At 45.7% G+C, this 115,094-nt stretch overlaps 3 protein-coding genes and 2 non-coding genes across 7 annotated transcripts; 2 read left to right on the plus strand and 3 right to left on the minus strand.

The window, feature by feature from the left end:
* Positions 1 to 776: 776 nt before the first annotated feature.
* Positions 777 to 859, minus strand: trnal-cag (transfer RNA leucine (anticodon CAG)). The gene has a single exon. It is a non-coding gene; the product is annotated as a tRNA-Leu (tRNA).
* A 2,758-nt stretch (positions 860 to 3,617) lies between these two features.
* Positions 3,618 to 55,504, plus strand: LOC148831358 (coronin-2B). Its single transcript, XM_088920280.1, has 12 exons — positions 3,618 to 3,869; positions 31,143 to 31,343; positions 43,473 to 43,589; positions 44,728 to 44,877; positions 45,183 to 45,347; positions 46,954 to 47,070; positions 47,518 to 47,622; positions 47,934 to 48,030; positions 48,466 to 48,578; positions 49,532 to 49,622; positions 49,805 to 49,944; positions 52,029 to 55,504. The coding sequence occupies exons 1-12, from the start codon at positions 3,855 to 3,857 to the stop codon at positions 52,158 to 52,160; spliced, it is 1,443 nt and encodes a 480-aa protein (XP_088776406.1). The 5' UTR covers positions 3,618 to 3,854; the 3' UTR covers positions 52,161 to 55,504.
* A 5,715-nt stretch (positions 55,505 to 61,219) lies between these two features.
* anp32a (acidic nuclear phosphoprotein 32 family member A) lies at positions 61,220 to 71,650 on the minus strand. Of its 3 annotated transcripts, none has more exons than XM_088920155.1 (7): positions 71,484 to 71,650; positions 67,146 to 67,295; positions 66,923 to 67,045; positions 66,404 to 66,602; positions 64,992 to 65,116; positions 62,790 to 62,847; positions 61,220 to 62,458 (listed from the first exon to the last, which is right to left on the minus strand). In XM_088920155.1, exons 1-7 carry the CDS (start codon positions 71,535 to 71,537, stop codon positions 62,397 to 62,399), a joined length of 771 nt encoding a protein of 256 aa, XP_088776281.1. In that variant the 5' UTR covers positions 71,538 to 71,650; the 3' UTR covers positions 61,220 to 62,396. The 3 variants fall into 3 exon arrangements, with proteins under 3 accessions (XP_088776281.1, XP_088776284.1, XP_088776283.1); XM_088920158.1 differs by lacking the exon at positions 71,484 to 71,650 and adding an exon at positions 70,194 to 70,470; XM_088920157.1 differs by lacking the exon at positions 71,484 to 71,650 and adding an exon at positions 67,836 to 67,943.
* Positions 67,558 to 67,691, minus strand: LOC148831360 (small nucleolar RNA SNORA28). The gene has a single exon (XR_016091375.1). It is a non-coding gene; the product is annotated as a small nucleolar RNA SNORA28 (small nucleolar RNA).
* A 5,351-nt stretch (positions 71,651 to 77,001) lies between the features above and the next one.
* Positions 77,002 to 92,358, plus strand: nox5 (NADPH oxidase, EF-hand calcium binding domain 5). Its single transcript, XM_088921918.1, has 18 exons — positions 77,002 to 77,173; positions 77,709 to 77,799; positions 79,175 to 79,298; positions 80,500 to 80,650; positions 81,176 to 81,386; positions 81,581 to 81,818; positions 83,008 to 83,161; positions 83,825 to 84,000; positions 85,414 to 85,596; positions 86,510 to 86,642; positions 86,719 to 86,861; positions 86,952 to 87,116; positions 87,492 to 87,536; positions 88,208 to 88,332; positions 89,395 to 89,479; positions 90,131 to 90,230; positions 91,454 to 91,620; positions 92,227 to 92,358. The coding sequence occupies exons 3-18, from the start codon at positions 79,179 to 79,181 to the stop codon at positions 92,356 to 92,358; spliced, it is 2,328 nt and encodes a 775-aa protein (XP_088778044.1). The 5' UTR covers positions 77,002 to 77,173; positions 77,709 to 77,799; positions 79,175 to 79,178.
* The last annotated feature ends 22,736 nt before the right edge of the window (positions 92,359 to 115,094 follow it).

Consider the following 115,094-nt stretch of genomic DNA (forward strand, 5'->3'; position numbering starts at 1 on the left):
ACCAGTTAGCTGCAAACTACCAAACGGGCTGAATAGCCTCCTCTCGTTTGTAACGGTTCTTAATTTCGCTGCTTTGAATTTAAAACAAGTGAACGTAATGCATGACTGTAGGTGCTTGTGTGCGACTCATTTATTAAGTATTGTTACCGAGCCCGCTTGTGCGCAAGAGAGAAAATAAGGAAGCTACAATGAGCAGAAGGCACAAACCCTTCTACGTTGGGAAGCACTAGAAGTAGGGACCTCCAATGTGCTTAAGGACCAGACTGAGAGAATGGAGCTACAGAGACCCCGCAGTCCGACACTCCAGCTTTCTCTCAAACTCAGCACCAAGATTTTCGTATCTGGTGCAGAACACATTCTTCGTAAACATGAGCTGTTTCGCACGATTCAGCTAAGCAACGGCAATTTTGTTCAGTGAAAGACAGAAAACGTGGGCGGGCGAAAAAGGGGATAATTGTTACGGCCGCAAACTGACATTACCTCTACCGTTCCGCTGTAATTACCGCTCCTTAAAATAACGCACGAAGCCTAGGCAAATGAGGCAAACATCCACACATCGCAAGGGCAGTACAGACCAATGTGCCACATTGGTATTACAAGCGCGCCAAAAATCTTGTAAATTTAGCTGTCTCTGTGTGGCAGCTAATTGTAGTTTAACGAAACAGGGCCGTTCAGCCCTTCCGGTAGCCAGGAGTTTTACCCAGCCTTCCCTGAAAGAAGTCAGACCCCCGATGAGACATAGTAGCTTGCTCCACACTCCCACATCAAAACACGCTTGTCAGGAGTGGGATTCGAACCCACGCCTCCAGGGGAGACTGCGACCTGAACGCAGCGCCTTAGACCGCTCGGCCATCCTGACGTTAAGAAAACAGTCTGGTCCCCAAGTCTAGGCTGAAAACACACCCTTCAAAACAATTTTTTGATTAACTAAACGAAATCCTAGAAACGCTAATAAAACGACGAGACCTCAAGAGCTCAATTATCTCTCCGCTTTCGCTTGCAGCCACTCAGCTGCGTGTGGTGGTTGGTGGGAAACCTCAGCAGTACACACTACTCACCACTAGATGGAGGTGTTGCCTACGATGTCACTGTCCGGACATTTTCCGAATCACCGATTGTGAGATAAAAGAGATAATTAAGAGTTTTGTCAATACTTTGACAAAACATTGCATCTTTATCTTAATAGGTTTATACCTAAACAGCGCGAATATGGCAGCAAGACCCCTGTTAAATCGCAACACTATGATTCGCTATTACCCTGGTTTTACACTGGGATAGCTATTAACAGCATTTTATGTGTAATAGAGAAAATGGAACATTTTTCTCATTTACTACCATGAAAGTTTATAACTAGTCAAATTTTAAAATTGGAATGATTCGATAGTAAAGGGCAGAATCGAGTAGTGATTAGGGCTTTAGCCTCATAACCGGAAGTCCTTCCAGCTGTATAACAGGGTATCAGCATGGCTGGGGGTAACCTCCTATCCAACAGGGGGGTAACACTTTCCATATCAGCTCCAGACACTGGATGAGCTCTGGCCGAGCTGAGCCACTAGGGTTCAGTAAACACGTTCTCTGTTTATAGTTTTTAACTTTATGGTTTTTCACATCTTATAATCGGAATGACCAGCCATGAAGGAACGAGTCCCAGAACAGATCTCTGAACTGAGCAGCAGGAATTAAAGAGACACCCGAGACTCAGGCTTTCTGAAGGCCCTGATATCCGAATTCAGCTCCAGTCTGCTGCAAAACCGGAGTCAGGAATAAACACTTCCCTATCCCTTGCAGGCACACACTAGAAGCATGGGCACTGAGCTACTAATCCAAAGTCAAGTTCAGGCTGATGGCTCCAAGTGTCTCGTATGCACTTCATAATCTTGCAATTCACAATTCAGGCTAAATGCTACTAAGCTTCGGCACGGAGCTACTTTTCACATCCCCTGATTACAGAATCTGCTTGTGTGCGACACCAGCATTGCAAGCTGGTGGTGAAGAGGGGTGGGAATGTGTTGTATGAGCTCGTGTGGGGGAGCTGCACATGCAGAGCTCTCCCTGCCCAGAGCCAGTGGCAGTGTGAGGCATGGGAGTACGCGGTCCTCACAAGTCCAGGGAGACAAGGGCTGCCGTTTCCATCCATGGAGAGAGGGACCAGGATCACAGGGGGCAGGCGAGACACAGGAAGCACAATCCAGCCTTCCGATTCATCCGCCAGGGCTCGGCTCAGGCAGCCGCAGCCTGGGTAAAACAATGACGCGAAGTGATCGTGCCTAACCAGGAGACGGCATAGCATGCCTGTTCTCACACCGACTACGTTCTTGTGGGGTTGGGGGTACTCAGTTGAGAGCCCCTGTTCAACAAGCAGCGTGGGACTAGGCAAAGAGACATGGCCGTTCTTCAGCCTCTGTCTTGTGAAAAGTGCCGGGTTTCCATGTGTTTCCTTGTCTTTGCTCATTGCAGAAGCACGGCAGTTCAGCTACTGTTTCCACGCCAGCCCCGAAGTGGATTTCCTGGCCAGGACCAAAACAGACCAGCGGAGTGAGAAGAATATAGGTACTGTAACAGATAGGGTGCCTTCTGAAGGGCAGCACACCCTCAGTGTGGGGGCTGGTGGAGTTACTTTCAGGACCCCGGAGGAAACTCCAAGCGCAGTAACCAGAAAACCCAGTACTCTGCCAACCCCACTACCACCTCCATTCTCACTCCTTCTGCCTGCAAACAATTGGAGTGTGTTCTGCAGCTATCTCCTTGACTGGGTGATTAGAGTCAGACATCGAGCAGTCTGCCACTTTCATCACTGGCAGAATTCACCTTCCTTTGGGGGCAGGAGCTGTACTTGCCTTACAAATGTGTTTGACCTTGTTTCAGCCTGAATCAGGGTCACTTCAACGCCAACGGGTAAACGCAGTTAGCGACATCCCTCTGCAGAACAAGACGGAATACTTTTTTCCTAACAAAAGTTTTTACCTCCAAAATTTGTTTTTTTTTTTCCATCGCACAGACGTGAGGAGCAAAGGCACATGAGACAGGCGGAACTCCAGCTGTGCTTTTTTAAGCCAGCCTCACTACACCAACCCCACGGGGGCTTTTCAGGAAGACCCTTTGTGTTTTAGGACCAAAGCGGACTCTGAGAAATCGCCAAACATTTATCCCGGGCAGCTGAACAAAAAACACTCTGAGACACCTGTGCAGAAGCGCGGAGCAAAGCTTCAGCTGAAAACCACCCCCGACTGACTGAGGCTTGCGCCACCCACACTACCACACACTGACAATGAACCTGCCCTCTCTTTCTCCCGAGTAAGCATTTCCCTCAAGGCAGTTATTCAGCAACTCCTCTCTCTCGGGCTGCTCCTCTCTCCTGCCACTGCCCGGTGCCCATCTCCTGTCCTCTGACTCTCCGGCCGACAGCTTGTCTGCCCGTGCCTCTCGTCCCCTCCATCCTGTCCTGCCCTGGGCTGCATTGTCCCAGCTCTCCGCGTGCACGCTGACATCACCGAGCAGCGCATCAGTAAGCTACATTAAGTCCGCCTTTAATCAGATTGCGAGGAGAGGGGAGGAGGATGAGAGAGGAGCGTGTGTGGAGACTGGAGAGAAGGTGGGGGGTGGAGGAAGGGGGGGGGGGGGCTTCTTCCTGTTGTAGTAAAGCGCGGTCGCTGATTACTTCACTGCCGCAGCAGCAGCAGTGGCAGCGGACGCAAGCGTTTTCCACTTAGTGAGTGAGAGCAGACTGCCCCCCTCCTTCCTCTCTCTCTCTCTCCCCCTGTCGCTATCTCTCGCTCACGGACCTTGCGATCATCCCAGTCATCCCCACGGCGCAGCGTTCGGAGACATCAGCTCTCTCCTCTCCGGGATTCTGCATGACTGTCACAAAGGTAAGCAGCTGGGAATGGAGGAGGCAGGGAGAGAGGGAGGGAGGGGTTTCCTATGAGATATTTACTTATGTGGTTATTGCCCATTCTGCAGATTGTACTGGAGGAGAGGAGTTTGGGGGGATCTGGCAGGTGTGCTCATGGGTCTGAAGAAAATGAACTCGTTTGGTGCCTGTCGCCCTGAGTCAGCTGGCACAGCCGGCTGCTCTCTCTTTGAACTCTGACGGCACCAAGTGCTGCCCCTTTGCACAGCAAACTTTTGCGTGGCTGCAAAGCTGTTATTGATGCGTGTACTGTACAATAACCAGAAATGCTGGCTAATTCTCCTTGCTGGGGGTATACGCAAGGATCTGTTGGCTGGCTCTAGCAGCAAGGTGAAAAGAGGACTTAGCCAGTCACAAAGGACTTCATGCTCTGAGAAAGAGAATCAGTGGCGTCTGATCACGGGCAGAGAGGGGCTGTGGTGAGCAGATAAAGTCACCTGAGTGAATTGGAGCACGGTGACCAGCCTGGGTCAGGCTCCAGCTCACTGGAGAAGCCGCTGCCAGGCTGGAGTCAGCAAGCAGGCCAAATCCTCTCAATTCATTAAAGGAGCAGGGAGATTTGCAGCAAAAACACTGCACAATTAGTATTCTTCTCCCGTGCCGCGTATTAACAAGGGTCTAAGTAAAATAAAACCACTTAGATGGGCACAGGAGAGTAACAAAGATCTGAGCAAGCCATTGTGCAAACAAGCGGGGACTGTATTTATTCTGTTCAAAACCCTGAAGGAACCTTTCAGACAGCACAGGGAAAACAAACTGTCGCTTATGCACCAAGAAAAAAGTCTAGTCACTGGATTAAAGCACTGTATGGTTACTCCATCCCCTTCTTACACCTTATCCCTCAGAACCTGCTGTCTTTCCCATGCATTTTTAAGTCTTGTGTTTGGATTACTGTACAAAGCTGAGGGCTTGTCAATCACAGCAAAGCCTGGCTGTCTGCAGCCCAGCAGGCATGTGGGTGTGAATGTGTGCGTGGGGAGGGGGCTGAGTGAGTGGGTGTGCCTGTTGCAGAGCTGAGCAGGTTGAGACTCTGATACAATATGGAAAGGCAGGTGGAATGAATTGGGACAGCAGGCTGGGGCAATGTGTTCCTAGGCCTGCACACCCAGAGTATAATTAAAGGGGAATATGTTTTTGTGCACAGGCCAGCAAGCCTGGAGAGAAAGAGACACAGGGCCCATTCAGCCCTGCGTAATCTTCTCTATCAATAAGATGTGTTAGTAAAAGCAGAGCCAGCCCTAAATGAAACTGATTCCTTCCTGTGAAAGGGAGTAATAACTCCAAAGAGTTTGTTGGGGGGGTTAAAAGAAGATTAAATGATCTGTGAGCAAATAGTGTGTAGTTGGGCTCTCGCTGTGAGGAATTCTCTTAGAGAAGGCAGAAGAAATCTGATTAAAAATAAAGATACACGATAATATCTCTAGCGAAAACACGCATGCATGATGCCAGGTACTCCACCTGAAAATCGTAAAGAACAGTGAATGAAAAATTCAGTGTGCTGCTATTTTTGACCTCAATATGAAAAGCCTGTGATTATACAGATTTACAGGTTTGTATTACTGTCATGTGAAGCAGGCGAAGAAGGAGAGAGAACCCCATGACAGGAACTGATCAGACACAGAAACCTCATGGGAGAGGTCAAGGTGCAGTGAGGTGGGGGGGGAGATATTTTGAATAAATGTCTGAATCTAAATTACACCCAGGTGTCTAGCTGGAAGAAGAAGTGAGATTTCCCACTGTACCCTCTAACAAACTGTCAGATCAGCACCCCTGAAGTAGACAGGATACATCTGTAGAGTACTCACCTCCATCAGCTACACAGAGAGAAAAAGGAGGCAGTGAGACAGAAGGATTCATTAAAGATTGCAGGAAGGAAAATGAGCGAGTCATGTCAAACAGTAATGTTATTCTTACAGCAGCACTCAGTGGCAGAAAGTGTTCCCACTGACTTGTAATTTACAGCAATTGCCGATACCAGCTGCTCAGTCAGTGATGAGGAAAGCGCCGATCACTCTGTAAAATATACCAATCCCTGCTGCGCCCCACTCTCACAGGAGAAAATCACTACCGTTAAGAAAGAAATCGCTCCAAATGTATCAGCAAAGAATACTGACTGTGATCTGAATGTTTAAACCTTTGTGTTTAAGGCACAGCTCATTCGCCAGGTAGAGAGTGCTACATTTAAGATAAGTGGTAAGACTCTTTGTTTGTCCAGGCATGGAGGAATCAGCCTTACACCTCTGCATAAGTGCACACAGGGCAGCAAGAAAAGATCTAAATGAAGCAGGATGCACAGCGATTTGCAACAATTTGTTAGATACATTACAGCACATAGAAGTGAGCAATAGTGTACTTATACTCACATGATATTTTTTAAACCTTAAATATAAGCAATGGACATGTGCTGCTATCTCTATTTACTAAACCCATCTGTAACATAAATGTCTCGCTTTTAAGAAAACATGCTAGCTGGCAAGAGAAGCAGTAAGCCTGGGTGTTATTGTGACTTCTGTGGTTATGATGTAGGTCAGCCCACCATATTAAAATAATTCACCCCACCCTCAAACGTGAAATTGTCCCATTTTCCTACTGGACTTTTTTTGCTGGTATGAAATAAAATGCATGTGGTATGCGTGTCTCTCTCTTCAGTATTGAGCACCTGCGTCTGGCCCTGTTGATGTGCCATGCTTTTGTACTTGCTGTTTGTCAGCTTCCTAAGAAGTCTGCTTTGTTACAGGATGGACAGGTTTACAGAGTAAATGTCACTCACTTGTATGTGAGTTTCAAAGGAAATATTTGCCCTGTTCGCCCAGTGCTGTCAGATCAATATTTATATATTTACACTGTAGGCTGGCTGGTGAGCTTTTGCAGTAACACGTAACGAGCACATCGTGCTGTTGCAGGAGAGTGCATGCAGAAAGAGCGCTGTCTGCACTCACAAGGTGATTCTAAAGGAAATACAATAGTCCAGGATCTACGCATTTACTGTAGACACCAAACGGGGACGCAGTGCCTGCTGGAAGAGTACAATTAGCACATCTCCATACTCAGCCATGGCAGTTGTGCTCCAGCACACGATAAAATAAAAGTCAAAACATGCCTGAGCCACACAGACAGTGCGGCTTTAAAATCTGTTTACCATGAATTCCTGGCCTGGGAACAGAGACGTATTGTGAGAGGAGGCTGCGCTGCTGTGTGTGACGCTGATTTTAAATTCTCAGTCTGAGAGCGGAGCGGGCCTGGGGCTAGGGCTGGGAGGAACCAGACACCAAGTTTCGCGTGTTCCCGAGCGAGACCCTGGGGCCCACAGGATCTCCATTGTTCTGCGTAACCATGAACCCGCAACCGCTGTCCGGAGCGACAAACCCAGTGGGTGCAAGTGCCCCACTGGTTCTTCCCCTGGGTTAACAGCGCTGTGTTGTGGTTTACCAAGGCAAGAAAACAGCTCAGCTTAGCCCTGGCAGCATGTCACCATTAATCACAGTAAAGGGTACTGTGGTATTACAGTACTTTAGTACTATGGTAATGTAAACCAAACCATCACAACACTTGCAAGCACTACAGTGCCATGTTTTCTTATGGACTACTGTACATCATGGAACACTGTTGACTAGTTCAGTGATTTCCAGACTGAGCTATGATCATTGTTCCCGCTAATTCTAATTGCTGTGATTTGTCACGGCTTACATTAAATCCATGCCTAGGAGCTTTTCCAATCCGACCCAGAGTGTTTAGAAAGACATTTACTAGGACTCAGGTGTCTCGGTCAACAACATCTGGGTGAGTTTAAAGTTACTGACCCTTCTCGCCCAACCACATCTCCATTTTAGTTTCATGACAGTGAAACACCTTGGAAGTGGCAAAAAAGGACTCCTGGGTGTACTTCCTGCTGCAGATCAACTTCTGAAGCTCAAGCAACTTTTGTCCCTCCAAAAAGCTGCAGTGAGAAGCAGCCGTGGCAGCGGAGAAACAAAGTGCCGGTGTGTCCGCACACAGAGAGGCGGCTGGGTGAGGGTGACAGCGCGGCGGATGGAGCTTAGCTGGTGGGCTGGAGGCCAGAGACACAGCTGCAGTGAACCGTGGGGCCGAGGGCTGTGGTCTCTGTGCCTTCCTGCTCGGCTCTCTGGGAGACAGACATCTCTGAGGATCCAGGCCTCAGCTGCTCCTGACACGCAGGCAGAGCCCTCTTGCCCTGGGTTAACAAGGGACTCGCATCACTTAACATCTGAGCCCTGCTGTCCCTGAAGACGGGGCCACCCCTCCCCTCCCCTCCCTCTCCTCCCTCCTTCCTGTATCCTGCGAGCGCACGCACACAGAAACACACACACTCGCGCACATGGACACAGACACAGGGACACACACACACTCACACAAACACACTTACCCACAAACACACACACACACACACACACGCACACTAGAAATGGACACCTTAATGATGTTAGTGTCTACAGATTAAATCTGCCAGATGGGGGCAGTTCAGAACATAAGAATGGTTCAGTCCACCTAGCTCAGTAAGTAAAACACTGCTTGCTTTTGCTCAGTTAGTTAATTTAATCTTAAACATGCAAACCTTTGTGCTTTATTAGTACAACTTATGCAATAGTGAGCACCTTTAAAGACCTGAAGTGACCAATCAGCTATGAAGCGCGGGTACTTTTGGTCACAGAGCACAATTACAGCCACCCTGTCAGAGGGCATTGCAAATTGACAGCGAACGGCAATATAGCAAGCGTTTGTTCCAGTTTGATCAGAGTTAAATCTTGGTGTATTTTATGTGGGACACAGCATTCTGTTGCTATCTGTGTGCCCAGAAAGAAGGCTTTCCCTTCAATCCTGAAAGCAGGGTATTCCTAATATGTGGTTAGAGCTGCAGAACAGCTGCAAGTTTGCCTGTGGAGCTGAGGAGTGTCTGTAATGGGGAGATTGGTGGAGAGTGCCTGAATCAGCAGCAGGTCAGGGCTGCAGCTGTGTCACCGCTGGCAACAGGTACTTTTGTTTCCACGGAGACTATGTTCATTTTGTTATGGACAGGTTTCTGACCATCTGGAGAAAATCATCGAGGGTAGTATTATTTGCAGCTTTGGCTCAGATACTAAGGAATAAAGAAAGCTGGCTGGTGAGAAGAATCCCCAATAGCTTTTAAGTCTAAAGAGACATGAGGTGGTGGCAATACTTACATTGTATTTTACACAGGGATTCGAAAGTGTGAAATGATTACTCTTGCTAAAAATGTCAGACTTGAGGCCTTTCAGCCGTACATATTCATTGTGCCTCCTCAATTACAGATATTTTACTAAAATGCAAAACATATTCAGTGCAGATATAATGGCTCAGTATAAAAGTACAGAATCTGATTCGGTCCTGTTTCCCCTTGCTTGAAGCTGCTCACGATGTAAATCCTGATTGAGTCTGATTGCAGCCACTGGTCAGTAAGCATTAACCTACCTTACGCCACGCAGTCTGAATGATCTGCGTTACAGTCGTCAGGGCTCTTCAATGCCGGGAGCTGAACCTTAGGCACCAATCATCCTAAATACAGAGCAGAGTCCATGCTGAACAAATGAGAGATTGAGTCTTTTTTCCTTTTTTTTGGGGGGGGGGGGGGGAAGGGGGCCGTTAAAAAAAGTTGCACATCATCCGAAAGTGTTCATCCTCCTGTGAAGACATTCAGTTCTGATGAGCTCACTTGTGTGTCTGAAAACTGGCCCATTGTGCAACCCCTCCCAAGGACAGTACAGCCCTGTGGGGTACAGGCAGTGATTATTACTGGAGAAGCTTAAATTGTTCACTATCTTACTGTGTGCAGAACTCTTCATGTTAATTATTTAAGGGGCGATATCTCTACCAAATAGACTATGCCACTATTTTCAGCTTGCTCATCCAAGAGCATAATCAATTTTCCCATTATTTAGATATCAATACAATTCTTTGCAGATAATTCTTTACCTGACTCCTGTCAGGAGATTATTTTACCCCACATAATCATACATTTACATCTTACATTAAAACCCAGGCGCACAATTAGAAAATACAATAGATACTGCAGTGTTCTCATTGTGTTTTGTTGTCCTAGTAACTGTCTTGACAATGGAACTAGTAAAGGTTTATTCCATGCTGAAAAGAGAAGAAAAGAAACACAACGTTTCGACTGTGGAGCCTTCTTCGGGAGTCCAACTTCACACCTGAAGAAGGCTCCACAGCTGAAACGTTGTGTTTCTTTTCTTCTCTTCTCAGCATGGAAGAAATCTTCACTTGTTCCTTTGCACCCTACACGTGCTGATGCAGCTACCTACTTGAACTACTAACGTTTTGACAATGCTGACAAACATGTACTATACACCTGCTTTGAGAAGCAATTCTAGTGCTGTGTTGGCACAAGAAAATTGTTTCAGTTTTTGTTGCGCTTCAAGAGTTAATCACTACTCAAGCTTTGAGCACTAGGAAGCAATTGAATTCTTGCCCAAGCTCTTACGGGGAATTCAGTCAAAGCACAAAGCACAAGTTCAAGTTTCACACATTGCAATTTCTGTGATCCCAGCATTGATCTACTGGGATCACGTTTCCTTGTAAACATTCTGTCTCTCCCTCTCTCTCACACACACATTTGTTCCATGTCAAGGTCTGCAGTGCCTTACCTTTTTAAAATAGCTTAAACACTGAGGAATATACGCACATCCATGCCCCTGTAATAAGAATGAGCACTCTGGGCCACTCACTGCCTGCTGCACAAACAGTGTGGATGTGCCCTCTAACTATCAGGAAGCGTGTCTTCAGCCTATCAAGTTAGAGTTCACTGTGATACTCTAACCCCATCAGCCTCACTGTCCTAAAAATGAAGACCTCTGAAGCAATTCTTACTTTTAGAAGTACTGTGAAGTTAAGTAGTTTGGTAAACCACATGGGATGAGTGAGGACAAAATGGAAAAGAAAACCATGTCGGTTATAAATATCCTTGCAGCTACAGAGGAGGGAATGACACTTTAATTGCTATCCACTACAAAGGGGCACTTTTCTCCCACAGCAGTTCTTATCTTCATTTTGGGGGGCAGAGAGAATATGCCTCTGTTCCTGTGCTCTTGCCTTTCCGAACTCGGCTCTGTCCTGTCACTTCGAGAGCTCTTCCTGTTTACGAGACGCACGCTGTGAATGAGCGCATTGAGTGGAGCTGCCTGTGCATGTGCTCCGCGGCGCTGACCGCGAGCCCCTGGACGTCTCCCGAGGGGCTCCTCCGACATCCCGGGGGAGCCATCCTGCGCCAGACGCTGGGATTAAAAACAAAGGGATGGACGCCAAACCGAATTTGCAGGGATCACAAGTAAAAGCAACCAGTCAGTGTCGGCTGGTGGCGAGCAGAGGGGTGACACTAATTTCTGGCAATTCAATTGACCAGTCAGACTTCGAAAGCCTTCCCGCTGACTTCTGCAGTGAGATATAGAGCAAATAAAGAGGGGTAAAATATGATGTATGTATCCCAGGAAACTATTGCAAAGCTAATGAAATTTTGGCATGAACATCATAAAGATGATAAAACATTTACTGTTTAACTATAAACTCTTCCCATGGCAAACTCACACACTTTAATAATAATAATAATAATACTTGCAGTTATATTGTCCCTTTCTGAACACTCCCTTCAACACCACCAATGTGTAGCCCCCAGCTGGATGATGCAACGGCAGCCAAGGTGCACCAACCAAAATGTACCAATGCATCAGCACCACACACCAGCTCTCAGTGGGGAGAAGAGCAGTGCGATGAAGCCAGTTCATAGATGGGGATTACTGGGAGGCCATGATTGATAAAGGCCAGGGAGAAATTGGACCAGGACACTGGAGTAACTGAGAAACACCCTGAGATTTCCAATGACCACAGAGAGCCAGGACCTCGGTTTTAAGTCTCATCCAAAGAGACCTAGCACTTAATTCAAGAGCCCAGCCTCTTGGTGAGTCAGAGGCTCCTGCAGTGCAACACAAACCTATTTCACACACTTGTGTTAACAATAAAGAAGTGCAGCTTTCCAGTCCTGCACTGTTAAAGTAATTTTCTCCACTACTTAAAGGCTCTTTTCTTTAGCAGGGGTGAAGGCTTGAATCTGGGAACATGTGTCATATCTCATACTGGGGATTTATAGATTCGCAATGTCAGGAGTTCACAGGTTGTTGTAGTACAGGAAATATTCCATTAAAGCAACATCAACAATACCCTTCTGGTCACAGAGCGAAAGCAGAATAATGTAACAACCAACTTGCGAAATGGGAAGAGCTAAACCATATGGACGTTATGAAGGTAAAGAAATCCACCAGGGTCCTTTAAGACTTTTTCATTTAAAACATTTGTGGAGTCTGAGACAAAGACCTCAGTCTCGCAGATAGATCAGAGCTGGGGGAGGGTGTTTGGCGGGTGGTTATTGGTGAAAGCAATGCGCCGAAACATTGTGTTCTGTTTGGCGTCACGTCAAGGAGAAGAGAAACATTTGCTGTTTCTCAGTGGCGCGCACACACAAGTGATTACAATCCCTCATGCCACATGTTTAATTCTTCCCAGCTTGGTCTGGGGTTTCATATTCATTAATGACCAGCCAGCAGGGACAAGGAAGAGTGAAGGTTACTGTCCTTCTGCCCCACTGTCGGTACAGCAGGAATGAGCTCTGGGATCATGCTCCACAGACACAGCCCTGGGGCAGAGCGCTGCTGTAACTATAGTTTGGACCTCACAGTGTCCATCATTTTGTGTGCCATCAGATGTTTAACGTATCTTCCCTCAGCACTGAAGCACTGAGAAGGTGGGGGGTGATAAGTTTCACCCTGTTATTTTCTATCAGTGTCCTGAACTGATGGCATACTTAAGAGACGCAACCTTAATGTGGAAGTGCTAGAGTTCCCTCAGGGTTTTGACCCAGGCTACCAGTGTGTGAGGGCCACAGGACCACCAGAAAATGAGCTTTCAGCAGAAATCAGGGCTAGAATCAAAGACGAGCACAGGAAAGCAGGGAAACCACAGGAAACAGCAGGGCACTGCATAGCCAGTGAGCCCAGCAAGGCCCAGTGGATGGGAAATGGCTTTCCTGGCAGATCTGAGTCAGGCTGTGGGTCAATGTCACCATGTGACATGAATGCAGTTCATTCTGCCACCCACACCTCTTTTTATTGAAAGTGCTGAAAATGGGATCACGGCGTGCATGATAGCTTTTTTCATTTTACAGCATAACTATTCCATTTACATGCATCATTTGTTCTGCTTCAGAATCTACAGACTCTGCATGAGAGCTGTTGAGGTTCCCACATTGTGTTCACCCAGATGTGACACACTGTTTATGACTTCTTTACTGTTAAGTTACCTCATCTGCACCTAATCTCAATGCAGGTGCTGTACCCCACATAAGACACATAAGACCCCTCTTATGATTTGCTTGTCCTGTGAATGTTTATCCATATGCATGTTAAACAAAACACTTTGCCTTCACCAAAAACCAGCGCCTCACATTCTACACAAATCAGACAGAAACTCAGCAGCGTGTGGAGTATTGGTTTTCTATAGCACACAGATGTTTTTACGGGACAGTATTTGTAGAAGGGGCATGTTGTCAGAAAGCTGAATATTTCCAGCATTTACGTCAGATGTGACGTGGCAGTCTAAACAAATCTATCTCAAATTCTACAATCTCCCATCTCAAATTAGGACATTTCATCTGTAGGGTATAAATATGTAAACTCCTCAAAGAATATCCAACAGTATAGCAAGGAGCTGCTTTGGACATCCTGTGACTTTTTTACATCTTTGTTTCTTTGTCATGAGAGATCCTATTAACTAATCTGACCAAACATCGGGATTTGGTCGCGATTATTGTAACTGCTGGGACATGGTCAAAGGGAGACATCCTAATTCAGTAAATCTGCTGTCTTAACTCAGATTAGGGTATCCCAGTTCAAATTGTTTTACAACAATATCTTTTAACAAACAAGACTGGGCTGCTTTAATTGGATTATGATTGTCACAAATCCAGCATGAACGCTAATACTACTCATCGTCTGTGAGGCTGAATGGGTCTCAGGGCTGGGACACTGGGTTCAGTTCCAGCCCTGGGGTACTATCTGAGTGGAGTTTATATATTCTCCCCATGTTCACGTGGGTGTCCTCCTAGAGTCCAAACACATGCTAGTAGGTTCTGTGAGTTTAGTGAGTGTCTCTATCCCTGCCCTGAGATTGACTTGCGTCCTGTCCAGGGTGTATCCTGCTTCCTGCCTGTTGCTTGCTCGGATAGGCTCCGGCTCCCCCAGGACCCTGAATTGGAAGAAGCGGTTAGAAAAAAGAATGGATATAAAAATGCAAGTAAGGATTTTTCAAATTCAAGATGTCCCCATTTTCACCGATGAACACCCATTTTATGAATTAGATGTGTCTTCCCGTCTGCTCTGCGTAAGAGCCGGACAGAAATCAACTCATTAGCTTGCAATAATGATTTTTCCAGCAGGTGGGCAATTTGAGATACTGGTGGCTGTGTTGGGCCATGATCCAGTTGGTTGAGGGAGCAACAGCCCGGCTATGAAGACAAGCCGATCACAATCCCACTCTCCAGTGTGAGAAGGGATCCAAGCAGCTGTTGCAAGGACTGGGACAGAGGAGGAGAACGGAAAACCAAGCAAAAGAACCTGGGAAAATTCCCTATATGTATTGTTAGGAAGGGTGTGTGTTTGAAAGGCTTGTCCTTTAAAACTCCATGAAAAACAGGGCTATTGCTTACATTGCATCTGGAAATAAAAGCCCTATAATACTCCTCTCTCCTGGATCACTCCAGGAATATTAAACAGGAATAGTTATTTGCCAGGCAAGTTGCAACATACCGGTATATGAAACTGGCTGTGCTTATCCTGGACTTAAGGGAATTGATTCTGGTCTCCATAAAATTCAAACAATGTTTGCATTGGAATCCCAGTATCTCAGGGCTTTGCAATCCAGGATCTGCTCACAGCGTTCCTGAATAAAACGCCACAGCCCGTCCAGACACCGCCCTGACTTAGTCATTACACTTTTAATTGGGCTCGTAATTAATTCTGCTCGCTCTCTAAGCCACATTGTTCAAACAAACAACAACAGAAAGGAAAACTCACGCCACTTAATTCACCAAGCAGCCTGCATTACCTTCTGAAATCCTCCGTCGAGTCTTGATTAGAAACACATTTTCAAACTGGAATTGCTTCCAAGGGGACAGAAAAACAAACTGCCTGGTAATCCAGTAGGCTGTTTGATGTGAAGAATTCTGATACTTCAGATAAACAATGATATTAAGCAGTTGAGCCGTTCAGCTATTTCGCACTCACTATGTAGCAGTTGTCTTAAATTATTATTATTTTGCTGTGGAAATGAAAACAGCACGGAGATGAGCCAGCTGAGGAGCGTAAGGTTTCACATTCCTGCCTAACATTCCCTGGCCTTTAAACTCCCTCTCTGAAGCTGTCTGCAGTCGTTCTGGGAGCCAGTGCAGGAAGCCTTATGGGTGAACCAGCACAACAACAGGGTGACAGATGACTCCAGAGATCAGCTTTATACTTTGCCTGAAAATAACAGAAAATAAACACATTTGCTTGTGATCTGGCTTTTGCTATTCACTGGGAATGAAAACCAAATGAACTCCGAAGAGCCATGAAGCCCATGAAGAGTGCCGGAGTATGGCGGGGCTGTGAGGCCTTCTGTCCTTCCCCTGTTTGTCTGTTCCCTGCCCCTCTGATCTGTAAGGAGAGAAGAGCTGACCACACCATGCTCTGCGCCCCTATGCGGGCCCAGTCGCTCTTTGTCCCTCTAGTGCAGCTGCAGCTGAAAGGTTCAGCCGAAAACACCACTGGGGAGCAAAAGCAAACAACAAAAAGACAAATTCTGAAACATTTTCTAGACAGGAAGCCACTGCAGGCCAGCTGCCTTTTCAACGTTCCTGCGTGTTTTTTTCAGCACGTTCAGAATTCTTTTAGAATCCTCCAGAGGGGCGGGCTGTCGGGCGCATCCTGTCCCATTTTCCGGGAATTCTCTCCCAGTCAGAATGTGTTCAGAAGGGGAAGGATTCTGCCCCGGAAGTACGGACTCTGGTCCCAGTGGGGAAAGCAGGGATGAGCTGAGAAAGAGGAAGGAAAGCAGCGGATAGGTGAGGACAGAGGCGCCTCCACTACACTGCTGGGATCTGCAAGGATTCAGGAATGGGAGGTTTTGGAACAGGGTGGTCACTGTCAATCCTCAGAACACTGGCTGCACGAGGGCATTAACAGAGGGACTGTCAAAGCTGTGTGCCTCAAACCACACACTGCATTGAATGTTACTAATCTATAAATAAACAAAGAAGGGAGGGAAAAGAAACTGCTCTTCATTGAACCGCGGTTTGGGAAAATTAGATGCATGGAGGTCATTTGGGGTCTTCAGAGAGGCGCTGACCTGGTACAAGGCAAAGAGCTTGGAAAGCTAGTCATGTTAAGGGGGAGTGACTGTCTGATGTAATGGTGTGTGTGTGCCTGTGGGGGGCTTGAAGAGTGGAGCCAGACAGCACAGAATACGTTTGGAAACCCGAAGTCTGTAAACAGCAGCCTATTACAGTCCATTAGAGAGAAGGGCTTCTGCTGGTTCACTGTAGTTTGAAGTTGTTTGGAAAGTGCTGACGACAGTGAGAGAGTGGAGGTGATTTAGAGCACTTCATCAAACAGAAGCCACATCAGCAGCTTCCCGTTAAAACCCTAAAATGACCTGAATTTCCCAGCCTGAGCATCTCTGACACACTTAAACACAAAATAAACTTACACTAACACCAATAATACACTTTTACTGTATATAACGCCACTAAAATCCATTTTCTCAATGTGCTTATTATTCTTCCAGGTACAGAAACATGAAGGTGTAAGCCTTAGTAACACAGGACAGGGGAGGGTCTATAATTATGAGTAAAAACATCTTACTGACTTCACACAGCTCAAGAGGTCCTACCCTGTGCAAGATAAAATGCAGACAGATGACATGGATCAGGACCTAGATAGCTGTTGAACACACACGTGATAAATGTGGACTTTGTGTAAGAAACACTTTCCTGAAGGGAGACATTAGGTGGAAACCCTAATTCTAAACCTCAGCAATGAATGACATCAGAACCATGTGGAAATGCTCTTGCTGTATGTAGAGCAGAAACAGGAATTGCACAAATCTCCCAGCTCAAGCATTGACAGTTCGCTGGTGTAATCAATACCATTGCTTGTAACCCATCACATTAAAGAGCTGTCTAGTAATGGGAGTCATGCATTTCTGAAGGACATCGTTACAACACTGAACATACCCTGCTGTGTTATGAGCTTCCTTAAAAATACTGCACAAGCAGGCACCTGCATTTTGTATGCCACCATACTGTGAATCTCTTCTGAAACAGCACAGAACCCTAAAGTGAACAACAACCTGTGACAATGCTAATGCCTGTTCTGTCAGTTTTCCAGAAAGAATAGAAGGATTCTCCCAGTTTTTTCTTTGGAAAGACTTCACTCTGCTGTAGTGCTGTAAACATCCGTAAGTGTGCTGGTGTAGTGTTCCACCTAGACTGTGGATCACATAGTACTTCCTGGGCTTTGAGCACATGTTTTTGCCCTAAATGTTGGGAACATTCGCGTTGCATCCCAGTAACCATTCTGTCAATGTTTCTGAGCAGCTGGAGGTTGAAAGTCTTTGAGACAAGGAACCCGGATGTTACTGAGAAGCTGGCTTAATGGGACTTGTGCTGTATGTTGAGTCTGTGACTCCCCTGGGCTAGTCAGTGCTTGATGTGCTTTTGACACCTGTTTTCACAGTGTCCCAGATGTGCAGAGGCATATCTGTCATGGCAGTTCAAACCCTTGGCCCTAATAAACTAGAAACTAGAACTGTAGACCAGAAAACCCCCTGAATAACCCATCCAGTAAAAGCCTTGGCTCAGAGTGAAGGTTGTGCCCTACAGCCAGGGGTTTTGCTGGTTCATGTCCTGGCTGTGCCACTAGCTGGCTGTGGGTAACTACTCAGCTCCCAAGGAACCGAGCACAACCAGCCTGGAGCTGCCAGTGTTGGGTGAACTGATGGAGAAAGAAGCATGTGGACTGACAGTTATTGAAGCTGCAGCAGAGCTGGGTGAAATTCAGTTCTCTAAACATGGTGTAAAAAGGGAGAAATAACTGATGAGAATAATTTAGGAAAATAAAGGGTCTTTCTGTTAATCCAGGAGTAAACTGTTGTTCTGTTGCTGGGTCTATTGCTTTTCTGTCAGTGTCTTTTACACTGGGCTAGTGTAGCTTTTCTGAAAGGTTAATATGGACAATCTTAGAGAAGCGATAAAGGGATTAAAAAATCTCAGACTAATTTGAAATTTCAAACATGCTGTTCCTGTGCAAGGACGTAAATCTGATTAGCGGGGAGAGTAATCGATTTAGGAGATGATGGATCCCTCCCAAGATGCATTGTTCATCATTACATAATGGCTTCTGTCCTGTTGTAGGGGTTGGTGCTTGGACACACAGACAGCTGAGTCTGAGTTTTTGTAAAACAGGATTTGCATGTGTTTCTTTATCATTTTATAAAGTCAATGGTCACACCATCTCCACAGCTATGCTCTGCACACAAAACTGTGCAGAGCCCATGCACATACAGTACCATACACTCACAAAAACTCAAGGGCATATCACGAAAGACCAGGTACTACTGCAGCTGGGAATCCTCAGTGAGAGGGCGTAGCAACAGAACCACTAGGACAGCAGACAAAAGTTACCCAGAGGCCTATAACCTAGCCTGTCATTTGTAGTCTGTTTCACCTTAACCTCTTGTCACAGGGCTCAGTGGATGACCCACACTTTGCCTTGCTGTATTTCCCTGCCATGAGTCCTTTATCTCTCAAGACTGGAAGCTGTTCTGTTCTCTTTTGCCTTCTTGTAATGGGTCCCAGGTGTAAGTGATTTTGTCAAGTCCGGAAAGAATTTTTCTTTCAAGTTCAGCGTAGTTTGTCACGTTCTGTGGCCACGTGTGTCAACGTGATGAGCATGATACCTTAAATGTGTTTAAATGCACCCAGTGTTTTTCACCTTTCTCACCATAAAGTCCCTTTCACTGGTGGATGCCTTTTCAAGACCCCTTCAGGATGAACAGTGAGGCACACCCTCCCTTTACAAAGTCTACAGCTCAGTAAAGTGTCAGAAACACAGTGAAGTCGTGGTATTGCATGCGGATGTGTGGTAAGGTAATAATGCTTCCACCATGATAAATGTAGCACACTTTCTGGAAAAAATTGAACTTCCCTTTTTTCAACAATTTAGCATGAATATTAATGATGTTAGTCTGGACTTTTTTATATGAAAGCACAGCCACAGCACACTGCCTGTGGAGTCTGTGAATCACAATGTTCTTTCAGTTTCAAATGAGAAGATTGTGATCTGATTATCAGCTGGACATTCTGTGCTGCTCAGCTGTGCCACTGCACTGCTCAAGCTCTTCACTGCTTTCTAAAGTGCTCTGACATGGTGCTCCCAGTGGAAAGCAATCAATAAAATACTGATTGACTAATTGATTGCAAAAGCTGGTCACAGCTGGTCCACCCCCGTCCCTGAAAAGCTTTCCCACCTCCCGAACCTCTCACTCCCTGTCATCTTCAACTTGCCCATCTGCTGTCACCCCTCACTGCATCAACCGCTGACGTCTTAACCCAGACTACTCTGTCTGAACCACAGCCAGAGGAAATGTACTGTCAGGACACCACAGATTCTGTCGTTTCACCAGGCTACCTTGACATGTAGGGCAAACAAGAGACAATTTTATGTACAAGTCTGGCTGTGAGAAGGATATCTCAGCTGATTATTTCTTCCTGCAATTTCAAACAGGAAGTGTAACACCCTTTCTTTTAAAGCCTCCTTAGTGCTGCAATTAAGGCTCAGAACCAACTCCAGCAGGGTTGTTTTGGAAGCACAAAAAATGACAAAGCATGCAGTTTTTGTGTCTCCACAAATGTCCAAGATATGCCAATCGGGAGCAAAGATCTGGTGAATCTGGCAAACGTCAGATGTGTGTGGGTGAAAGACGGGGAAGCAGTAGTGACTACCAATCAAGACCACTGCAGCTGGGATGGGGCTCAGCACCCCATGATCTCTGAACTTGAGGTCAGTGTACTTGACAACACCACCTCCACCTCAGTGTGGCTTAGCCCCAGAGCCATGTGCCTGTGCAATCCGACGGGAGACCGTTAGACTGTTCTGTCTATATACAGGGTCAGGAAGCGAGTTGGGGGACAGAGTCTCAGTCTAGAGAATGAGCCCTATTGCCCCTGGTATCCCATACTGGGCACAGGCCAACACTGGTCTCAGTAAACGTTTAATTTCATTTAATTTCTGAACTAAGGATTACCTAGAAAGGCCTCTTTGCCAAGCAAAACTGTGGACTTCTGTTCAGATGATCCTCTTAAGGTTTTACAGAAAACAAACTGAATTTAAAAACAGTTTTTCCTCCATGTTTCGCTGTATCATATCAGTTTTTTGTGTTTAAATTACAAGACTCTGAACAATATTGTACCAAACCCCTATTCTCCTTCCCGTATAATTTATTTTACATTCACACTCGAGTTTTCGATAATACTGTGTCCAGGAACTGAAATCTCACAAAGCTTCAACCCTATACACACAGGCTTCAACCCTATAATCAAAACTCGCCAACCTGATTCCTCTACACCCCAGGAGACAGGGGCTAAGGTTGTGGACAGTGCTATAGACACAAGAATACCATTTGTGAGATGCGTAGTGCTATATTCTGAAAAAAAACAGAAAAGAATCTGCAGCTGCTCCTGTTCTGATCAGAGAAACGATCTCTTTGGCCATGTGGTTCCTGCAGGTGAGGGTGATGTTGTGGTTCAGAGACGTTCCTCCCGCAGTGCAGTGAGTGCGCCTTTTTCCAGACCTGTCAGACAGATTAGAAGCTGGCAGCCAGCTGGGCTGTAATCTTTTATTAAAGGCTTGCTGTCTGCCGGGTGGAAGCTGTCTCGTGGAGAGCAGTGGGGTGGCCAGTTAGACCGAATCGATTCTTTCGGGCCCTGGCAGACACTCTCCTGACCTCACGGAAAGCACCGAACTTCGGTAGCCATCTCGATCCCAGCAAAAGGGCTGTGGTCAGTGGGTTCCTGGATAAACGGGGCCACAAAAATGATCAATAGAAAGCAATGAGCCTCTTCTTATGCATCAAACACAGAAGAGATAATAACGTTCGATTTCCACTTGCGTCGCCGCTTCGCTTTTATTGAGCTTTGACATGTGGTGTCAGTTTCCTCTATAATCAACACCATATATGTGTCACATGGTATGGTGGCAAGATGAAAGCTGATAAGGAGAATAATTGCATATTATTAGGCGGATGTGCGTCTCGTTCACAGCAGACAGGTTTAAATGAACGTGTGGAATGCCTGCGCAGCACAATGTAGTCTGTAATGATGTGCTGTTGGCTGGGCTCCATTTCCTGGACAGATGAAGGCATCACACAGCTCTGTGTGTGTGTGGGAGTGTGTGTGGATTACACAGAGACTCACTCAAGGGTAGGAATGGCCGCCGAGCTTTCAGAAAATCTTCACATTTATCCCTAGCTTCACATTTAGAAACGTTCAAAGATCATGTTCAATTCCGGGAAAAACACTCATGACCTTTCCTCTTCCTTCTTCGCTGGTCCCGCTGTCGAGCGGTTGAGTCAGCTTCCATCCCTGACAGGCTGCTGTGAGGTAAATTAGGATTTGATCAAGTTCTGTGAGGGTGCCTTTCTCCCATTTTACTCTTTTAAACACATTGTTTAAAAAAAAAACACAACAGTGTTTTGGATTTAAAAATTATGGCAGATTACGTCTCCTCTCGTCCAAGGGTGTGGTTTAGCTGGAGAAGAAAACCGAGCACAAAAACCAACAAAGCGAATTGATTTAATACACAGACTTTCACTTAACATGGACACACTGCAGCGCAAAACACCAAGATGTCTTGATAATGTATAGACAGGCATGATCCCTTCGCAAGTGCAAATGTTTTTATAAAATGCATTAGTCTAATCAGTAGCCAATTACACACTTACAATATTACTCATGTTGATAAAATATGACGAAGCTGCTTCACACAGCACATGCAGAAATCTGGAATTGCTTACTGTGATTTGCAGCAGACATGAACTGAGCCAGGCCCCTTGTGCTGTGGCCTTCATTAAAGGAGTTCTCATGGACCCTCGTACATCAGCATGCCAGTCTCATGAGACCAGGCAATTACTACGCTGTCTACTCTCATTACAGCACGATCACACCCTTGTAGAAATGACCTACTCTGCGTAGCATGAGCGCAGCCTGCAGCACTTAGCGCACCCTGCCAACGTCTCGTACTTGACTAACCTCGATTTGGGAAAACATCATAAAACTGCTATTTTTTTTCAGCACAGTTCATTTTAATAAGAGCGGTCAGGGAACTGCCTTGGGAAAAAGACACATCCCACTATGAAGAACACACTCTCCCTCCTGGTAGAATCACAAATCCAGGATGATTGTGCAAGAAGTTGCTGAGCTTCGAACTGTGTTTCAGAGAGGCTCAGAAGATTGTTTTACTGCAGAGTACTCAAGGGGCTGAGCGGTTTGCTGCTGGGAAGAAAATCTCACTTTTTCTGCTTAAGTCTTTGTGCTTCAGTTGCTGATTCAAGCCATTTGTAAGTCTTTTTCTGCCTCACGTCAGGCATCCCAGTTCCTGTAGTGGCCCGGTATAATGAACTCACATTTCTCAGCTCTGAAACACTGATTGTCCCTGCTCATTCAAAATTTCTTTCAGGAAGATTTGGGGAGTCAAAGTAGGGAACGGGTCTTTAAGCGTCAGACCAGCATGATTTGCTGAGTGCCGTAAGCTTCACGGTAACGCTGCCCTTCTGCGTCAGTGGTGGCCCTGCAGCCTGAGTGTGAGGTTCACAAAGGTGCCAAATTGTTGAAAGTGAGAGCACAGGTTGTGTAATTAAGACAATACATCTCAGCCCTAGAGGGAGCAGACTGTGTGGCAACAGGCTCCTCTGACTAAAGTGCAGAGAACAGTGTAAACAAGGTTTCTCAGACAACCCTGATACCAGGCCTGGTTCCTGAGCGGTAACAGCTTTAATAAAGACGCAATCTGCAAAAAGCTGCCGAATACTGCAGTTCATCTGAAATTCCCCAAACCCCTTGGTCACATCTGCCAGAGCACATTCTTTCGGGGGTGTTTCATTTCACTCTTTTAAAAGTTTGAGTGGGATGAATCCTTCGGGGTTTTGTTTTAGGATAACAGAGTTTCCAGCTCTTCTAGAGGAAAAAGAAAAACAAATGGTACATTAAGACAGGATATTGAGTTTTATTCATGTCTAAATATAACAAAACTGGGGGGACCTGGAGTTCCTCACATATCTGCTGATGTTGAAATTCAATAATGGTGGATGTACTGGGAAGCTAAACCATGTGAACATTTACTCAGCCATCAGACTCGGTGCTCTCTAACCACAGCATCTGAAAGCAAGGGGCGACTGCGACATCCAGTAGGGCTTGAGTGCTACTAGCCTTACCCAGTTTGACTTGTGTTAAAAGCAGCTCGGAGACAGGGCTCTGATTTCCCAGTTTTTATCCCGCTCTACACTGTGAAATTCGCTTCATGACTATAGAAGGGGGAAGAGCAGCCTGCAGGGGGCCGGAGGGCTGTATTATCTGCTTTGAGCAGCGAGTCAATGGCAGCGGAACTGACTCCGCACCCAGGCAGCCCGGGATGGAGGGGTGGCTGACGGACAAAAGACGTCTCCAGCAGGCGCTGACAACCGGGACGGTAGCCCGCAGGTTTCCCATTCAGGGCTCTTGTCTTTCCAGCCCCGCTGCTTCCAAATCCGTCTCCGGGCTGGGATGGAGGGCGGGAGCCGTGCAGGGCCCTTGTGAGAACCGGCCCGTTGGGTGCAGGGGGGGGGCAGGAGCAGACGGCAGAGAGGACCGGGAAACGCTGCAGTTTGGCGAGAGCAGCTTCCTGGCTTCTGATGGGCGTACCCCCTCAGAGCTGGAGCTGAGCAATGGGGAATAAAGGAAACAGACCCCAGCGCTGCGCAGAAATCGCTGAAGAGTCCGACAGTCTCCAGTGAAAGCAACACATTTAACCACAGTTCTCAGCTGCATGTCCAGGGGGAGCGTGTGTAATGCACTCCGGCTCAGAAAAAGCTGAGGAAGTTTTTCTCATTATCGAAGGTTACACAAGGCTTTTCACTGGACAGAGCTGATAATAGTTTTTCTGTTTAGTTTTGAATAACCATTAAAAGCCCCAATGCAGTACTACAGCATAGCTGTAAAATTAAACACAGCACAGGGCAGAGAAAATTGCTGTGCAGCTGTGACCCGAAGAGAATAACTCTGAAACACAGCACTGAATCGAGCCTCTCTCCTTTTATAACATGACTCCCAGCAATACAAGGAAAACTCAATACTGCTCTGTGAACCACGCACACTCTCTTGAGCACTGTTGCCCTGCCTCTGAGCCATAGCTTACATGCATGCACACAAAAGAGAAGCAATCACACTGCACTATGCAGCCCCAGAGCTGTGGGAGTCTCATGCTCGGGCATGAGGAAGAAAAAGAAAATCTGGGTAGAAGCCTGCGGTCTCGTGATCAACCTGGGGCAGAATGGGCTACTTATTTCCATCCCCAAGACACATTTCAAACAAAGCAAACAATGCTGGAAGAATCTTGCCTAGGAGCAGCGAAGCTCTCTTGCAGATTGGGCATCACTGCCTGTGAAGGTGAGCATGCCCCCAGAGATCCCAGCTTCCTTCTTTCCCTGTCTGTCAAGATCATGCCGTGCTCATGCTGGCGGCCAGCCCAGAAAAGAGTGAAGGACACCGACCGTCCACCCATTTACTTACTGCTTCTTCCGATTCAGACTCACGGTGGAGCAGGAGTCTATTCCGGCAAACAGCAGGCGACAGATACCAGTCCATCGCGGGGCACACACAGGCACAAGTACCATTGCCAGTTTTCCCAGAAGTCAATGAAACTACCAGTACGTTTTGGACTGTGGGAGGAAACCCACAAGAATGTGGGGAGAACATACAAAATCCATGCTGAAAGTGCCCAAGGTCCAGATTTGAACCCAGGGGCCCAGCACTGCACGGCAGCAATGCTAACCACTGTGCCTATTATGTCGCCTGCAATTTTATATACTGAAGTGATATTCGGACAGTGTGAGGAATCATGATGATCAGGCATAGGCCACATTTTCATAACCATCAGTTCTGGGACATCTGCAGTATGCTGCTCAAATGTAAAAGAATCTATAGAAACTCACACAATCCAATTTCTCTTGGCATCCTGTGTGCTGGTATAAATGATGAATTACCCTTAACTGTCTTACTGCTTTTCTACATGGGACCCTAAGAACATCTTTTGATCCAGAAAACCATTGCAGCAGGTGTAGCAGGAGGATCAGCAGATGAATGTCTAGGGGCACAGCCTAGTGAGCGAGTGGCTGTTGTTGTTTCAGTAACACATGGTGACCCGGATAGGACAGGCGTCTGAAAAAACTAACTTCTGTTTGTCAGGAGAACTTAACGGTGGCCATCTGCAGTCTGTATCAGTCTTCCCACAAGCATTACAGCCTCTGTTGTGTCCATGCATTTAATTACACCCAGCAGATCTTGGCGTTAGCCTATTAACAAGGACAGAATGAGTAATTAACGCATGAGTGACAGGACAAAGACCCGCGGAGAGCATGAAAGATCTGGTACCAAAACATCCCCACACTAAGCCTGAATAAAAAACAGGAAATCTGCAAGCCAACTGACTGACTGATAAACCCGGACTGCTGTGTTTGTTAAATGAAAACTGACAAAACCCATAAAGGGTGCAGTCTTAATCCAAGATCTCCTTATGGGCTGGATCTCAAGAATAATGGCAACAGGCTCCCCTCTCCCAGCTCTGTTTATAAAAGACAGTGACAGAGAGAGAACCAGTGCAGGTCTTGTTGGAAAGCCCAACTCCTGCAACACGCTTTAATGAGTGTTTCCCTCTAGGTTTGATAAGGAGCATTTTCTTGCGGCGGGAAGGGAGAAGCAGACCTTCAGGGGAGTGAAGTGGGACTGTCAGTCTTCTGGGTGTTTACAGGCAGGAGGAGGAGTGCCTGAATGGCTTGGCAAGAGGTGTGGACAAGGGACAGAGAGGGAGAAGGGGCAGGGAAGGAGACAAGAGTAGAAGTAAGTAATGGTACCCAGGGTTAATATCTGTTAACTACACACTATAGGGTTGGAACAACTTTCAAAGCTCCTTCATGGTGAACATTACCAGCCCTGGTGCACACTGCGCAAGGCTGAACACTCACTGGCCCTGAACCCACACCCCTGTCGGAAATCAGGGTGAAATGAGAGAAGGGGGTTCCCAGGGGGAAGGTCTTTCGAGAAGGAGCCACAGTAGATGGAGAGCATGTAGCAGTAGCATCCTGCTACACTGTAAGGCAGCAGAGCCAAAACGTTCGGTCTGGTTTTTTCTTCTCTGTAATGCATCCTTATCAACGGTTGCTCAGCTAGCTGAGCCTGTGATGAATCTGAAGCGGAAAGAGAAAGGGAGAGAGGGAAGGAGAGAGAAAGAGGTACAGAGAAAGGGGGTCTGGGACCAAGCCAGCAGCGTCTTGTGATTCCCAGGAGGTGTTTCAGACACCAGGGGCTGCTGTGAAGCCCAGTGCTTTGGGGCTTATTCAGGCGAGAGGAGGGGAAAAAAAGCTCACAAACCAGAGAGGAATACAGAGCATGTGGGGGAAACCGAGCTGCCATCTCATCTCACACAGCAACAGTTTATCGGCTTGTTGGCTCCTTCATTGAATCGCAGCAGGAATTCAGTTCCTTGGTTACATAACAAAGCGGAGGCAGGAAAGAGTATGACAAGCGGAGAAGAACACCAAGCTTTTCTGGTGAGCTGAAAAGGCTGCACACTCTGCTGAAATCCATGAGAAAAGTAACACCAACAAATTAACAAGGATACCATGATTTTTATACCACCAAAACATAGCCTTGCCATAAACACCTACTTGAACTTGAACTTTATTGCCATATGTAACCGGTACATGTACTGGTACAATGGAATTCTTACTTACAGACAGTCTCTCGATTGTAAAACAAGTGTAAAAACACAAAGTGCAAACAGTGCATCAAGACAATATACAAACAAACAGTAGACAATGTACAAGTTAACATGTATACTGTATATAAGGCCATGACTTTAACAGCCTGTCGACTGACAACAGGCTGTCAATACTGAAAACATGACTTACACCCAGTTTTCCTGTTTGTGACTTGGGGTTGCTCTCTGCCAAAAGACACTGGTGGCAGCTGTGGGATCTCGGAAGAGCGCTCTCAGTAAATTGGCCAGCACATTCTGGGGTGACGATGCATGTACTCTGCACCAGACTGCAGTTGCTATCAGCCTCTCTGCTGCAGAGTACAGTCCTCCAGGTCTGTGGTCACACATTTGGGCGAAGGAATAAAAACACAGCGGACGAGCCCAAAAGGCGGAAGTAAAGGCCCTTTGGAAACAGGAAGTCAGAAAGTGAGAGGAGGACCCTAAGTCGATGTCTTCCAGTTGGTGGAATTCTGGATGTAGGTGAATCTAATCTACCTGTGGACATTTTCTCTTTTACGTAGAGATTACTGTACAGGACATCTCTGGCTTTAAGACCGCCCTTTTAGTTTTCTGTTGAAGGACCCTCACCTTTGTGACCCAAGGTCATTCTCTTCTCCTCTCTTTCTTGTGGTTTATTTCTCTTTTTTGCCAGAGGGTTGTAGCTTCCAATTGCAGGTGTATCATCATTACTGCTTCATCTTGCGCCCTAGGTTTGCCAGGAGTCCCCACAGAAACCCCAACTGTACAAAACAAGAGTAAAATGGAGAGATGTAAACAGAAAAACAGGCAACGTGAGCCTTGTAAATCGCTCTGGATCAGAGCCAAGATTAGAGACAATTGAATGTTAATAGTCATGGCAGCTGGGTTGTAGTTAATACTGGTCCTTGACATACAGCAGGTGGTAATGCACAGCCTGACAGGTAATTGCTTGCTATAGCAGGTTTATTGCTTCAGCTGTGGATGACTAGGTGCAACCTGGGTTACATTCTGTTACAAACTCTCCTCTCACCCCTGTCCTAGGCAGAAGGAGAGCAGTGAGCAGCTCTATCAAGAGTTGGTGAGCAGCGGTGCTTTACTGGCTAAGAGTGTGTGTTCCAGTCAGAAACAGAATATTATACACAAGAGGGGACTCATCCCCAGTTTTAACATTATCCTTTAGGGTATTCAAAACATTTTCTAATAAAACATGCTACATGAAATGTCCAAAAAGGACAAAAAACTATTTTCTAAGTCCCAATATCTTAGAAAGGACGTATAATGCTTTTGTATGGGAAAATAAAAGTGCACTACAGTCTAAGATCGCACATGGGACACAAAGAACACCTAACCCGTTCATGAACTCTTAATGAAAGCTAAAGAGGGTGAAAAACACATTTTCCCCCAAACTGAATGCAGAGTAGAAGTACTTGCTATTTTAATATGGATTTTAACTCTGCATAATGATTACAAGAACAGTTCAGTGCCAAGTTAAAAAAAAAGTGTTGCATCTCAGCAATGAAGCCAGGAGCCAGAAACTAGATTCTTCGGGCGGACACTGATCGGCTTCCTTTGTTTTTGTTCTTGCCTTTGTTTTGCTCTTTTTCTCACAAACTGCGTGTGAGACCAAAAAAAACCAAAACTGAGCTAAGCGGGGATACTATATTTTGCATCCTTTGCATTCCGAGGAGGGTCACCTGACAGCAGCAGCCTGCCCATGGTCTCCAGCCAATGGCCGGTCTGGCAAGAGACTGCTGTGCATCGGCAGGATGTGTGAGCAGGAGCCGCGACTCAGAGACAGGGGGAGAGAGAGAGCAGCAAACAGGCACAGGAGCAGAGCTGAGAGACAGCTACTGCTGCAGACACGGGGCTGCGTCCGTGCTGAAGGAGGAGGGGAGGAGACGGAGGAGGAGGAGGGTGGAGGGGGTGAAAAAGAAAGAGGGAGGCTAATGATACTGGCACACTCAGCTTCCTGGGAGCACATCTGTAATGTGAGAGCAGCCCTATCCTGTGCGGAGCCCAACACTTGCTGCTGAAAGGTAAGAAGCTGGTTTCATTAAGGCTGCCTGCAAGGAATGCTAATCAGAAAGTCTCTGGCTTTGCAAGTAAGTTTCCTTTAATTTCAGAAAAAGCCCAGTGCTGTGCTTTGCAAAAAAAGGTTGTGCTTTAGACACTAGTAGCGGAGACGCAGCGAGGCCATGGGACGTCAGCAGAGGTAGCACAAGCTGCTGATGGAGAAGGAGCGGAGGGCAGTAATTCAGAGAAGTTAAGAGACTTGGCGTGTGCACTGAAAGTTAAAGAGGGTTACTTATAAAAAATAAAGACCATTCAGTGGCAAGTGATGTACCGGGTATGAATAACAAATGAAAAGGTTGTCCTTGAGAGGAGAACGGAAGGCCAGCGCTGTCTGTAGCCCAAGGAAACACTAGCTATTTTACATAAATTCCTAAACAAGCATGCATTTATGCATCACTGTTCTGTGTTAAAACCAACACAGGAAATTGGTTTCTGACAGTTAATCTGATGCGATTAAATTAGAATGCACGGGTTTAAGATAAGCAGAATCCTTCCTATCCTAAGAGTTGCACCTTAAAGGGGACATTGGTCAGCTGTGAGCTTGCTCTGCAATAATCCAGGGCACTAACTCTGGCTCCAGGCTTTTTTCTGCATCTTGTTGTGAAGGCAGATGAAGTGCCTGGAACATCCGGCACGAGCACATGTAGGATGTTTTAACAGAGAGAGGATCAATTCTGCACTACATTAGCGGTGGTTAAAATGAACCCATGATTGCTGACCCCCCCCACTCCCCTCCCCGGGCCACACTCTTTTCCTCACTTCTGGCTGAGGCCAGTCTTGTTTCACGGAAAGGCAGATCAATTACAGCGGCCGTTTACCCGGCACAGCTTGCATGCTCTACGCTGTAAATGTTGCCCTCAGTATGTAGCTGGAATGACGTCATCTTACAAGAGTGTCCAATAAAATCGGCCTGGATCTGGATGTGAACAGACCTGGCCTTCTCTCTCTCCCCCGTCTGATGTCCTTGGTGGTATTGCTCGCGGTGAAGTGGCTTTTGAGCTGTAAAAATAGGAATGGGTCAGTTCTAGTGGAACAATACAGTTATTCTCAAACGGAAATGTGCCTCTGGGAGAGGAGATTCACAATTTTGTGTAACACAAGCTAACCCTTTATAAGCTGTTATTCATGTCTCCCCTTCGAGTGCCCCTGTCTTTCAGACCACGGCCTTCCTCCTGTTCGATTACTGCTCATGCAAGCAATACGCACGTCAACAGCAATTTTCTCAGACGTCTGCTGGAACACGTCAACCACAAACCTGTTGGCCAGTGCAGTAAACTTAACAACAACCCCTTTTCTGGGTTTTGTCCCATTAGCCTGCTGCTTGTCCCTGCATGACAAACAGCACAGTTATGTTGTAGCTGCACCAGGCAGGGACAGAGGAGCTTCCTATGATGTCTCCTACAAGGGCCTGTATCATCTAAGAAGAGAGGCGCTGCAAGGGCTCCTGGGAATGTGGGGGAGGAGACATGGGGATTGAGGTTGCCATAATAACTGTGACCTGATGAGAAAAGCCTCGAATTCAACACACCATTTGTTTTGTGGTTGTTTTCTCGTGGCTGGGGGGTACAACCAAAGCTGTCCCCACTTTGCCCAGACCTCTCATGGTTTCTATATTCCTCACAGCTGACAGGGGTAGGGAGCTAAGAGATATGTGAGATCTTTCTGATGCGTGCCGGAGCTCAAGGTGCCCGTCTCTGGTGCCGAAACACAGCAGCACTCTGCAGGGCTGCCCTGACTTGGAAGGTGCCAGTTGCACTTGGTCAGTCTGTTCTCTAGAGCATCGCTTTCACCGACTATGAGTCATGAAAATGTGAAACTACTCACAATGGGGTGGGGTGGTGGAGGGGCGAGGAGGCAGGAGTAAGGTAACATTTTTCGTCGACTTCAGAAAAGTCAGATATCAAGAGGAATTCTTTTCTGGATGCTGGAATTCATCACCAGGTGAAAACATCAAAGGAGATAAACTGGTGATTGCAAGGTTGGGGATGAAAAAAGCTTCCTTCTATTTTGTGGCTGACTCCTGGTTCTTCTCCTTTGCTCAGATGTCATGGCGTCCGCAGTACCGAAGCTCCAAGTTTCGAAATGTTTACGGCAAAGTGGCAAACAGGGAGCACTGCTTCGATGGGATCCCCATCACCAAAAATGTCCATGACAACCACTTCTGCGCCGTCAACACCAAGTACCTCGCCATCGTGACAGAGAGTGCCGGAGGAGGGTCTTTCCTGGTCATCCCCTTGGAGCAGGTAAGATCCCTGCCTCTCCTGACCCCTCGAGCTCTGCGCCGGGACTCCGCTGGCGTCATACACACATGGAGGGGAATATGAAAGAGCTTGGAGGAAAACACCAATACTCCAACCCATCCACACATGCGAAATTGCTTGGAGTGTCCATCTCTGTTTGAATTTTCCTTCCTCTCTCTCAGCAGATGTGTGCTCAGCTCCCATATTTACAAACCACTGCTGATGCGTGCTTAGATCCTCAAATCCAGCTAAGCAACCCTACTTACAAACCACGCGTGCACTATTCACAAGAGCCATGATGTCTGTGTTGCTTTCTGGGAATAAAATGTCAAATGAACACAAACAATACAGTGTACAAAGCTATGTTTGGTATGTGCTCTACTTATTTAAAAATCTTTGCAAGCAGACCCTTGTAAAGAAGTGAGTGCTTTGGACTACTTAAATATGCAGGAGGGTTTCGAGCAGCCTGATCACTGGTGCTTTTCACTGACCAGTACTGGCTGCTCTCAGTCTCAGATGTTCTTAGAAAGGTTTGGGGGACACGAAGGCAGTGTGAACCTTGAGCAGACTGTGGCTTTAAGGGAGCCACATCCCTAGTCTTTCAATTGCTCCTGGCAGCTACAACTCTTTTATCCTGCACACCGGCCAAACTCAACTATCACCAAAGTGGAGTGCACATTAATCTAAAGCCTTAATACAGCAAATTAGAGATTTTGCTGGTATCAGCTGAAACCTACTGGCTATTGGAAAGGAATCACACATATATATAAATAGGAAGGGAGCTCATAATGTTAGTTACTCAGATAAGTGGATTTTGAAACCCCTGAGTCATGGACCAGTGAAGTTCTGAACACTTACGAACAGGACCATTGGAAACATTTCCATGGACAATGGACAACAGCACTTTGACTGACAGTGTGACACAATATGAGGTTCCTCCTAGGATTCCAGATACGTAGGGTACCAAGTTAAAATGATCATTATTAATGGACTACTTTAATTAAAAATGCACTTCTAAATGAGATCAAGCAGAGCCCCCACAATGTTCATTCTTACATAACATACAATACATGTATGCAACACTTAATGAAATAAAAAATATTTCTTTCACTGGTGCTGTATTTAATATATATTTTATTTTAAAAAAACACTGAAGTATTTTATGGAGAAAAAACCGTGAGCCCTAGTTAATCAGGGCAACCCTGTCTCAAACGTAAATGGAAATGGAAACACAGCAACATTTTCGAGGAATGGATGAATTTGTGAATGCACTGCTTCCCTCAGTGCCTGTTCCCGACCTTAGAATTTCCACTGAAGGCAGATCCACATGCTTGGCCTAAGATGTGTATGATGGCTTGAGGTGTAAGTACAGGCTTGACAAAATGTTCAGCGAGGTGCAGCCCTCAGAACGACCTGCGCACCCTCTTCCCCTCGGGGTACAAACCCGCCCTCAGCGGCCGGAGCAGCAGCACAGGGAGGGGGCTCCTGCTGGCACTGGGCTGTGCTCCATCAGTGCTCCAGCAGGCTGTCGGGAAAAAGCTCAAGCCTCCGCTGCCACTCCAGGCTCAGTCACGCTCAGCTGCCCAAGGCTGCCCTCCAATCTCTAGCTGGTCAGGGAGTGACGTCAGTCTCAGGCAGGGCTGCTGGGAGACCTGGGCCCGTGTTCAACAGTGCTTCTGTCCATGGTGCCTGCAGACACTCTGGGTAAAGTCAAGGGCCTTTATCTGCTTTTTCTGGTGGTAACATTCCATGATTTTAAACATGTCCATGGCTTTCTTTTCTCCCCTTTTTCTCTGGCCCCATCTCTTGTCGAGTCAGAGCCCCTGGCACCCCTGGTCAGTCCACAGCGGATATCACTGTCTTTGAGAAGGAGGGCAAGGTTTTGTGTTGAGTTAAACAAGCTAACTGCGCCTTGATTCCCACATCCTAACCAGGAGGAAATGAATTATTAATTACACCTAATGGAACCTCGCAACCCCAGCCCCTATTCATTTTGCTGACTTTTTTTTTCATTTATACTGAATGCCTAAGAAGAACTGGAGGTGAAATTCACAAGAAAAGGATCTACAGTTCTTCCTTTTTGAGTGGGTTTTCAGTGCGCACAAAAGCATTAAAGCAAAAATGCCTTTTCTCCAGTCACAAGTGTTCCCAGTACACTATACTTGAACGCCATAACCACAGATAAATACCAGGCAGCTATAGATCTACAGCAACAGAAAGTGTCCTCATAAACTGGATTATAAATGCATATTTATTTCCCAATCTGGGACCTGTCTACACAGGAGTGCTGAAAATTAATTTTCAGCTCACTGCTGGCTTTGCCTTAGGACAGCAATATGTCTTTTCTCCAATACGCTACAAACGCATGAGTCATCATTCTCACTGATTGAATCTGTTTTGTTGGAGAAAACAGTGTAAAAAGAAACTGTCCCACTTTGAAAGAAGGAAGGGGTGGAGTAATGAAATTACCCCGCACTGTGGTGTTGGACCTGTAACTGGCAGGTTGTGGGTTCAAATCCCAGGTGGTACCACTGCTATTATATCATTGAGTGAGGCACTGAGCACTGAGACTGCTTCAATAAAATAACCCAGCTGTAGAAATGGATCCAACAGCAAATCACTCTGGATGAACAGTGTTTGCCAAATCAAACAGAGAGAGATCTGTACCCACCATCCAGCAGATATTATGAAGACAGGGGCACTTCCAGTGTGATGAGTGGCCTGGGCTCCCAGAGCTGGTCTCAGCGTGCCGGCCATATGGCGCACTGACGGAGACAGGGCAGTGGGGAAGGCCTTGCTTACTGCTGCCAAACGGCATTACAGAGGAGTGAGATAACCTGGAATCATTTCAGAACGGACCCATACGCAATCGCAAGACAGACTGTAACGTCTGCAAAAGCAGTTTTCCGCTGCCCGGGCGATGAAGTCCAGCCCAGCTGGCTCTGCCCGGCTGCTGCATCCCAACTGGGTCCGAACGGCGTTGGCGAGCTGCCGGCCCCTGAGAAGGTGGAGCTCAGCTCCAGCTGGGATCCTTCTTAGCATAGAGCCGAGGTGTTAAAATCAGGGTTCGCCAGGGATAAGCCCGTGTGTCCTTCCACGGTTCTGCGGCTGGAGCGCGCCGACGCGTGCGTGTGGCAGGACAGGTCACCATGCTCCCGGCACGGGGAGCAAGTCCAGCGCCGCACGACAGGCCACAACGGCAGGCGTGCCGACACGCGCTTGTGTCAGCTTTGATATGCGATCGCCGTATCCATTATCTTCCAGAGGCCCTGCATCGAGCAATATACATCACCTCAAATCGCCCATTGTGCTTGGTTTTGCATAATGCATTTTATGAATAACCCGTCATCAGGCTCTTGCAAGAGTGAGCACAGGTTAATCACCATAGCAACTCCCGTCAGTGGGAGTGGGTGGCTGAGCAGGACGAGGGCGACTCTACTGGCTTGTCAAAGTCAGTGCACGCTGCTGACAGTGACCCCGACACCCCTGAGCACTCAGTTCACACTCGAGAGCTGTCCTGGTATGAATGGTAAACGTGAGCTATCTGGTTTTTCCATAGTTTTTTCCACAGTCAGCATCCTGCATTCCCGTATGTTAATATGGTTTCCCACACTTTTCCCTTCTTCCGTCGTGCTGAATTCAGTATATCTTGCTGCTGCCATGTTATTGAGCTGTAAGCTTTTGGAAGTGGACATACTGTACAGTACAGCCATTGCAACATTTATTTTACTAGCAACAGCAGCCTGGAAAGACTTTTAACGAGCAAAGCTGCCACGCACTAACATAACTACAGGTATTGCAAAGTAAAATACTCTTTGTACTCCTCAGCAACATTTGTCTGACTGCAGTGTCGGGTTCCTTGGGCTGTGTTGGCCTGCGGCACACCCACGCCACACCTTACACAAAGCTTCTGATCCACAAGGCTTTACGCACAGGGCCGTAGCCAGGAATTGATTTTTGGGTGGGCCTGTGCAAAAGTGGGTGGCCCGGGCTCTAACTGGCCGTGTTGCCAGCATAGGGGCACCCCTCCAGTTTACAATGCAATCCTCGAGCGGTATAATCAAACAGCAGAATTACCGGAACCTTATATATACTATCTCTCTTTCTCTCTCACACACACACACGCACACACACGCTAAGCAACAAACGCTACTGTGCCACGGCGGATACACACAAAAAAACAGTCAGTGCCTACCTCTGTTGTGAGGTTTTGGCCTTCTAGACCAGACGTAGGCGTCAGGGCTGGGAATTGAATATGGCGATAATCTCGTCACTGTCTAGAGTCGGCAAATTCCCGTTCAAATGACAGCTAGTTTGCAAAGGTCTTTCATATGAGGACTTTGTCTTTAGCTAAAGAAAAGCTGCAAGAGCTCATTTTCACTTGTTGCTTGTAACAGTTCTATGTATTCCGTATGCCTGCTTTTAGATTTCGGTAGGTTTACAAGTTACTCTGAAGTTAATATTTTATTGCAAATCACAATGAGCAAACGCAAAACACAAGATTCAAAATCCGTCCGAAATATTGTATTTAAAATACCATGCAGGGTTTACCTGGAGCTCCGTGAAGTTGGCCCCCCTACGGACAGCACAAACGATGAAACCCACCTCATTCGTTAGTGCTACGTTTGTGTCGTTGAAAGTAGCGTTTGCTTTCGTTTCCGAGATATAGCACCTTGTTTTTTCGGGTAATCACCAACAAACTCGGTACTTGAACTCCTGATTATGATGAAAACATTGCTGGAAATTTTATTTTCCGAGTCTTTCTGGTCGGGTGGGGTGGATGTAGGTGTTTTCTTTTAATTTTTAAGCATGTTCTCGAAAATGTATTGCTTGTGTACCCCTTTAATTGGTGAAGAGACACCAGTTTCAAAATTACCGCTGGTACGACACGAGAGCCAATATTCACATTTTTAGGTATTAAGTTTCAAGATCGATATAATTTAACAATAAAAAACTAAATTGAAAGCACGAGCATAATAATATAATGATCATAGACTTTACATTTCTATTCATTTTGGAAGTACAAAGCAGAAGGTGTTTCCCCTACCTTAAATATACGATTAAAATTGTTCAAATACCATGTATTCATTACAGAAAGCAGCGGAGACAGTTATATTACAAATAAAAAGTGAATTTATTTCGAAGAGTACGGGACACTGTGAATCAATAAAGACGTTAAGAAAATAAGCCGATGTAGTTATTTTGCAAATAAGTAAAGCATTTTTAAAAATAGATTCTAATCTACAGTAAACAAGCCGATCCACCTGGCGCTGCTAGCTTGAACAGCTCTCAGACCCGTGATTGGTTAAACCCCCGAACAGTTCGGGCCGCGATTGGGTGAAAAGTGAGAATCGACACTCTGATTGGTTGAAGCGCCACAGCGGAAGTTCCGAGAACATGTAGATACACAGGTGATGGATGTTCTTCTTGGTCCAAATACTGTAGCCCCGGTTAACCGTGTGTGCTGGATATACAGTAACACATCCATTGGTTTCCAATTACTATCAATCTAAGAGAAGTCGCACTTTGGTCAAAACTGAATAGCAGACAAAGAATGTCATGGCACCCACAGCTCGTTCACGACTCTGATACTAACATTTCACGATAGGAGTGCGCGCATCACGGTCACATCGCGATAACCATTGAAACTGGCGCATCACTGTCATGGCACCACATTCAATCCATATATCGCGATATGACATACCCGGACAAAACGCCCATCCCCATGTCGCGACACGGAGTCCACATATCGCTATATGACAAACGCCCCCGCGCCCATGTCGCGACATGAAGCCCACATATCGCGATATTACATACCCCGGCAAAAGCCGCCCACCCCCAATGTCGCGACATGGAGTCCCTATATCGCGATATGACATACCCCAACAAGATACCCCGCCCCCGTGTCGCGATATGGAGTTCATAAGTTGCCATAGGTCATACCTTGACAGGATATGCTAACCCCATGTCGCAGCACAAAGTCCATATATCGCTACACTTCCTATCTGGGTATATCATATCCTGATATGAGACCTTTGTTGCGACAGCGGTGCCAGGGTGGCATGGAAGCCAGTCGTGATATACACTGCCGCGATATACATGGGGTCCCTATAATGACATGCTGCGGAGGCATTGTTGCGATGGTATCCCAGTTATGCGTTTGGCAACAGCATGTCACGATAGAGAAAGAAAAGGAAAACGTGCCTTGGAAAATAAAAACCATAGATCTTACAATCACGGTGATTTTACGTTCATTACAACCACAGGTTTATGTCATAGATGGTTAACGTGTTGGCATGCGTCATGTCTTAGTATTATTCACATCTAAGGAGGCTGATATGTTTATGGATATTGATTGTCTTTAAAATGTTAAGGGTATGAGCTGAACTGTAACAAAGCGCTTGAACTCGACAGACAAGTCACTGGAGGTCATAGTCACCGTGCATGGTCACGTGATCACCAGAAGAACAAGGCGCTATATCTCGGGAACGAAAGCAGCAAACGTAGCACTAACGAATGAGACCGGTTTGGTTTCGCTACGACATTGTAGGGGGGCTGAGTGACGTCCCCGAAAAAAACAAGGGGTTATATCTCGGAAACGAAAGCAGCACAAACGCTACTTTCAATGGCACAAACCGACACAAACGTAGCATTGGCGAATGAGGTGGGTTTCATCGTTTGTGCTGTCTGTGGGGGGGCAACTTCACGGAGCTTTTACCTTGCCTTTAAATATTCAATGGACTTGAGCATACCAGAAGAACGTGCACGGAGGTATGCGTTTCAGAGGTTGGAGTAAATGCATCGTCCCAAGGGTAATATCGAGTGATGCGCCATTAGAATAAAAACAGCGAAGGTATTAAAATATTAAGTTCTGAAGATCTTGTTTGATCCTTCATGATGCTTTCAAACTTGTATAAAACCCACGAAATCAGTATTCTATTTTCGATGCCAAAAGACACCTAATTTGGAAATTCGTGACTTCCCACAAGACTTTACACTGAATTGTTATAGTCGCATTACAGTGCTAACCAATTCATCGTACCCTTAATTGCAAGAATGGTCTGCTAATAAAAGCGTCAAATACATAGTTTGGATGTATTAACTCTGTAAACGTCGTGCACTTAAAAATACTGCAGGGCATTTAGAGGCGATCTGAATAGTTAACTGTAAAATGCACACTCGCATTTATCCGTCAATATTATCTTAATATTATTCATGCATTCCAAAACTTGTCATTTGTTTACAGGAGAAAGTTTAGAACCTCTTCGTGCTTAATGCTGAGAGAAAAAAACAATGTATGTCAGACTTACAGAATCTCTCATCCTCTGATGTGCTGTGCATGTAAATCTCTCTGGTGGTTAAAAAACACTTCTGCTTAAAACAGGCAAAATGTCCATTAGACATTCCATTTTTCTAAAATGTATTCACAGCATTTTCATCATCGCCAAGGGTACTGTAGGTGCTGTGTATTCATGCCTGTCATTACTATTGATGCCTTTATTACCTGCACAGTTCACATTTGTACCTAAGTGGTTAAATGCATCTGTGTAAACTGTACAAAGGAATATACACCGACCTCAAAATACATGCAAAGTGTAGGAAGAGTGTAATGCCGAGATCTCCGAAATGCACAGCTTTAGAACAGAGGGTAAGCCATTCGAAACAGGAGGGGTGCGGTGGGAATCTTCTCTGATTAAAGAAATTCTTCTGCATGGTCACTCTCAGGCTCGGGGGGAGGAGGAGACGACTCCTTCTTCCGCCAGCGTGATGAAGCACAGCAAGGGAAGAAATTGCAGCTCGGTGTCTTTGTCACTGGCTGTCTGTTTCATGTTTCCTGGACACATACAGTAGCTGAAAATGACAACGGTGCGCTCCTGCTCGTCCAGGCAGCTCCTGCAGACTGCGAGGGCGTCTTCACTCTTGGCAATTACTGCCAGTCAGAAACATTCCTCCCGCGACATAGCAAGCAAGATTCCTGACAGTGCTGCAGAGCGTGCTGAAGAAACTATTAATATTTAGTGGAAAGTGGAATCTGCTGTGCAGAAGTGATGGCGAGAGTCTTCTCAGCTTGATGGCTAAAGAGTGGCTCCTGTAGGAGTTGCAGTGACATGAGTGAGACACGTCCCCCTCCTTCGATACCCACCTTCCTGTCTGACAAGTGAACCCCACCCAGGTGGGTGTGGCAGAGGAGTGGGACTTCCTGTCTCACTCTGGACTTGGTGCTTTGTCAACCGAAACTTTAAGCATTTGGCGAATCCAAATTGCGTGTGTGAATAATAAAAAGTGTTGAATTAGCACAGCATTGTAAGGAATACCGCCAACCAAAAAATGCAGACTCGAAACATTTCTGCCAATCAAGTGGTACCGGTTTCTTACAATCAGGAATCGGTAACAGTAATGATCAATATTGGGATCCATAATTGATGGTGACTTATTTAATGGGTGGGTACCAGACAGAGAGTCGCCATCAAGTGACACTTCAGCAATTATCAGTAGAGGTAGGCTTGCAGAAGCACCTCATCAGATCTCAGAAGCTAAGCAGTGCTGAGACTGGTCAGTACTGGGATGGAAACCTTCAAGAAAAATCAAGGGAGCTGAGTCAAGTGACGTTCGTGGACCAGTAGGTGGCACTCTTCCCTCTGGAACTTATTTTCCAAACCAATGCTCAGTATTGTGAACTGGGACACTGTGTTAGAGGATGTCCTTAGCATGAGGTGTTAAACGTGGTTTTGTAAGAGTAGGGGCGTTAAGCATTAAAGGATAAATTTCACTTGAAGTTTGCATTAAAAGTCCAAATCAAACCAATGCTATTCAGTAGCATGAACAGGAGACTGGTGGAGAGTCTCACAGTGTCAGAAAGGCTTCCCAAAGAACATGCTCTACCATGGAATCTGACCGACATGCCCTTGTACTCTGTGGTCCTAATGGAAACATTCATTAGGAGAACAAACATTCTTCTATGCCTGATTCTCTTAAACACCATGTGATGAGCTATACAGTACGTGCTCTTGTGTTACATTCTTACTGCCCATGGCAACTCCTTATCTATTACAACCATCCAGTACCACAGCAATCCGTCATACAGTTCTCTTATAGCACAGGGCTGACCCTCTCCACAATTTATCCCACTGTTGTATTGTTACTGAGTCACTGTACACAAAGCTCGTTCCACAAGCACTTCGCGGCCCAGCACAGAGCTTTTCTTCTTTTTCCTCACTACTGATTATGATGACCATTGGTAAAGAAATTTATAAATTAATAAATAATTCAGGGTGGCACGGTGGTGCAGTGATTGGCATTGCAGTGCTGGGGCCCTGGGTTCAATTCTGGACCTGGGGTGCTCTCTGTGTGGAGTTTGTATGTTCTCCCTGTGTTCATATAGGTTTCCTCCCACAGTCCAAAGACATGCTGGTAAGTTAATGGGGTTTTGGAAAAACTGGCCCTGGTGTGAGTGTTTGCCCTGCGATGGACTGGCGTCCTGTCCTTTGCGCCTGTTGCTTGCTGGGACAGGTTCCAGCTCTCCTGCCACCCTTTATCACGTAAAGCAGTTAGAAAATGGAGGAATGGATGTCCAATGTTTGAACCTGTTCTCCCACACATGTTCTCTGCGTTTATCTGAGGCACTTTGATTCCTTACAAAGACGGAGCATTTTGCTTTTGCATCCGAAGCAGCAGCCTGCTGAGTCCAATGATTTGTTTAATGGCATTTACACAACTCAGTGACTATTTCCTGCAGGACAGGCCTGACCTGTGAAATCAGAGGACACACGCTGTTTCTAATCTGCATCACTGCACCATGAGGCCTTTGTGGAGCATTGAAGGCTGCCAATGTTTGACGGAAACACACTATAACCGAGGAACTGTATTCCTGGGTTAAGTGGTTAGCAAGGTTAATACCCATGACAGCTCACCCCTACTCCATACTTCACAAATGCAGGGAGAAAGCCAGAGCTTGTTTTTGGGTTGACTGAAAGGGTAACAGTTTAGAGGGAAGCTGAGTGTTTTCACAAAGCTGTTCCTCTCCACTTCTAAACAGTTGTCAATGTGTAACACCTGTCCAGGAGCTCTGAGACAGCTGTGGTGAGATGGGCTTGTTGTCTCCGTCACATGCACCAGAATACAACGTTACATTTTGAGGATTTACTGGCAGAACATACAGGTAGACTTATTCCAGCTGGTAGCATTTCAAAATGGCTGGAGTGAACCTATATAAAGAGCCCTTTAAAATATAATCCTGAGTAAGTGCCTCCCATAATTGTAGTTGTTCCTAAAAGCCTTGAACAAAACCAGTGTTATGACCTCTGTCTCGTGTATGCTGCAGGGTGGGCAACTGGCTTCCATTTTTAATAGTATCTCAACAGACATGCTTATTATCCATGGAGTTTTCAACCTAGTTGACCAGAATTTCTATGCATCTTCTGAAAATGTATACCAGTGCAATATGAAAAAAATGATGCAATGACCTTAAACCAGAAAGGGATCAAGATGTACTTCACTGCAGACCGTGACCCAGTCAGTACAAATAAAATGCATCCCTGTCACACTGCTTGCAGGGGGCCCATGTCGAACACTTTGGTCAAATTACTCTGTCATTACAGACAGCAGGTCCAGTACAGTGTTAGGCGCTCACTCTCTGAACCCAGAACGAAACTATGCGCAGAAAGACGTCAGTACATTGAAGCGCTATGAAATATTCATGACCTCATGGCTGAGACACTAAAAGCACCAAGCACCGTGAACCATGCAACACAGTGGCGCAGCGCCACCCAGTGGTGAAACTGCAATGCAAATCAAAGCACACGGCTGCACTTAAAAGCACTTAAGCCCCAAAACATCATCTAAAACCTTGCTACAGAATTGGTCAAACTCACTTCGTAAATTCTCTTAAATTAAAAGACATAACATACTTCAGTGCAACTAAATATGAGGCAAACACGTGATTTTCATTGCAGCTGAGCACTTCAATGATTCCTTAACTGAGCCAATGACCTGCAATTGTTTCTATTTAAAAGTTGGTCATTTTCAAACAGAAACATAGCAGTTAAAAGGCAACTGTCCAAATGAAACCTGTGATTGGGTCTGTCCAGTTATTTAACTGGGTGCTCAGGTGGAAGAAACACCCGCAGGAATAACTGGGTCTCGAACACCTGTGTGTGTTTCTTGCTCAGACAGGCGCCCTGTCCAGGGCTTATTTCCGATCTGCGCCCTGTGACAGGCTCTGAGCTGCCAAGACCCTTGCCAGGAATAAGCTATTTTCTGATAATGGATGGATAAAACCGTTTTAGACAGAGCTTTTGAAACAGATGAGCTCGGAGTATGTGACCTCTACTGGAAATCACAGGCTCTGCGGTGCTCTCTGCGGTGTCTGAGATCACAGTATAACCCAGCTCTCCTTGGATTGAGAGCAGGGAAACGCCAGCTGGTGTTTACAAAGACAGCTTAGCCAGTCTCACACATTAATGGTCAAAGGATGTGGTTAAAATTCAGCACTTGATGTTTTTTAGATCTTTAAATCCCATGTGTAATGCCTTTAACATCGGCAACTTGTAACCTGTGATGCCATTTTTATTGACAAGTGGGGTCTGGCCTTGGTGGAAGGGAGGCTCATGCTTTCTTCAGGACACGTCTGGCTGTACGCCTGTCTTTCTCTTGTGCGCAGTTGGGCCTGGTACTGTACAGCCTGGCAATAAAGCACCCCCATTCACAAGCCATGTGTTTGTGGACAGTTGGTGGGGCGCTTTTTATTGTTAGTCTCCCTTCTTTCCCTGTGTGCAAGTGCGCGTACGTGTATGTATGTGTGTGTGTGTGTGTGTGTGCGTGCGTGTTCAGGGGTAAATGCATAACAGTCTATATATGGTGGCAATAGTCAGAGAAAATACAAGTGGAAACTCCCGTTGCACAATATTTTCCTATAAAACAAAATTACATCTTCTTTTGAAATCTGAATGCGCCACATATGTGTTTTTGGTCTCTCTTAGCACCATGTTATGCTTACCATTGGCAGAATATTGTTTGAAATAATAAAATACAATGGGAGTTAATGGGAAGTGTCCAAAAATCTAGGAACTCAAATGTATGTTGTATGGATCTATCTAGAGCCCCTGAGTGTTTGACTGTACGGTGCTTTCTCAGACAGGCCGCATCGACCCCCATTACCCAAAGGTGTGCGGTCACCAGGGCAACGTGCTGGACGTCAAGTGGAACCCCTTCATCGATAACATCATCGCATCCTGCTCTGAGGACTCCTCCGTGAGTGACAGCCAGCACGTTGACACTCGCCGCACATACACTGCACACTCACAGCACACCGCGTGTGCACACGCACTACACACTGCGCGCACAAGTTGCAACCACATGTGCACACACACTGCACACCACTTCTGCACTGACACTACAACCACGCGTGAACACTGACACTGAACACCGCGTGTGCACTGATACTACACATTGTATGCACATACTGCACACCGCACATGCACACACTGCTCACTGTATGCACACACAACACACTGTGCAGACACCCCACATACACACTCTGCACACCATTCATGCGCACTCACTGCAACTGCATGTGCACTTACACTGCACTTATGCACACACACTGCACACCCAAATGCACACATCGCACCCATACATACACTGCACACCCACACACACCCATACACACACTGCACAACACATGCACACATCGCACCCATACACACACTGCACACCGTGTCAGCACACAATAGCAACACAGCTGCATGGTTCTCTCTGAATGCTGGGCAGCGAGGGGTAAGACAGGTTAACAAAGCAAGTGTCTCACAGCACAATGGACAACAAACATGAGTCTACAGTCCCGCAGGAGTAAAGTGCACTTAGACCAGCCCACGCCAGGCCAGTATAATACAGTCTTGTTTTCAGTACGGCCACACATCAGCCCACCACTGCGCTGGGAGTTAAAGAAGATAAGTCCTTCACTCAGTACCCTGCCCGGGTATAATCCTCACTGAGAGCATCAACATCTGGATGCTGAAACGGTCCAATAATTGAAAACGATTTCCACATTGTACAGCCTGAACTTTCTAATCGTTTCGGATTTTTGATGCCACGTATTTATGAAGTCTCACATTTTTTTTTTAACATAGTCCGGCTAAACTGCGAACTCTCTGCGGTCTCTTGCCATAAGGCTCGAACACAGTAAATGCAACATGAGGCTATGTCAGATCGGCTCCAACCTGCGCTTTACACCGATACGACCAGATGTCAAGTTGTGTCCCGCAGTAATTACAGTAAAAGCCTTCGTTACCTGATGATTATTCTGGAGAGACGGGCACTGCAGCCCTGCAGCGCGGTGAGCAGCCCCTGGGTGGCAGCAGCGAGCTGCAACGGTGCGTGTGTCCGTCAGGTGCGGATATGGGAGATCCCGGAGGGGGGGCTGAAGCGCAACATGACGGAGGCGGTACTGGAGCTGTACGGGCACAGCCGGCGCGTCGGCCTCATCGAGTGGCACCCCACCACCAACGGCATCCTGTTCAGCGCCGGGTACGACTACAAGGTATCGGCTGTGCGGGTACAGGCTGGGGCGAGGGGGGCAAGCCTGGGGGATGGAGGGGTGTTGCTGTGCCATCACTATGACAGCCCTCTCTAGGGAACGTCCTGCCCTCTTCAATGATAACCTTCTCGAAGCACCTGTGCAAAGACAGAAAGCAGTCTGAGAACTGCATGGCGGACATGTATTTGATAGAATACCCCAGTTTAAAAAAAGGCTTTACCCAGCTCCGTGTTTAACCCCCCTTCATCACCTTGCACTGATCTTCCACCTCCTCCATCACCTCCCCTCCCCCATCCTCTCTCCCTCAGATCCTCATCTGGAACCTGGACATCGGCGAGCCGGTGAAGATGATCGACTGCCACACAGACGTCATCCTCTGCATGTCCTTCAACACGGACGGCAGCCTGCTGGCCACCACCTGCAAGGACAAGAGGCTGCGCGTCATCGAGCCGCGCTCTGGGGACGTGCTGCAGGTGCGGCCTGCCCGTTGTGCGAAACACACACGCTCACTAGCTTTCCCGCAGGAGGACAAAGAGACGAGCAAAAGGAACATTTTAGTTCAGAGTCTATGGGAGAATCGTCTCTTTATGTTTAATAATAAGACACCGGCAGCGTAGGATAATCAAGAAAGTAAAACTCCCATGCCAACATTATGGCCAATTTTGCAAAAGAAATTGCAGCGAATTACAAATTGCAAATGTAACAGGACAATCTTTTTTTTAATTCAGTACAGTTTGGGAGAATTAGATGGCAGAAAAAAAGAGGTAAATATTTAATACCAGCTTCCAATGCCATACTGAAAGTTCTCTACTATAGTTCTCTACAAATTTTGAGTATGAAACTCCTGATGCAGGCCCACTAACCCATTAGTGCTCTGGACAATCATCCTTGACCATGAGAGACCTGTGAATGAATGCATCTGACAGTGAGAACAGGCCTTCATGAGAACCGCAGACAGATGTTCAGGCTACTGATCACACTGGTACATAGGAATTTAAAATATAAGGGCTCTCACGGAACAAGTAAATGTTTAGTCCATGCTGAAAAGAAAAGAAGCAAAACATTTCAGCTGTGGAGCCTTCTTCTTCTGAGTCCAGCTCGATGCCTCATTCCTTCACACACAAAGAAGGCTCCACATCCAAAACTTTGCATTTTTCTTACCTTTTTCAGCATGGAATAAACCTTTACTTGTTCCGTTACAACCTACAAATGCTGAAGCAGCTATGGGCTTGAGCTACTAAGGGCTCTTACTATTCATTTCTTCTTAGAGATCTTCCCTGAAAAGGTTTACAAGCTTTGAGTCTGACATTTTATTGCTCAACGGTTTGCACTGCCAAGACATTTTATTTTTACATGACCAGTGCAGAATTCAGCCACACACAGCTTAATGTGATCATGTTCATCATATAGCTCGGCTTCAGATGGACTCTTGCTCCCAGGCACAGCATGACAGGAGCTGCTTTCTGAAGCCTGTCCTGAATTACTGATTTTCAGATCCCATTCCAAGCAGTCTTCTCCGATTTTCTGACATGAAACAGCTGACATCCTATTTACAGGATAAATGAAAAGAGACAAGTTTTTCCTGCTTTGCACTTTATGCAGACCATGCATAGTCTTCATGTTTGTCATCAAAGGCTTTATGAAATCTGCATTTTTGTACTGTGGAAAACTGGGCATGTTCAAGTCTACCCAGGACGAACTATAACAACACAGATCTTTCACAGTGAGTGAACCCACTCGTCGTCGCAGTAGAATAAATTCAGCTCGATGCCTCATTCCCGTTTTGAAATCACATGCAAATCATAAGACGAGCACCATACAACTTCAACTTTTATTGAAGTAACAATTCAGGCAAATTGAGATCCTGTACTGATTTGCCTAAAGCTTTGATGATCAACAGTTAAAGCTTCAGGACAGAAGCTCTTATCTCCAGCTGCTCCACCCACTCAGTCAGAGAGCTGTCACACAGAAAAGGCGAGGGAATGCGTTGGTAGAGCTCGCGGTGTTTATTACGCCCTCACGAGGACTGTAGCAACAGCAGCGCTGGTGGGTGAAACCTCTCCTTCCTCTTCTGCGCAGGAGGCGAACTGCAAGAACCACAAGGTCAACCGCGTGGTGTTCCTGGGCAACGTGAAGCGACTGCTGACCACAGGCGTGTCCCGCTGGAACACCCGGCAGATTGCACTCTGGGATCAGGTGAGGAGACCGGAGGCAGCCATGGGGCATGAAATACTGTACACACCTGCAGCGTGTGATCCTGGCTCAGCGAGTACAACCGGACCATAGTTCCGTCCCAAATATTTCCCTTCTACCATATGGGGCAGGGGGCAGCTTGAACTGCTTTTCTGGCGTGCTTTGCTGTGGATGAGGAGGAGATGGTTCATCCTTGACGATTTAGAGATAGTCCCTTGTAAAATGTGCTTGTGGTTTCATCATGCCTGTAGCATTTACTTTGCTTTGATTGAATTTCCATGTTTTTTTTGGCACAACACCTCTCAGTGCTTCACCATGTTTTAACCATCAGTGCACAGCTCTTCACTAAACTGTACTCTGCTTCTGGCATGATGTGACACACCAGTCTAAGTGTAGATGATGAGAGATGAAGCGTATTACGGGTAAGCTGAAGCAGTTCTCTTCATGCAGGAGGACCTATCCATGCCAATCATAGAGGAGGAGATAGATGGACTATCAGGGCTTCTCTTCCCTTTCTACGACGCAGACACGCACATGCTCTACCTGGCTGGAAAGGTAACCACAGGCTCTGTCCTGCAGCTACTTCATCTGTGCAGTGTAGTCAACGTTGGTCAATTGCCTTTTGTTCAACATAAGGCAACGAGCCTGAAATGTACCAGTTTATACAAGCTCCTGTAGCACAGAAAATATGGAATGCATAAAACTGCATGGATATTTTATTTGTTTCCCTGAACTGGGATCAGAGTTCTTCCCCATGGTTTCTCTAAAAGAAAAATCAGTGAGCCTCTGCCAAGTGCTACAGGGCTTTAGAGATTAAATCAGGACTCTGCCACACCGGAGGAGCTGAGGAGCTGCTTTGTTTACAGGGAGATGGAAATATTCGATACTACGAGATCAGCACAGAGAAACCCTACCTCCAGTACCTCATGGAATTTAGATCCCCAGCCCCACAGAAAGGACTTGGTAAGTTTGCCTTCACCTGCACACGTGCTCAACTTTGTTCCTCCCTCTCTGTCTCAAGGTTTGAGCTGAGTTACTGCATACTGGCTGTGACTCGCACGAAACTGATACAGTTATTGGGATTTATCAATATGCAAAAGCTCCTGTCTGTGAAATGCCGAAGCAGCAAAAACATCAGTGATTCTTGAAGCATCTTTCCCAAAATCCTAACTCACTCAGACAGCAAAAGGCCGGAGCAGATGTGACGTTAAGACTACAAGTGATTTAAAAAGTAAAATAAAGAAGAAAAAAGTACCCCGGTTCACAGTATTTTACCAAGACTGGGAAGCAACTGATGCATAATGACAATTTTAGGTTTCTGAGAAGTGGCAGCAGTAAGGCTTTGAACGTAATGGGATTTGGTATTGAAAGCCTTACCACCGCTGTTTCCCCGGGCAGGTGTGATGCCAAAGCACGGCCTGGACGTGGCCGCCTGCGAAGTCTTCCGATTCTACAAGCTGGTGACGCTGAAGGGGCTGATCGAGCCCATTTCCATGATTGTGCCAAGGAGGGTGAGTGCCACCTCCGCTCCAAAAACCATTTAGATCAGTGGTGGAGTCCTTAAAGTGGGTCTGGACTTCTGAAGGGACTCCAGTCTGAAAGCACGGCCTTCTACATGAGCTCCTAGTCCCAACCTTAGCACAATTTATAGTAGTCTCCATTTGTAAAGTACTTTTCTTCCCTGAGAACTTTGCATGTACTGTAGGAAGGAGGGCCCAGCAGCTCCACTACACAGAGGATGAGACAGAAAAGCATAGATAGAGTGGTGCAAAAGCCTAAGTCTACTCAGAGCCACAGCTTGGACTGTGCAGCAGTTTTTCACAGGGAGCTACTTTTATAATGACTTTGAAAACACAGGGTCCCTGAAACGGTTCAGATCTTCAACAGATTCTCAGACCTCCCGGCTGCTATGATGAAGCCTGTGATTTGGTCTCAGCTTGATTAGCAAAACACACACAAGAGACTTGACAATTCTAGGAGGACGCTTTCTCCTCTTTGATCATCCTGATTTCGGAAATGCGGGTATTGGAATGGTTTTCTCTGGAGACTGGTGCTCCTTTTAATATTCAGCTTAGTTATTTTGAAGATAGCCATTACAAAAGACTCACATGGTTGGGTGCTGAAACTTCAGGGCACCAGATGTTGCAGCCTTTTCAAGATTTTTTCAGGGTAGGGTACTTCAGCACCCCATTATTTATTTGGCACCCCATTTTGTATTACCACATCAACTGAAGACTCCAATTTGGCATCAAATGTGAGGTCAATCTTTATTCCTGAATTCCACTAGCCAGGAATTGAAAAATTCTGATATTAGCCCACACTAATATTCAGTCAAGTACGCAGGGAGCTCAGCTGGAGGGAAAACCAGCAGAAGTGGGGGATATTCCAGCCCCTGGAAGAAAAAACAGAATTAGTCCATGCAAGACGTGCAAACTCACCTATGTCCCATCTTTCTGCATGGCAGTCAGAGACATACCAGGAGGACATCTACCCAATGACTCCAGGAACAGAGCCAGCCCTTTCCGCCGATGAGTGGCTGAGCGGGATCAACCGAGGTAAAGCCCAGCCCGTGCTCTTCGTGTAGCAAAACAAGTGAGCGACCGGTCCTGGTTCCCAGGCAAAGTGGGATGACGTCCCTCGAGGAACAACTGTTCTCCCGGCTGATGGCCCGAGCGCATCGTTCCTCTGAGCCTGGGCTCAGCCTGCCTGTGTCCTGTGTCCTGTGTGTGTGCGCTAGACCCAGTACTGATGTCCCTGAGGGAGGGGTACCGGCGGCCCTCGCAGCTGGTCTTCAAGGCCCCGGCGAAGGAGAAGAAGAGCGTCGTGGTGAACGGCATCGACCTGCTGGAGAACGTGCCTCCCCGAACCGAGAACGAGGTGAGGTGGTTCATTGGGATTCTGGGGTGGGGCAGTGAGCCCCCTTTCTCACACACTTGGTCAGCCTGAAACCCTCACTGTCAATACTCCGGTACTGCCACACTGACTGTTATTACAGACCTACTGCACTGCTTCTTCTGCTGATAACACTCCAGTACGTAGTAATTATCAGTGTAGAGGTGTTCCAGTGAAATGAAAGTTGTTGATGCTGTGAACAAGTGTTTGTACACTGACTCCGCAAGAGTATGGCTGTAATATTACAGGCACATCACATTATTTTCAACAACAGCTTTATCCAGTTCATGATTGCAGGGGAGCAGGAGCTCAAGGCGGTGTACACCAAGGACACCACGTTGTGTCGCAGGGCAGAGTGTAGACAGTGAGGGGGTGCAGCAGTACTGCAGTGAGGGTGCAGACAGTGAGGGGGTGCAGTAATATTGCACTGAGGATGTAGACAGTGAGGGGGTGCAGTAGTATTGCAGTGAGGGTGTAGACAGTGAGGGGTTGAAGCAGTATTGCAGTGAGGAGGTGCAGTAGTATTGCAGTGAGGAGGTGCAGTAGTATTGCAGTGAGGGTGTAGACAGTGAGGGGGTGCAGTAGTATTGTGGTAAGGGTGTAGACAGTGAGAGGGTGCAGTAGTATTGTGGTGAGGGTGTAGACAGTGAGGGGGTGCAATAGTATTGTGGTAAGGGTGTAGACAGTGAGGGGGTGCAGTAGTATTGTGGTGATGGTATAGACAGTGAGGAGGTGCAGTAGTATTGCAGTGAGGAGGTGCAGTAGTATTGTGGCGAGGAGGTGCAGTAGTATTGTGGTGAGGGTGTAGACAGTGAGGGGGTGCAGTAGTATTGTGGTGAGGGTGTAGACAGTGAGAGGGTGCAGTAGTATTGTGGTGAGGGTGTAGACAGTGAGGGGGTGCAGTAGTATTGTGGTGAGGGTGTAGACAGTGAGGGGGTGCAGTAGTATTGTGGTGAGGGTGTAGACAGTGAGAGGGTGCAGTAGTATTGTGGTGAGGGTGTAGACAGTGAGGGGGTGCAGTAGTATTGTGGTGATGGTATAGACAGTGAGGAGGTGCAGTAGTATTGTGGCGAGGAGGTGCAGTAGTATTGCAGTGAGGGTGTAGACAGTGAGGGGGTGCAGTAGTATTGTGGTGAGGGTGTAGACAGTGAGGGGGTGCAGTAGTATTGTGGTGAGGGTGTAGACAGTGAGAGGGTGCAGTAGTATTGTGGTGAGGGTGTAGACAGTGAGGGGGTGCAGTAGTATTGTGGTGAGGGTGTAGACAGTGAGGGGGTGCAGTAGTATTGTGGTGAGGGTGTAGACAGTGAGGGGGTGCAGTAGTATTGTGGTGAGGGTGTAGACAGTGAGGGGGTGCAGTAGTATTGTGGTGATGGTATAGACAGTGAGGAGGTGCAGTAGTATTGTGGCGAGGAGGTGCAGTAGTATTGCAGTGAGGGTGTAGACAGTGAGGGGGTGCAGTAGTATTGTGGTGAGGGTGTAGACAGTGAGGGGGTGCAGTAGTATTGTGGTGAGGGTGTAGACAGTGAGAGGGTGCAGTAGTATTGTGGTGAGGGTGTAGACAGTGAGAGGGTGCAGTAGTATTGTGGTGAGGGTGTAGACAGTGAGGGGGTGCAGTAGTATTGTGGTGAGGGTGTAGACAGTGAGGGGGTGCAGTAGTATTGTGGTGAGGGTGTAGACAGTGAGGGGGTGCAGTAGTATTGTGGTGAGGGTGTAGACAGTGAGAGGGTGCAGTAGTATTGTGGTGAGGGTGTAGACAGTGAGGGGGTGCAGTAGTATTGTGGTGAGGGTGTAGACAGTGAGGGGGTGCAGTAGTATTGTGGTGAGGGTGTAGACAGTGAGGGGGTGCAGTAGTATTGTGGTGAGGGTGTAGACAGTGAGGGGGTGCAGTAGTATTGTGGTGAGGGTGTAGACAGTGAGAGGATGCAGTAGTATTGTGGTGAGGGTATAGACAGTGAGGGGGTGCAGTAGTATTGCGGCGAGGAGGTGCAGTAGCTCCTCGCCCCAATACCACTGCACCTCCTCGCCGCAGTATTAAATGCTGCATTGTCATGCAATGTCCTGTCCGGCAGCTCCTGCGGATGTTCTTCCGGCAGCAAGACGAGCTGCGGCGGCTGAAGGAGGAGCTGGCGCAGAAGGATGTGCGAATCCGCCAGCTGGAGCTGGAGCTCAACAACCTGAGGAACAGCCCCAAGAACATGTGACCCCCATCTCGCCCCCCCCACCGCCCCCCACTCGCCTCTTGCCACACAGGCCCTGAAGGAGACGCTCCACCTCCCCCTGCACCACGCTGCAGCTGCTCACAAACCCAAACACAGGCCTCGGAGGAGCCCTCGCAAGCCCTGGGACAGCCCCCAGCCACATCCCCGCTGGCCCTCCGCAACAGCTGCCCCTCATCACGCTTTGGGCAAGGCAAGACGTGACAGACGCCGATCTCATGACTGACCGGCCAGGTCAGGCCAGGAGACCCCCGGGTCTCGAAGAATGACCTCTTCTCTCTCGGCCAGCAGACACATGCTTTCCAGCGAACATTGGTGCAACACAGAATGTTTTGCTTCCTTTAAGCTCCATGAGGGTGTTGACTGCTGAAAGCTGCAGTGATCATTGCTCTGTTCCTATCTAATCTGAAGGATGTGGCTGTGCAGAGCACATAATGTTTAAGACGCCCAACTCCATCCTATGGGCTATTTTCTTTAACATGTTTTTTATTTTAAAATTGTTGGTATTGTTATTATTTATTCAGTTGTATTTTTTAACATAAGGGTTAATTGAAACCCCTTGACTTAAAAAAAAACCTAATAGGATATATGCTAATCTTCCTGCTCCTGCTCATTATTATTTCTCCTTTTATTTAGAAGCATTAACACCTAATCAACGAACAAGGCATTAAAAAGATCTAGAGGAGCTCAAATGCATGAGTATCTCACAGATTGGAACAATGGACTAACGAAGAGACAAGAAGAACTTCACTGGAAAAAAAACGGATTCTGATGAGCTCAGGTTTCCTTGGTTAAACACAACATGAAGACAGCAGTGGGTGGCCACCACTGTGGAAAGGTGGAGTTTCTGTGCAGTGGACTCGGGTCATGTTAATCTGTAGGAACCACAGAATTGAAAATGTTTGTTTTCTCTTAATTTCCTACAGATCTGATTACTTTGGTTTAAGAGTAAGTCATAGCTGCTCTAAATCCAAGATGAGAAATTAACAGAATGAAAAGCACTCCACATGACACTACAGGGCCACTGACTAGCCGGAGATGACCTGAACCCCAGGCAAAAGAAGAATCCTAGAGTAAATCCTAGAGTATCCAGGGTAAGGGTAGCACACAGGTCTAGAACAGAAGGAAAATTACAAATGAGAGGAGGCCATTCGGCACATATAGCTGGTTTGATTGCTAAAAGCTAAGTGACCCAAGGATCTCATCCAGCTGTTTCCTGAAGGGAGCCAGGGTATTAGATTTAACGCAATTGATGAGTAGCCTGTTCCAGACTCCCACAACCCTTTGTGTAAAGAAGTGGCTCCTGTTCTCAGTCTTAAATGTACTTCTATTTACTCTCCACTCAACCGCTGACCACATGACGTTCCTCTAACACAGTTTCACTAAAGAGTCAGAAAGCGAAGCAGCACCCAGCTCTTCCGGAAGAAAGAAGAAAACGCCTCTCGCTTGCAGAGCGGGAACAGAAAGTGGGCGTGGCAGAAGGATGCAGCAGGTTGTGATGGAAGTGGAAAGTTAGCTGCGCTGAGCAAGATGGCAGCTGCCACAACAGCACCACTGTGTTGGCAAGCTGGTGGTGATCAGAGACAGCAAAGGAGCAACACTGCACTCCTCTTCCCCCTTCCCAGCACAAGCAGGGCAGCGATACCACTTAAAATCTGATATTGTCAGCTCAGAACTGGGATGGGAAAATCTTAGAAGACACAGGGGGTGCACAGCTCTAGTACCGGAGGGTCACAATCCAGCAGGTCTCAGAGGTCACTTTGTATCTCCAGTACCTAAGGACTCATGGAAAGGTGTTGAATTGGTCCAGTTAAGACAATAATAAGATCAATTCAGTCAATAAAAGCTTGTGTAGAAGGAAAGTCTGCAGGCACTACAAGACTCCCTACAAGACTGGAGGTGCTCACCTCTGTTTGAAGAGGTGAACAGGAAATGATGTTGAACAATTTCCCAGAGAAAGCAGGGCCCGGTATGGCGACAGGAGGTGCCATCTTTCAGAAGTGACACGGTGAATTAAGATCCTGACTGTACGGTGGATTTTCTCAATCTCATAGCACTCTTTCCAAGAGCAGGATCATCCACTCCCAGCTCACAGAAGAATCCAAGAACGGGCTATCCGATCTGGCCTGCGTACTGTCCCCTCGGCTTAATTAGAGCAGGCAAAGCTGTTCCTGTGGGCAGAATTCCAGCCCGGAGGTGGCAGCCCTTCTGTGTGCCCCTGCAGGTGTATGTGTGGCCTTGCTGGGAGTTCCTGGGCGATGCAATGCTAGTTGCGATGAAACGCGCTACACAGGTGCGGTCGCTGCCTGGGGTCCAGAGCCAGTGTCAAGCTCTGGTGGGAGTAACTGTGTGTGGAAAGGCTGTCTGTACAGTATGACTTGAGTCAAAGGGTGGGAAAAGAGCTATCAAGATAATTCCGCAGCACAAGAATCAGTACCATTACATGAACTGTTTCCCTAATATTCCTATACAAGTAACAGTATGTCACTCGCTAGTTTTTAATTACAGTAGCTTAAGTAATTTAGTAAAGTATCATATATCTCATTTTAGCTAACAATGCTGCTGTGACTCCTATTGGTATTTCAATTGTAACTGATCCCTGCTCTCCATACTTGTAATGAGCAACTTGGAGTCCTTGCAACAAGAGAAGGACAAGAGGGCCAGCCAATTACCTGCTCTGTTGTGCTGGCTAGGAGCTCTGCCAGCCACGCTCCCACAGAGTCTTGGAATGTGTCCGTTGTGTATCCTGAACGCCAATGGAATGGGATGGGTGCAGTGCAGTCACATGTCTGGCTTCCTTCAGGAGGACACTGGTCACTCTTGGTCATATGTGGTTTGGAGAATGAGACAGGCATTTTGCTAGCCACCCAAAGCTTCACCTCCTCTGATTCCACACTCCCGAGAGCACAAATTATCCTTAAACATCATGCAACCATCACCAGGTTAAAACAAACTAGGAATTATGCACTTACAGATATATGTAGTTAATGCATTATCCCACTTTGAGCTCAGTAGGTTTGAGAGTAGTGATGCCTTGTATATATATTGGGCACTAGGAGCTGAAGGGGATTGTGCCTTGTCGTTTGTGTGCAGAGATGAGTGACGGAGCTTGTGTGGTGTTCTGACACTAGAGGGAGCTGCACCTTAACAAAACTGGAATCATTACTGAGCTCCTAACTACAAAGACTGGAACCCCTATGAAACAAAATGCAGTGTACAGAGCTAGTACTGTGACATCCAGCAATCCCACCTTTTGTCTTATTTAACAGTTAACACTATTAAAATGTATTTCTTAATAAACTGTGTAATATATCATTTTAAAATCCCAACCTCTTTTCACTGTTGCATTGTCTTAACTTTGGTAACAGTCCTTTGCCATCTGTCAGTGTGTCTTATTAACTGTATGGAGGTGCGACACTCCACTTTGTCAGGTATACCAGTTGTGGCATCACACAGGGGAGGATATGAAGACCCTGTGAAACCAGAGTTTACTTCTCGGTCATAAGGAACAAAGGAAGGGATTTCTTACTGAAAGAGCAAGAATCACATCAGACAATTTAGCCGATACAAAAATGCAATACAGTATTACAAGTGCAATACGGAGATCGTGGTATTTCATCCTCAATCCATCTTCTAACTACTGCATACAATCCAGGGGCGTGGCGGAGCTGGAGCCCAGCCCCTCAAGTAATGGGTGCAATGAAGGATACGCCCCGGAGAGGTCACTAGTCCACCACACGGTAGACACACAGACACACACACTCACTCCAGGGCCGATCAACCTCCCAGCATGTCTTCGGACTGTGGGAGAAAAATGAAGCATCTCTGTATTTACACCCCATTAAAATAAACAAAAACAGCCGTGGTCTCTGGAGTTTTTATTTTCAGGGCATTGTACAGATGAAATATTGAACCATGCAGAGCAGGTGTGATGGGATGTCATCTCTCCGGGGAGCAAATGAAAAGGAACACCACAGCCTGCTTCTACTCTTTCATGTGAACAGTACTGTCAGGGTCAAGGCCTCTTCTAAGTGGACAATGGCACCGGTCTAAACCTCCTCTCCTTCGAAGCTATGTAGTTATGTTCTCGTGATCCTGCATCATACCAGACCACACACCACTTAGGGGGACTGAGCGGCCCCATTTCCAAACGCGTTTGTGCACAACGGCTAACAGGCGGACCAACGGGAAGTCCTCTGGAACATGCCAAAGTCATGTTAAGTTCAGGCTGCATGAATTATGAACCAGGGCTGAAGACCTCCTTTACTCAGTGTGTGGTTATAACAGAGCCACAGGCCCTTCCACGACAAAAGATGGATATTCACTCTCCTCCTCCAGGGCAGGGGATTCAGGTTAACCGCGGAGAACACACTGCTGAGGTTGCCCAAGTGAAGCGGGGGTGCCAGTTGCTGAGGTAATGTTACAAGATACCAGCTCATATCTTTTGCAGTTAATCTAGCAGCAGTGGTGATACAAAGACAGTGTGCATGCATCACAAAACCAAGCACAAGATGGGGGAGACCCAGCAACACAGGTTGCTGGCACATAATCTCTGCCACATGCTACCCAGATGATGGTTACTTCCATATCAATGATAAATGAGGTGGCCCTTCTATATGTGAAGCGCTTTGATCTCCTATACAAATGCTAACAATATCCTTTTTATGAAGGCTGAACTTTACCAATACCAAAGTGCTGGGGGTATGACTGGAGAATCTCAGCTTTATCTGAGGGCTGCGAGTTCAGAAATGCGGGTCTGTGTGTACACAGTGCCATGGGATGAATATATCAATCTGGTTTGCAAATGAAACCAGCAGGACACAGCAGTGCACATCTCAAGCGTGAGCACGCAAAAATAAAGGGGATTCCCCGTGACTGATGCTACCTTACTGCACCCTGGGAAATCTCTGCAAAATCGCCGTCGCTACAACGGGCTATGAACCTTGTCTGTCTCTCGTGCGCTCCTCCACACAGTGTTGTTTTTTTTCCGTTAAAGATCGGGTGTCTGTTGGCGGGAACACAAGACTGGCCTTGCAGAGGAATTCAATCTGAGATTACCTCATGCCCCAGCGTTCACCCGCAGTGGGAACTGCAGTGGCAGAACAGAACCAGCCCAGAAGCTCCCGAGTGCCGATGCACAGGGCAGGATCAGGCTCGACCGGCTGTTTTGTGAATAACTGTGAGACTCCTCCTGTGGCCCTTCTAATATTCTCCTCTGCAGAGCACCTTCGCTGCTAGATTGATCCAGTTGACGAACAGCTAAATAATTAGACCCAGTTGGAGGTGAATTCTACAATGCATTGGACTATCCACAGGCTAGCCTCGCAGACAAGCTGCACAGCAAATCCATGGTCATGCTCAGAAAATCCCAATCAGCGATCAAGCAGATTTATCACTAACACTTTAACAAGGGAAGAATCTTTTTCCATTTCACACACCCCTTCAAAACATGAGCAAAGTGACACCGAAGAGGCTTGATGTATTCATCTCCTATGGTGTCAAAGGCTGTGTTTATGGCTCATTATGTACACCACTGGTACAGCTGTGAACAAAAACATACCACTTCATCAACAATCTGAGCCCCACTCTCTCCACATGTATGGGTAAAAATAGTTTTGCGGAGACTTTTTTGTGAGCATTTTCAAAGCACTATGGAATGTGGAGTTTAATTTTAAAAAGTCATGTATTACACAGGAATTAGCAAACCTTCACTGTTTTGCAAGTTGTATGCTCTTTTTTTTGGATTAGTGTTCAAATACATATAAAGTGAAATAACTGTGTAGCAGATTCTTTAAATGTGGGTAATTAAGAATAAATCTTACTCGCTTTTTACTTTAAATTGGAAAAGAATAATGCTTTGATCTTTTAATTTTTGTTTCATTTTATAAAGCCTTTTCAGCACATTTAGCACCGACTTTTGACGGCAAGCCTGTCGACATTAAAGCAGATTATGATGTTATGTGCCTTATTTTCATGACGTCATTTTATGTTGGTTCACGGCTCATTGGACACCCTTGCGCCCCAGAAATACTGAAACGCTCGTAACGCGAGTGGCCAGCAGGTGGCGGGCTTTCCTTCCTTACCCAAAAAGCGTCTGCAACTCCTTCCCTCCAGCAAGCCTCCATTTTCTCGCCTATTAGAATTATTACTCGCGTAATTGCAGTAACGTCTTTTTCAAACATACCAATCGTCCTTTTAACAGCGATATCTCAGGCTCGTCCTTGGGCTATGGGTCTTATTTTAAGCATGTTGAAGTACTCATATTGTAGTACGTCACGGCTTTGAGTTTTCTAGCATTTCATAATTGAAAGGAAAACAACTCATGAAAATACTTAATAGTTTTTCATATATATATATATTTTGTGAGAAGCAGGCTAGACTATTTGTTCATCGGAGTGTGTCAATACACAAAATGCGAGTGTCAATTCCCGAGCCTCTGGTGGTTTAGCAGCGTCGAGTTGTGCTCAGTTTTCAATGTGAAAACAAAACGACTTTTTCCTTCTTTGCCCTTCGTCTTTCGTTTAATGAACGTTAATTTAGAAGTTTCACCGCCCCTCATCTTATAACTCGAATGGAAAAGAAACTCAAACGGAGCACACGAAGGGTTATGATATTATTAAAGCAGTGGTTTGGAGGCTTTGATCTTAAATTTCGTCAATGCATATCTTCGCTCCCTCCAGTCCTTCAGTACAAAGAGAACTACGAAGCTTGAACCGGACAGTACACCGGAGACCTGTCGCACTCAATCCCACATCATTTTACAACCGCAATTTGCCGCCTTGAATTTAAGTATGGGTTTAACATGTGTGGGGCTTTGTGATCTCAATCTTTTTTTAATGAAACATTAGGGGTAATGTGTCGATTTCCCATTTAGAAGCAAAACATCACTACACCTGCTCAGAAACCAGAAGAGAGGCTCCAAACATTCTTAATAAACACTCGATAAAGTGTAATATTGTAGTACGTTTACGCAAAAACGCCGAGTTGATCTGCTTCCTTTTGTCACAGATTGTAGTAACTCCTGTAGCGTCTGACAGTGTTGGCCTGCTTAATTTGAGAACTAACACAGGTGACCCGGGAGTTAATTAAAGGGGTGCGTCAGACAGTTGGGGTCACGATACAGCAGCAGTGAGAGAACTCCGCAAATTTACAATTAGGGGATTCAGCACAGAAGACGTGCTTGTCAGACATTTCCCTGCTCAGGACTGGTCAAATCTAATCGCCACAGCGGGCACTATTAACGGGGGAAGCTGATCGTCTCCTATGATGTGAGTGTGCTCGTTTCGTTTCTATCCCACACAAAGAAAAGTAACGTTTATATTCGGCGTATATAGAGAGATAACGCAACACACTCAGTGCTCTCTAAAACTTTCTGGTTCCATTGTTTTGGCATTATGTACAAATTAAAATTGCACTAAGAAAAAGTACTGGTTTTATACTGGTGGGTGGCCTCTGAACTCTACCTCTCAAAACCTTCCGAAAACGTATATCCCTCGGAGGAAACTGCCAAACTGCAAAACTTATTTTTTTGTTCTTCAGCAAGATTTTGTTTTCGACAAGAGATGGTGTTGGAGTGGCCTAATTGTGTCAAACACTTAAAGATGGAACAAAACGCTAAACCAGTGTTTCAGGTGCCACTGTTATGCTAAGCATGAGCAGAAACCCTTTGCTCTTTGTTTTCAGGATGATGAGGCATACTAATTTTTTTAGGATATTGATTAGACATTTTGGGCCGATTTCGCTGGACTGATCGTTCTTGCCTGTGAATCACTGGAGTGCTGGTGAGAGAGGGGGCTGGGCTATGGTAATAAGATGAGGCAAGCCAGGTGAAGTGGAGAGGGATTTACCTGCTGCCAGTATGCTGGATCACCTTCAGGTGGACTCGGCAGCACTGGATCCAAATCCTCTTGGGGGGGGCGAATCAAGGTTTGTGCTTTGTCTACTGTGATGGAGGTCAGCGAGAGTGGTGCAGACATGAGGAATTACATGCCAACTGTTGTGCACAATAAACCAGTCCCCGGGGACTGTCCGGGCATGCTGGTCTGGAGTGCATCATCAGTGGAGCTATGGAACGTATTGATTGACAGCAGCCTGACTGCAGAGCCTCACTTACTGCGTTTCCTGCATGACGGGGTGGTGGGACAGCACCCATCTTCCAGCTTCCTGTGTAACAGAGGGTTTCTTGGCAGGTGCCACTTATGCCCTGCTTGTCAGACAAAAGTTGCTGTGGGACGTGTGGCATCGAGGGCTCACAAGACCAGTGAACACTGAACAAGCACATGGCTTGTCTGGGCTGTACAAGAGGTATGTGACCAAATCCCAAAACACAGCATTTGGAACCTGGTGCAAAGTATGTCAGGTGTACTGCTTGGATTTATTTACAACAGTGGCCACCTACTGTTCATCTGTGACTTCAGCGGTAATTCTTTGCTGGTGACTAAGGTGATATATGAGTTTATTATGCTGATCAACGTGCATTCAATAAAACATCAGTGCACCTGCTACAAAGAGACCGTCTGACTTAGAAGCAAAGCAACTTGATTTTAGAACCAGTTTTTTATACTAGGTACACAAGTAAAGTCAAAGGACATGTGCCCAAAAATCATCATTCCCCCCAACTTGCAGTTCATCCCAGGTTAAAAGGCAAAAAAAAGTACATTTTCTAGTGTATTCACATTGAATAATTCCCATTTTGGGATCATTTGCCTGCCCTGCTGCTCACAGACACCACTGATTGATAAGAAGGCCACTAAAGAGGGACTTGAGTTTGAGAGAATCAAGATGAAAAGCTGCACATCTTCACTCTCATGCTTAAAAGCAAAGTGCTAGAAAGAGGAAGCATTGAAATGCTCTGAATAGCAATGATTTCACTTGTGCTGCTTACTCAGTGCAAGATGTGCTTGTGCAAATCTGGCTCCAAAGAATCAAACAGCTCAGGTTTAATCCCAGTTCTGCAACTGAGACCTGCCGAGATCTCACTTGGGACATCCTGCTATCGGCTCCACATCTCAGTGGTCCATTCCAGTCAAATAACCCACAAAAAGTTATAAAAAAAGATTTATTGAAATTGTTGAATGACAAAAAAGGACAAAACAAAAGTCTGGCTCTTAAGAGTTTTTTTCAAATGTTTGCCTTTGTACAGATGACATACAGAAAAGGAAAAACAAAATCACTCAAACTGTTGATAAGGGAAATGAAAGTAATCTATTACATTCATGAGGCATTTTCAGTCAATCACTGACTGCTACGTAAGAAAATACAATTTTGCATTAGTAATATGCCACTGAATGTAAGAAAACAAGCCCAAATATCAGGTCATGCTCAGTAAGTCTGCCTCTGCACTCTGCATTTAAAAAGAAAGTTAAAAACTATCATAAGAAAATTCACAGATTCCATCTACTCCAAACCATAGTTACTGTTGTTTACAGGCCAAAGTAGTACACGGGTATTTTATAACTTCATATTTTATTACAGTTCAATGTTACAATTGAAATTATTTCATGAAGATGTCTGCCATTATCAAAAATGAAGCCTAATGCAAAAAAAATTTGGTCACTATTTACAAAAACAAAATACTGAAGCTATCCAAGCAGGAAAAAAATGCATTTTTTAATTTTCTGATAGTGGCAGACATAATGTATTCTAGTATAGGACATACAGAAAAACCACTAATAAAATGTGATTTTTGTGCATGTTCTAGTCGACAGAATGATGCATTCTTTTCCATGCCTAAACAGTACATACAACATACTGATGACATCACAGAAGCACATTTTACACTGTAAAAGAAAAAAAATAGGTATAGGTGATTTCTGAAAACCAGTAGTCAAACATTAAAATATACTCAGACATGCACTCTAATAAAAGGTTTTTGGTATGTTTTTTCTTTTTTTTTAAATACACAAGTCATCAGCAACCTGTATACACATTTAGGCATTAATAAACAGGAAATACTTCTTTACAAGGGCTGCACTGTCCACTCCATTTAGAAAATATTACTACTGCTGTCTCTCTCACAGATTCAAGGAAACATCAGAGCAAAGGAGAAATTGAGACAGGGGCGTGACAATAAAAATAAAATAAAATTCAACTTGCACCCCCCCACCTCCCCCCTCCCCGGGATCAAATCTCCTATTCCCACGGCCACATGACGACTGAGAAAATTGTACAGGGAAATACAGGGCAAAAACAGTCAGATCACAACAGGGGTGGAAAGTATTTTTAATCCTCTTCTTCTCCTTCGTCTTCTGGCTCTCTTTTCCTCTTCTGTCCCCGCTCCTCTTCTGTAAAGGAAGACAAACGCAGACCTCAGCCTCGAGTTTCCCCAAACTGTCTTGCATCCGAGCCAACCCGCCCACCACCCCACGCTTCACTGCAGTGCCCGCCACCCCCTTCTGGCATTACTGTTTACAGCTTCATCTCCACAGTGCCTGTGCAGCAGGCACTTGACATCGCAGGTGGGGTTTTACATTGCAATGAAAAGGAGGCTGTCCCCCTGAGATCCGACTGCAGGAACTCCACTGCGCAGAGGTTAAGCACAATGACATCCACAACTTCCCCCAAACTAAACCTAGTCAAATCAGTCAGGAAGAAGAGGTTTAAGACACAGCTTACCAAAGTCATCCTCATCTTCGTCATCTACACCATCGTTGAACTCCTCCTCTTCCTCCTCCTAAAACACAAATACAGCAGTTCACATTGGAGCACTGTCCCCTCCATCCACTCCAGATCTCCCCACCTCACTACAGCATGAAAGGAAAGTCACGATAGTGCCGTTCAAAAGCAACTTGCATGACTACTAGGCCACTGAACTTTCTATGAACAATTACAACTAGAAGAGAAGCTACTTGCGTAAGAGAGCAACAGCCAGCCAGCAGATCCTACAATATTGTGCTGGCATGGAGCGCCGAAGTACTTTGCCGTCTGGAGCACTGCCAGATCAGCAACATTAAGCCTTTACCATCACTATACATACAGCAGAAGCGCCTGTTCCACTGTATCAAACAATCACTGCCCTTCAGAAACTAAATATACCGATGTGTGGTTACTTAGAGTTCACCTTCAAATATGAATGTCCAACTCAATGGGTAATCTTGATCGACACCTCATGATTAATGGCACCAGTGAACGTGAAGTCCAATGCTCCTGTTATTCACTTGTTTATGAGCCAATTATAAAATAGTCATTAACTTTCAACTAGCATGGTGAGAAGGTTTGTGTAAGCCCCACTATTTTATGAAAACATCATGTTGCACATCAAAACACCTCCCTGTAGTACTGAGATCAGGCTTGATTTAACTCTTTATCTCTCAGCCCACGTGAGCTGTAGGAGCCCTATCCAGGTGTGATTACAGCTGGTGAAGTGCCAAAAAATTCCCCTCCAGCACAACTTACAGAGTTTACTGCCAGACAATTACAGACACGTTCCACCTTGCACTGCAGGAGAGCAGATAGCACTCCTGGAACAAGAGAGCCAACTTCTTTCAAAATTCAGAAACTCAAACTGTGCTGGAGATCAACTCAAGACCTAAACATCTGATGAAAAGGGAGTAATGGATGTATGATCTCCTGCACAATATATTTAAGATGCTCTCCAGACTGGAATTAAGAAACTACACCCAAGTGATGTAATACTTCAAATACAACATTGTCCTGAAGTTTGCTCCCATTTTTTTAAATAAACATGCATCTCACTCGGCAGCTGGCTAAGGTTTATCCTTAGGCAATATGAAAACTTTCAATATAGCTTAAGATTTGAAAGTTAAAGAATTTACCATTGCCCTGTTGCCTACAGTGACATCCCTTTCCCTCTGCTTCTCTATAGGTCACTGGCCTTGTGTTATACTAGACAACCTGCTATATAACAGGGGAGTTCTGTAATAGTCTGTTAACCTATACAAAAGCATTAAGAGTTACTCTTCAGCAAAAACAAACCCTAAATGCTTGTATTGAATTCGGCAAGGCTGTAAATGAATGACTTGATGCTGAATCCTGCAAAATAAAAATGACTGTGAGCTGCATATTAGCACACTGCCTCTAATCTGCCAATGTGCTACCTGGTCTAGTGACCTGCACAATGCAATAACTTGTCTTTACTGCTGGATCTCTTTAGTTTCCCAGTGTGCTCTCCAGGCATGGCGCAAAGCCCAATTCTCAGCTGTGTCTAGAGAAGTGTTCAAAACGGTTCGTCCAGCTTGGACATCACTACACAGTTCTGTCTGGATCGACTCTTGCTGAAAAGCCCAAACAAGCATCTGCTGAACTGGTAGTGCAAATTAAAGGACCACAACATCAAGATCAACCCAGTCTATGAGCAAGCAGAGTGATTTTAAACAAGACACTGCCTACTAAATAAACTAAAGCATTCTCCTAACATAGTTCTGGCAGTTAAAATGTTGCCTTATTACAAACAAAATAAGAATCCTGCCATACATAACCAGTCCCACATACTTTTAAGTTTGTATTTCCTCTCAGACAAAGTCTGGCCAGGCTACTGAGCTGAACTGTGTTAAATTATAAGTGGAATAAAAAAAAGAACAGGGGGAAAATCAGTGCAAAAGCTGAGCAAACAAACTTTGGAAAAACAGGGACAGTGACAATCCATGACGAAAGCCACCGATGTTGATTCACACCCTCAGAACCTGCAGAGAACTATAAGCAGCTGGCAGCACACCCATCTTTACCACAAATGTCTCCCCTGAGGTTCGGCGTACATCACATTTCTTCACATAAAATGAAATCTGACCTGCTTTCTTGGGCCACTAGGGGGCAGTTAACCATGTGATGTGCCCCCTTCAGCCTAAACCCAGCTCTCACCTCCTCTCCACTGATGTCCTCTTCTTCCTCCTCTCCTTCCTCCTCATCCTCCTCTTCTTCTTCACCCTCCTCCTCATCCTCCTCTCCTGGGGCCACCTCCTCGTCGTACTCCTCTTCTTCTACCTCTGCAAAGAGAAAGACCACATTACCATAAACCCAGCACAGCACCCCTTATACTTCAGCGGTTTTTAACAAGTGCTTCATCCTAGATCTAGACCTGACCCTTTCTACAGAGACAACACACTTGTTAAAGTGCACAGCAGGCTACCTCCCAACGATACATCACCCATCACCTAAAGTTAATGTGGTTTAGGTATTTAATCTCAGCTGACAATGGTTTAAAAGACTCCGGGCATGCAAGCACACATGCCAATAAAAACAGATCTCGACGCCGATAGAGCAAGCAGTTGTCTCAGTTGTGTAGTGGAGCTGGAGGAGGGTAGCAGGTGCTGCTCTCTTCAGCAGAACGTGCCCGAGACTGGATCCTTGAACACAGAACTCCACCTCAAGCCCCTGTGCTCGGACCTCTCCAGGACACAAGGCCTGGATGATTCACACAGCTGCAGCAGATGCAAACCTGAAGACCTCAGCTCATTTCGGCAGAACAAACCGTATAAATTCTCATCACGGCCGGGCTCCCAAACAAGGACTTAGTGTGTCGCGCTTTTTCATGAGGACTACAGAATACTGTACTAATAAGATCTCCTGTGTTCTCTAGTTCTACAGCCCTTCCCCCTGCCGTTCTCCAGCGGGGGAGAAGCAGAGTGACGCCAGCCCATCCTCGGCCACGCAGGACTCCCAGTGACCTCCAACTCAACAGCTCTGTCAGGCTCCACAACCAAACTCGCGGACATACGAGGGAGCAAAACTCAGATGTGTGGGGGAGGGGAAAAAAAACTTTCATCCTGGAGTCCTCAAAGTAAAGATGACCCACAGGCAGGGGGGACCGAGCAGATCCCAAGCTGCTGATGGACCGCTCTCACACTTGACCTTTCCCCTCTAACCCTGCATCCCTCAAATCCAAGCAACTGAAAGGAATCTGGCCTGCTTGCTTTAAACGAGGTTTGAGGAGAGGGGCCAGAATTTGCGGCCTCACTCGCTACCGTGAATAGATACGCCTTTCTGTCGCAACCATATAATGTAGATGGACTGTGTTTCTTTCCACGTTACAACAAGCGGACGTGACACTGAAACCGAGTGCCTGCCGCACGAGACGCCAGGTGAGCATCACGAGGCGGTGCACGATACAGAGCCTGATGCCAACGCTACCCAAGGCCATTAGTTCTACTCCACAAACAGATGAGAACAGGAAGCTGGGGTAACTTCCCCATTCTGTTACAGCATTCTGGGGCAGTGCTCCGTTACAGCCGCTTCTACAACAATGTACCATCACAGCAGGCGGAGTGCCCTACCTTCCTCATCCTCCTCCTCGTCATCCAGCCCCTCCACGTAGGCCTCGGTGTCCGAGTCGGGAGCCTCCTTGTCCTCCTTGTCGTAGCCATCCAGGTACGTCAGCTGGGGCAGCAGCTTGAACACGTTTTCTCTGTAGTCGTTCAGGTTCGTCACCTCACAGTTGAACAGGTCTAAACTCTTCAGGTTTTCCAATTTTTTCTAGGGGTGAAAGGAAGACGGGGGGCACCTGTTCATCATCCAGCGGGTCCGAGCAGCGTCCAACCGGCTGCGCTATGCTTGCACCCCTCCTTTTCTTTTTTTACAACTGGATTAGCAGCCATCTAACTCGGACCTTCCTCCCTTACGGAAGGATGTGAGGAAAGGAGCTCGCCAGCATCCCTCACTCCACACAGGAGACGCTCGTCACCACATGTTAACACCTGCCTTCCCTCCTTCAGAATCCCCCTCCCAGAGACGACCCCCCCCCCCCCCTCCACACACACACACACGCTCCAGATGGCTCCCCAGGAGTCACTCACCAGAGGTTCTATAGTGCTGAGGTCTTTGATTTTGTTGCCGCTGAGGTTGAGATGTGTGAGATTCGGGCATCGCTCTGCCAACACCTCCAGCCCCCCTGAGATTCTGTTATCACTGAGCTCAAGCTGCAACACAAGACGGCAAAAAAACCCCGTGTCCTTAACGAGAACCCGCTCACCGAAGAGCAGACCGCCACGCGCTTCGACACAGAAGAGGAGGCCTTACCTTTTTAAGTTTGTTTAATTTAGGCAGGTTTGCCACTGATGTTAAGCCTACATTGATTGTGCTTAGAAATTCCAGTTCTTCGAATTCATCTGTGAGACCCTCGATTTTACCTTCATTGGAGCGACAGTTATCTAGAACAAGCTCTTTAACCTGCAAGAGAGAAAAAATGCGAGAATTAGAAAACACACGCATGAAAAGCGTGTGATCCTATGATTCTGTCTTTTAGATTAAAATATATACAAAGCGGGGTTGAAGGCTCTTAATTTGCTATAAACTGAGATTCTGTAGATGCACAGTAGCAAAGAGGTGAGGTTAGGCACATCTCTGGCTACTCTGTCAGCTCTGCAGGACCTCCTGACTTATGCAACTCAATTTGTTGAGTTACTGAATACACTGCTGCTACAATCTTGAGTTTGTGACAGTCCACATAACAGCAAATCCCAGTGATAAGAGAATGCTGGAATAGGTCAGACTGTAGTTTTCTGTAGCAAGCTTAAATTGAGCCAGATCATTGTTGTTTTCAACTTCTGACACAGAGTGTAGCTTGCACAGGGTGACACACACATCAGCAAGACCTTACAAACATTAAACACTGGCATGAAAGCGTAGTACTCTCCAGTACAGATGGTAGGTTCCAAATGGCACCGAGCCAGAACGAGGAATTAATACTAGGGTACGGATCGTATTCACCTCTGACACTGCCATTTCAGACATGGAACAGCCATGCTGGGTATATCAGATGCCGAGCTTGACACAAAAAGTAGATCTCGTACAGAAACAAACCCCCAGAATGTGGGCAGAATTCACGTGGGAAAAGGGGGCAATCAGGATATTTAAAAAGAACAAAATACAAATGAATCGCGTCAATTAACCACACCAAACAAGAAATTAAAATTCCAACTTCGAAGCCCGTAACCCGGTCAGATTCCCCCGCGCCTGTTGAACAGAGTCAACGCAGATCGGACTCCGCAAAACATGAGCTTCATCAATCGTCCTCTGCAATCTGGCACAAAGCCCGACTACAACACATCGAAAGCAATAATTACGCCCGAATGAAACAGCATGCAAAGTGTCTAAAATTACAATTCTGACACCCCCCCCCCCCGATAAAACAGCTCACAAGGTCAGCTCCTCACAGTGGTTACAGCGTTGACTCGAAACACACAACAACTTCGCGAACGCAATGTGAAAACCGGTCTCTTTTTATTAACGATATAAAATCTTCCCAAGATAAATGACTCGCTTCCACGGGCTGATTTATTAAAGTTTTAATGGGCTCACGAATGAATGCCGGTCACTGGGAACTGCAATACTCCCTCAACGAGTCTTCCCGCCCCGGAGCGTTTGAGCCGTGGGGGGTGGGCGGGGGGAACTCCTCCTGAAACCCGTCCAGGCCAGGCGTGACGAGGAGGGGCAAGGTGTGCCACTCGGCCGGCTAGAGGTGCGAGGCCTGGACGCTCCTGCCCACACACGGCAGTGAAGCAGCCCCGGTCCCCGAAAACCATCCTCCACAGTACTACTCCAGGCATCTGTTATCCAGGACTGTAGCCTGGAAGACTTAGGAAGAGCTCAAACCTTGCTCGCCTCAACCTAACAGCTATGATGCACAACCTGACAGCTTGAGAAACCAGCGCTGCGTGTGAAGGAGCTTGTTCCCCCCCCCTCCTCTCTCCCTCCCCCATTACACGTTTTTACAATTACTTGAACACCAAGTGAAATGACATTCACGTCGACGTTGGCCCGACAGTATGTGAACTCAAGACCTACCCAAACTGGAATATTTCACCCCCCCCACCCTGGGAGCATGACAGCTCTGAAGGCTGGCGTAACGTTATCAAGATTATAACACGAATCCATTTAAAAGACCCTGCATCCCCCCCTCCTCACAAAAGCCTCCACGAGTGAATACCACGCGCGGCACCGTCACATTATCTGCAGTCCAAGTGCAGAGAGTCGAACAAGCCCACTCGTGGGGAGGGGGCGGGGGCTTCTTTTCTCGCTGCGCTGCTAACCCACTCTTTTCTGGAGCTTTCACATTCAGAGCCCCGTCCCGTGACACGGACGCCCGTGGACAAACCCCTCTTCCCAGCACTGTCCGGGTTATAACTGCACCCCCACCGGTGCCGCGCGGTCCCGCTCCTCCTCAGCGCGTTCCGCGACCGGCCGTCTCGACCCGGCACGTGGAGTCACAGCGGTCTCACGTGTAGACCGCTACTCCCGTTCTCGAGCGCAGTCCACGTTTCCACAGTCGCGCCAGGCAGCGCAGTGGCCCTCGCTCCGGTTGAAAGGCACATGTTCTGGGATGAGCCAGCCCCCCGGACGGACAATACCGGGAACGGCGAACGCGCGCCTGCTCGCGACACGCCACCGTCCGACTCCGTGTCGGTTAAAAGAAAAAAAAACAAGGCGAAGAAAGTCACAATCTGGTGAGAACGGGCAACCCACGCCGGCAGATACACCCTAAGAGAACAGCCCGGCCAGCAGCGACTACAGAGCCCAGCTCCACCGATCCATATCCGTCCAGCGACGCAAGTTACAGTTCCCAGCCACCAGTACAGTCCCTCATCGCTGAGGGAACATCACCGCAATTTCGGCTCCTTAATCTTGATAACATCTTGTCAATACACCGACCTGGAAATTAAGCGTAGGCTTTTAGCTAACCAATTATGTCGGGGGGAAATGTACATAAACAGTTCACTCGCCAACTTGACAACGCCACACAGACAAAATGGCTGACTAAACAGCGGATTTCGCGCTGGATACCCTCCTTTCAATGCCCAGTACAGTATCGCCCAGATTATGGGACATTCCTTACGATTTACAATCCAGTTTAAAGCCTCAACACACGGCGACCTAGGATTCGTGCACTGAGCAATTCTGCGTTTAAAGGAGGGCGGGGGGTGGCGGCGTAATCATAATATATCGGTAATTGTCCGCGACATTAAAAACAGATTGCGTTTGAAAAAAAGCTCAAAGTTACACGAAAACAGATGCAACGCGTGACGCACATTACCACTGTCGTGAAACCGGCAGTTTTAAGTGGTGCACCTTCATTTCCATTTAGATTTTTGCCATTGTTGCTTGATAAAATGGCGGCTTGTCCTAGATTACGATTCAGACGTCTCCAAAAGGCACGTTTCGACGTTTAAAAGGCAAAAACGGTGAAACCGAGCAGCCCCGGTCATCCGCAGGTTCGAAGCGACCCGCGGCGGCGGTCCGAGCCTCGCACGAGCTCGCGGCGCTGGGAACGAACATTCGCAGCCTCGAGGAGCTCGAGACTGGCCGCGAGCAGCCGACGCTGTGTTTGCACCGGCGAGTCCGGAGCAGCGCTTCAACACTGCGAACACGCAGTCGGTTCACTCCGGAGACACTTTCGGCGAGAATTAACCAGCTGAACTCCGTTACAACGGGCGCTACTTGCAATCCTCCCTCTCCACTATAAACCAACAAGAAAAGATCTTGTATTTAATATACCTGTCGTCCGAAGGGCTGGGGAATCGCCTTGTGCCTTTGAACCGCTCTGATTACGTATCTAAGGACATTTTAAACATAAAATACTCAAAAATCGACAAAACCTAATATTTACGTTTTACGTATCGCTCTTGGCGAGTCTCACAGCAAGCACTACTCGATAAATTGGCAAAACAGAAAATCAGTTACTTCTGTAATAACTGTAAAAAAAAGTGACCTAATCGATTTAATTCAACGATTATCGTGAATAAAAAATCGAGCTGCTACTTAATAAGAAAGCCCTTCGTCTCAACATTGCCTCTTTAAAAATTATGCAGCAGATTCCACGGCACCAGCGATGGACTATTTTTGTCCCATCCGAAGTTATTTATTTTATAATCGGCGGAGCCCCTGCGATTCTGTAATTAATCGGACGCACGAAAGTGCCCAGGTCAAACTTGCACGCCGATCACACTGGAGAGCAATAGCTAAAGGGACCGAAATATCTGTCAGTGTACATTGTTTGTTGATTAGAGGGAAAAGGGCGCGTTCGCGAGGACTACAAAGTTACAAATATGGCTCCTCACACAGCCTGCTAGCGGAGGAGCGCCGTGCCATGGGTAACTACGCTGCATAACCATAGCGTGCCAGCCAGCCTACGACCAAAGTTACTAAAACCCACTGGAGCGCACCAGCCTGGGCACATCTGCCGAAATTTAGGAACTTTCACCTCCACGACACAATACCCATTCAATCCACTGCCTTCCAACTGGGCTCACACTCGCACGCGCTTATATGGGCACCCCAAATTCGGCAGCCAGAAAATCAAGGGCAGTACTTTATAAAGCCTATGGAAAAAAATCCCAAGAATGTATGAAAAGAACTTACGTCTGACGGCGTTCGATTCCGCAGCTCTAGATGAATCCTTTTCTTCATGTCCATTTTGTGTGAGCTAGCTTGTTTTTTTTTTTAATTTAGTAACCCAGTCAGAGCAGAGTGTTAGACTTACGGGGCAGCTACCACCTCTCAGCCACTGTGCCGCCGCTCACTCTAACTTGATCGCTCAAAAGGGGGCGGAAGCCGGTCGCCAGATTGTCGTCACCACAGACCAACCCGGGGCGCCCGATTATGTACCAAAGACGCCTCTCCCCCGCCTTCTCCCTGCCTACAGCCAATCAGCACGCAGGGCGGGGCTTGTCAGATTATGTTCGGTTGAGACAGTGCGAATGTGCATTTAAGTGTCATCTCTGCGTTTAAGCGCCATTACTTTGGCCTGGTTAAGGTGTGACAAATATACACACGGGAGGAAAGATGAATCCAAAGTAAAATATATTTAACCTTATAATAAATACGCGTCGCTTACTGTTGATTTTTAATTAGTGCTGTCGACAGTGATCTAATTTGTCTTAATTCGTATTGTAAACACGCCAGGACACCCTATGTATGCACTGGACGGCAGATTCTGCTTGCGGTTACTTTTACTCATTTGTCTTTGGAAATAGCGTCGTGTTGTTTATTGAAACAAAAGTCAAAACATTACTCGTGCGCTGCAAGAGTCAACCTGGCTGAACTGTTACCGAGCGCTCCTCAATGAACTCTTGATACGCTAGATTTTAAGCGAATTGTGAAATCAAAGGGCATCCGCTTATAACACGAGGTAATCGGGGGGTGGCGTAAGGTGTTTTCCACCCATGACTAACTACATATTATAGGAATCTTGAATTCTTTATAAAGCTCATGCTGAGACGTAACAATATCATTTTAAAACAGAACAGCCATCGCGTTTAGACGTCATTTACCGAGTCGCATATTATAAACTCGCATAAACATGAACAGTACCTTTGTATTTTTGTAGAACTTTTTTTTACACGTACTGTCCTACTTTGAGATTTACTGTCACACCACGTGGCCAATCGCCAGTGAATCTGTAAGGAATCTAGACGATGCGTTTAAGTTTTCCTCATCGGGTAATCGATACAACCTAAGACACTTTATTAAATTCAATTGCATTAACGCGCTTTACCACTCTGTTTCTACATATAAAGGAACACCTGATAAATTCGTATTTCGTAAACCATTAAATAAGCACAATTACACCAAACCCCGCCTTTCAACGGCTTGTACACAGACGGAAACTAGACCAGCCCTTTCCATTTTAAATCTCCCTTTCACGAATGTAAGAACTCTTTCCCACTTACTAATGCTGGTATTTGAGTCAGACTGTCCGTTTCGATTGTATAAACGGTCTCCCATCAAAGTTGTTTTTTTACGCCAAACATTTACATTTTCAGCATGCCCTGTCGATTAATTTAAACCCCACGAAATCGACGCAAAGACCAGCAGCAGTTTAACAGCGCAGCACAGATGAAGCCACAATAGATCGTGTTTTTAAAAAGCGCACGTCATTAACCAAATCTGATCTTCTGACCAGTCGAACAAAATGCTTAAAAGGGGAAAAAAAAGTTATTCCAAAGCTTTCCAGCGGCTTATGGTGCAAATGTTTTACAGAACGCATTCAGGTAACGTCATGTTATCGCCAGTTCTTCATTTACGCACCAGTACCTGTACTGTAAACCCCCCTCCCTTGCTGAAACTGAACTCCAGTGCCGAAAACATAATTTCAACGTTTTTTCTTCCATAAAGTGGAGGCTGTACAGTTCAAATCCCCGATTCCTCACTGGGGTTATTATAAGGTACAAGGGGGGCGATTAATGAATACGGTCTGAAAGAAAAGATCACAAAAACTCCACGACAGAATATCTGAAAGCTCGTCCGCGTTGGCGTTTTAAAGATTACTCTGCTTCTGTGCGTCTTGCAAATCTGCAATCCACTGAACGCGTAATGCGTAATGCAATGTTACAATGCAAATATAAGTGATTCAGAGAAATTCCCAGGGAACAAACCTCCAACCCGCATTAGATCACTTAGTTTCTCTCAATGTCACAGAACTGGAACAAGCTAGCTTTCCCTTGAGCTGGATCCACCATTAACGTGTCGCCGAGCTGTTGACGAGATGGCCTAAGAAGTAGACTTTTTTAATGTCATAATGGGGGGAAAAAAATAGATGATGAGCCATAACCGCAGCCTCACCATACCCTCGTTTTAATTTTTATGGACGGGTATAACTGTATCTCTCGGGTTTATGTTACCAGCGGGTAAGGTGAGCAAGTACTTCTAAAAGCTACACCGTTGCTATTGACCGGGGGACCTACACGATGTGGGATGTACGCCAGTTTTAGTCAAGTGGGCAGGTAAAAATAACTCTACATATTGAGCTACAGTGTAACAACTTCCAAAGGTTCGACGATTGGGTTTAATCGGTTAAAAAATAACACGCTGGAGCCCATCGAGCCTAAGTGACCATAACGCCCTAGAAGACACCGATAAGCAGGCGGTGTCCTCCAGCCCAGACACCCCCCACAAAAAGAGGTCAGACGCCTTTCTTTAGGGTATAAATACACCTCTGTGTCCCCGACACTGCAAGTGTACGTAGCACTGGTGCAGTGAAAACAGGAACCAGGGGACGTAAGTGGAAATTACGTGAAAGTGCATTTATTTAAGACGTCGAATCCTATCGATATTCTTTTGCGGTTCGGGTCACAACACTCTCTCCGAAGAGATCATTTCACATCACTGCATCGTTCATATTTACGACTATGGATTAAATGCACCTTGACATTTCTTTTGTTAGGAAAATCTGTAACTCGCACGAGTTATAACCATGCACTCGTCTTTAAAAATTACGTCTGTAATAATGAGAGAAACAAAGAAGAGAAAATGGACATTTTGGACGGTATGACAAGACGTTTACCTTCCCCCAGATTAAACACTGTTGCTATATTGCCACTGGAGTTCAGTTTCCACACACGTCACCTTTTTGTGGGGGAAGGGGAGTAATACAGCCCCCTCGCCGTCTCCTCGGAAACCCCTCCACATAGCATTGATTGACAGAACAATACACCAATCAAAATCCCATAAAACACATTCGCGGGATAAAAAGATTCAAACCAACCAATAACAGAACTAGAAAACAATCTTCACTTCCGCTCCTTCCTGTAGCCGCATTCCAACCGTTGGGTTAAAAAAAAACCCGATGCAAAGACAAGGAGAAAAACAAGGTCACCTGACCGTATCTGCGCCATCTTGTCCGCAATAAAGCACATATTTAAAACAATTTTAAAAAATCATAATTTTAATTTAATGTACGAAAGAAATGAATTGACATTACCTATTATTCAGGTCATTTCAGTGTTGAGCTCCGCTGCCGCTTTTAAAGGCACGGAAGAGAGAAGAGGAGGAACTGCGTGGCAGTTCATTGTTTTCACAAAAGGCACCGGCTTGGTTTGCTGGCTTGAAAAAAAAAACGCATTGCATGGCGTCTCACTCTCTCTGCCTCTCGGTATAATAAAACGTCATAAAGTTTTGAATTCATTTTCGTGACATTTTCAAACAGACTTCCAGCAGGCTCTGGTGAAATGGAGTCTTCCGCTGCTGATTTCGCGGTGGACTGGATTTGTCGCCCGCCTTTATCGAGTTTTATTTGGAGCCATTTTTGGGGGGTCTCTCCCTGCGTGGCGAGTACCATTTTTTCCGCTGGGTGTGTCATACTAGCCGCCCTGCACTGCAGTTGCGAGCGGAGGAGTGCGTGATACAGGGTGCGTAGCGCTGCTCTCCCTGCGAGCTCCGCAAACAGTACGACGCGCCACCATGCCTGTTCGCCGCGGCTCCTGAAATATCCGCTCACTACGCACGTACATCTGCTGGAGGACTGCGTTCACCCACATGCGCCTGCATCTGTGAAACTCTCGACTACAAAACCCAATAGTGGGGAGAATTAACACTTGATATTCTTTAGGAAAGAGAGTCTTGTTTTTTTTCCCCCTCATAAATACTTCCGAGGCGGTTTTTACATACCAATACACGATGCGGAAAATGTTAAATAAAAACGAAAATGTGAATAAGCAAGGTCGCCTGTGTACTTCAAGATTATCATGAACGCATAAAAGGAGTGATTTTGATTTGAATCCGTCCCTTAGAGGCGAGTTTACTACGCTGTTAATGCTACAACCCCATAAAGAAGAATAAATCCTGTGTAAATAGTTCATTTTATATACTTTTGATATGATTCCATTCGTTCCCCCCTCCAACAGAAATTGTAATGCATGTACTAAACCGTCTGATATGACCCATCTCTGCCACTTTAGAAAAACTAGGGGTGACTTCTTCAGTGTAACAATTTAGTACAGTAATGTGTCCCCTGGCGGAGCGAGGGGATGCAACATTAAACCCTTAATGGGTCTAGGAAAAGTCGAGATGGACTCGTCTCTAATTCGTATCAGTCTCTCCAAGCCAATAATTGCTGTTCGCTGTTTATGCGATAATCTGACATCTCACGTCATTTCTGCGGCGAGGTCGTGTAAATACATTGGACTTTCAGGTATTATAACCATTAACGTTTTTAATAGTCAAAAACATACGTAATACCTTTGATGTAACAATTAACACTGCCACCACGAACCATGAATATTACAAAATACTAATAGCACCATCTAGTGACGAAGGCACGAATGAGCTAAAGGGCTTTTTAGTTTCTCTGCCTTTGTCTTCCGCTTTGACGATAATAATTCAGAGCTCTGTGCCACATTATACCCTACAAACCTGAGCAGGTGACCTATGCAATATCAACTACATGATGCAAGAGTGTGAGCAATCAGATGCTTACACGTGGGCCTGAGGCCTAATTGTCAAGACTGCTCATTTTGAAGCGGAAGGGCTCCATATTTCTTCAATTCCCACTTCCAGCATTCTCTTTTTTTTGCATTAGCGAGTGGTGGTGTGCTGTGCTGTTTCATCATTTCAACAAAAAGCGATAACATTCTCTCAAAGTGTGATACTGAAAGAGCCAGAACAGCGAAGAACAGTCAGAAAGACACACACAGCACGATGCAAAACTCTGTGTCAGACGAGGAGCAGTGAAGGGGCCGTCAACACTCTTCCTTTAAACGCATCACGGTCACTGGTTTCTAAATGATCTGGTTCCACTGGAACTTGACCATATCAGAATGAAAGTTACATAGAAGAGAATGCAGGTAGTTTTCAAAACTCTTTGACTCTTTTCTGCAGGCTGTGCATGATGCACAAGGCCAGGCCATCATGTATGGGTTTGATTTCAGTTTTAGTGTTCTGACACAGCTGTGGTATGTCTGCTGAGAGCTCCTTATGTAGCATGTGACAAAGCTCAGTATAACTCTCCTCTTTCTCTCTTTTTCTTCCACTGTTCCTGCTGCAGCAGAATGGCACAGGACCCCAGCTACTCCTGTGTGTATCTGCAGAGCAAGGAGTGTGTCACCACCATCTGCTCCTGCTTGGGCTCGGGCTGCTGGGCGCATCGACAGTGGTGTCACTTCCTGCATACACTGCCGGGCTCTGGAGTCCAGAGTGCAGGGCTGACCAGGGCTCTAGTCTGTTTCAATTGGTCCGTTTTGCTCAGCTTCATTAGTACAAACCACTACCATGCAGCGCGTCCACATGTTTGCAAATTGCAAACTGGAACAGGAGCATACTGTATAAAATAACAGGTAAGATTCCTCCATTTTTTTCAATGTTAACTACTTTGTGTGTTTAGTCAGATTTCTGCTATTTTGAGACTGTAGTATTACAGGAACATTAATCCAAAGGAAACTAGAGTGTGTCCTATGGACACAGGAACTGCACATTAGTTGTAAACCTACATTTTGTTTGTCCTGTTTTCAAAGATTTTAAGTCCTTTGCTGTGACATCAGCTACAAGTGTCATTAACCCCTTCTCATATCTTTCAGTATTACAGTTTTGTGTTTATAAAGCAATTTTGTTTATGGCGTGTGTGTTTATTGGGTGCTTGCACATCCCCAGTGGTATAAAGGGGTTTAATTTTTTGTCTTGGCTCTTCGAGAATTAATCAAGCACTCTTTTGATTAACAGTGGCCATTTCCAGGACAACCTTGTTTACGTGTCATAATTGAAAGCCGGGCCTTAAAGGAGGGACAGTTGCATTGACTCGTGATGACTTTAATCTCTTTTTAACTAGCCAGGTGGGAACACCTCTTACCTCACCCTGTGCTCTCATGATTCCAGGGAGGCAGCAATTCCATAGACTTGGCAAACTGCAGCCGAACGGAGAACACTCCTGGAAAACCACAGAGTATCGTCGCAGCCGCAGCCTCAGGTAACTGAACGTCTAGATCTCTTGTAAGACTTGGTTTGGCAGGGGCACATTCCGAGACAGTGGAGCACAATGGAAGTATGATAAAGCATGCATACGGTAAACCAGAGCAAATTCCAGGTACAATGCATTACTCCGACAATGCGACACTTAGGGGAACTGGCTCAAGCATACAACACATTTGAGAGCAGAAAGAACGTGTCTTTTCAAAGGAATTCTGTCTACAGGTGTGCTTTCCAGCATAAAATGTTTAAGCCTGCTTTTGGTTTTAGATAAAATACATTGTCAATGTCAAATTTCAACACAAAATATGAATCCCACCAGTAAACATGCTTTACAGTTAATAGTTCTGAAGATATTCTTAAATAAAGTCAATAGTTTGAAATTAAACACATTGTGGTGGGGTTTAAGACAGGGATATTTTGAGTTCAGCAGCAGAGTCGAAGCATTATTCAGGTTTAACTGTGCAGTAAAACCCATTTTTAAAAGAAGGGAGAAGTCAGTAAATATTGAAAGTAATTTCACTATGAACTTTATGAACATTATGAACTATTTTCATCTATGAGGCTGCAGATTAACTGTTACATCGGAAGTCTTAACTTTCTAACTAGAGGTATTTTGTTTTTGTCCGCCTGTTACCTGGCTGTTCATACTGAAGTATTTCTTTAATCACCTTGTGTTTGATGTGAAAATTGGTCCGTCCTCAGGCAACATAAACTCATCTGTTCTGGAGACTAAACAGCAAGATGGGGTGTTTGGTTTTAAGGAGGCTTTAGATCAGTATCATAGCTAGCATAAGGGACAGGTTTAGGATCTCCTTAATTAACGTGTGACAGTTAATTAGTGCCATCAAATTATTTCACAACTGCATTTTGCAGTTTCTGCTTTTGACATCTCCATGGCAACGTCAAGCCGCGCTCAGATCCTCCATGTGAATGCCTCTCTCACGCTGTGCTCTCTCAGGTGTTTCTGATGGCTTGGAGATTAAAAATAGATAAAGACATACTGTATGAAAAAAATTAAAGCTTCAGCCTCGTACCTGAGTCTCCTCCTTGTCCGCTGCCAGAGTGACTGGGCACACAGTACATAATGAAAACAGGACAACCGGCTGTTGTTCTTATAGTGTGACTTGAATACTGTGTGACAGAATGACGTGTGTGTCTTCATCAGATCACGGCCACCCCTCAACCATCACCTAGTATTAGAAAGGGGAAATGGGGCAGATTATCTATGGATTGAAATAGCTTGACGATTTTCTGTTAAATTATTTATATGCCCTATCAACGCCCAAAGACGTCTACGAACTACAGGTGGCAGTGACAATTAGAGTTCTAACTGTACCCAGAGTGCCCCTGCCGTGCCTTTCCCTTGCCTGCAGTGCCATGAGTGTAGACGATGATGCCCGCTGGTTGGAATGGGTCACCAAGCAGTTCGAGAGCATCGCCGGGGACGACAAGGAAATTGACCTGGAGGAGTTCAAAACCGCTCTCAAAGTGAAGGAGGTGAGTTCTTCCCCCAGGTACCATACCGGGCATTCAGAGGGTCATCCAGACTTGTGTTAGATGATTTTGACCATTCTTTGTTCCATTGTTGAGTCAAATGTAAATCATTTTTGTAAACTTTACCCGCAGAAACATGATTAGGACTAATGATTTGACTCATTTGGACGTCAAATTTTTACTGCTTCATCAGTATTGATCTTGTGGTTATTGGAATTTAGTCTCCTCTAGTGGACAGATGTATGTTTTTATATGGGTTTGTGCAGGTAAGGGGTGTGTATAAGTATGCCAGGCAAGATTTGTGTCTAACAGAAGCAAGTCTGCCCTTCCTACCAAATGCAATTCAAGTTTTCTTAAAAACGTTTGGGATACTTTAAACGATCTCTCTTTTCCAGTTTGTAACTTTGGCTCTTACAGCCCCACCAGTGCTTTGTGTTCCATATCAACACCCTCTCTGTTATCTAGGGTTATTGGTGTAGAGCCTGCCTGGTTCATATTCACTGTGCTGCACTGAGCTCTCTTAACCCATAGGGACTCATTAGGAGGACTAGCAGTGTAGGAGGGGGTGGGGTTGGGGGGTTTAGAAAATTCTTGGGCTAATATGGATGGTAACACCAGAGACGGTTCATGTTACAAGGGCTTATGGTTCGTGTTGAGTTGACCTAAGCAACCAAAGTCACAATATTGTAGATTTCCTTCATCCTGGTTTCTGCTTTATTTTCTGCAATAGGTCATAATGGACGCTAAAATCAAATAGTGCTTCTGAATGCAATTAGATTCCTCACGCCAGAGAGGACTGAGCCAAAGGAAACTTCCTAATGGGCATTGTGTACAAAGGTGTCAAATATGTCAATGAAGCGTGGTGCATGAGTCTTGGTTTTCCTGCCAGTCTAGTAGCAGAGAAGAACAGGCAGAAATAAGGGACAAATTAATGTGGAGTGCTGTCACTCGGCTGTTTGAGGGGCTCCATGCAGGCTGTTCCTAATTGCAGCAGCAGCAATCCCTTTCACCTCTTCCTCTATTCAGGATGAGAATCTTCCAAACCCGCCTTAGGGCCTTGGCAGGGTTGCACAAGATCTTGCATGTGGGCCTTGATTCACCGCTATTACGTTTTACATAAATAGTCAATAGCTTTATTGCAAGTAGTCCCCTCGAAACGATTCCTGATGCCGTGAACGGGCACGCCGTGTCCGTGTTTGCGCAGTCCTTCTTCGCCGAGAGGTTTTTCGCGCTGTTCGACTCCGATGGCAGCGGCTCCATCAGCCTGGACGAGCTGCTGAAGGCCCTGAACCTCCTGATCCATGGCAGCGAGACGGACAAGCTGCGGTTCCTGTTCCAGGTGTACGATGTTGACGGTGAGGCGACGGACTCGAGGTCAGCCTGGATCTTTATAGAACACTGCAGACAACACTGTACCACACAGCTGCTTTTGACCACCTGGTTAATTCATTGATTGTCATTGCTGCTACATGATTGCCAGTGTGACCCATTTTGAGATACCATGAAATACTTGTAGAGTAACAATGCAAACAAAGCAACAAAGAACAATCTATTCATCACATTTTGGAAGTTTTGTTGTAGTAGCTTATTGATCCCTGGATTTCATCCAGCTACTGTACTTCTTGAAGAGTCCCAGGGAATGTGGGTATTCCCTGGTATTGTGGAACACAATTACTTCTGTGTCATTTGTTCCACAACCCCATAACCCTCTGTGTATAAAAGACCTTTCTTTGATCTGAGTGTGGAACATACATAGGTCAGCAGTTTACAGTATGTTTCCTAAATGGCTCAAGCCACTTTCAGCAAGAGTTGTCTTATGTCTTTGCTTGCATGACATTCAGGCTAAGATTTACAACAAGCCGGCTCTCCCCTGCCCGCAGGCAGTGGCTCTATCGACCCTGATGAGCTACGCATCGTGCTGAAGTCCTGCCTGCGCGAGAGTGCCATCTCGTTGCCCGAAGAGAAACTGGACGACCTGACGCTGGCGCTGTTTGAGTCCGCTGACCGTGACAACAGCGGTTCCATCACCTTCGAGGAGCTGAAGGCTGAGCTGGAGAGCTTCCCTGAGGTCATGGAGAACCTCACCATAAGGTCAGCCTGTAGCGACAATATGTCACGGAGGTCACAGTTTCTTCATCGTTGATGCCCCATTGGCTTGTGCAAGCGTTGGCAGCTCTGGAACAATTTCCCAACATGCTTGCGCTCCAGCGTGCCTAGGGTAGATTGTGGGCTGGAGTCGCCATGCAATTGTTGTACTGATTAACTCTGTGTTACTGGACCTGCAGTGCTGCCAACTGGCTGAAGCCCCCCGACTTGGAAAAGAAGAAGCACCAGACCCCACGCTACCTGACGCCGGCATACTGGCAAAACAACAGCCGCAAGTTGCTCTTCCTGGGCGGCTACGTCTGCCTCAATATCCTGCTATTCACCTTTGCTGCTCTCCAGCACAAGCCCAGCGGTCCCTGGGTCATGGTGGCCAAGGGCTGCGGGCAGTGTCTCAACTTCAACTGCACCTTCGTCATGGTGAGTGGCACCGAAGCAGCACCCTCCTACTCCGGGCCTGATGTCTCCCTGGCAGGATGGGCATTGGAAGTGCGTTCAGAAGAGGCACAGGAGCAGAGGTGTCCTCTGCCTTTCAGCTAGTCCCCCTTCCATAGTGGCTTGCACAATGGAGTTGCATTAGTCAGAAACTTATTTTACAGGAGTTCAAATGTCCCCTCACCATCACTTTTGGATGGATTTTAAAATTTAACTTCATTTTTGCAACTCCCTGAGCTTCTACTGGAATACGTCTGTCCATTTAGCAGAGTGAAAGCGGATGATGTTTTTGTACGTTCACCTTTGGATAACAGTTAAGTGCCAGGCTACACGTGGGGTGGGAGAGAGAGCCCTAAAACACTGAGCATGGGCTCCCACAGCCCTGAAAGTCTTGGGTTTGTTCAGTTTACCCGTGACTGTGTGTCACGCCTGACATCCCTCCCTAGAGGGCCCTCCACTACTCCTGTTATTGTTCTTGTGATTAAGCTCCCCAGGTGTACCTTCTTAGGTATATTATTTAAAGACTAGCTCCTCCAGTCCTCGGGGCTCATCATTAGGGTAAGGATGTCGCGAGGCCCGACTGGCACCAGGAAACCCTACGGCCGTCTCCTGAGGGCATAGGCCTCACCCCCGCCACCTCCCGCTTCCTGAGCCTGGGGTCTGGAGGATCTCGCCCCGTCACCCTTGGACCTCCGTGTTTTGTCTCTCCGTGTGTTCCCCCCTCCTGGGGATTTTAACCTTGTCGCATCCCAGGATGGATTCTTCGTTGATGGACTCTTGGACTGTGCCCTGACCTGCCCTTGGACCCGTTTGGATTTGGATGCTATTCTTTGTCTTCCCCGTTCACTGTCTCACGGACTGTCACTATTATTTTGTGCACTATTAAACCCCTGTGTGTGTCCTTTTACCACGCCTCCTGTTTTCTCCAGCTCTTACTGCATCGCATAGGGTCTACTACAAGACCTGACACGGACCTTAGTCCGTGTTCGTAACACTGTGGGATAAACCTGGGATTTCCACGTGAGGGCCAGCACCCTGCATGACGCTCAAGGCTGGGGTTGTGTCTGCACCGCTCTTTCAGATTTGGCCCTGGTTCGTGAGACGAGGTACCTCTGTGCCTGGGCTCCTTGTGTCAGTTAATGTGTGCAGTTTCTCCCCCCTTGTGTCCCGGCAGGTGTTGATGTTGCGGCGCTGCCTGACCTGGCTCAGAGCCACCTGGGTGGTGCGGATCTTCCCGCTGGACCAGAACATCCTGCTCCACCAGCTGGTTGGCTACGCGATCCTTGGCCTCACCATTGTGCACACTGGGGCTCACGTCATGAATTTCGGTATGAAATCCAGACATGCCTTCCTTTCATCCCAATCGCTACTCCAACATGTCCATTAGCCCAGCTGCTGAAGGCCACCCAAAATATACATTTATTTGCAGCAGACACTACCAAAAGAGTTAAGATGGTTTCTAATTGACGCTACACTCTTTAAAAAATGTAAGGTTAAATGGTGGTTTACCCTACTTTTGTTTCCTCTTTATAAACCACTTGCACACGCATACTGTTGCGTGCAAAATGACTTTTAGATCTGTGTATGTGTTTGTAACAGATGCTGGTCTGAGAAGACACTCACGTCGCCTCTGTCACCTGATTTAATTTTTTACATGGACAGTTTGAATTTCCTCCTCCCTCTCCCGTGAAATCACATTTACACGAGCCCCCCTTGTCACTGTCTGGGACCCAGGCTCGGAACCCCAGTGTGAATTCGCCAAAGAGGAAGTTTTGGCCCTGAAAGCTCTGTTAGCAACATTCCCACATTTCGTACGTCAGCCCCTCTGGCCAGCGGAGGTCTTCCGTGATGAGATCACCTCTGTGCTCCTCCTCAAAGAGCCCAGGGACAAGGGAGTGAGGAAGACACACGAGTGAGGAAGGCCGTGGTCCTCCAGCGCAGCGGCCGGCGACTCTGACGTGACGGCGTCCTCTCTGTCTCCTCTGCGGCAGTGGTGCTGTCCCAGCGCAGCGATGGCCACGGCCTGTGGGAGTACCTGTTCACCACGCGGCCGGGGATCGGCTGGGTGCGCGGCACGGCCTCTCTGACCGGCGTCCTGCTGCAGCTCCTGGTGGGCCTGATGGTGGTGTGTTCCAGCACGTTCGTCCGGCGCAGCGGCCACTTCGAGGTACCGCCTGCCGCTGCTCGGCTTGAGCCTGGCGGGGGGCCGGGGCTCTCGCTAGGACCAGAGCACCACACAGATGTTTGAGTACCTCCATTTAAAAATCACCATATACGACTTTGTTGGCCGTGTAACATCAATTCAGCTCTAACCCGAACCCTCATACAACTGGAAAACCAGTCCAGGTCAGACCCCAGTTACCCTCACTGGCGTCCAACAGTGAGCTGAACTAATTACAAATTTATTGCACCAGTGCTTAAATGTCACCGCAGTCCTTTTAAGAGTATATTTACTTTCTCAAAAAGTCAGATTTTGTGCCTTGAACATTAATTCTGCTTTCGAGCCTGCTTTAAAACAAGTGTTTTGTTTTTTGGATGGAGCTAGGGTTAGCAGTACTATTAAACCTTGAGTTAAATGCCTGTCACAGTTGTGTTTTACAGGCTTAAATTAAAAGAGTATGAGGTCCAGATTGTAGTTATCTTCCAGTGTTGGGCTATTTGGAGTTCTGGCTCTTGTTAGGCTTAGTAGTAAAAGTATCACAAATATACAAGCCCTCACAAACATCTCAAGATCTCAAGGAAATAACAAATACCTCAAAGCTGTAAAAACAGATCCCTTTCAAATGTGAATATGACTTTGTTTAACCCATAACCTTTAAAGTGATGAAAATTCAAATTGCTGTGTGAATCTTAATGATCACTGGCTTGCACAATGGAGATGCACTAGTCAGACACCTATTTTCCAAGAGTTCAAATGTCCCTTCCACATCACCTCAGGATGGATTTTAAAATTTAACTTTGCTTTAGCAGCTCCCTGAGCGGTGATTAGTTCAACAGTTATTGCTGCTTCTGGTGTTGCAGCAGTTACTAATGTTGCTGCTGCTATGACTACTGCTGTCAATGTTAGCTCTTTCCCTCACTCTTGCACCCTCTGGACATTTCCAACTTTATTATGCACACGATGTAATTGTGTGTTTTAAAAGAGCCATGCTGTTACAGTGGAGTATGGCAGCTCTCTCGGGCTGTGTCCTGTGGAGTAGCTTATTCGTGGTGGTGTTGGTGGTGTGGTCTTGTGAAGTGATGGACTGGTGTACAATGACTGGCTCAGAAGAGGATGTGAGGATTTCACCACTGCTGCACGTGTGAAATGGGTTAGTTTGCGCTGATCAGAATGTAGACTGTGTACAGTAGCATTGTTACCTTCCTGGCTAAGCTGACACTACAAAAAAGTAATGCAACGTACAGAAGCTTTATGTTCTGCAATGTATTATAGTTTCATATGTAGAAACTATGCAATGTCCACCATGTCTTGATTGTGACCTCCCTGTGGATGTGTGTGAGTCTCCCTCTCAGCAGGCTCTCTTCTCTGTGCCTTTGGCCACTCGCTGTCTGACGGAAGCTCTCATGTGTTTACCCTGAGGTTTTCTACTGGACCCACCTGTCCTACATCTGGGTGTGGGCCCTGCTTGTCGTGCACTGTGCCAACTTCTGGAAGTGGTTTGCAGTCCCCGGGCTGGTGTTCCTCTTGGAGAAGCTGGTGGGCATCGCAGTGTCACGCATGGGAGGACTCTACATCGTGGAAGTCAACCTGCTGCCTTCGAAGGTGAGTGATGTCTGGTCATGGCCAGGATCTCCAGTTCCCTACTTGCTGTAGGGTTTCTTGTAGTTTGTATGTGAGTTTATGGCATCATGCATATATTTAGACGATTTTCCAATAAGGTAATGCTGGGCAGCACAGAGATACTCCTGCCTCACAGCTCTGGGTCACTGTCAATGTTCAACAGGAGCTCCTGTCTGTTTACCCTGAGACGCATCGTTCCTACATCTGGGTGGGCGCTGCTTGTCACTGCGCTTCACAACTCTGGGTCCTGAGCTCAACTCCTGTCTGGGACATCTTTGGGTGGCCACATGGGTCTTTTCTTGGTGATCCTGTTTCCTTCCACCTACCAAAGGCATGCAGGATAAGCTAATTGGTGTCTCAGAATTGTTGGAGGTGTGTCCAGGGCATAATTCTGCCTTGTCCCCTTTACTTCCTGGTTAGACTTTGGGTTACCACAATCCTTACCAGGAATAAGGAGCTTTCTGGTGAAGGGTGGATGACTGTAATTTCTTCATCATTGTTTGTGAATTTGCTTTCAATATAAACCAAAGCAAAAACACTCAAGAATACTCTTACCTCTCTCCCATTTTTAGATAATAGTATGTTCAATTTAGTATGAAATGGTAGTGTTCCAGAAGATTATTGCATATAGACACCTTCTGGTCTGTGCCTGATAGCTGCGTGCCTTTTATTCTCAGTCCTTGGATGTCCACATTCATGCTTTCCTGGACCGGCCTGATACATTATAAAATCATGCCTCTTCATGACTAAACTCACATCTTTCTGAACAGTTCCTTGCCTTTTCTCATTGTTGTACAGAAATGATCTTTTGGAGAAATTGTCTAATTGTATTCATCAGGCCATAAACTAAACAGTAAACACCGAATGATTCTCGCATCACCTCTGGGTTTTATAGGTAACACACCTGGTGATTAAGAGGCCGCAGTTCTTCCAGTTTAAACCCGGAGACTATGTGTACATCAACATACCCGTGATTGCCAAATATGAGTGGCACCCCTTTACTATCAGCAGTGCTCCAGAGCAGCAAGGTAAGACTGACTGACAACATGCTATGTGAGCCAGGAATGTACCTGTCCAGGCTGAGTCCCCTGTCTTTTTTTAAAGACACACTCTGGCTTCACATTCGATCAATGGGTCAGTGGACCAACAGGCTCTATGAATACTTCAGGCAGCTGGAGCCCCAGCACTGCTCCACCAAGAGACTGACCAGGAGTCTGAGAAACCGACACCACCAACGAACCACACAGGTCACTCATTTTGCCTTCAGATATTCTTTGCAAAAGGGCGTTCCGATTGCGTGAAGTGTGGCTCCATGCGTTCTTGCTTCCTTCCTGCAGGAAGAGCTGTTTAACTCCGTGGGCTGCAACGGGACGGTGGCGTCCAACAAGGATGATGCCATCGAGCTTATGTCCTACAGGTCCAGCTCTCCTCCTGGCCCGACCGACCCCCCCGCTGATCAGCTGGCACAGCTGGAGCATGGGGAAGGCCCCCAGCTCCGAGAGGTGGGTCTGGCCTGGACTGAATGAGGACTCGCCTGTCGTGATTGCTGTGGTCCAAAAACAAGGTCCAACCCAGAAAAGGGTCAGCTTGGGTATAGTTTATGCATACTGAACAGCTGCCATCCCTTTAGAACAGCTGACCACTGGCTGCTTACAGCAATCTCCCTCAGCCACTGGTTTACTTTATGTGCCTTTATACACTAAACATACTTCTCCAGCAGGTGTCATTCATTACAGTTTTCACATGTGTAGAAATCAGCTATTTTGATCACATGTCCTGATTATCGCATTTCTTTGTTATATTCATATACCGTCTTTATTGTAAAAACAAGTGATAGCCTTACTCAGTGTTCATATCTGTCTCTTTTCTAATCATAGATCTCAGCAAAAGTGAACGAAAACCAGAGATTTTGTAACATAAAGGTAAGACATTTGAGGGGTCTCCAACCCTGGTCCTGGCTGGGTTCTGCCCCAATGCAGCCATTCTTATAGGTCACTTCTTTCTAGAAATTGGGAACACCTGTGAGTTATTGGAGTGTTAAGCATGTGCTCTGTTTAAATTAAAACTACAGTCCTTCATGGCCAAGGGCATTTAGATTTCAGTGCAAAATCATTTCTCAATTATTTATTTTAACAAATCACTTACAGAAATAATGACAATAAAATCAAGAAATTGGAAATGTAGAAATTGGTGATTAATGGTGACCTATAAAATGCGCTGGTCTGAAGCTCTCCAGGATCAGGGTTAGTTGCTGTAGTTGAACTGTAATGCTCACCTGTTGTAGTCTGCACAAACTTCACTGGATTTATTAACATTTATCAAATGACTTTGTGTTACAATTATAACTTGGGGTCACTAGTAACATGGGATTTTTAAAAATATTGAGATATGTTCAGTCAGAATTCACATTGATAATTTAAAGTGTTACCCTTTGTTTTATAAAGTTGCTTTACAAATACTTGATATTGTTTCAGTTCTGTGCTTTTTCCCATTTTCTCTGTGCTGCTGTATTGAAACCACCCTGTGTGCCTTGTTCTTGAGAGATTGCTGTACAAGGTGTATAAGTGATGCTGTGTCCTGCTGTGTTCCTCAGTGCTATGTGGATGGTCCATATGGGACCCCCACACGGCAGATCTTCGCCTCGGAACATGCCGTGCTGATCGGAGCCGGCATCGGGATTACCCCCTTCGCCTCCATCCTGCAGAGCATCATGTACCGGTGAGACGGGGCAGGGCTGTGTTCACTGAGAGGACATGCTGCACACGTCTACACAGAGATGATGATTGTTATTAATACACACTGCACACACTGACATCTGCACAGAGGTGATGGTTGTTATTAATACACACTGCACACACTGACATCTGCACAGAGATGATTGTTATTAATACACACTGCACACACTGACATCTACACGGAGATGACAATTGTTATTAATACACACTGTACACACTGACATCTGCACAGAGATGATTGTTATTAATACACACTGCACACACTGCACACACTGACATCTGCACAGAGATGGTTGTTATTAATACACACTGCACACACTAACATGCACAGAGATGATGATTGTTATTAATACACACTGCATACACTGACATCTGCACAGAGATGGTTGTTATTAATACACACTGCACACACTGACATCTGCACAGAGATGACAATTGTTATTAATACACACTGCACACACTGATATCTGCACAGAGATGATGATTGTTATTAATACACACTGCACACACTGACATCTACACGGAGATGACGATTGTTATTAATACACACTGCACACACTGACATCTACATGGAGATGACAATTGTTATTAATACACACTGCACACACTAACGTGCAGAGAGATGATGATTGTTATTAATACACACTGTACATACTAACATCTGCACAGAGATGATGATTGTTATTAATACACTGCACACACTGACACTATACAGATATGATTATTGTTTTTAAAGCACACTGCATGCAGCATACACTGAACTGACACTGTACAAATGGTCATGATGATTATTATTAATGTACACTTGAAACAAACACACTGTACACAATGTACACTAACAAGGGATACTGGCTCTGCAACTGTACACTGATCCTTTAGCTGTACACTGTATATTGACAATGTACACTCAAACAGTACAGGGCCGTGTGTAACTACACTGCACGCTGACACTGTATCAATACAGCACATACCAGCATTGCACACTGTACACAGAAATTAATATTAATTTTAATGAAGACATTTTTGTTGTGAAACATTATTTAAGGTATCGGATGAGGAAGCAGAACTGCCCAAATTGTAACTATTCCTGGTGTGAGAATCTGAAAGACAATGAAATGAAACTGAGAAAGGCAAGGCATCTATTTTATTGGTTTTTGTTACATTATTCTTTAGTAGTCTATGTAACCTTTGTTTTTACACTAAAACAAAGACACATACAGAAGGGCATCTTCAATTTCCTTTAAAAAAATGCTTGAATAATTTTAAATATAGAGATTGATGAACCATACCACACTTAAAGTGTACGACTATATTACCTGCCTATATTACTATATAACTGTGTGCCCTGCTGTGTGTCCAGCCGTTTATCTTGCTGTGTGCTCAGTTCTGTGCCCTGCTGTATGAATCGTTACTGAAAAAAGAAAAAAAAATCTTATGCATGTAGTCTGATACTATATCCTTGCATGAAATCATGATCAAATGAATTAAAAATGAATCCTTAATGTATCATCGACCCAAAAACTAATCATAAATCTTAAATCATAGCCTAAACTTATCCCCAGTATAACCATTACCCTGTCTTCAAAACCTAACCTTCCCATTAGCATAACAAATCTTAAATCCAATACTTATTTTCTCCTAAATCCTAACCCTAAGCCTAACATTGTTTCATACTATCTTAATTTTAAAAATTAAATTAAGAGTTATTTATTGATCTTCTACCTTTATTTAAAAACAGGACTGCAGTTGCTCATCATCACTCGCTTGTGTGGCTGTTTCAGGTGGACTTCATCTGGATCAATCGGGACCAGAGGTCCTTTGAGTGGTTTGTGAGTCTCCTCACCAAACTAGAGATGGACCAGGCAGATGAGGAGCCAGAAGGTGACAGAAAGAAGAAGAGAGGGTCAGGGGAGAGAGGAAGAGAGGGTCGAGTGAGAGGGAGAGAGAGGGTCAGGGGAGAGAGGAAGAGAGGGTCAGGGGAGAGAGGAAGAGAGGGTCAGGGGAGAGAGGAAGAGAGGGTCAGGGGAGAGAGGAAGAGAGAGTCGAGTGAGAGGGAGAGAGAGAGTCAGGGGAGAGAGGAAGAGAGGGTCAGGGGAGAGAGGAAGAGAGGGTCAGGGGAGAGAGGAAGAGAGAGTCGAGTGAGAGGGAGAGAGAGAGAGTCAGGGCAGAGGGAATGAGAGGCTCAGGGGAGACCCTCTCTCTGTCCTGGGACAGGAGGGCACTGCCTATAGCAGACAATAATTTCCCACCTCACTTAATTGTTTTCGATTGTTCTGAAAGGAACAATTTGGGTTCAAGAAACTTTGGGTGGCAAGAAATGTTTTGAATTCAGCCTGCAGTCAAACAAGGAATGAGGAATCTCCTAAATAACACTGGACATCCTCATTTTCTAACTGCGGCAGCAGAGGAGAGAGTCCTTGACTGCCTGAGGAGAGCTGACAGGGAAGGGCAGCTGCTAACCTCCAAAAACCTGAAACAGCTCCCTCTTCAACACAGAGTCAGGGGAGAGAGAAAGAGGCAGGGAGAAAAGGAGAGAGTCAGGAGAGAAAGAGAGATGTGTGGCTAAAATTTGAGCGATTTCAGCCAGTGTCAGTTCACGCCCTATGGATCAGGCCTGCAGCCAGGGGAAGCCTTTCCTTTCCATAAAACCACAAGAAAATCCCAGAAACATAGCAGCTCACTGCAACTGGCTGGTTTTCTACCCCAACTCATTTCAAAAGATCCCAGGCAGTTTACTTCATGTTCGAAGGAAAACAATTCCTAGATACTGGGTTAGGCAGCCCTGGTGCATGAGTGCTGGATTCTTGTTGGTTATAAATGTACCTATTAGTTTGCACTTGGAAAACTCAGCCAATCTGACTTCCTATCCACCACATTGGCTCAGTTAAGGCATTAGAGTTTAGGGATGGAAAGCTTTGCAGCACTCAAGTACCAGGCCTGCCCACCAGACGTGAGGCCTGTGTCTCTGCCTCCTGCTTGCCAAGCCCAGTTCGAAATAAGGGCTGGAGTCAACTTTTGCTTGCTCCTTTGAAACCAGAAAATGACCGAAGCGAGCCTCAGGTGTCCTCTGAGCCAGTGTGTGTCTGTCTCTGGGCGAATGGCAGGCCGCTTCCTGGAGATGCACATGTACATGACCTCCGCCCTCAGCAAGAACGACATGAAGGCCATCGGGCTGCAGATGGCCCTGGACCTGCTGGCCAAGAAGGAGAAGAGAGACTCCATCACTGGGCTCAGGACACGGACCCAACCGGGCCGGCCCAACTGGGGCAAGGTAGGGCCAGATCAAGGTAACAGGAACAGCAGCTTACACTTGTATAGCACCTGTGTTGTGGATGGTTCACAGTAAAGAACCAGCAGAACCAGTCAAAGATCCAGGCAACAGGATCTATGGGGTAAGATGGAGACATTTTTGCAACAGTATATCTCACAGCACATGAACCAAACCTTAGAGATTCTGAAAGGGGAAGGGAGGGAGGGTGAGGAATCACACTTAAGGTAATAAAGGAAGAGCACTCAACACAAGCTGGACTATTTGACAATAGGTCAGGAACTAGGCTGCAGTTCGCTAAATCACCATGGGAGGGAGCCAAAACCTCATTGTTTAGAAAGTGATGCTCTTTTGAGATCCCATAGTTTGAAATTTTACTCAGAAGCTTCAAACACAACCACATTTGTAAGTTTTTTTTGTCATTTCCGAGCTAGTGATTTTTACTCATTGCACACAGGATGAAATAGCTGATGTGGCCTAGATGTTTTTTTTAAGACGTCCATTCAACTTTAAAATCCAGATTAGGTTTACTGTGTTTGCATTTCAAACGTTCTCGCAACAAGCCTTTTTAATCTTTTTGCATGTATTCATTTTCATGGTGCGAAACAGGTGTTTCAGAAGGTCGCTGAAGAGAAAAAGGGGAAAGTCCACGTGTTCTTCTGTGGTTCTCCAGCTCTTGCAAAATTCATCAAGGCTCACTGCGAACAGTCCGGCTTTAAATTCTACAAAGAAAATTTCTGAGGGCAGCTGTGCATCCAGAGCAGATCGGATGGAGCACTGTGGACAACACTCATCGTGCTTCCTGTACCACATTACCTGCTTCTGCGTGTTCCAGTTTTAAAAAAGGAAAACCAATTCTTAGCACTACAACATACAAAGTTTAGTAATTAAATTCACTGTGGGGGAACGTAATAGTAACATTGTTAATATTTGTTTAGGGCTGTACAGTGGTGCAGTTATTAACATCTCTGTCTTGCAGTGGCGGGGTAGTGGGTTCAGCTCCTGGGGTGGTAGCAGCATAAAGTTTGTATGTTCTCCCTGTGTTCGTGTGGCTTTCTTCTGGGTGTTCCAGTGTCTTCCCACAGTCTAAAGACATACCAGTAGGTTGGCTGGCCCTGCTGTGTGTGTCTGTGTCTATGTGTGCCCTGTCATGGACTGGTGTCCTGTCCAGTGTGTTTCCCGCCTTGTGTCTGTTGCTTGTCAGGTTAGGCTCTAGCTTTCCTGCAATGCTGTATTGGATGAAAAAGTGGATGGATATTTGTTTACCTGCCTACTGTTTTGACCTTTTTGTGTTCTTTTACATTGAGATCAAAAGAGCACTTTTCATCCCAAAGAATCCCAGATCACTTTATACGTAGTAGAGGATGAACATCATCTATCACTGCAATGCAGGTCCCACCTGGGTGACCTGCTGCAGCCCCACTACACAGCAGATCAGGTAGAAAAGTAAAGAATTGGTTTACCAGTTGATTGTAGGAGGATCTTAATGCAGGCTTGTTTGAACAAGCCCAGAGCAGGACTGAAGCCAGGACACCTGGGTTAATAACCCTGCTTTTATGAAACATGTGCCATGAGATCTTTAATGATCAGTGAGGGATGATCAGAGCTTGGCTTAACGTGTCACCTCCTGTAATGAAACAGGTGTGGAAATTCTGATTCTAGGAAAAGAGCACCACCTACTGGTCTACCAAGAGCACTTACAGTACCCAAGCCACCCTTCCCAGCACTGAACAGACCCAGCCTTGCTTTGCTGTTGAGAGCCTGACAAGGCCAGGCTAGAAGGTGGTCATGCTCCTGTGTAAACTGAATGTGGAGATGAATGTATTGAGATCATGACTTTCAGAGGATTCACTGAAGCCTACCTGAAAGAGGTCATTTTCATTAGGGTGAACCACCATCTTTTAATTTCAAACTTTCTGAAAGTGGGAAGCTGTTTCTTCAACTATTATTCATTCTCCCCTTGCAAAAATAAAATCAGTGACAGGTTTTTTATTTTTTCCCAGATTGTATCATTTTCTCTTTTAAAAATAATCAAAGCAAAAAAGCATTACATTTCAACAGGAATAAAGATACATGTACCTAGGAAGTTAGTGATGATGTTACTGTTATTTTGATATTTAGCTGATATGCTCTTAAACTTTTTAGGAATAGTCCAATCCTATAGTTTACTCAGTTTATTAGAATGTCTTAGTTTTACAACAGATTATGTTCAAACCTAACGAACAGTAAAAGAGGATTGCTTTTTGTTTTGTAAATTATCACACAAGTTGTACTATTGAAGACAAGGTAAACTGATTTCTGACTGCATAAATCGCCATCTGAATGTGTGACTATTAAAGTTGTGTCTGTGCAATTTGTAAAATTCATGCGATCCGTGAAAATACAGTTAATGTTGTTTTGGACTGCAGTAACATTTTCCGCACACTTGAAGGTGCTGCAGCATGTTTTTTCAATCATCCACTTATTTCTAGGCATTGTCATATTCTATCTGCTTACGTCAGGCTACAGCAAAGAAATGTTTGCATTTATCTTTGATTTATCATTTGTCTTGGATTGTGATAAAGTTTTCTACTTTTCTGTACTTTCCAGACTGATTTTGTTAAAGTGAAATAGTTTTAAAAGTTGCATGTCTGCTGCAGGTTTTCAGATTTGCTCTTTGAACTGAAATAAATCAGTTTATGAAGTTATGTATTAATAATGGAGAAAGTCTTTGCATTGTAGTTAACATGTAGTTGCAGCTAACAGGTGTTTGTTCAATGTTTTTTGGTGGTGTGCTGATGTTACAGTAGAGTGACCTACTGTCTCTGCAGTACAATGCCACTACTGTCACGGATGTCAGAAGGGACGAACCGTAGTGAGGCAGGAGAGCGAAAAGACCCTATGCGTAGCGGCGAGACGGGGGTTAGCCCGGGCTCAGCTGTTCAGGAAATGCCGTATAGAGACCTATGCCCTCAGGTAGCAGATGTGGGGCGACCTGGTGCTAGGCGGGTCTCAGTACATCCGAACGTCAATGCTGAGCGAAGGCAAATGAAAGACCCATAAATATATAGCCCCAGAGAGAGAGAGAAACACCGAAAGGACAGCAAAGAACCGGAAATGAGAGACAGGACAGAGAAGGAGCGCCATCTGGCAGCAGAGGACGTGACAATTACACTCAGCCTGTGGCCTGAGGCAGCTCCTGCAGACAGGTAGCGTAGAGATTTCCTCATTTGGTCTGGTTGTTTTCAACCTTTTTTTGATATTAAACAGATTCCAGGCTCTTTGGGAAAGAAAGGACCTCTTGTGGCCTATCAGGAGGTCAATGAACATTATGCAGAGTCAGAACAGATTACTTGTGTTTCGTTATTTATGAGCGAGGGAGGAGGGTGTGGAACAGGCTGTCCAGACGCGCAGAGCGCGTCGTGTCCCGTCCCGAATCAGGTGCACACAGGACAAGACAAGCTGCTTCCGTTTCTGGACTGGAAGGTGGCTTCTTGCACCAGAACGTCCTGAAACATTTCTCCAGGTTTGGTAAGGGAAAAAAAAGATATAATCCCTGGAAAGAAAGCTAATAACTGAGCATCACTGTGCTGACACTGCCAATCCATTAAAAATACTCCACATATTAATGCTGTGTCGTTGCAGAGACCTGTTTGTCACTAGACTGGAGATAGTTAGATTGTCTGTCTTGCAAATGACCAGCATGGGAACAATTACTCAGCTAAACAAATATTGCTGTTACATCGCTCTATTAGGCTGATTTATTTCGCCCTGAGTGACTTTCCTGACGCAGACAGAAGCGCTGTAATGGGGGATATTAATACATGTGCACCGGGCAGGCTGTGCTGTGGCTGACACAGGTGACCCTGGCTTAGGCCTCACTGTTGCAGGACACCAGCTGCTCCCTAGGCTCTCCTCCGCATGTCTGAGCGGGGCTCACAGGCTTTCAGTATGTACTTAAAAAACACATCAAAACAATGAGCATTGTGGGCAATAAACAGAAGCAGACAGGTCAGGTAAGTAGGGCATGAGAAAGTGTAACGTCTGAACGACAGCATTGCGCACTGTTTCAGTGGTTTTCCTCAGCATTCTACACTGCCTTAACACTGTTTTCATTACATTTCCCTAGCCAGGACATTGTTAAAAGGACCACAAACTGAATATTATAAGCTAACCATACAGTAACCATACAGTATGTGATAGGTCCTAGATCTGCAGAGGAGAAAGGTTTACAACTGACAGTGAATGTTGCTGCAATCCATTATTAATTTTATTTGATTCAGGTGGGTCTTAAGAACAGAAATGTGTAATACAACACCCACACTCACACACAGGGTGAGGAAAAGGGGGCTTGGGACACTGCTCAGACCAAACACTGGACTTCTCTAATAAAGTGCAATGTCTGTAGAGGCCTATGTTGGACAGAAATGTTGAACTTGCAAAGTCCCCTGCAGCTGTGTTAGTCTGTTTTTCTGTGTATGCGGAGGGCGGCTGTGATCGGTCTTCTCCAGACGAAACGTGAATAGAGCGTCCTCTGCCGTGAGGAATGGGAACAACACTTGGGTGATACAGCGGGACCAATGCGGGAACTCCAACCCTACAGGCAGGTCAGACCTGCTTGGGACGAATGTCCTGCTTGCGGTGCTGGGTACCAAAGCAAAATCCCAACTGAACTGCCTCCTTGCATTCCATCAGAGTCCTAGAGAACCTAGTTTTAACATGCCAACCTAAAATGCATCTCTGCACTTATGCATCAATGCTAAAATGTATTTTCTTGATGTAAAAGGGTACTGGCGTATGCAAAGATATAGATATTCGACCTGTTAGCTGGTGCTCAACAGCCTGAAATTAATAAAGTTACTAGCATTTCACCGGTCAGCACTCAACAAACCAGTCGGCCGTCATGGTGTGAAAGCAACTCTTTTTTAGTGTTGCATGAAGTCTGTTGCGTAGTATTGATGTCTGTTCTTTGATCTCAGACACATCCAGGAAATCCCATCTTAATTCACACTGTACATCATAACACGTGGAGCATCAGGCTGACAGTTATCGCAGCCTGACTGGCTGAGCTGTAAAGCTTATTGACGTCTCTGCTGCCCTTGATGGAACTGACGCACACAGTCAACTGGCCTTCTTCTGGGTGTCACTTCTCTGCCTCATTGAGCAGCAAATCACACAGAGCCACTGCTAACCTCCTCCCAATAAAGCAGATGAAGACATGAGCACAGCAATGAAGTGAAGGTTAAAGTGTGCGGCACAGCTGTACGCCTGCGTGTGCTGCCTTCAGCCTTGAGGGGAGAATGGGAAAGATAAGATTATGTGAGAAAGTTTCAGTCCGTCTTGTAGCTTCTTCTGCAAGATCTAAGGATCTTCTCCAGCCATTCTTCCAAAAAGGCCAGGCTATCAGCTTCAATAACATGGCCGGACAGCTTGTTCCACACCCCCACAACCCTTTGGGTACAGAAGTGCCACCTGTTTTCAAAATTAAATGCAATTGCCATTAGAAAATCAGTGGCCACCCCTTCTAGAGTTTTACCCTGGTCGATTTGCTAGTTGGATTTACTTCAAGCGTAGTTTTCCATGACATTTAACGCCAGCTTGCTTTCACAACAGGCTTCAATCACTAGATCATTCTGATTCTCCCCGATAAGATACAAAATGCCTGCTAGTGCCAGGGCAAAGCTTCTCAGTGGCTGAGCCCTTCTCAGGGGAGAAAAGGTTTAAAAGTGACTCAATCTGCTGCCAGCAATCAAAAGCTCGTGCCTCAGAGATGTCACCTACAAAAATTCAGCTTGGTGGAGTTGTGCTCTCCCATTGGCTACTTCTCCAGCACCCCCTTCCCTGGCGTGGAGGGGGGAAGGAGCTGCTAACGGCCCGAGAACAAACAGATGGCAAGAAGGAGCCCTCAAACAGGAGCAGCAGCAAGGTTAGAGCTCGCAGAGCGAATATGAAGCCGCAAAGCACAGCCCCAGCCTCGGCCATGAAAAATTAATGAACTTCCTCTCCCATCTACTCCGGCCCGTCAGATGTTGTTTCCTCTGCTCTTTGCTCATCCAATGTTTTTTTTTTTCCTGTGGAAGATGTTTAAATGAATTATTCAGGGATGTGGGGCAATTTAATTGAACTACAGCACCATGCTTAATCTGGTGAATTTGCCACCATGGGTGCACAAGGGCATCCTGGGAAGGCAAGGCATTTATAGTGCTACAGGCACGTTGCAGACCCCCATGCCTGGCATATTACCATTTTTACTGCACACCCATTATTTCTGTGCTCCTGGCCTGCTGTAAACAAACACACACTGCAGAAATCTGGGGTTGCGTTATTTGCACTGATTATTTAAATATTATTTGCCATGTTACTAAAGGCAAAACTTGCTCTGAATTTTTTAATACCACATACATTCCAGTGCGTTTTCTCAATCTAAAGGAAAAAAACATTGCATTTTTTTATACCTGTGTCCTCAGTCATCAGAATTAGACCTTTCCTTTTCTATAGTTGTTCTGAAACACAGCGCCAGTCATCTGCAGGATTAATTCTGTTAGCAGGAGAGCTTCCCTAACAGCCTATTTCCATTTTTTTTGCTTTTGTTCTCTCTTTCTTTTTTGCCCCTTCATTTTCCTGTCTGGAAGAATCAGCCACGTCAAGCCAAGCTCATGAGCCCCTTATGGGAAGTAAAAACAGAGAGACTTTATGTCGCCCATTTAGTCCTAATGCTTTTCATTCAATATTAAGTGCAGTTGTAGTTATAATGGCAAAATCAATGGTGCCTTTGGAAAAAGACTGTGCTGACAAAGCCTTTGCTGCCAGTTCCACTGCCATATCTCAGCAACGCATTGCGGAGGTGTGAGGAAGACCGAAAGAGAAAGGGCATGAAGACTTTGACAGTGATGTTTCTCTGCAATGTCCAGCAGCCATGTCACCCTGCAACTCACACCTGGCAGCCCACTGAAGCTACACAGGTGTGAGCTTGCTCAGTACCTGGATGGGAGACCTCCTGGGAAAAACTAAGGTTGCTGCTGGAAGAGGTGTTAGTGGGGCCAGTAGGGGGTGCTCACCCTGTGGTCTGTGTGGGTCCTAATGCCCCAGTATAGTGACGGGCACTGTCCTTCGGATGAGACGTAAAACCGAGGCCCTGACTCTCTGTGTTCATTAAAAATCCCAGGGCGTTTCTCGAAAAGAGTAGGGGTGTTACCCCAGCATCCTGGCCAAATTTCCCATTGGCCCTTACCAATCATGGCCTCCAAATAATCCCCATCTCTGAACTGGCTCCATTGCTCTGTTCTCCTCACCACTAAGCTGATGTGTGGTGAGTGTACTGGTGCACTATGGCTGCTGTTGCATCATCCAGGTGGATGCTGCACACTGGTGGTAAAGCGCTTTGAGTGGAGTGTCCAGAAAAGCACTATATAAGTGTAAGCAATTATTATAATTAATTATTTGTTGACTGGCCACAATCTTCTGCAGCTGTGGGGCCCAAATGGTCCTCTGATACGTCACATGTCAAAACCTGCTGTTTTCAAGACCAGTCACAGAGTGCTCTACAGAAATACAGGATACACAGTACCTAAAAAAAAGGCCTCTCTCCATGTGTGCTCATCTGTTAACCTTGTAAACGTCCTTAAAGCTTTATTACTTCTCTCTTTGTCCTACTGCTTATCTCCCTCTTCCGTAACTAATCAGATTTAGGCACAGTGGAGTACTGTAATTATGTATTTACTGCATAATAGCTGCTCACCAATGTGTAATAGTATTATTATGGCCCAGTCTTTAAAAGCCTGCTGTCTACACTAATCACTGGATTGCACTGTGCATGCAGAGTGCTAATAAAGCAGGCATCATCAATACTTTGGTCAGAGTCCGTGAAGCTGTGCAGCAGAGACCTGGTGGACACACACAGATGTGATCTGCGGTTCCACCAATGGTGACAATAACAATGTTACACTCTTCTCAGATTCCTGTTCTATTATTTTTCTTCTGGTCAGTGCATCTCCTGCAAATATACACAATTCCCCCCTCATTCGCTTTAGTACCCTAAATTATTCCTGTTCTTTTACCACAAAATTATCTTCGCTTTCACGGCATTTTTCACCATGTCTTTCTGACTTCTGGCCTGCTCTCGCCAGGTCCTCTCAGTGCTTTAGGGTACTGAGCTGGTCGGCTATGATCCTGGCACAGTTTATCATGGTGAATGTTGGACCAGTTCAGTTAACAAGTGATCTGGCTGTTTTCACCAGAAGCATGCTTGCATCTGACTGAATCCACAGAGAGGTGGGAACACTTGAGTCCTGTGCTGATGTCCTCTGCCCTTTGAAACAAAGTTTCTGCCCTTTCCTGGTGATTCCACTACGAGACTCCTATTCGTATCGTTTTTCCTGTGTTGTAATAGGCTAGCTGCTGGGGTCTTAGATAAAAGAGGCCTTGTACTGAGATGAATGTAATTATGCCCCAAGGTATTCAAAGGCGCTGTTCATGATTTGCATGGCTTCTCATGTACAATTCACGGCCAGTAACCATTTGCATAATTTTCATTATTGTCTAGGAGAAGCGTAGGCTGGGTTGCTGCACAATAATACTCCAACTTGACTATTTTTTTCCCTCCCTCATTCAGATGGTGTGCACCAGAGGAATGATGCTTGAAAAAGCAAAGCCCCGCCGGTCTCCGGGGCAAAACGATCTAAGCTGCAACTTCAGATAAAACGTTGTGTGGCTCAAGAACTATTCATCGTGCTCCTGAGGTCTTCTTTTCCCTTATTGTGCCTTCCTGTAAACCACGGCCTCCAGTGTCAGCCCCATCTTTTGCGTGAGCTAATCTGGGCCTGGATTTAGCCAAAGCACCTACCAGTCGCAGACACTGACAGCAGCTGGTCTGCAGCACTGCTCTGTCCTCTCTCCTCTTGATTTGCCTTTGAATGAAGAACATCAGGGCATCAGCTCCAGCTCAGAGGAGGTCCCTCAAGCTCATGTGTCTTATCGATTCGGAAACTTCATTCTGCCAAGGTGAATCCCAATGAGTCATCCTCTGCAGTATTACTCATTAGTTCTGTTTCATCACGCATGGATGGGAAAAACTGCTCCTTCATACCTGGCATTGTGTTTTGCGTATTACTGCGTGATTAGCGTTCCCTAGGTATTAGGGTACCCTTGCACGGACAATTGAACTGCCCTGTAATGACTGTGAGATTAAGAGCTTTGACTGGCTCTCCTTTAAGTAAAAAAGCACCACATAAGATACAGCTCATTGACATTGCGTATCTGAAGAGTGTTGCTCAAGATCAAATAAGAAGACCACAGCATGAGACAATGCAAACCAAGTCCAGGCTTGAATCTGTTTTGGGGATTTCTCTTTAAATGCTTCTATGTTCCTTCCTGTTTTTTTCCCATACGAAGTGATTCAGAGGAATGTCGATTGTGGTAATTATCCAGCATGCTCTACTTTTCCAGATCACAGCTATAAGCTGCCTGCACTGATCTGCGGTTGGACAGCTTTTAATTCCAGGGAAGAGACCACAACATATTATTTATCTGTGCATTATGGGAAAATAATGCATTTACATATTTCAAATGGGAGTCTTTTTATATTGTGGAATTCAAATAAGACTGAAACAACAGTATTCCTCAGTGGATAACACTTACTTTTAAACCTGGAACACTTATAGTGGAACTGATTTTGAGAAGAAAGGAAAATGACTTTAATAAGCTGCAGAGAAGTCCCTGAGCAGGCGCTAATTAGCACTCCAGGCACTACAGCTCAGCTCCATGAGAAAGAGTTGGAGAGAAACATCATGCTGTTCTTGTGCACAAATCACCGTTTCTGGGTGAAAGGGGTATTAACTCCAAAATAAACAACAGATCAGTGTACGTTGAAGAGCAGTGGATGACAAAAAAGAAAGGAAAAATGTATAGACAATCTGCATTAACTACTGTAAATGAGTCCTGATACACATGCTGATGATTAAAGAAACCACATATTCCTAGAAATCGTGGATTATGATTTTTACAAAATACCAGCTCTTGCTATTTTTAATATAGATACATCAAAAATCTGTTTTACATACACTGCGGCAAAAAAGGAAAGTGCTGAGGTCATTGCATATTTATTCAGAAGAGATATCTCACATTCCATGTAACAACACTGTGAAATAGAAGTGTTTATAAATCGGAGACATGGATGTAAGCACAGCAAGTGTAAGAAATGAAACACACTGTTGAAACACACAATTCAATGACCCAAAACAATGCAAATGGGTATCATGTGATGACATTATGATATTAACAGACAGTAATACTGTTTATCTTGTAGCATATGTGCAAAAGGAGAACAACAGATTATCTTCAATCAATACAAAGTACAGTACAACTTTCAAAGCTTATATATACTGTATATATTTCCAAACTACATTTGGAAGGCCAATTTCTGTCTGAGGATTTATTCTCTATTAAATGCATCACGCATTCTTGTTCCAACCATCAAGCTTGTTTAGAAGTTTATAGAGGCACAATGTATTAACTCTTCAGAGGGGGCTGCCAGCTGGGGCTGCACTGAGCTCTTTGGTCCCTGACCGCCTGGGAGATTGACAGAAGGATTCCACTTCGTCACATCAGCACACATTCAGGCACGGAGGACAGCTCACTCTCTGGCAGCCAGCAGACAGGAAGAGACTCACAGGCACAATCCCACAAACCTGCATTCGCTCATCGAGCAGAGCTGACACCCACAGTGCACCTCTTCACAGGACGAAGCTGGCCTGGCCTGCTCTGCTGACAGCTGATAGTGTGTTGTAGGAGGTTGCTACAAGTAAACACAAAACAGAGCGCTGTGCATACACACAGATACACAAACCCAGTTACAGACACACACATTAACGTGCAGAGAGTGCCACACACACGCACCCAGTGTTCCTTCCTGTTGTTTTTTTTCCCATATAAAGTGATTCAGAGGAATGTCGACACAATTGGCCTCTACACTCTCTTTTGCTTTCGAAACTGTTGGAGAGTGATTCTGTGTCCTCTTTTCCCCTGATATTGAAGAGCAAAGCCTCTTCATTGGTGCAGATTAGATGTTTCCAACAACTGGTGCAATGATCCAAAATGCAAAATAGGGCAGGTTAAACAGACACTGGTGTTTTTATTTTATTTTATCCAAAACAAGCACTTGTTTCTGCACACAAGAACAATAACACAAAACAAAATATTGGCTAATTTAATATACTGAGGCATTTAGGAGAAGCTCTGTGACAAAGCCAGTTTGTTTCATGTTATAAAGGTTACATGGGAAGCTAGGACTACCCTGCAAGGCCAGGGTTTCGCACAACCGAGACCACTGCAACAAGCCAGACATGAGTGGGAGTGGCAAATAATCGCTCAATTTCCCCTCACTTACTTGCAACCTCTCTCAAGGACAACAGAGGAAAACACACCGCAGCGCACTCAGCTTATGCTGCTCAGCAACGTATGGCCAGAAAAAAAAAGATGGAGTTTATTTCTTTAAAGTGAAAGACAGAAGAAAAGAGTTTGAGTTGTTTATCCTTCACTTCTCCACAAGCAGTACAAGTGCTCTCCTGACAGAGCAGTCAGCCTCCTTCACTGAAGAACCCAGCCTGCTTTGTTTCCCCCAGTGCCTCAGTGCTGTCAACAGCCTCCGAGCACAGAAGGGGGAGCACGCCAGCAGCACTGTCTCAGACACCCTGGGAGGGTGGAGAGAGGGGGATCTCCACCCGCCAGTGGGAGAGTTAACTGGCCATCCAGGTGCAGGGGCAGTGGAGTTGAGTACTAACCGGGTTTAGCATGTGTCTCCATACTCTCAGGGAAAACAAAAACTTAAAGAGTCAAAACAGGTTTATAATGTTGACCAAAAGAAATTAAGGTCTGAACCAAACACTTAACTGTTGGAGTGACGAGTGGTTAGACTCCAGGGTTTTATTTACAGTCATAATAAATAAATGCCTCCCACACATGGTTCCTAGGTTAAATCAAGATGTTTTTATCTGCCAGTTATGTTTTATAAGACTATATTGATGTTGGACTCCCACTGGGTAGAAACAAGAAGCCTGTGGTGAACAGAGAGTTGCCATTAAACACTAAGTTTCTAAACTGGGGATTGGTGAGCAGCCTGAAATTTCGAGGTAATCTGGGACCCTGTGGTGTAGTGTAGTGATCCTCCAATACTTTCACATGCAGCCACAGTATCAATGTGTTTCCTGTGTGTGTGTCCAAGTGTGTTCTGATAGACAGCACAGACACGCTGCAGGAGGCTACCATGTTCACGTCCACTGTGTGTTCTGTTTGGTGTTGCTGCCTCTGCATCACAGCTGCTCATTAAAGCTTGTCAAGGCTCTGTGATCTGTGATCATTCTTGACAGAACTTCATCTTTATCTGAGATTTTCTGCCTTTGGGTCTCTGTGCGTTAGGACTGGTCTAGAATGGACCAAGGGGTCTACTCATTCCTGTCACTGTAGGTGGCCGAGAGGGGAGAACCAGAGAGAAGGAAGGCATGCTAAATATTTAGAAAGGCTGAGCAGCTATGTTCCTGGTTCTGCTTGTGCAGGGGAATCCTATTTTTAATGCACATTAACAAATACCACAAGCATCTTGCATGAATCTTTTATGACCTCTGGGTAACAACAACACAAAGCAACAGCAACAGAAAAATGGAGTGGTGGCTGAAGCTGAACTCCGTAACAGACAGAAACAGCTGCTCACGATTCTGCACTGCTAGATCCCACAGCCTCCCAGACTGAGCGCAGGAGCGGCACTCTGAACTCTCTCTTGGGCAGGATGCTGCAGACTGTGACCCATAGCTCCCAGGAGACTGGGAAGCAAAGACACCCAGCGCGCCCACTGTCTGTGCCGCAGTTACTCACAGGGTGTGTGGTTCAGAAAGGGAACAGTTTGCAGGGGTAGAAAATGCTTTCATTGTTGTAATTAATGCGTAAGCACAGTAGGTCTAATTAGTGCACCTGTTTCCTGAGCACTTTGTGCCTTTACATCAGGAAGAAGAATTCCAAATTACGTTTATCTTTATTTTAAGCAGGACGGCCTGTCGAGACTGAGGTCTCTAGTTCAAAGGAGCTCTGGGACTGGTGGAAGAGCAGGTAATGGGCATTGACCCTCATTAAAATGGGGAGACTTTAGGTCGGTCAGATTTTATTATGTGTATGGTTGTGTTTATACTCCCTACTGTCTCTCTGAGATCCCGACTCTCATCTGCACAGACCATCTAATCAGAAACATGTTCCCTGGATCAATGTATACACAGGCCAGTCTGAGATATCCTTTAAGGAAGAATGTACTTATATGAACTGTAGTGTGATACATGACAAATGACAAAGGCAATTAAAAAAGAAGACAGCAAACTGATTTTACTTTTTCAAACTGTGTCCCTTTCCACGATATGGTCATTTTATGTCTCCTGTCGATAACCCTGTGTTGTCACCCCAGCTGTGAGTACCCCTCTCCTGGCTGCATTCTTTCACAGGTTTTTATTGATCCGAAACACAGCTGTGATGTAGAGGGGTCTGCATCACGGCCCCTTTACACTGAGTATCCAGTCCTAAAGACACGGCCTTGCCCCCTCTGTCTGTGCCAGTGTACACAAGGACAAGGAGGACCCGCTGTGTGGCGCATGGCATGGGGTGGCAGAGACAGCCTTCTCCATGAGCAGCGACGGATGCCAACCTCTGGCCCTTGCCACACATGAGCCTCCAGCTGTTCGCCAGGGGACAGGGCACAGCTGGCTTTGCATTCCAGCTCAGTGCTGTGCGCCACGAGTTCTCACTGTTACTGCACAGCCCTTAGCATGTCCCTACTGAGCTTATCTCTTCTTGTTTATAATTAAAGAACAGCATTTCCTAAGTAAAAAAAAAACTATATACAATACAGAATTTGGGACAATCAGAGAACTAAGGTCTGTAATGACATTGAACACCACTTATTCTAAAATCATTCTGCAGATTAAAGAGGACAGTCTTAATTTATACCTTTGCTAACATTACTTTTTGACACTGGAAAATATATATATAAACAAAAAAGGCAAACAATAAGGACACAGCAGCTTGGAAATGCGCTGTATGATAAGGGGTTCAGATTATTGCAGCCACAGCTCACATAGGCGCAGCCGATAGAGGAGAGAGATGAGGGGACAAATTGGCGATGTGGTATCTAAGCTCGTCTCACATATCTTATAAACCCTGCAAAAAAGGGAGCCAGATAATGGAAGGGAAAGTTCGCTCTTAATGTTTCCATCGAAAGTGAGATCTCACAGCCTTCACACTGCTGACAGCTTGGCACAAAGGTTAATATCAGATACTGAGAGTGACACATGAAAGCTGCGCACTACATCGCATCCCAGAGTGAATATGAGGAACCTCCTCTGAATACAGATAGCTCGCTTGGCATCAGAGTCCGGGCTCACGGGCGAGTGGGCCTGTGTTGTCTTATCTCCTGCCGTCAGTCAACCGCAGCAACTCCAGCCCATACCACTGCTGCCCTCACCCAGACCCCCAGACCCCAGGCAGAGAGATGGGGAGATACCATCTGCTTCTGCTGCAATGAATACAGCGGAACTGTGTTCTCCTCCCCTGGAATTCATGCGCAGCTGAAGGGAGAAAAACATTAAGAGTCTGAATCCTCTCGGAGGATTCAACTTTTTGGATTTTCCACGGCAGATAGCAGAAGAGGAATCCTCAACATTTTCTTTGCATTTCTTCTTCCAATTAAACCAGTAAAATGGTACTTCAGGTGGTCAAGTGGGTCAGACTTAAGCAGACAAATTCTCGAGCAGCGCTGGGCTGCAGGCTGGGCTTTGCTTTGAGCTGCTCTCCTGAGAGCTGTGGCCGGGAACACGCAGGGAAACGGAGGACAGAAGTTGTCACGACTGCCCGTCGCAATTCTGTAACCCCCATTCAGAAAGGGAACAGAAAAGCTGCTCTGTAAAGTGCAGAAAGTCCCACAGTTCCCTCTGCTACTCATTATATACTACCTACTAATGATTTTTGCAAGCCAGGGAATACCACCCTCTTTCACAAACACGGGCCAGGCTCCTTGTACAGCTGGAGATAATACCGAAACCTCTGTTTCAGACAGTGCCTGGCAGCTTAACTGAGGTGAGGAACAAAAGGCCAGCTACATTCAGGCCAGAAAGGTATTAGACACTCTCCCCAGGATCCAGGGATGTGAGTGCACTGCTGCTGGCTCATTGTACACACCGAACCCTGCACCGCCACCTTCCTTCAGAAACAGGCAGGAAGGGCGCAGCAGCGTGAAACGTCTTCAAGACAAATTCTGGTCTGGCCCGGTCATCTCAGAGAGAAGGCTCTTATCTTCCTGCAGCAGGCAGCTAGTAATGCCATGAAGATGAGACTTGAGCCTCAATCTCAAAGTGTAACTGCCTGGAATCTCTGAGACATCCCTCCACACTGGGGCTCTGGATTCCAGTGTGAAATTAGAGGCACCTTCGGTGCATTATTTACTGCTTTATTGATTTTGTTGAATATGAGCAAATAGGCTTCTAGGGTCTAAATAATCGCTATCTGTAATGTTTCTAAACTCCTTTTTTAAAAATACATTTTGTTTCTTTTGTTTGCATTGCAGGAAAGCGTGCTTCACTCCACATTGGGCAGAAATTATTCCTCACCTGGCTCCACCTGATAGTGTCTTGTTTTAAATACATGCTAATTATGCTAATTTGTGTTCTGTAATGAGCGTCCTGATGGCGATGCCAAACACTGTCCAATTAAATCCTCTGTCTGTTCAGATATCTGGGGGTTTTGATGGCTGCTGAGGCCATGCTGATATCCTGTATTTAGGATAATTGGTTAATTAAGGGGAAAAACAATTTCCCACAGAATTGGATAAGTGCATCACTGTTAAAACCCATTTCTCTTTTGGCAACTGTTGGCTGAACACGCTTAAATATCAGAGTGGCTGTTGTTTCCTATTTCAATTTCACAGTAACAGCATTGTGCTGCCTTCAAAGGAAAGCACTGTACTTTCAAATTGTGAGAAAGAATATCAACACCACTTCCTTTACTGGTGAGATTTTCAAAACATTACCCTTATGTAAAATACCAATTTATATTATTTGTGTTTTTCAGCTAGGAGATATATGACAGAAATATTACAGAGGCGGCACTATTCTATCAAAACTATGCCCACGGCTTCTAGAATCCACAGTCCAGGTGTGGCTCCAGTCTCTGAGTAAAGGGTGAATGACCTCAATCATTCCTGTGAAAGACTGCGATCCAAACTGTCCTTGTGCGCTCCCAGCTGATCACAGGGGTATAAAATTGATCTCACCGCAAAAGGTCATTGAAATTATTACAAATTAGCCAGAAAAGAGATTTACAATCCAAACGGAATGAAAGTGTCTCCCACTGGATCTGAGTGCACAGACTCTGCTTGGTAAAATATCCAGGTCTTCCCTCTGTTCCATCACAACAAAGTCCTGGATCTTTCCACAATCTGGAAAAAAGGCAAATAAAATGTTAGGACATAAAGTTAAAAGGGTAGAATTGAAATCAAGAGATGTTGTTCAATGTTGTATAATTTGTATAATGCCCTAGGAAGGCCTTGTTTCATACAGTGCATAATGGTTGTCACCATGTTATGGAAAAGATATGACCAGGTAGGGGAATCTGGAAAAAGCCATGTTACCTTCTCCATCTCTGTTTTAAGTTGGTGACCACTTGTCTCTTTTATTCTACCTCTTAAAAATCAAAGGTTGTACTGCTATCCCTTGCCATTGCAAGGAAAGTAATATTAATAAGGAATAAGTAAAAACAGTGCTCAATGGCTCAGTTTATTAACGACACACTTAGACTGAAAAACCTACCTACTCTTTAACAAACAGATGTAATGGTGAATTTCAGAGTGATTGGAAGCCATTGTTTAATTACATTTTCTTGGAAGGTGTTGGTCCTCTACTGCCTACATTTAAATATGTAACCAATGTTGAAGGTAGTGGTTTGTGGTTTCTAATCTATACTTAGTTATTTACATTTCCTAATGGATATAGATATATATTCCCCTCTGCATGAAGTTTTATGTTTTGTGTGTTCAGAAATGTAAAAGAAAACTGAAACAAAACCGAATCCAGTCCTGTTGTTAAAGCCCACACCCTGTCTCCAATTGAGAAAAGAATGGATTAGATACTTCTCGCTTACTACTAAATACCAAATAGGTTAGGTGGGCCCAAAGACTTCCTCTTATCTGTAACAACTCTTGTGTCCTTATGTTTGCACAGTGCTGGATTTGGCCCAATCCTTTTTGAGTTTCTTTGCATTTGCTACAGTTTGCCAAGTCTCCTGTTTTTGTCTCATCTGTGAACCCTGCAAATTTATGAACTATACAAGTTTGTTCTGTTCTCTTTTTCCAGTCTTCAAGATCAGTTTGTACTTGACTTTATCAGCCCAGGGAGACCCATTTTATCTCTAATTTATGTCCTTTTCTTAAAAAGAACTTGCTCGTGTGAATACAGCAGCAGCCCCGGCCTCAGTGCACGCACATCATTAACAAACTGCATCTCTTGCCTGTGTATCAGTCCACTATGGGCTCTGCATTGGGACCTGTGTAGGTCCTATATATGGAAATAAGGGCTTTGCTCTTGTGTGTCTTCAGGTCTCAGTTCGTTACACTCACATGAACCCTGTCCTTAATCCCCTCACTTGATCCTAATAATACCTCAACCTTCTTGTCTGTAACTGTTCTTACATTCTTATCTTGGCTGTATGACCTTATCTTGCAAGGTGACCATTGACATGCAGTTAGAGTCTCCTTACCACTCTAGTGACAGCACAATTTATTTAGTCACTTAGCCCCATGGTGGTTTAAGAAAAATGTCAGGAACAGACATATTATGTGCTTTTTTGCTGCACAGAGTATCCTTTCATCGTACTGCTATCCTGCTCTAATTTACAGCCATGTTCTTATGCAGGAATTTCATTTGGCCTTGCAGGTGTACCTCTTGAACACGTTGCTCTCTGTCGAGAAACCCCTAACACCTCAGACCACTGAGCGACTACGCTATGTCTCCCAGATTTGCAAGGTCTGCACTAAACCATTTGTCTGAAGACACTGTAGTAATGTAAGTGCTGCTTACATACACAGCATGAATCAAAAAAGGTAATTGCTTTTCCATATTGTGCAGACACTAATGAACAAGGATAAAATGAGTCATTATCGGAGGTATACAAATCAACAGGCAAGTGGATACAGAGGCAACCAAAATATAATGTGTATTTCATTGAAAGAGGAAGAACTTGGATCTAAAGTACTGGACATGCCCCTGGAGGGAGAAGCTACAGCTTCGGCTGCAGAGCAACTTCCAGGAAATGTGATTACACACACTAATGTGTTCTGCAGCTTAATGACCTCTGTTCACATCTATTTCTGAGCACGTTATTCTTTATTTCCTGCAAGCAGTTGTTAAGTTGTGTTAATCACAGGGATCTCCACAGGTTCCAGGGCCATTGTGAACTCAGTTGATCATTAAAAACCCAGCTCTCAGTCATGTCTCCCTTCCCCTCCTCCCTCCAGAGCACATTCCCATTGCTCTCAGTACTGCTCATAATACACAATATAATATACAATAACACATTCCAGCCATTGAATGAATACTTTACTACTAGAGACAAACACTGCAGGCAGACAAGCAGACAGAAGGATCGATCTCACAAGGACCACATTTCAGAGTTAGTGTCAGAAGAGCAGCAGATGTTGCTATGAATTCTATGGATGTGAACATGAGCTAACTCTGACTATGTCTCAACTCTTGAAAGCAGCAGCACCTCAAAAGACTTCTAGTCGTGCTTCCCCTCTGGAAAGTCAAAGTAAGTAATCATGAACAGCTGTTTCACTCTTATTAGGGCTTGCTAGTGCAATATTGCTAAGACAGTGTAACATGCTTATATATATATCCCTGAAGAAGGTTCCACAGCCGAAACATTGTGTCTCTTTTGTCATGGAATAAACCTTTACCTGTTCCTTATATATATCCTACAAGGATAAGAATGCTTTCAAAATGATTATGTATTAATGAGCAAGCATAAGCCTAGTAATTTATTTAGAGAATCTCTATGATGGCAGGGCTTTTTCAATCTATTTAGCCTGTGTCTCTGATTCCTGGACCTATTCAGTGTCAGTGCAACACTGACAGCTAACCTCACAGATAAACAGGACCCATCTCTTCTGTAAGAGGGCCAGGGCCAGCAATAGCAGTAGGTCAATTGGGGTGATGGTACTAAATCCAGGCAGGCTGCATAATACATGGTCTTGATGAGGACACTGCTAAAAGCCATGTGCTCAAGGAGGGACTCCTATCATATAGCATTACCCTCTTCAGTCCCAGAATCCAGTTTAACAGCTGTGTTTTACAGTACATACAGTACGTAGTGTAGCTCCTGCTCTTGAAAAGTCACAGTCCTGTTTTTTACAGCTACCTTAAAATCCACAAAGGCTGAAAGAATTGGAAATGCAGGCAACATGTACAGTATCTATTGCCTCAATAATTTATTTGATGTATTCACCGAGAGCTCCGATGAAGACCAGAAGACTCTGCAACTCCACAGTACAGGCGTGGGGATCTCTAATACAAATAATCTCAGCTTTAACTGGAATTTGAACTCAGGCCCAGCGTTTGAGGTCATTGTGTTTATTTGGGAAAAGAAATATAGTACAGGGGAGACTTCAGGACTGAGGAGGACATACCAAGAGGAATAAAAAAAAATGCTGTCTTATAGCTACAGTACCATTATGCTTTACAGCTAGTGTCAATATATCAGTTTTACAGCTGAGCACCAGTGGGGTGACGTGATTCCTCAGATGGAATTCACCTCCTTAAACATTCCATAAAAGTGCCGTTTATTGAGGAATTACTATTCCACCAGGTACCGGAGCGAGTGCAGTGAGTGGGGCCAGTGAACTGCCGCTTATAAAAGACTGAGTCACTGCCTGCCTGCTGTTTTGTTGTGCAAGGATGCACCTCTGCTCCATTATCTCCCTCCATCCTGCCTGCCGCCCTCTTTAGTGTCCTTTCCCGCTGAGTCCACTGTGGACTGTCTTCCGGATCCTGCAGTAGTGAATCTGCAAATCATTGTTTTCAATATCGTAATGTTATAGCTCATTGGAACTCAAACCTGCACCACAGACATCAAACAGAAAGCAGTGATACAGTAGGTCACGTTACAAACCGTGTGTCACATTTTTGGCTTTTTACAACACCACCATGATGCCCTGAAATTGCTTATCAGCGTCTGTATGGTATCAAAAGTTACTTCGAAGACAGAAGATGGATTCAAACATGAGAGAAATGTGCGCGTATTTACACTATGGAGAAGGTAAGAAAAATTGAACGACTTGCTGAAAGCTTAAGGCGAAACCCACTGTGGTTTGGCATGTGTAGTCAGAGAAGACAGTGAGGGGACCTGATCAATTGTTCTGATCAAGGAACCCAGGAATGCAGTGGTCAAACAGAACAAGCGGCATTTCTTTACACAAACGGATGTGGGAGTATGGAGCCAGCTTCCCAGCCATGTTGTTGAAGAGAAACAGCTGGATCAGATACCTGGACCAGTTAGCTACTAACTACAAAATAAGCTTGATGGGCTGAATGACCTTCTCTTACCTGTAACTGTTGCTCAAACGTCTTCTTACCTAGCACAAGAAAAGAAAAACACAGAATGACAGAACAGCAGCATTGAGGACATGGAAACACACTGATTGCTCCTTTAGCACAGTGGGCCAGTCTCCCAGCTCCTTACTTTCAGCATTTGTTTCTGGTGGCTGTGAGCACTGAGAACATCCCTAAACCTGCATACTGTATGTACAGCCTTTTGTTAAAATACCCAGTTAATTAGCTTAATCACAGCACATTCATTGAGCTTTTTTCCTTCTTTCTCTCTAATTCCTCATTCATTCCCTCTCAGTTCTCTGACTTCAAGCAAATACTGAAAATACTGATGATGATAGTCATACAAAACTATATTTTATATAAGGAATTTAAATAAAAATGAATCAATCAAGTACCCACTACTTTTTATTTAGCCCAGTTAAATACAATACTTTAATTATATTTAATATTTATGTAAATCTTTGGCCATGCAGTGATAAATGTTAAAGGGATGGTGAAGGCCTTTCCTATCCTAAACAAGACAAGCAAAAATAACAAAAAGTTATTAATGTCTCCTCATGCGGACGGTGCTATAAAGAAATATAGCACGGTGCTTCACAGGGCTGATTCCTCTAAACGAACACAAGACAACCACAGAAAGACTTCAGATAATCGTTAGATTTTGCATTTATGAAAACAACATCAAGGCTGAAAAAAGACAGAGAGACAATAACACAGCTACCCATGAAATTGGACAGCTCTGGAGTCGAGGGTCTAAGTATTTTCTGGAGTGGAGCATTTGCATGCTTTTTCCAACCACTTCAAAAAAATGACACAAGGAAGCCTGCAGTCTATAATTCTAACTGATATTATAATTAAGGTTATAAGGGGAATATGTTGCTACCAATAATCTTAATGTAGTCTGACTTTCTTCAAACCTGAAGGTCACCAGAGGTCAGTAGCTGTGTGTGTTAGTCAGCCAGTTGTTCAGCGACAGTTGCAGAGACCACACATTTATGAGGCATTTATAAAACAATTTCATAATACACTCTTAACATTCTACTGGTATGGTGCATAGTGCACAGTTGAGAAGCTTTCATTGGGGGTTCAACAGGAATTATCGAAGTAATTTAAAATGTTAATATTTTATTTTTTAAAACCCAATAAAAAGCCGGGTGATCTCTACATGGAAGGGAATTACTCAGATCATATACAATTCAAACAAACGGATATGTCTGAACGTTCATGAATGTCAGCGGCTTTCAGATTTTGAATCATCGTGAAATAAAGTAGAAGGATGCTCTCTGTATCGCTGTGCGGGTCTGTTGATCTTGTCACAGGGACATTAATTGGGATTAAGACGGGCCTCTTATCAAGTCGCCCCGCTCGCTCTCCCCGTCATCGGCAGACAGCAGTATCAACCAGGTCGGTCCCCTCGTTTGCTGGAAACAGCGTCAGCGTGTCTCCCAGGGGATGAATGAGCCTTAGGCGCCCTTCTCTCACCTCCCCCTCGCCTTTCCAGTGCTGGTTTGCCAGGTGGAGTCTGGAAGCGATATCCGTGTGCTGTTTCTCTCCGTCATTAGTGTGGCGCTTCCACCCAGATGCGGTGTTCCTGATCTGGGCTTCCGAGGGCAGCCTGGGCTGGCAGGCATTAGTAATTCCACAGCACGTCTGCGTGCTTCCCTGCGGTCTGTACCAGGCACCCTCTCCTCCCCTTGATGAATGCCTCCCTAACAGTTTTCTGTCTGAAATGTGCGCATGATTGCAATATAGATTTGCAGCCAATATTAATAATTGAAAAACCATGGCGTGGTGTTCATTTCCCGACACAATAATGAACTGTGGAGGCAGCCGTGATGCATGGGGAGGTGACCCCAGGATACCGCAGCTACGACACCCCGAGTGACAGATTGCAATCCAGCTAATGGGCCTCATCATTAGACCGGCACGGACTCCTGTTGTAATCAGCAGCCGGGTATCGGCACTGCGCCGCGGAGAGAGAGGGGAGGGATGGGACTCTGGCTGGCTCCCAAGACACCCGAACGTTTTCTTCCTGCATTTCCTACTGCTGAGAAAACCGGGAGAGAAATAGCGCAGCTCTGTCAAGAGGCATGTCGACCGGGGGGCTTGTCACGACCCTGCACCTAGCTCTCCATTTTATTCACGCTGCAGAGAACAGTAAAGGGTCTAAAGATCTCTTGCCGGCAATCCTAACTATACACATTTTCTTCGACGTAATTTTGCACTTTCAACACCTCTCAGCAAAGTGCTTGGGTTACACCCAGTCCACAAAAAAGTGACTTAAGCGTGATGAGTTCATCAGTAACAATTAGCCAATAAAATAAATCGATGTACGAGACAATCAACAGATGAATGAATCGACCAATCGATCAACCTCCATGCGCCGAGTGCGTCTGCTCTCTGCTCCCTGATGTTCCCTGCTTGAGAAGCGGCTCTCTTCGTTCGAGATACAGACCAATGTGTTAAGAAGAGGGTGCAGACGGTTTAATGTAGTGCTGTGAGAGAACTCAGAGGCTTAAGACCAGACAAGATTAAACTTGACAACATTTGAGAGGAATGCAGCGCAGCCTGTAATATATCACCTCCCTGATCAATGGCGTGCGTTTGCCAATATTATGCCTATGAAATCTCAGATGAAGACGAAGAACTGGTTTGTCCTTATTTCTCTCATGGCTCAGCTGAAGCAGGCAGGTGTTTCAAGAGGGAGAGAAACCGTCAGATTCAGACACGTTTGCAGTTTGTTGAACCCAGTTGCCTTTATACTCCCGGTCCTAAGACACTTTTTAACGGGTTTTAGCAGGCACACGCGTAACCATCTATAGAGGTGGAAAATCTCATACACACACGTGAAATGCAACGCAACACCCAGCG

The sequence above is a fragment of the Atractosteus spatula genome, chromosome 7 (assembly GCF_055471065.1).
Source record: "Atractosteus spatula isolate fAtrSpa1 chromosome 7, fAtrSpa1.hap1, whole genome shotgun sequence".
In the NCBI taxonomy this organism is placed as follows: Eukaryota; Metazoa; Chordata; class Actinopteri; order Semionotiformes; family Lepisosteidae; genus Atractosteus; species Atractosteus spatula.

Coding starts and splice junctions, on each gene's coding strand:
- LOC148831358 (XM_088920280.1), top strand. Junction 31,344..43,472: donor TGGTCATCCCCTTGGAGCAG/GTAAGATCCCTG, acceptor GTGCTTTCTCAG/ACAGGCCGCATCGACCCCCA. Junction 48,579..49,531: donor CCATGATTGTGCCAAGGAGG/GTGAGTGCCACC, acceptor TCTGCATGGCAG/TCAGAGACATACCAGGAGGA.
- anp32a (XM_088920155.1), bottom strand. CDS start 71,537: ATGGACATGAAGAAAAGGATTCATCTAGAGCTGCGGAATCGAACGCCG. Junction 66,603..66,922: donor TCAGCACTATAGAACCTCTG/GTGAGTGACTCC, acceptor TTTCACCCCTAG/AAAAAATTGGAAAACCTGAA. Junction 62,459..62,789: donor CGAAGATGAGGATGACTTTG/GTAAGCTGTGTC, acceptor CTTCCTTTACAG/AAGAGGAGCGGGGACAGAAG.
- nox5 (XM_088921918.1), top strand. CDS start 79,179: ATGAGTGTAGACGATGATGCCCGCTGGTTGGAATGGGTCACCAAGCAG. Junction 87,117..87,491: donor AAGGCCCCCAGCTCCGAGAG/GTGGGTCTGGCC, acceptor TTCTAATCATAG/ATCTCAGCAAAAGTGAACGA. Junction 89,480..90,130: donor ATGAAATGAAACTGAGAAAG/GCAAGGCATCTA, acceptor TGGCTGTTTCAG/GTGGACTTCATCTGGATCAA.